Source organism: Crinia signifera, chromosome 11 (genome assembly GCF_055691185.1).
Source record: "Crinia signifera chromosome 11, ASM5569118v1, whole genome shotgun sequence".
In the NCBI taxonomy this organism is placed as follows: Eukaryota; Metazoa; Chordata; class Amphibia; order Anura; family Myobatrachidae; genus Crinia; species Crinia signifera.
In genome coordinates this window covers 119,506,294-119,650,472 of record NC_139227.1, presented here as the reverse complement: position 1 = coordinate 119,650,472, position 144,179 = coordinate 119,506,294, and the positions used below count along the sequence as shown (strand labels likewise).

Sequence of the window (144,179 nt, the reverse complement as noted above, 5' to 3'; positions counted from 1 at the left end):
AAATGTTTGCAAGCACAATTCAGGCAGTGGGGCAGATGTGTGAAGTGTCGCTATGGGGGAGAAGGGGTATCAGCGCACGTTATGTGCAGTATGTGCAGTATACCGCTTCTCCCTATGTATGAAGAAGACGGGATGCGGTATAGGACAGGGGCTGCAGGTATAGATTGTAGGTGAGTAAGAGAGCTGAAATTGAAATGCAAGAAGGTTGCTGTGAGAACAGGAGGGAGGAGGGCCCTGCTCTAAGGAGCTTACAATCTGGAAGGAGGGGGAGACAGACAGGTGACATGAGGTGCAGGTATGGAGACCTGAAGGCAAGAAGCGAGCATGGCAGCGAGGGTCCGGACATGAGGCAGCAGATAGAGAGGGGTTGGGATCATTTGGTCTACAGCATGATGGCCGATAGTCACCAGGTCAACACCACCAGGTTGACATGGGAAAAGGTCAACATGGGTCTAAGTCGACACTGGAAAATGCCGACATGGCTATAGGTCGAAAGGTCACTAGTTTGACAGGTCGCCAGCTCGACAATGTCCATATATATATATATATACTGTATATATATTTATACACACACACACCACATACTGTAAATACACACAGTGCACGCTACACACATACAGTACATATGCATGCACCAAATATACACACAGTACAAACTATACACACAATACAGTATACATACAGCACAGTATATACACACATTTACCAGGTCCTATTTATCAAGTAGCCATTATAGACCAACTTACACAGTCACAGACCACATGCAGCAGCAGCAGCAGCTCCTCGTGTAGTCTGGGGGCGGGGCTTGTAACTGAGTGGCAGGCTCAGGACCCCAGAGAAGGAGAGAGCTTATGGGAGGGGCGGCCTCCACATTGCCTGTGCAGTGCACTGCACAGCTCTTCAACTGCTCTCAGCTCAGGTGAGATTCGGAGTGCTGGAGCTAGGGATGGCCATCATTGCCTTTGCCATCGATGGTTGCCATCGATGGCAAAAGTGCACCAGGCCATCGATGGTGTACAAGTATGCAATGGATGACCATCAATGTTTTTACATATCAATGGCCATCCATTTGCTTTGAAACATTGGCCTGTGGGCCAATCAAAATACTTGGGCGGCACTTGGCGGGTGTTGGGGGCGGGGCTATGCTTGAAACTATGCTGCTAAGCCTGAAATCGATGGTGGGAAACCATCTGGTTCTCCCCCATCGATGTCAAAACTATTCAACATCGGCCATAAACCATCGATGATTCTAATCATTAATGGTCGATGGCCATCCCTAGCTGGAGCTGGAGGCAAGGGAGAGAGGACTGTATACCTCCCGACATGACCCACTCCAGGAGGGACACATTGCTCTGTTTCTGGACTTCCCTCTTAATGTATGATTACCAGCACCTGTTCTAAACACCGTTAACGGGTAAGAAAGATGCTTCCATAGAGGTGACAGCAATCATACATTAAGAGGGAAGTCCAGAAACAGAGTAAAGTGTCCCTCCTGGAGAGGGTCAGCCATGTTGGGAGGTATGGGACTGCCGCTGGCAATCTCTGGCTGGAAAAAGTTTTTTCACTTGTCAAAGCTGTCAGTCTCATGTGGGCCTATTATTTATCAATTCATTTTTTATCTTGTTTCTATGCAGGGTAAATACTGGCTGCTTTTGCACATAACCTAAAAATGCAGCTTGATTTTTAGATGGCAAATTAGATTTCAGTTTGAACACACCCCACCCAAATCTAATCTCTCTGCGCATGTTACATCTGCCACACCTGCAGTGCAGCATCGTTTTTTCCCATTTTCGTGCTTTTTTTTTTTTTGCTTTTCTAACCAAGCTGAATCAGGCCCTTAATGCGTTCATTGAATGTAACATTGCTGAAATGATATCTACGTAACTTTGTGCTATTTGCAAATTGCATAAGAAGTTCCCTAACTCCAGTAACGGATCCCTCCCCTGCAGCCACACAGCGCTGTATGCACAATGTATAACATGTCTGTGGTGAGAGGACTTGAATTGAACATAGGCAGAATAGTTTGGATGTTACTTACGTAAGTGCATTTCCAAAAGATTTACAGTCTCTGAATCTGCTTCTCTTTTAATCCCAGGGATCTTGCCAAAGATATCCTTATTCCTCACAAGACACTCCCGCTGCCAAAATACAGAAATCGGAGTCGTTTGACCTGGCGCTCCCCACATGATGTTATATGCTGGCTCCAGTGGGAATGCAGATATCCAAATCACTGGCTTCCAAGGAGCACAAGATAGGGCTCGGGTCTCCTGCGCATTAGAAATGGATAAAAAATGGCTCTGATCATAAAAGACACAAATATACTCGTAGTGCAATTAGATCCGTGTGTTTGCCTTTATTTCTGGCATATTAGGGTATATTAATGAGCGGAAAAGGAGCGTACAGTGGCTCATGCAGAGTATGTATTATACATAATGGCCATGTGCATAAAGGGGGTGATTCAGGTTGGTTTGCAAAAGCAAACTTCTTCTTTCATGGACAAAACCATGCTGCGCTGCAGGTGGTCCAATCTAGAAAGTGCAACTCCTTGCAAGAAGAGGGGCAAAATTCAGGTTGCAGGGTATGTGGGTGTGGCCAAAATACAGCGATATTCTGCCAGGGGATGGATTCAGATTTGTTTGGAGTTGCTATAGCTACTGTTACATCATAGTTACCTCCCCTCCTGCATTCTGCAGGAGACTCCCTGACATAGCAGCAATCTCCCTCTCTCCCTCATTAGTCTAGCAATCTCCCTCATGTCACCTAGCCCACATTACACTGTTACATCATAGTTACCTCCCCTCCTGCATTCTGCAGGAGACTCCCTGACATAGCAGCAATCTCCCTCTCTCCCTCATTAGTCTAGCAATCTCCCTCATGTCACCTAGCCCACATTACACTGCTACATCATAGTTACCTCCCCTCCTGCATTCTGCAGGAGACTCCCTGACATAGCAGCAATCTCCCTCTCTCCCTCATTAGTCTAGCAATCTCCCTCATGTCACCTAGCCCACATTACACTGTTACATCATAGTTACCTCGCCTCCTGCATTCTGCAGGAGACTCCCTGACATAGCAGCAATCTCCCTCTCTCCCTCATTAGTCTAGCAATATCCCTCATGTCACCTAGCCCACATTACACTGTTACATCATAGTTACCTCCCCTCCTGCATTCTGCAGGAGACTCCCTGAAATAGCAGCAATCTCCCTCTCTCCCTCATTAGTCTAGCAATCTCCCTCATATCACCTAGCCCACATTACACTGTTACATCATAGTTACCTCCCCTCCTGCATTCTGCAGGAGACTCCCAGATATAGCAGCAACCTCCCTCTCTCCCTCATTAGTCTAGCAATATCCCTCATGTCACCTAGCCCACATTACACTGTTACATCATAGTTACCTTCCCTCCTGCATTCTGCAGGAGACTCCCTGACATAGCAGTAATCTCCCTCTCTCCCTCATTAGTCTAGCAATCTCCCTCATGTCACCTAGCCCACATTACACTGTTACATCATAGTTACCTCCCCTCCTGCATTCTGCAGGAGACTCCCTGAAATAGCAGCAATCTCCCTCTCTCCCTCATTAGTCTAGCAATCTCCCTCATATCACCTAGCCCACATTACACTGTTACATCATAGTTACCTCCCCTCCTGCATTCTGCAGGAGACTCCCAGATATAGCAGCAACCTCCCTCTCTCCCTCATTAGTCTAGCAATATCCCTCATGTCACCTAGCCCACATTACACTGTTACATCATAGTTACCTTCCCTCCTGCATTCTGCAGGAGACTCCCTGACATAGCAGTAATCTCCCTCTCTCCCTCATTAGTCTAGCAATCTCCCTCATGTCACCTAGCCCACATAACACTGTTACATCATAGTTACCTCCCCTCCTGCATTCTGCTGGAGACTCCCTGACATAGCAGCAATCTCCCTCTCTCCCTCATTAGTCTAGCAATCTCCCTCATATCACCTAGCCCACATTACACTGTTACATCATAGTTACCTCCCCTCCTGCATTCTGCAGGAGACTCCCAGATATAGCAGCAACCTCCCTCTCTCCCTCATTAGTCTAGCAATCTCCCTCATGTCACCTAGCCCACATTACACTGTTACATCATAGTTACCTCCCCTCCTGCATTCTGCAGGAGACTCCCTGACATAGCAGCAATCTCCCTCTCTCCCTCATTAGTCTAGCAATCTCCCTCATGTCACCTAGCCCACATTACACTGCTACATCATAGTTACCTCCCCTCCTGCATTCTGCAGGAGACTCCCTGACATAGCAGCAATCTCCCTCTCTCCCTCATTAGTCTAGCAATCTCCCTCATGTCACCTAGCCCACATTACACTGTTACATCATAGTTACCTCGCCTCCTGCATTCTGCAGGAGACTCCCTGACATAGCAGCAATCTCCCTCTCTCCCTCATTAGTCTAGCAATATCCCTCATGTCACCTAGCCCACATTACACTGTTACATCATAGTTACCTCCCCTCCTGCATTCTGCAGGAGACTCCCTGACATAGCAGCAATCTCCCTCTCTCCCTCATTAGTCTAGCAATCTCCCTCATATCACCTAGCCCACATTACACTGTTACATCATAGTTACCTCCCCTCCTGCATTCTGCAGGAGACTCCCAGATATAGCAGCAACCTCCCTCTCTCCCTCATTAGTCTAGCAATATCCCTCATGTCACCTAGCCCACATTACACTGTTACATCATAGTTACCTTCCCTCCTGCATTCTGCAGGAGATTCCCTGACATAGCAGTAATCTCCCTCTCTCCCTCATTAGTCTAGCAATCTCCCTCATGTCACCTAGCCCACATTACACTGTTACATCATAGTTACCTCCCCTCCTGCATTCTGCAGGAGACTCCCTGAAATAGCAGCAATCTCCCTCTCTCCCTCATTAGTCTAGCAATCTCCCTCATATCACCTAGCCCACATTACACTGTTACATCATAGTTACCTCCCCTCCTGCATTCTGCAGGAGACTCCCAGATATAGCAGCAACCTCCCTCTCTCCCTCATTAGTCTAGCAATATCCCTCATGTCACCTAGCCCACATTACACTGTTACATCATAGTTACCTTCCCTCCTGCATTCTGCAGGAGACTCCCTGACATAGCAGTAATCTCCCTCTCTCCCTCATTAGTCTAGCAATCTCCCTCATGTCACCTAGCCCACATAACACTGTTACATCATAGTTACCTCCCCTCCTGCATTCTGCTGGAGACTCCCTGACATAGCAGCAATCTCCCTCTCTCCCTCATTAGTCTAGCAATCTCCCTCATATCACCTAGCCCACATTACACTGTTACATCATAGTTACCTCCCCTCCTGCATTCTGCAGGAGACTCCCAGATATAGCAGCAACCTCCCTCTCTCCCTCATTAGTCTAGCAATCTCCCTCATGTCACCTAGCCCACATTACACTGTTACATCATAGTTACCTCCCCTCCTGCATTCTGCAGGAGACTCCCTGACATAGCAGCAATCTCCCTCTCTCCCTCATTAGTCTAGCAATCTCCCTCATATCACCTAGCCCACATTACACTGTTACATCATAGTTACCTTCCCTCCTGCATTCTGCAGGAGACTCCCTGACATAGCAGTAATCTCCCTCTCTCCCTCATTAGTCTAGCAATCTCCCTCATGTCACCTAGCCCACATTACACTGTTACATCATAGTTACCTCCCCTCCTGCATTCTGCAGGAGACTCCCTGACATAGCAGCAATCTCCCTCTCTCCCTCATTAGTCTAGCAATCTCCCTCATATCACCTAGCCCACATTACACTGTTACATCATAGTTACCTCCCCTCCTGCATTCTGCAGGAGACTCCCAGATATAGCAGCAACCTCCCTCTCTCCCTCATTAGTCTAGCAATATCCCTCATGTCACCTAGCCCACATTACACTGTTACATCATAGTTACCTTCCCTTCTGCATTCTGCAGGAGACTCCCTGACATAGCAGTAATCTCCCTCTCTCCCTCATTAGTCTAGCAATCTCCCTCATGTCACCTAGCCCACATTACACTGTTACATCACAGTTACCTCCCCTCCTGCATTCTGCAGGAGACTCCCTGACATAGCAGCAATCTCCCTCTCTCCCTCATTAGTCTAGCAATCTCCCTCATATCACCTAGCCCACATTACACTGTTACATCATAGTTACCTCCCCTCCTGCATTCTGCAGGAGACTCCCAGATATAGCAGCAACCTCCCTCTCTCCCTCATTAGTCTAGCAATATCCCTCATGTCACCTAGCCCACATTACACTGTTACATCATAGTTACCTTCCCTCCTGCATTCCGCAGGAGACTCCCTGACATAGCAGCAATCTCCCTCTCTCCCTCATTAGTCTAGCAATCTCCCTCATGTCACCTAGCCCACATTACACTGTTACATCATAGTTACCTCCCCTCCTGCATTCTGCAGGAGACTCCCTGAAATAGCAGCAATCTCCCTCTCTCCCTCATTAGTCTAGCAATCTCCCTCATGTCACCTAGCCCACATTACACTGTTACATCATAGTTACCTCCCCTCCTGCATTCTGCAGGAGACTCCCTGACATACTGTAGCAGCAACCTCCCTCTCTCCCTCATTAGTCTAGCAATCTCCCTCATATCACCTAGCCCACATTACACTGTTACATCATAGTTACCTCCCCTCCTGCATTCTGCAGGAGACTCCCAGATATAGCAGCAACCTCCCTCTCTCCCTCATTAGTCTAGCAATATCCCTCATGTCACCTAGCCCACATTACACTGTTACATCATAGTTACCTCCCCTCCTGCATTCTGCAGGAGACTCCCAGATATAGCAGCAACCTCCCTCTCTCCCTCATTAGTCTAGCAATATCCCTCATGTCACCTAGCCCACATTACACTGTTACATCATAGTTACCTCCCCTCCTGCATTCTGCAGGAGACTCCCTGACATAGCAGCAATCTCCCTCTCTCCCTCATTAGTCTAGCAATCTCCCTCATGTCACCTAGCCCACATTACACTGTTACATCATAGTTACCTCCCCTCCTGCATTCTGCAGGAGACTCCCTGAAATAGCAGCAATCTCCCTCTCTCCCTCATTAGTCTAGCAATCTCCCTCATGTCACCTAGCCCACATTACACTGTTACATCATAGTTACCTCCCCTCCTGCATTCTGCAGGAGACTCCCTGACATACTGTAGCAGCAACCTCCTTCTCTCCCTCATTAGTCTAGCAATCTCCCTCTTATCACCTAGCCCACATTACACTGTTACATCATAGTTACCTCCCCTCCTGCATTCTGCAGGAGACTCCTAGATATAGCAGCAACCTCCCTCTCTCCCTCATTAGTCTAGCAATATCCCTCATGTCACCTAGCCCACATTACACTGTTACATCATAGTTACCTCCCCTCCTGCATTCTGCAGGAGACTCCCAGATATAGCAGCAACCTCCCTCTCTCCCTCATTAGTCGAGCAATCTCCCTCATGTCACCTAGCCCACATTACACTGTTACATCATAGTTACCTCCCCTCCTGCATTCTGCCGGAGACTCCCTGACATAACAGCAATCTCCCTCTCTCCCTCATTAGTCTAGCAATCTCCCTCATGTCACCTAGCCCACATTACACTGTTACATCATAGTTACTTCCCCTCCTGCATTCTGCAGGATACTCCCTGACATAGCAGCAATCTCCCTCTCTCCCTCATTAGTCTAGCAATATCCCTCATGTCACCTAGCCCACATTACGCTGTTACATCATAGTTACTTCCCCTCCTGTATTCTGCCGGAGACTCCCTGATATAGCAGCAATCTCCCTCTCTCCCTCATTAGTCTAGCAATCTCCCTCATGTCACCTAGCCCACATTACACTGTTACATCATAGTTACCTCCCCTCCTGCATTCCGCAGGAGACTCCCTGACATAGCAGCAATCTCCCTCTCTCCCTCATTAGTCTAGCAATCTCCCTCATGTCACCTAGCCCACATTACACTGTTACATCATAGTTACCTCCCCTCCTGTATTCTGCAGGAGACTCCCAGATATAGCAGCAACCTCCCTCTCTCCCTCATTAGTCTAGCAATCTCCCTCATGTCACCTAGCCCACATTACACTGTTACATCATAGTTACCTCCCCTCCTGCATTCTGCCGGAGACTCCCTGACATAACAGCAATCTCCCTCTCTCCCTCATTAGTCTAGCAATCTCCCTCATGTCACCTAGCCCACATTACGCTGTTACACCATAGTTACCTCCCCTCCTGCATTCTGCAGGATACTCCCTGACATAGCAGCAATCTCCCTCTCTCCCTCATTAGTCTAGCAATCTCCCTCATGTCACCTAGCCCACATTACACTGTTACATCATAGTTACTTCCCCTCCTGCATTCTGCAGGAGACTCCCTGACATAGCAGCAATCTCCCTCTCTCCCTCATTAGTCTAGCAATCTCCCTCATGTCACCTAGCCCACATTACACTGTTACATCATAGTTACCTCCCCTCCTGCATTCTGCAGGAGACTCCCTGACATAGCAGCAATCTCCCTCTCTCCCTCATTAGTCTAGCAATCTCCCTCATTTCACCTAGCCCACATTACACTGTTACATTTTGGGTGGGAAAAGGAATGAGAGATAGATACATTTACATTGAATCATCTGCACCATTTCCCAGCACTTTACCAAGTATAGTAGCTCTTACTAACGGCTTTGGGGCTCATCTACATTTGGATATGTCATTTGAAAAGCTTCCTCTCAGATGTAGCAGTACACACCCACGCTTCTAGGTGCCACGTTGACAATCTCTTTTCACAATCTCTCCATATTTGGAACTAGACACGCCCTTTGGGTGGAGCATAACACACCCCCTCAATGAGGCGCTGTGCAAAATTCTACCACCAACTATAATCTCCCTGAAACTAGTTTTTGAAAGTAGGCAAGTATGGTTTAAAATGGAGGCAGCAGTAATTTGGTAATACAGCAGCGGGTGTCACACTTACATGGAGGTGGCAGTGATAGTAGTAATATGGTAATGCAGCAGGGGGAGTCACACTACATGGAGGCGGCAGTGATAGTAGTAATATGGTAATGCAGCAGGGGAGTCACACTTATACCCCTTTCACACAGAAAATGAAATACCCGGGTGAAGCAGTTCCACCCGGGAATTTCATTAAATACACGGGTCCTTTTTCTGTGTGAAAGGGCACACCCGTGTCGTAAATCCCGTGTCTCCGACCCGGGAAATGACCAGGGTCGAGGACACGGGATTTATGACCCGTGTTGACCCTTTCACACAGAAGAAATACCCGTGTTATTCAGCAAATTACCAGGTAGAAATTTTCAACCCGGTAATTTTGTTCTTCTGTGTGAAGGGGGGTCAGGCTGCTCCCGGCAAATTGACACGGCATTTGAAATGCCGTGTATTTGCCGGGATTTTCAGACTTTTCTGTCTGAAAGGGGTATGACATAGAGGCGGCAGTGATAGCAGTCATATGGTAATAAAGCAAGGAAGTCACGCTTACATGGAGGCAGCAGTGATAGCAGTAATATGGTAATACAGCATACCTCCCAACTATCCCGATTACAGCGGGACAGTCCCGATTTTCGGGTCCTGTCCCGCTGTCCCACCCGCGGCAGGCATTGTCCCGCTGCGGGGGGGGGGGGGGTGGCAGTTGGGAGACCCCCCAATCTAATAGAATAGACGCTGTGCGCATGCGCACAGCATCTATTCTCGTATGAAAATGAGGTCGCAGCTAATTAGCATAAGCCGCGATCTCATTTGCATACATCCCGCCCCCTTTTCGGGCGAGTGTCCCTATTTCATCAAAACAGAAGTTGGAAGGTATGATACAGCAGGGGCGTCACACTTACACAGAGGCGGCAGTAATATGGTAATACAGCAGGGGGTGTTACACTTACATGGAGGCAGCAGTGATAGCAGTAATATGGTAATACAGGAGGGGACGTCACACTTACATGGAGGCAGCAGTGATAGCAGTAATATGGTAATGCAGCAGGGGAGTCACACTTACATGGAGGCAGCAGTGATAGCAGTAATATGGTAATACAGCAGGGGAGTCACACTTACATGGAGGCAGCAGTAATAGCAGTAATATGGTAATGCTGCAGGGGAGTCACACTTACATGGAGGCAGCAGTGATAGCAGTAATATGGTAATGCAGCAGCGGGTGTCACACTTACATGGAGGCAGCAGTGATAGCAGTAATATGGTAATACTGCAGGGGGCGTCACACTTACATGGAGGCAGCAGTGATAGCAGTAATATGGTAATACTGCAGGGGGCGTCACACTTACATGGAGGCAGCAGTGATAGCAGTAATATGGTAATGCTGCAGGGGAGTCACACTTACATGGAGGCAGCAGTGATAGCAGTAATATGGTAATACAGCAGGGGGCGTCACACTTACATGGAGGCAGCAGTGATAGCAGTAATATGGTAATACTGCAGGGGGCGTCACACTTACATGGAGGCAGCAGTGAAAGCAGTAATATGGTAATACAGGAGGGGGCGTCACACTTACATGGAGGCAGCAGCGATAGCAGTAATATGGTAATACAGCAGGGGGCGTCACGCTTACACAGAGGCAGCAGTGATAGCAGTAATATGGTAATACTGCAGGGGGTGTCACACTTACATGGAGGCGGCAGTGATAGCAGTAATATGGTAATACTGCAGGGGGCGTCACACTTACATATAGGCAGCAGTGATAGCAGTAATATGGTAATACAGCAGGGGTGTCACATTTACAAAGAGGCAGCAGTGATAGCAGTAATATGGTAATACTGCAGGGGGTGTCACACTTACATGGAGGCGGCAGTGATAGCAGTAATATGGTAATGCAGCAGGGGGCGTCACACTTACATAGAGGCAGCAGTGATAGCAGTAATATGGTAATGCAGCAGGGGGTGTCACACTTACATGGAGGCAGCAGTGATATCAGTAATATGGTAATACTGCAGGGGGCGTCACACTTACATAGAGGCAGCAGTGATAGCAGTAATATGGTATTGCAGCAGGGGGTGTCACACTTACATGGAGGCAGCAGTGATATCAGTAATATGGTAATACTGCAGGGGGCGTCACACTTACATGGAGGCAGCAGTGATAGCAGTAATATGGTAATACTGCAGGGGGCGTCACACTTACATGGAGGCGGCAGTGATAGCAGTAATATGGTAATGCAGTAGGGGGCGTCACACTTACATGAAGGTGGCAGTGATAGCAGTAATATGGTAATGCAGTAGGGGGCGTCACACTTACATGAAGGTGGCAGTGATAGCAGTAATATGGTAATACTGCAGGGGGCGTCACACTTACATGGAGGCAGCAGTGATAGCAGTAATATGGTAATACTGCAGGGGGCGTCACACTTACATGGAGGCAGCAGTGAGAGCAGTAATATGGTAATACTGCAGGGGTCGTCACACTTACATGGAGGCGGCAGTGATAGCAGTAATATGGTAATGCAGTAGGGGGCTTCACACTTACATGAAGGTGGAAGTGATAGCAGTAATATGGTAATACTGCAGGGGGCGTCACACTTACATGGAGGCAGCAGTGATAGCAGTAATATGGTAATACTGCAGGGGGCGTCACACTTACATGAAGGCAGCAGCGATAGCAGTAATATGGTAATACAGGAGGAGACGTCACACTTACATGGAGGCAGCAGTGATAGCAGTAATATGGTTATACTGAAGGGGGCGTCACACTTACATGGAGGCAGCAGTGATATCAGTAATATGGTAATACTGCAGGGGGCGTCACACTTACATGGAGGCAGCAGTGAGAGCAGTAATATGGTAATACTGCAGGGGGCGTCACACTTACATGGAGGCGGCAGTGATAGCAGTAATATGGTAATGCAGTAGGGGGCGTCACACTTACATGAAGGTGGCAGTGATAGCAGTATTATGGTAATACTGCAGGGGGCGTCACACTTACATGGAGGCAGCAGTGATAGCAGTAATATGGTAATACTGCAGGGGGCGTCACACTTACATGGAGGCAGCAGTGAGAGCAGTAATATGGTAATACTGCAGGGGGCGTCACACTTACATGGAGGCAGCAGTGAGAGCAGTAATATGGTAATACAGCAGGGGGGCATCACACTTACACAGAGGCAGCAGTAATAGCAGTAATATGGTAATACAGCAGGGGGCGTCACACTTACATGGAGGCAGCAGTGAGAGCAGTAATATGGTAATACTGCAGGGGGCGTCACACTTACATGGAGGCAGCAGTGATAGCAGTAATATGGTAATACAGCAGGGGAGTCACGCGTACACAGAGACAGCAGTGATAGCAGTAATATGGTAATGCAGCAGGGGGTGTCACACTTACACAGAGGAAGCAGTGATAGCAGTAATATGGTAATACTGCAGGGGGCGTCACACTTACATGGAGGCGGCAGTGATAGCAGTAATATGGTAATGCAGTAGGGGGCGTCACACTTACATGAAGGTGGCAGTGATAGCAGTATTATGGTAATACTGCAGGGGGCGTCACACTTACATGGAGGCAGCAGTGATAGCAGTAATATGGTAATACTGCAGGGGGCGTCACACTTACATGGAGGCAGCAGTGAGAGCAGTAATATGGTAATACTGCAGGGGGCGTCACACTTACATGGAGGCAGCAGTGAGAGCAGTAATATGGTAATACAGCAGGGGGGCATCACACTTACACAGAGGCAGCAGTAATAGCAGTAATATGGTAATACAGCAGGGGGCGTCACACTTACATGGAGGCAGCAGTGAGAGCAGTAATATGGTAATACTGCAGGGGGCGTCACACTTACATGGAGGCAGCAGTGATAGCAGTAATATGGTAATACAGCAGGGGAGTCACGCGTACACAGAGACAGCAGTGATAGCAGTAATATGGTAATGCAGCAGGGGGTGTCACACTTACACAGAGGAAGCAGTGATAGCAGTAATATGGTAATACTGCAGGGGGCGTCACACTTACATGGAGGCGGCAGTGATAGCAGTAATATGGTAATACAGCAGGGGGGCATCACACTTACACAGAGGCAGCAGTGATAGCAGTAATATGGTAATGCAGCAGGGGGTGTCACACTTACATGGAGGCAGCAGTGATAGCAGTAATATGGTAATACAGCAGGGGGCGTCACACTTACACAGAGACAGCAGTAATAGCAGTAATATGTAATACAGCAGGGGGTGTCACACTTACATGGAGGCGGCAGTGATAGCAGTAATATGGTAATACTGCAGGGGGTGTCACACTTACACGGAGGCAGCAGTGATAGCAGTAATATGGTAATGCAGCAGGGGGTGTCACACTTACACGGAGGCAGCAGTGATAGCAGTAATATGGTAATGCAGCAGGGGAGTCACACTTACACAGAGGCAGCAGTGATAGCAGTAATATGGTAATACTGCAGGGGGCGTCACACTTACATGGAGGCGGCAGTGATAGCAGTAATATGGTAATGCAGCAGGGGGTGTCACACTTACACGGAGGCAGCAGTGATAGCAGTAATATGGTAATGCAGCAGGGGAGTCACACTTACACAGAGGCAGCAGTGATAGCAGTAATATGGTAATACTGCAGGGGGCGTCACACTTACATGGAGGCGGCAGTGATAGCAGTAATATGGTAATACAGCAGGGGGGCATCACACTTACACAGAGGCAGCAGCGATAGCAGTAATATGGTAATACTGCAGGGGGTGTCACACTTACATGGAGGCGGCAGTGATAGTAGTAATATGGTAATACAGCAGCGGGTGTCACACTTACATGGAGGCAGCAGTGATAGCAGTAATATGGTAATACAGCAGGGGGCGTCACACTTACATGGAGGCAGCAGTGATAGCAGTAATATGGTAATACAGCAGGGGGCGTCACACTTACATGGAGGCAGCAGTGATAGCAGTAATATGGTAATACAGCAGCGGGTGTCACACTTACATGGAGGCAGCAGTGATAGCAGTAATATGGTAATACAGCAGGGGGCGTCACACTTACACGGAGGCAGCAGTGATAGCAGTAATATGGTAATACAGCAGGGGACGTCACACTTACATGGAGGCAGCAGTGATAGCAGTAATATGGTAATACAGCAGCGGGTGTCACACTTACATGGAGGCAGCAGTGATAGCAGTAATATGGTAATACAGCAGGGGGCGTCACACTTACACGGAGGCAGCAGTGATAGCAGTAATATGGTAATACAGCAGGGGACGTCACACTTACATGGAGGCAGCAGTGATAGCAGTAATATGGTAATACAGCAGCGGGTGTCACACTTACATGGAGGCAGCAGTGATAGCAGTAATATGGTAATACAGCAGGGGGCGTCACACTTACATGGAGGCAGCAGTAATAGCAGTAATATGGTAATACTGCAGGGGGCGTCACACATGGAGGCAGCAGTGATAGCAGTAATATGGTAATACAGCAGGGGGCGTCACACTTACATGGAGGCAGCAGTGATAGCAGTAATATGGTAATGCGTCAGCCTATAAATGCCTGATTGTGGTGTCTGCCGCTCCCCATAGAAGTATTTGCAGCATTTGGTACTTTGCTATGTAAACTTGCGAAGGTAATTTGTGTCGGAGACAGGAGGGGGACTGGGGTCAATGCTCTGAGCAGTGTCAAATCTTATAAAGGTGGCATTGCAGGAGTGCCAGAGTACCAGGAATCTTCTTCATGAGACAGAGATGGTGGCTGTGCACAGTGAGGCACTGTCACTCACCGCTGCCGCCGACAACCCACCCCCACACCGCCGCCACCGACACCCCCCTCCTCAGCCCCCCACAGCTTAGGCAAGCCACCCTTCAGTGGGAGTCACCACTTATCAGCTCCTCCCAAACTAATTTAAATGTTCTAATTTACATAAATAATATAAAGAAAATGCTTATGACACAGAATATATGTCATAGGTATATTCCGTGTATTATTTTAAACAAAATTACAGGGAAAGCCCTGCCTACTCTGATTACTTGTCCCTGCTGTGAGGTCTGTGGCCAATCCGCCCCTGGATATGGATGCAGGGCTTGTTATCGCGGCATTGACATGAAACCACGCCCCTTTTCATATGAGGCCATGCCCCCTTTTTCAGGAACGCACCCCTTTGGCCTTACAAGATGATAGCAGCTATGCTATATTAGTCATTAAGACCTGGTGGAAGCAGAATACTAGTTCTTATACTCTACTCTGTGGGACAGGGTGTAGCTATATGTGACGACTATGGGCCTGGTTCAGCTCAGCGATCAGGTAATTGCCACCCCACCAGAGTTGCCCACCCCTAGACAGCAGGGTACAGCGGCTACGTTAAGTCAGTAGCAGGAGAGTTTGGCTATGTGTGTGGGGGGGGGGGGGGGGGAGGAGTATTAGGGTTAGGCTGCTGGAAGGCAGGGTAATGGGGGGCAGGGGTCACCTGACACCTGTCGGAATTCCCTCCATAGGGAATTCCGTTTCTGACCGCCTGTCATCAGTATGTGTACCAGTCCAACCGGTCTACTTTTTATGCAAAATACATTGATAACCACTCCCACAGTCTAAACATTGACAAGTGTTCTGACCTCACAATGCCACCCACTTATAAGTCATCCTTGCTGCACTTATACACGCAGGAGTTCCTCCTGGTCCTGAAACTGTTAATGTTCATTATTTATTATGAGAAGCAGAGGGGGGGGTGACCAGTGATGTGTGGGCGTGGCCAATGCCAAGCCCACTTACACTTTGAGCCCCAATGTATCCCTAAATATCTATAAGTACAAAATTGGTATAATTTTGTGTGGGAAAATAGAAAAAAAACACTTAATACTTTGGATTTATGGCCGACCCTGTGGCCAGTTGGTGATCCCCATGCTGTCATGGGGTTATGGGCCTATTTTTATTTGGAGACCTGGAGCTGCAGCATCCATTGTTAATCTAGCCCTGCGTATAAACCGCGCCGTTTTCACCTGTATTGTCGCTCTTGGCCAAGCGCCGCCGCAATGCTCCAGTTATTCTGAATAAAATACATGCGGCGGGGGCTTCTTAGGAACCTCGTAACCAAAGGCCGACGTCTCACAAATAAAAACAATGATCTCTTTAGACAGAAGAGTAACAGAATGCCTTTCTGATACGTTCACAGCGGCCAGAAAGGGACCATATGCATTACAAATAACATTTCATTTAAGCTCCTTTGATTTGGCTTTCTTTGGATCTTTAAGCACATTCTGTTATTAGCGCCTTTGATAAACGCCAAACACTATTGTGCCTCATCTCTGCTGCACTCCACTGCCTCCAACATGTGTCATCAGAACATGGATGGAGATAATAAGGTTTTTTATCTGGAGCGCAGCTTACAACTGCAAGTGAGCAGGATTCTATACAGGCGTACAGAGATCAAATAGAGCGGCCACAGAAAGCCGAGGTTTGTGTGCATATGTCCGACTGATGTGCAACACTTGGAAAAGCAGCAGACCTAGGACGGGAGGCCTCCTCTGTCACACTAAAGCCCCTTGGGGTTCAGCCGTCCAGTGCCGCCTGCATTCCAGTTCGGCCCCTTCTCCCGGGGTCTTCTCCCTTTGCTAATACAGAATCACCCAGACGTGAACGTGAGAAAGTCTGGGCATGCCAGCCTCCTGGAATATAGCATAAAGAAGGACCCTTCTTGTTTGCTTTGACTCAGATAAATTAAAACATAAAAAAAAGGCTTCATGTTTTGTCCCAAGTGATACTTTTAAATGGACAAGTAATTGCTCCCTCCTTCCTCAGCAATCAAGTAAAGATCAAAGTTACATTCCTATGCGTAACCCACCCTGGTTACTGGGCATGATGGAAAGGATGGAGGGTCGTTTTAAAAAAATTGAGTGGGAATATGTTACATGGTTAGCAGCTGAAGTCACCTTACAATCAGATCCTCGCAACAACATGGTGATGGTGGACCATTGGTAACATAGGGGCAGATGGTAAAGTAATAAAGGGCCAGATGTATCAAGCTTCAAAAGTGATAACGTGGAGAGTGATAAACAAAGCAACCAGCCAATCAGATCCGAACTGTCATTTTTTTCAAGCCCAGTCTGTAACATGGCAGTTAGGAGCTGATTGGCTGGCTATTTATCACACGTAATTTTATCACTTTTGGAAACAATACATATGGCCAAAAAATGTGGTGATAAAGTGGAAAGTGATAACAAACCATCCAATCATGGTGTTTGATTGGCTGGTGCATTATCACATTACACTTTATCTCTTTACCAGGCTTAATACATCTGCCCCATAGTTCTGTACAGTTTTTGGAAGCTTAAAGTTCTAATGTTAAGGAAACTGAGTAAAAGCAAACTCCTTCTTTAATGGACACTGCAGGTGGGGCAGATGTAACATGTGCAGAGATAGTTAGATTTGGGTGGGGTGTGATCAAACTGAAATCTAAATTGCAGTGTAACAATAAAGCAGCCAGTATTTACCCTGCACAGAAACAAAATAATACCCCGTTCTCACTTTTTCCCGGGTCTCCAACCTTCTTTTTACCCGTGTTTGAGATCCGGGTATGCAGACACAGGTTGACCCATTCAAACTGCCAAAAAAACAGTGTTAAACGGCAAATTACCGGGTAGAACTGCTTCACCCGGGAATTTGCCTTGTTAGACCGGGGTCTGGTGCCGCAGTCCCCGGCATTAAAATGCTGGGTAAAAGCCATGGGGATGCAGTTAAAATCCTGGCGGTCGGGATCCCGGCGTTCAGAATCCCGATGCCGGAATCCCGACCGCCGAAATCCCGACACTTTCTCCCTCCGTGGGTGTCCACGACACCCCTGAAGGGTAAATAAATTAGCGTGCCGAGCGTAGCGAGGCACCGGGCCCGCTGCGTGGCGAGCGCAGCGCCCCCCCTTGTCGGGATTTCGAACGCCGGGATCCCGACTGCCGGGAATTCATACTGAATCCAAGCCATGTTGTTCACACTCACAGTGTGAACACGACATCACTCACCCAAATCTAACTCTCTGCACATGTTACATCTGCCCCACCTGCACTGCAGCATGGTTTTGTCCATTAAAAAAGGTGTTAGCTTTTGCAAATCAACCTGAATCACACCCCCCCCCCCGCCTAATTCTAAGCACCGATGACAATAAAGGGTCACCCTTAAAAAAAATATATATATATAACCCTATACTTGACTAGTAGTACTATCTTGTACTGACTGAACAACATCCCAACACACCGTCCGGGTGCTCCAGACAGGGGGCAGAGTATGGGCATTAATGCATGGGGTGGTTGGTATTGAGTGCAGGGGGGTGCCAATTCATGGGACCATCTCCTTCAGCAGGGAGTGTGTCTGGAGAGATGTACCTGGATTAAGGGCCTTGTGCAGCCTCCTCCGGCCGAGTCCCCTCCTCTCTGCTGGGAGTAGCAAGGTCTGAGCACTAGAGCGCTCAGATCCTACTGCGCATGCGGAAATCTCCGTAAAATGGCACGGCGGACCTTTTTCCCAGCGATTTCTGCAGCACACATGGAACACTAATCAGCGAATTCGCACATTGAGTGCTTATCGACCAACTGTGCATATGGATCATGAACGCAGTCCACTCCCGGGTTGACTGACAGCATTTGGAGCGGGTCAGAAAAACGCAAGCACGCCCCGGTGTTTTTGGGGCGGGTCTCTGGCGTCAATGCCGTCCTCGTCCAGCCTGTTTCTGTCGCTGATTAGTGGCAGCCTCACATTTGCACAGTCTCTTCGATGGTTCGGGAATTGCGTATGGATTTGTGAGTGGATGGCGATTAGCGGTCCATTCGCAATTCTCTCGTAATTTAGCAGGTGGCTTTTTTTCTCTCTGTCTGGGCGGCGGCTATGTGCTCACATCTGCAACGTCTCAGATAAGCGATCCGTGCTGAATTAGGTTCTCCAGCTCGTTAGAGCACATGTATACAGAGAGACGAGAGAAACCGGTAGCTCTCAATATTGTTCCTCAATGAGCTAATGCGCATGTAGATCACGAGTTTACATGCGTTAAATGTAATCAATTATTGTAATTATCCCCCTGATATATGCACAGGCGTGTGTACGTGTGTACATCCATCGTTCTTGCATTTCTGCCCATTGTCCCTGTAACAATCAGTATTTGTATATGCAAATAGAGAACGGAACAACCACGAGGAACAGAGCTAGTCCCAGTCACAGAATTATACACACAGGGGTTTATTTATGAGAGTTATATTGAAGATGGGTGGTTGCTATGGACAACCAATCGGATTCTATCTATTATCTCCTAGAAGGTGCTAATGAAATAAGTAGTTTCTGATTGGTTGAGTTTGAAAAAACTCAGGAGCCCGAGGTGTGCTCCCCACCACCAGTGCTGTGCCTAAACACGTGCAAAGGAGGCCGTGCGATCGAAATGGGTCCGTCTCCGAAGAGACAGGGCCCCGTTTTTCCCCTAACCCCTCTCAACCATAAGGCTGAAGAGGGGAAAATAGGGAACGGTGGGTCCTCTTCGCCGAAGCTTAGAGAGACCCTCATTCCTCAACCCCCGAAAGGGTTAGGACGGTGGGTCCTCCGCAGCCCGTGCTTTGGAGAGACCCGCAGTGGACTTCCCTCTGCCTTGCGGCTCGGGGTCGTCCTCGGGGGGACCGAAGCTCTCCCCAAAAGGCGAGAGCTTCGGCACATTGGGGAAATGGAAGGCCCAGAAGGGTCGACCACACTACCCAAAAAAACGTGACAAACTACAAAAAAATACAAGGAACGTGAAAAGTGACAAACGTGAGAGGGGGAAGAGAAATAAATAATATAGGACCCTAGCCAGAAGGCCAGGGTGGGGGTGTGAAAAATTGTCCTACCCCATCCAAAAGGACGAGGTAAGGACGTGAAGCGCATACCTAGAGGGAAAGTGCGCAGTGCTAGTGCCATACTAGTGCATGGTGATTTTGGGATCACCCGTGCATGTTCGGCACCCCCGAGTTTCCCCGGGGGCACAGTGCAGCCTCGGACTCCAAGCAGCCAGCCAGTCAGCGTCCGACCAAGTGTTTCTCCGCTCAGCCAGTGGGCCCTTTCCGACCCCCGGCATGGGAATGGATACTCCACCGGGCTTTTTCGGTGAGTCTCCCCCGCAGAGGCCCAAATAGACCACCTGAGGAAGAAGAAACCACCTACTCAGTCCCGACGTTTCACCTCTCCCAGGGATTGAGTACTGGGCTGGGCTTTTCGCTGTCTCACTGGCCGAGGTCCTATGTACCCCCCGGACAGTGAGCAATCTACTCGGTCCCAGCTTTTCCCTTCTTCCTGGGAGTGGATACTAGACCGGGCTTTTCGAGTGACTCTCCCACAGAGGCAAAGACCCCTGCACAAGAGCCCCATCTCAAAGCACCGATGCTTCTCCCCTCCCTACCAGGTAAAGAATGGTATTCCCTCCCTAGCAGGGCATCGATACTCAGCTTTCCCTAGCCCTTGCCCAGAACATGAGGTGGACTAATCACCTCATGCTCAGTAGCCGGATACTACGGTACAGCCTTTCTCTATTCTCTGCCAGGGGGCGTTCCAGACCCAACTGATAAGAACAGATACTACACTTGATCTTAGCCAAAAGGTTTCTGATTGGTTGCTATGGGAAACATCCCATCTAGTAAATAAACCCACAGATGGAGTAGGTGGTGAGCAATGTCCTAAAGGTCCATCTTACCTGCAGTCCACAAGAGACTTTTTGGGCGAGCGGGTGTCTTGAATTCCTCCCTTAAGGTGGCATTGAGCCATGCTTGTTACACTAGGGCATTTTTCCTAGGACATATTGGCAGCCATTTTGTCTGTGATTACTCGTACAAAGATCAATGGTCGGCTACAGTACAATGGCTGCTGGGATGCTCTTTGTAATCATTTTATATGAAGAACAATGTGTTCCTATTGGTTACATTGCAGTGTACCCTGTCTCATTGGTGGAGCCTGAATGAGTCCTTTCTCCTTATTGGATGACGCTGGCTGCTCTGTCCAGGGCAGTGTCACATAGGGGTAATTCAGACCTGATCGCTGGGGGATTCTGGTCGGCAGTAATAATGTTGAAGTCAATAGTTCGATCACTATTGGTCGACAGGTCATAGGTTGACACATGAAATAGGTCGACATTGGAAAGGTTGACATGAGTTTTTCACATTTTTCTCGCCAAATACAGATGGTTTTTCATACTTTACTATACGGTGCCCATGATGACGTATGCCGACAGTGACAACAGAAACCATGTCGACCTTTCTCAGGTAGACCTTTTGACCCTGCGCAGTGCACAGAAAGCAGGTACGCTCAAATAGGCCATTGCCGATCCGAACGCATTTGGAACACATCACACCGCATGGCCACAGATGCAATAACTTCTGATGTGGGAATAGATCTCTGGCAGCCACATTGTAGCCTATCATCACCCTGACAGGCGATGAGTATATCTCTCAGCCAATCACTGCACTGGCTCACTCTGCAGCACTAACACATCAATGCGTAATGGGTCAGTTACACCATCCACTGACCTTCAATGACTATGTAAGCCGGAGATAAGTCCTGATAAACACAAGGGTGAGAGAGTATAGCAGTCCTCCACATTAGCATATGCAGATTACATCGTACGACAAATATATCACTTCAGAACTAATATGAAAAATAATTGCCTAGCCTAGCTTAGTGGTTCCCAGCTTTTTTAATCACGGCACCCTAGAGTAAGAGACCTTTTGATAAGGGTTCCTCTATAGGCTAAAAGTTTCTTATTCTGAAATATAGAGAAAAAAATGCAGGGTTTCGGGTTTGCGGTCACATGGTTCAAGTGCGATCACTTCATCAGCTGAGCCCTGGCTGCGAAGCCAGATGCAGTTCGCCACCGTAGCCGCCGCAGTCCTTCCCCCCAGCGGTCCGGACTTGCATGCATTGTTCGGACTGCTTCCACAAAACGGTCCATCGCCGCCACTCCTCGTCGATATTTAAACTGCAGTCTCGGAGAGACCGCAGTTTAAGGGCTCACGCATAGTAGCGATTTTCAGAGATCACTAATGATCTCTGACTCAGGCCGCCAGTTTGGGATCCACTGACTAAGTTGTAGATTATTGTATATTTTGATATTAAACAGGTTTAAAATCTTATAAGGCATCTCTTCCATTTTGATCGGAGAGGTATTTTGATCTCAGCACTGAATTATTTTCAAAAATTAACAAAAATCCCCCTCGATTTTTGCAAATGTTTAGATTTCTACCAAAGTACATGGGTTTGCACAGTGAGGGGGGGGGGGGGGGGGGGGATTTACTAAGATGGGAATTCTATTTCACATGGAATGTCGCTATAGGCAACCAATCAGAATGTACTTCTTATTTATTTAGCACCTTCTAGAAGATGATAGATAATTGGGCAGATGAACTAAGCTTCAAAAGTGATAAAATGGAAATAAACAACCAACCAATCAGCTCCTGCCTGACATTTTTCAAACAGAGTCTGTGACATGGCAGGTAGGAGCTGATTGGCTGGTGGTTCATCACTCTCCATTTTATCACTTTTGAAGCTTAGTGCATTTGGCCCAGTATCTGATTGCATACCCTCCAACATGACCCATTCCATTAGGTATAAAATGCTCTGTTCCTGGACTTCCCTGCCAGTGCCAGTTACAGAGGTGAGCCTGCAGCACAGTCCAATATTCAAAGAGGGGGGGTCACATCAACTCTCTGTGATGTTTGGGGTGGCAGCAGGTGTGGCTCCCCTTTTTGAATATTGGACTGTGCTGCAGGCTCACATCTGTAACTGCCACTGGCAGGTAGGTCCAGGAACAGAGCGTTTTGTACCTAATGGAATGGGTCGTGTTGGAGGGTATGTGATTGGTTGCCGATAGCAACATCCCATGTGAAATAAAACTCCCATCTTAGTAAATTTCCCCCTACATCCTCAGATACTGTAATGTTTGGGAGGATTAGGGGAAGACCCCAGGTTTTCACACCTAGAAATTCAGCAATATTGCTTAAGGCAAGGTAGCCCATTCTAGTCCCATGGCAGACGGCTCTAAAACACATATGTGTGGATTGTGTCTGATGAGGATGAGTCAAGCGAAACCATAAATGTTTACTGAGGCCATATATTAATGACAATGCGCTGCGGTCGGTGTGTATGACTGTTTATACTTCTCGCATTTCAGTTTAAAAGTTACCGGCCCATTTTACTCTGCGTCCATTCAAAGCATGAGGGTGATATGTGATAGGACGAGAGATTCAGAAAGTGAGAGATTGGGTAAGAAATCTCCAGTTTTTTTTTTTTTTTTGAAGCGGCAATCATTTACACTGCAACATCAAACTGGTTTTGCAGTGTAAATGATTGCCGCTTTAAAAAAACTGAGATTTCTTACCAAATCTCTCACTTTCTGAATCTCTCATCCTATAAAATTTCCTCTTGAGTGTCAGTTATTACACCCCTGATTCTGTAACACTGGGGCTGATTCAGGTTGGGATGCACATTACCAAAAAATCACTATTAAGAGATAACCGGCAAATTGTGCATGCATGCATGGAGCAGTGCACATCCCTCACCCCCTAAACTGGTCACCTTCAGGAAAATGTGAGGGGGGGGCATTGCCCGAACAAGGCAGGAGTACCCGGGCCACGGCAGATGCATGACTTCTACACAGCCACTGCAACCCTGAACCCTAGCGACCCGCCATCTGACTTCGCGTTCTCAGGATCGCGATATCATTGCAAAACGTTGCAATCGCATTGCAGGGGGGGCGGCATGCGCACACATCCCCTCACATGCAAATGCAGCAATTCCCGCGCACGGAGGGGGGGGGTGTCATTCGGTCCACCAGCGGGAGGCGTTTCCCAGTTCACTAAGCTACGAACAAACGCAGACTAGCGAACGGGTCTGAGTCACACATGGGGCCCAATGTTCATGAACTTAATGCTCTAGAAATGCAAATAAAAAGAAAATTATTTATTGCTCTAAACTATTTTTCTTTTATTATTATTAATTGTTTTTTATTTATCTCAGATGCCGATAATTACAAAAAAAAAAAAGACCCCTCCAGCGCTTTCCCTTGTTGCATATGTTACTGTAATATGTTGCTATATCTACAGGACGGCTATAAATAAAATGAAGATTTCCTGCAGGTCTTCAGTACGCTGACCCTAGACTCCTCATTCTCTCCGTGTCTCCGCTCAGTGCAGTGCCTGGTCTGTCAGCCTCTGGTGGCTGTGGATATAAATATCGAGGAGTGGGGTAAACTGCTATGGCTGAGCTGTTGAAGAAAATCAACACTTCAGACAAGTCTCCATCAGCTAAAGGCAAGTTGGGATCAAGTTCAGATAAACTTTGCTTGAGTCAACCCCCCTTTGAGAGAAGACCCCATGCAAACTAACAAAACCACACCTCCTTTGAGCTAAGCATTTGGTTTCTTTGATCTAACTATAAGTGGAGCTGGAGTTGAGGTATTTTTAGAGCAATTGACTCCTTAAACCACGTGTGCCCACGTTGATCAGGATGACTGTTCAATCGCCCCTTGTGCCAATCCTGCTCTTGGTCCTGGTTTCGGGCATGGTGCACTGTTTACCGCTGCTGTCACCCCCGCGAAACGGCACCCTGGACCATCGCTGGGAGAGCCTTTTCTCTAGATCAATGGGAAGGATCCCCGGAGAAAGAAGAGACACGAGTCGGGAAAGTGACTATTTGCTGGGCATCAAAAGATTGCGACACCTTTACTGCAACGTGGGCATTGGATTTCATATTCAAGTTTTACCAGATGGCAAAATAAATGGAATGCACAATGAGAATCGATACAGTAAGTCTTTATTTTTGTTTTCATTTTTTGACCGAAGTCTAAAGTTGACCGGGTCAGACAGATTAAAACCCTTGATTTCCCCATTGCTTCTTCTAGACTTGAAGGAAAATCCCCCGAGTTCACGTTATAGTTCTTCGGAAACGATTAAATGAAGCGGTGACACTTAAAAAAAGCTGAGACGGGCTTGCGTTCTGCTTCATAGGGCAAGTCTGTGCGGCTGGATTAGTGTCAGCTAAACTGTGATCTTGCCTAAACCATTCAATGATGTTTCTTTAAAAAAAAAAGGGGGGTATAGAAAGAAGTGGGGTGAGTTCCAGGGAAGTTTGTATTTATTTGGATTTTTCAAGAGGAACTAATCGAGGCTTTAGAGTCCGCGATAATCACTCACTTCAGAAATGTGCACAGATCCTTGTTCTGTCAGAGAGAGAGAATTCTTAAAACACAAGTTGATGTCAGGTGCAGTATTTCAGCATATATGTCACTGGCAGACAGGGCTACTGGGAGTCAGATAACAGTTGTCACTTAAAGCTGGTGATCTGCAGGGAGCATGGTGAGGAAAGGCGTCACTGACTCCCTATAGAACTACAGCGACAAGTGCACAGATTTCATATAAGAAAGAACAGTATTTGCATGAAAGCATCAAGAGTTGGAATAATAGTAATTGAAATGTTTATTCATGTGTTCCTGATCAACAAATATGCAAATAACTTAAACATTTGTGTACATATATATATATATATATATATATATATATATACTTGAGGATGCCCGTCACTTGCACAACAATATCAGCAGCCATGGTGCCATCCAATACACTTGGAATAGATACATGTTCAACCTGGCGGCACTCTTCAGTTTTTATAATCCACAAATGGCACAACAACAGTGTTTACAGTAGACAGACGACATTTCAGGCATCGAAGCCCTTTTGTTGTGTCATAACCGTTATTTATATAGCGCACACGTATTCCGCAGAAATGTACAGCAGAGAATATTTAAACATTCACATCACTCCCTGTCCCAGTGGAGCTTACAATCTATTCTCTAGCACATTAATTCTAGGGTTAATATTGTTGTGAGCCAATTAACCTACCTATCTATCTATCTATCTATCTATCTATCTATCTATCTATCTATCTAGTTTTGACTCCAAACTATCATTCTAACCCTTTAGTCCATTGGCCATTTACACTATCATTAATTGCAAATGAAAACAATGACATGATATAAAGTGACTGCTGTACACTTCAAGTTAGAACTGTGTGCACCACAATAGCAGCGTTAAATCTCTATGTTTTACAGAATAGCATCTGTTGGTGACTTAACCCCCTGCCCTCTAACACCACTCCATACTCAATTCAAACAATAGGATTTAGGATGGGACAGCATGACAAATGCCACTCAGTCAAACCTGCAGTTACGTTAGCTACAAGCGGATACAGATGATTAGGCAGGTAGCTTTTTGGGTATAAATGATCCGCTCTACTCAAAATAATTCACTTGCAAAGCACATTTACAGTGGTTTGCTAATGGACAAAATCATGTGCACTGCAGGTGCGGCAGATGTAACATGTGCAGAGAGTTCATTTTGGGTGAGTTATTTTGTTTCTGTGCAGGGAAAATACTGTCTGCTTTATTTGTACACTGCAATATAGATCTCACTTTGAGGAAAAACCCCACCCAAATCTAACTCTCTCTGCACATGTTACATCTGCCCCACCTGCAGTGCACATGGATTTGTCCATTAGCGAACCAAATATGCTTTGCGAGTGAACCTGAATCACCCCTCCTAAGTCACTTTATTATTCATTTTGCCAACAATTTAGATTGATATAAACACCCAAATTGTAGTGGGAATTGTTGCATCTTAATATTGATGTAATCTGATTGGCTCAATCGTGTTGTCAGATCAAGACCCTTATTCTGGTTCACTCGCAAAGGCATACTCCTTCTGAAATGGACAAAACCATGTGCATTGCAGGTGGGGCAGATGTAACATGTGCAGAGAGAATTAGATTTGGTGGTGTTTTACTACAAAGTGAGATCTATATTGCAGTGTACAAATAAAGCAGTCAGTATTTACCCTGCACAGAAACAAAATAACTCACCCAAATATAACTCTCTCTGCACATGTTACATCTGCCCCCCTGCAGTGCACATGGTTTTGTCCATTTGAGAAGGAATGTGCCTTTGCGAGTGAACCAGAATAAGGGCCCATGTCCGGAACACAGAGTGCTGTAAATGACATCACACCAAGGTGCTGTGTCTGATATCTAGTAGACATTTAAATACAGAACCCTCATTATTATCAAGTCATTTATGCCTAGAAAGAAAAGCTATTTGATATATGAAATCTTCACATTTAGTTTGTGGTAACGAGCAGCGAAGCATAGCGCAGCGCAGCGCTGCCAATGAGTCATTAGTAGGACGGCTGCATTATAATGAGATTTATCAAACAGTGCAATAAATCTCAGTCTTACACGCAGAGTTGACAACAAAAGGGGAAAAATCATGCTAAAAATAAATGAGATATTTAGTTTCCTTCTAACATGGTTCATACTTAAATTTGCTGTTAATTACCACCATTACAACGATGTTATTGATGTGATCACCTACCCATTGATGACATCACTAACCATGCTGCCAGGTAGATTGGCAGATCAGAGTCTCCGTAGCAGACTATAATACAACAGAGAAGTGCATGGGCAGGTCTAGCAACCCGGCACATGAGATGCTACTGTGAGCTTAGAGCTATGCAGACTTGGTGGCTTTGGAAGTATAATAAAATAAATCTGATCATGTGGGTCTCAAATGATGCAGACGAGGTATAAAATGATGTCATGGAAATCCAGTTGAACCATCTTTAAAAGTTTCCGTTTAGTTTGTTACTTAACTGCCTAAATACGTGTATTAAACCAAAAAATGCAATGCTTTAAGGTAGAGGCAGCACAATACTATGCTAATTATATAATGCACCTGTCCAATCAGAAATTCCACAACAATAAGCCCAAACTATAACAAACACCTCCTGCAAATTGTGCTTAGAACCTGCAAAGTACTGTATGTCTGTGATTAGTGTGTGCTGTTAGTCATTGATGACTCAATATGATTGGCATCTTGCAGATGTAGAGTGATGTCATAAAAGTGACATACAGCTTCTTTCATTTCAGCGCACACCATTGTAACTCTCCCTTATGCACTGCACTTTATAAAGGATTAATAATGTAGTTATGTATGTCCATTTTATTTACCCTGCAAAGCTTGCTACATTTCTTAGGGCTTATTTAAATAAATGGATTTATTGTAAATGTAATTTGTGAGGGGGAAAATAAGGACCAGCCAGTTTGTTCTGCAGGCTAGACCAAAAACCCCTATTGCCCATGTTAGTTTTCCTGCATAGTGCCATTAAACACCTGGGAACAGATGACGTTTGCTGGCATCAATAACAGCTGCCCCATGTGTGCCGTATTTTTATCGCTGGCACCAAGAGTGGTTGCCCCATGTCTGCCATATTTTCAGGGCTGTCCTTGCACATATGCACCAATCATTTCTCTAAATCCACCTGTCTCAACGAGCGTTGATTCCAAGTGCTTTCTGAGGATGAGTGGGATATGTTTTATTTTTTATTTTTAAACAGCAAACTATACACTCCCAGGGGGCGTACAGGTGAATTATTCCTATTGCCAAAATGGGTGGCGAATCAAGCGAAAAAATGCTGAATGAAGGGGAAAGAGGGTAAAGGGTGACTGATCAACAACGAGCAAATGATAATAACAATGGTGCTTATGTTTTAGGTTTGCTGGAAATCTCGCCAGTGGAAGTGGGAGTGGTGAGCCTGTACGGCGTTAAGAGTGCGCTATTTGTTGCCATGAATGCAAAAGGAAAGCTGTATGGATCAGTAAGTTTCACCGACTCTTTATCAAAATATGAGTAGAAGTGCATCAATGACTGTCTTGTGTCAGGAACATTTATAAGTAGCTCTTGCGGCCTGTGATGAACAATTTGGACTGACGGGGTAGAGATAGGGAAACACATTGCAGTAGATTACGGAGGTAATAATGCTACCCAGAAACCAGCATGAGGTCTCAGTCTAATATAGCACATTCCAAAATAATAAATGTTTTAGGCACAGGTTATAATTGTGGCCAGCCAGGAGGTATGCGTCTAAACTGAATCCACTGTCACTTGGGACTTGTATGCTGTGTTGTACATTTAATACACAAGTGGAGTTTTTCCAAGCTACCACTTGCGTACTTGAAAGTACATACCATTCCTTGCATTGCTAGCCAGGTTATTTCATTACTCTTAGCTGCAAATGTGAATCAGCTCCCTGTAGATAATTCATGTTGTAAATCAAATATAATTATGAATAGCAATATTCTCTGTTCCATTCTAGGTAAATTATTCTGTATAAAATAAATTCAGTTCCCGATCCTATTCAAAGATTGACGAAAGGAAGGATAGGCGATGGTTTAACTAGTTAGATAAAGTAATATACAGTATGATAGCAAACAGACAGATAGATGGAATCAGCGGTGGCTCCTACCTCATCGAAGGAGGGGAGTCCGCTTCTGACAATTGACTGCATCGGCTGCAGCCCATAAAAGTCAAATTGGGCTGAATAGCAAGGCAGGGAATGGCTTTCTATAGGAAGGCAACTCTCCGCTTATAGCAGCCCGGACTGGCAGTCACGGAGGAGGGAGGGAACACCTCCCAATGGGACTGCCTTACTGTGGGTGACAGACAAGTCTGACTTCCAATAGGAAGTCACTGCCAGTCACAGGGAAGCCAGTGCAGTCTCACTGACTGCAACTAACTTCACTAAAGCTGAGCACAGTGGGGAGGGGCTGCAGTCCTGCAGCCCATAGGTAAAAACCGCCACTGGATGGGATACATACGGATGACCAGCGATCCGGGTGCCGGCGGTTAGAATACTGCCAGGATCCTGACCACAGGGATGCTGACTGCATGCCAGATAGACAAACAGACCAACAGACAGACTGTCATACAGACCAACTGATAGATTCTATCCGCAGCGGCTGCTGCTACGGTGGCCATATAGTGCAGGGGGGAACCGCTTACTACATATAAACAATAAACATACATGTTCTGATGTGCACTATGTATTATATGTACTGGCTGGTTACCCCAGGGATCGGCAGCGCTGGGTGCATCAGGCAAAGTGTGGCCGCCAGGACTATAAGCCCTCCCCCAGACACTTGTGAAACTAACCAATGGGATTTTAGGGGTGGGCTTAGAAAGCGTGTGCTGCCTTATGCATAGTCCCAGGTTCCCCCTTGCACTATATGATTGCCGCTGGATACTATTATATTTTATAATCTGCTGCGATATACGGTGATAAATAAAACAACGTCAATTGTGGGAACTGCATTTCCTACACGGCAGCTTTCTTGACCCCAAATCCTGAGCTGTTTCCCCAATTATTGCTACTCAATTCAATGTATAGAGCACAGATCAAAGAGAATGTTATGTTTAAAGACTAAACATACTTTATGGCGATAATCTGTATCCAACTCGGCTGTTTTCTGTTTGTTCGGATTAACTATATTATTATATGGTAATTGTTGAGAAATGCAATTTCCGCTGTCATTAGTGTGCGGTTTCTGTAATGGGCGGATGACAAAGAGTTAATTTCATAGAAACATTTGCAAAATAAAACATTCCACTGTAGTTACTGCTTTCAAGCACAGGACAATAAGCGCCGTCTTTGAACTTAGCACACAATAAGGTATGTTGGTCATGTCTAAGGTGACTACAGAGGGAATTAATGTGTGATGAAATGGTCCGATAAGTGTTTGTCTCTACAAGAAAGTACACCTTGATACATTTATTGTGGATGAAACAGAAGATAGGATAGATCTGTTGTCACTCGTACACAGGCTCTCAACGGTTTGCAGATAATTGCCGTCAGTAATACCAAGATCAACAATGTGACAAATAAAACAGTTGTTCTATAAGGGTGCTCCTTAAGCCGCCCGAATCGCTATAAATACATATTTGTACAGTTTAGAAGCGACAATTTTATTTAAAGAGACGTATTTAACATGCTGTTTATCTATCTATCTATCTCTAGAGACATTTCACAGATGAATGCAAATTCAAAGAGACTCTACTTCCAAATAACTACAACGCATATGAGTCAAGGAGGCACCCCGGAATGTACATCGCTCTAAGCAAAAACGGAAGGACAAAAAAAGGGAACAGAGTGTCCCCAACAATGACACTTACACACTTCCTGCCTCGGATCTGACGGCGTTCCTTGGTAGGGGAAGAACTCGGTGCACTTTGAAGATAGTTAAAGCGAGAGTTGATGTAACATATTTAAATTAATAATTTAAGTCTGTATATATATGGTTAGGGGGGGGGGGGGAAGGTTATTTATAGTTACTGACTTTTGTATTTTTCCTTAATATTGTATTCATTTTATTGTGGGGCAAATGTAGTGAAATAACCAGTGGCGGATCCAGGGGCGGGGGCTGCAGCAGAGTTCAAAATTCTAATAGGGGAAGCCACACCCACTGCTATTCTAATTGGACTCATTGGCAGTTGGTGTGGCTCTCCTGTTTGAATTCTGGACTGTGCTGCAGCCCCAGCTCTGGAGCCCCCCCACTGATAATAACTCACAAGCTGCTGGATGGGTCTGCAACGTGTTGCTGTGCAATGTGCTGTGAGTCAAGACAGCGGTATTACATGTCGGTGCCATTGCTGAGCTGCTACTCACCACACTGTTTTGTACTGTTTACAAGCTGCACACATAGTCCGTGTGTACATACAGTATTTCTTGGCTAAGGCTGATAGGATGAAACAAGTGTTAGGATGAAGCTACCAATAATGACTCCTAAACTCAGTTACCATTAGACTGAGCCAGTGTCAGCTTACCCCTTGTACAGAAAGTGCGGTACAGGAGTGGGGCTCTACAAATCTGTTTTTAGATCTGTCACTGTTGAACTCTGAACTTCTACAGCCTGTCAATCTCTGCCAGTCTCTGAGGAGCCTCGTCTTAACCCCTTCATTTGCGGAGTGTCCAGCACTTAGCAGCTTGTAGATCTATCTACTGGAAACTATAGAATTAATGATGATTTTGGGGTGCTACTGTGTGTACTGGAGTTGGAGGAAGTCTTAACGATTAGCATATCTTATTTTGAAAAACTAAACCATAAAATCTGGTCAAATATGTGTAAAAAAATTTAGCAGAAACCTAAAAAAACAGCAGGATGCAATGATGCCTCTTGATAAACGCAAGGGTATCAGGTGGTTTCTGTTTTTCAGCGCTGGACTGGACCTGTAGGCAAGGGTGTAACTACCATGGGTACAGGGGGTGCAGCTGCTATGGGGCCCAGAGCTGAGAGGGGCCACCTTCCCTGTCACAGTTACATGTGTTATATACAGCGGTGTAACTACCATAGGTTCAGGGGGGGTGCAGCTGCTATGGGCCCAGAGCTGAGAGGGGCCACCTTCCCTGTCACAGTTACATGTGTTATATACAAGGGTGTAGTTACCATAGGTGCAGGGGGTGCAGCTGCTATGGGGCCCAGAGCTGAGAGGGGCCACCTTCCCTGTCACAGGTACATGTGTTATATACAGGGGTGTAGCTACCATAGGTGCAGGGAGTGCAGCTGCTATGGGGCCCAGAGCTGAGAGGGGCCACCTTCCCTGTCACAGGTACATGTGTTATATACAGGGGTGTAGCTACCATAAGTGCAGGGGGTGCAGCTGCTATGGGGCCCAGAGCTGAGAGGGGCCACCTTCCCTGTCACAGTTACATGTGTTATATACAGGGGTGTAGCTACCATAGGTGCAGGGGGTGCAGCTGCTATGGGCCCAGAGCTGAGAGGGGCCACCTTCCCTGTCACAGTTACATGTGTTATATACAGGGTGTAACTACCATAGGTGCAGGGAGTGCAGCTGCTATGGGGCCCAGAGCTGAGAGGGGCCACCTTCCCTGTCACAGGTACATGTGTTATATACAGGGGTGTAGCTACCATAGGTACAGGGGGAGTGCAGCTGCTATGGGGCCCAGAGCTGAGAGGGGCCACCTTCCCTGTCACAGGTACATGTGTTATATACAGGGGTGTAACTACCATAGGTGCAGGGGGTGCAGCTGCTATGGGACCCAGAGCTGAGAGAAGCCACCTTCCCTGTCACAATTACATGTGTTATATACAGGGGTGTAGTTACCATAGGTGCAGGGGGTGCAGCTGCTATGGGCCCAGATCTGAGAGGGGCCACCTTCCCTGTCACAGTTACATGTGTTATATACAGGGTGTAGCTACCATAGGTGCAGGGGGTGCAGCTGCTATGGGGCCCAGAGCAGAGAGGGGCCACCTTCCCTGTCACAGTTACATGTGTTATATACAGGGTGTAACTACCATAGGTGCAGGGGGTGCAGCTGCTATGGGGCCCAGAGCAGAGAGGGGCCCCTACCGTGTTACAGTTACATGTGCTATATACATTTTTCACCAATGGATGGTACATGAGAACCCTTATAAACTTTTAATATGGGGCCTGCAAACATTTAGGTATGCCACTGCCTGTTGGTCATTCTGTATAATTGGTTATAAACATTGGGATCCACCCTCGGGATCCAACCTGCCACTGGTGTCTGTGGAGGACAAAGTATCTTTTCAAGAGAAGAATTTCTGCTGATTCCTAATGTTCATTCCCACTAAAGCGATTACACGTCTACCTCACTATTTCACCCTAGGACTTGTTCTCTTGTCCCCTCGCCTCTCGGACCTCTATTTCCCCATATGTGTAGAATGGATCTGGTGCAGACTATTTCAGCCTCGTCACGTTTCAGCTATCTTTACCCAGCGACTTACTTTTAGTAAAGGATAATCATGGTGAAAATATTTGCAGGCAGCTGTCCGACTGCACTTTATGGTCATGAAGTAACCTTATATTTTTCATTATATACTGTGCAAATGTACAGCCTGTTATTAGGGACTGGTGTGTCCATAAAAAAAACCCGATTCCTTTAAATTGCTACCGGTTCGAGAATACCTTTGTAATCCTTCTCAATCCTGAATGGTTTGGTTTATGATTTGAAATATTGTATATCACTGACAACTATACCAGGATGTATACTGACAACAAGCTACTTTAATTCTTACTTACATTCCTTATTAACTCTTCCTTCCGATAGTGACATTTTAGTTTGTGACGCTGCTGCTTAAACCTATTTGAAGCAATATTTAGCCAAGTGCTTCCCATGGGCCAGGCATGTCCAAACTGCAGCCCTCCAGCTGTTGTGAAACTACACATCCCAGCATGCCTTGCCATAGTTTTAGCATTCCCTAATAGCAAAACTGTGGCAAGGCATGATGGGACTTGTAGTTTCACAACAGCTGGAGGGCCGCAGTTTGGATATGCCTGCCATAGGCAGATAACCATCCCTGTCCGATATCACATTTAGGGGTAAAATTTATTTTAAAAAAAGAGGTCATGTTGCCTATAGCAACCAGATTCTGTCTATCATTTCTCTTTTGAATCCTAGAAATTGACAGACAGGATCTAATTGGTTGTTATCGGCAACAGCACCTCTTTTCATGTTCAGGACCGTTAGTAAATTTACCCCTTAGATTCAGATTTAATACTAATCACTTGGTTTCTAGAATGCACAGGTACACATTGGGGCTGATCCAGCCCTGGCCTTTGCTGGCTGTACACAAGGTGATTGACAGCTGCCGGGTGCTTGGGGGCGGAACACCAGCGTTTACGGGCGTGCCCTGGGAAACGCAGGCGTTGCTCGGCCGTTGGGAGGGAGGGCTGCTGCCTCCTTCTCCCCACAGCCTTCGTAGCCGCCTAATCAGACTGAATCGGCAGCTGCGAGCGGGAGGAATCCAGTTGATGCTAAATATCTCCGAATGGCTTTTCCCCTGTCTGCACGGCTGCAAATGTGTTTGCACAGGGGCGAGGGGGAAAGGCTGACGGGGCGGCATTGACCTGCTTACCGTGCTCCGAACACTCGCAGCCCCGCCAGCTGGTCTGAATCAGGTCCATTGTGTGTGGACACCACCCTTCTGGGGGGGACCTCACTGAACCATTCAACTGACCGTTTAACTCTTCCCTTTCCCGACCACTAAGTTTGGAGCGGACACTGATGTTAATGTCTCAAACTTTTTGGAAGTCCTATATGTTGGGCAGAGTTTATAGATAAATGGCCGTGCTGCCAAAGCTATTAAAGGTTATTATTTGCAGGTTATTATCGCTGAAAGGCATTGCATCGACGGTATTAACCCTTCAAAGGGAAAAAATAAAAAGCAGTTTACAATGTTCCATGATATGTCTGTAGTTTTATACAGGTCTTCTTGTGATGTATGTGCTGTGCACAACTGAATGCATAATAAACAGATACGTGTTTACACTGTATGTGTGTCTTCATTCGGTGATTAAAGCATTCCTCGCGGGGACAAAAATAGCCCCCGTCCATAAAGCGATCTGGCGCTGCAAAAGATCCTATGAAGTCTGCCTTGTAAATGTTGTTTAATCTACTCGTGTATATGCAAACTAGGTGGCATCCTGTTCTTTGTCCCCGTGCAAAAGTGTTAATGGTCACGTTTATAAGTGTCACACAGAAGTAATGCTTACTATGAGGGCAAATAGCCTAGAAGGCAAACGCTACTGGATGCGATGTGGGATGTGTTGACGCTGTTGTTATTGGTGACGGTGGTTGGGAGGGGCGTTTACTCTTAACCCTTTGAGTGCCAGGGGAATCTGTCAAATTAGGTGTGAAAATTGCCAAGCAAACATTTGTATTCCTCATCATGACCTGTAATGTCACCTTATATAGGAAATATCATCTTTTTTTTTTTACACATTTTTTTATTGGAATTTATATAACAAATGTGAGCAACGCTGGCATTTTTAGCGGATATTTTCAGCATCGCTCACAGAGCTGTTGGCACTCAAAGGGTGAATAGTCTTCAAGACAACACAAAATATACTATACACTTGCACTGACAAGGGTAATACTTCCGTAATGGTGCTTTCACCTGCTTTAAAGGATATTTGGGGGTTTATTAATAAAGAGTTGTGTTGTAAAACTTGGCATATAAAAAATAACAAAAGTTTAGATAAAATAACATGGCTAAATTTGAGGAAATTCTATTAATTGCAATGGGCATAGAGTGCTGGAGAAACTTTTGGAAAGCTGTGCAACATTGGGTCAGTTCTCTGTGATGTGTGCAGCTGTGCAACATTGGGTAAGTTCTCTGTGATGTGTGCAGCTGTGCAACATTGAGTAAGTTCTCTGTGGTTGTGTGCAGCTGTGCAACATTGGGTAAGTTCTCTGTGATGTGTGCAGCTGTGCAACATTGGGTCAGTTCTCTGTGATGTGTGCAGCTGTGCAACATTGGGTAAGTTCTCTGTGATGTGTGCAGCTGTGCAACATTGGGTAAGTTCTCTGTGCAGCTGTGCAACATTGGGTAAGTTCTCTGTGATGTGTGCAGCTGTGCAACATTGAGTAAGTTCTCTGTGGTTGTGTGCAGCTGTGCAACATTGGGTAAGTTCTCTGTGATGTGTGCAGCTGTGCAACATTGGGTAAGTTCTCTGTGATGTGTGCAGCTGTGCAACATTGGGTAAGTTCTCTGTGATGTGTGCAGCTGTGCAACATTGGGTAAGTTCTCTGTGATGTGTGCAGCTGTGCAACATTGGGTAAGTTCTCTGTGATGTGTGCAGCTGTGCAACATTGGGTAAGTTCTCTGTGATGTGTGCAGCTGTGCAACATTGGGTAAGTTCTCTGTGATGTGTGCAGCTGTGCAAAATTAGGTCAGTTATCTGTGATGTGTGCAGCTGTGCCACATTGGGTAAGTTCTCTGTGATGTGTGCAGCTCTGCAACATTGGGTAAGTTCTCTGTGATGTGTGCAGCTGTGCAACATGACAACACATTAGGGGTCACTTAGGTGCGGTCGTTCCTACCCGATCATGCACTCAGCACCGATGTTCTTTGTGCATGCACAGGACCCATTCTGGGTCCAGCGATGTCAGAAGCAGGACGGCAGCAGGCTGTCAGTGATTGACAGTCTTCTGACGATTAGGGGACGGGGAGGGGGTGTCGGCTTTCATTTTTTAAATGGTGGCATATCACTGCTGTTTAGTGGGTGGGAAGAGGTCAGGGATCTCAGTGGTAGGACGGTGACAGTGATTGCACATACAGAATGATGTATGTATGGTTTGTCGTGTTTGTAAATAGCGATAGTTAGACACAGGTGAAATGCAGACAAAGGGCCGCTTGCGGATGACGACGTGACATGTTTACATTTCAACACAAGAAGGTAAACTAAGTTTTGAGGAACTGTGGGCCTTATTCTAGTTCACTCTTAGAGGCAAATTCCTTCTCAAATGGACAAAACCATGTGCACTGCGGGGGGGCAGATGTAACAGGTGCAGAGAGAATTAGATTTGGGTGAGGTTTTTCTTCAAAGTGAGATCTATATTGCAGTGTAAAAATAAAGCAGCCAGTATTTTCCTTGCACAGAAACAAAATAGCACATCCAAATCTAATTATCTCTGCACCTGTTACATCTGCCCCCCTGCAGTGAACATGGTTTTGTCCATCTGAGAAGGAATTTGCCTCTAAGAGTGAACTAGAATAAGGCCCCGTATAAGGAGGTTGCTCTTCACAGTTTTGCATTTCAATGTATTTTACTTTGCCACAGCATCACGCTTATATCATGGTTGATATTTTGGGGTCTATTTATCAAACAATGAACCCAATTCTGGTTTGTTTGCAATAGCAAACTCCTTCTTTAATGGACAAAACCATGCTGCAGTGCAGGTGGGCCAGATGTAACATGTGCAGAGAGAGTTACATTTGGGTGGGGAGTGTTCAAACAGAAATCTAAATTGCAGTGTAAAAATAAAGCCACCAGTATTTACTCTGCACAGAAACTAAAATAACTCACCCAAATGTATTTGGATAAGACATTTCCTTCATTATTGTCATATTTATAGTCTTGGATCGCATTGGTCACAGAGTATTACTATATTCTACAGCTTTTTGTCTCTCCTCCGAGTATCACCTTGCACTACAGTATGTCATTTATAGTAAATGACATCACTGGAATTCAGTGTAAGATGTTAGGAGATGTACGGCTGGTTAGAGGAAAGGGCACTGACTGTATACAGTGACAGGAGAAACTGGGGAGGTAAAGTAAAGACTCTTGATCATGTATTTAACACTACACTAAACGTTTAAACCAGTTCCCAGCAGTGGCATAGCACGTGCGAGTGTACATATTGACCGATAGGAATACACTGGCCTTTACAAAAAGGGCAACGCTTTAGAAATGACGCCTCCAGGATGCCCCGAGGCTCAGGACAGTTCCTCATTTGTACTTCAGAGGTAACGCGATTAGCAGGTAGTTTATAAAGTACATTTGTTAATTGCTGTCAACATTAACATCACTTTCGTTAACCTGAGGATACTATGTGAAATGGGCATTGGGAGAGCATGGCTGAGGACAATGATCAGTGCGGTCATGACACAATGGCTACTGTGTACTGTACATGACACAGTGTAATGACACAATGGCTACTGTGTACTGTACATGACACAGTGTAATGACACAATGGCTACTGTGTACTGTACACACTCATAAATAATGCAAAAGCACTGGGAGAATTATTACGCTGCCGTACTAAGAGAATAGAACAAACACGATCCAAGTGCTTGTACCACAGCTATGGCTAAGCGGAATATATGTCCGTAGGTTAGAGAACATGTAAATGCCGCCCGGCCGAACATCTGTGCCAGCATGCAATGTGCCCTAAAACATCCCCTCGAATGCGGCTGAAAGGGACTGAAATCGTTAGATGGTCACACACCATCCTCTTCAGTAATAAACGTCAGTCTACACTGACTTTCCTTCTGGCAGCAAGCAGATCACCGAAAAGGGGGCGGGTGATGTCAGTCATCGCCCCCCCCATCCTGAGCAGGCATCACAAGAGGACACCCAGTGGTTTTATGGGGCTGCCCATAAAATGTCGGCGTTCCCCTTCTGGCTTTGCGAGTGTCAACCTCACCGAAGACGTTTGCTCCCGGGTTTTGCGTATGCCAATGCGCTAAACCCCACCACCCCACCACCGAACATGGGGCCGAATTCGAACAAAGAGGTCTGAATCGACTCCTAAATTTGCTGCACAAAGGGGCACCATGATGGGGTTGTGGAGAGACCAATTAAAGGGGCCTAGAAAGCAAGGCGATACATACGGATGACCAGAATATCGACACGCCATGCCGATGGAGGGAATCTCAACAGGGGTCAGAAGTATACTTAGCCTCCCACTGCAAACCCCCCCCCCCCCGCCAACCTTCCACCCCCCACATCCCTAAGTCCCCCCCCTAGAGCCTAATCTTATCCCCCCCCCCCCCTTCTCCGGCCTAACCATAACCTGCCCCAGCATACCTACATTCAGAATCTCAGCAGTAAGGAATCCGGCACCTGTTGGTATTTGGGATGCCGACGCCAGTATAATGAACGGTGGGATCCCGCTCGCTGAATGTATCACGAACCAATATTGGGTCCGTGGCTCTGCCTCTTGTCTGCGCAGGTTTTCCCTTTAACATTTATATGGTGGCCCACTGTGGCCTCTGTCACTCTGTCTTCCTGTCACCCATGCTTTCCCCTGTCACATACACTACATGGAAGAAACTCATTGGACACCACATGTCAATGGAAACCATGCGTTTATTTACAATCAATAGGGGTAGGTCCACCTTCTGCAGAAATAACAGCAGCTACTCGTGGTGGTAGCACATAGTGTGATATTGTGCCATTCCTCCTGCAGTACAGTCACCAGCTGTGGTAGTGCAGATGGGCGAGGCGATTGCGACCGCAACCTGCGCTCAAGTGCGTCCCACAGATGTTCTATGGGGTTCAAATCAGGGCTTTGCGTCAGACCACTCCATTGTAGCCCTCGAAACATGACATGTCGCATTGTCGTTCTGGAACACACAATCGTCGTTCCCATAGAAACGCCACAACGTAGGTAACATGGAGTTATTCAGAATATCTTGGTAGGTCACCGATGTCATGTTCCCATGCACCTGTACGAGTGGGCCCACGCCTTGCCAGCAGAAACAACCCCAGAACATGATGCCTTCACCTCCAAATTTTACTGTTGGCACTACACATTCGGGTAACAGGCGTTCTCCGGGCAATCGCTATACCCACACTCTCCCATCTGATCGAAACAATGTGATGCGTGATTCATCGCTCCATAGAACTTGTTTCCATCGCTCCACCGTCCAGTTTTTCCGCTCCTTACACCAACAAAGTCTCTGTCGTGTATTGGTGTTTCTGATCATAAGCTTGTGAGCCGCAGCTCAACCATGATAACCGAGTGCGTTTCCTGTCCGTCATTTTATCAGCAAATGATCTGCTACGACGCTTGCTTCCATATTTATACATGTAGGAAGAGTCCATAGTCACCTTGTCAGGAAGATTCCATTATTTCAGAGTTAAACCAGGGTGACCAATGACTTTCTTCCACATAGTGTATTTCCTCCTCCTGCCTCTTCCTGTCACCCTCTGCCTCCCTCTGTCCCTCTCTGCCTCTCCTTGTCACCCCCTGCCATGTTGCATTTTGTGAATTTGGGCTGGGGTGGAGGGGCCCAAATTTAATTTTTTGGGCTCACCACCCACAAATTCCGCCACTGACCCATTAGTACATTTGGTTTAAACAGAGAACTAATATTTGAATCGTAAATGAACAAACAGAGTATTTGCATCATTTTTCGGACGTCACGGATTTAGACCCATGTCCAGCATATAACTGGAGGACTTCTTTCAGCTTTGTAAGACTGGTCAGCCTACTGTTCAATAACACAAAGCTAATAGCAGCTGTATGTAAGATTAGTAAGGACTCTGTTATTCTTGGACCTAAAGACAAATCACTGAGGTGCATTAATCTGCACAGTACACAGTGTATTAGTCTGTTTGACATGCACTGGACCATTCAGGATAAATCATTCTTATTGGGTGATAATGAAGTGCAAAGCCTCATTAATCCATTCTGCTCAAGCCTAAATCCTAAGCTTATGTGAAAACGACCCATCTTCTTATTGACTCGTTGTACAATGAAGCTGTGATGTCAAGAAAGCCCTTTCTGAGCGATATGTATCCTCTAGTGTGTGCACTCAATATTGTTAACAACCCCTCTCTCGACTAAAAGTCAATTTGGCTATATAGCCAACAACCAGTCTATCCTGCGGGTCCTGGTGAAGTTACTGAACGATATCGTTTACTAATATCGCTTAGTGTGTACACTCAACATCGGTCACGCACGGCCGATATCGTTAACTATACTAGCAGCAGGCCAGGATCGTGTGTATGGGGCTTAAGACTTAGAGATGACGTATATACCATCAAGGCAATGGCTGAAAACATTCAGCAAAAGCAATACTGTAGTGGCTACATACATAGAAGTCAATATACTGGAGCAGTTCAGCTGTTCACCAATGATTCCATCCAACCAGATTGCACACGAGAGATTGCACAAAACAGGAGATCGGGAACAAGCAAAACACATTGGATTCGGACTATATGGTACAGATCTGTACTATGCATTCTTGCCTGCGCAGTCTATTTTTCTATGTCGCAGGGCCACGCATAGAATCTGCATCGAATGCCGCTGAAAAACCGTTCTATGTCCATTCGATTTCGATTTGATTTTGCTTATATGTATGTATATATATATATATATATATATATATATATATATATATATATAAGTCACATAGAAAAATAGACCAAATCAAACAGTGTGTATGGGGCAAAAACAAACAAAAAAAATATATATATATCTATATATATAATAATATATATATATATATATATATATATATATATTATAAGGGCACGGTAGTGCCCTTATATTAAGGCTGAATCCAACGAACGGATTTTTCCCATAGGGAACTTTTCGGATGGGGGCATGGTGTTTGAGGGACTGCACCTCAAAAGTGACTGGGCGTACTGAGCTGAAATTTGGCATGTACGTGTAGAATCGTCAACCGGTGCTGCATGCCAAATTTCAGGGCGAAATATAAAAAAATGACCAATTGGGAGCGATCTAAACTTCCAACTGCCAGTTTTTTCCTGAGACTTGCGAAATGACAACTTGTCACCCATGTTAGTCTATGAGGGTTTTTTTGGGAAGGCATAACTCGGGGTAGAGGAACACTTGAGACTTGGGGTTTGTTTTATTGGGTAGATATTGTCCCAGTGGAGTGCCTTTTGGGGTTGAGGATTTTCGGATAGGTACAGTTTTTTTATAATTTAGTGAAACGTCCCCCATTATAGAGATAGGAGTTATCAACTTGTTGCGCAGCCGCAGACGTTATCAGCTGGGGGAGTACACAGAGTGGCTTCTCTCTGGTGTACCAAGATGGCCGACTCCTGCTCGCAACTGAAATTATTTTGTGTAAGTGTAATTAGTGTTGTTTTTATGTTATACATGGGGGTGGGGATGGAGGGGTGGGGGGCGCTGTGTGATTATATACACTGACACCGTACTAATGACAGAGATTAGTAATGTCAGCGCTGTGCCGGAGGTACGGGTGTAAGCTGAGTGACGTCAGCTAATTTATTCACTGCGCTGCCAGTACTGCCGGGAAATTCAAAACTGAAAGTGCTTTCTGTGGGGAAGGGATAACTTCACTCCCTAGACACCCATGCACTGGATAATTGTAGCAACACGGGTTCACTCTTATATTTTACTTCAACCCACACTCACGTTACATTTCCTTTTAGAACTGGGCACAACCACAAAAGTCTTTAAACAGCCAGGTATCACGGCAATTTAACAGGTCTAATCACCAGCAGTAATAGGCACCATTAAAGAAACATCAAATAATTTGATGACTATAAAAAAAATTAAACCATCCCCCAGCAGTAGCAATATTTCATTGCTGATAACCAACAGAATGTACGCATTCATAGGACAGCGGAGATGTCAATCAAACCGAAGGAACGATGATTGGATTGACGTTATACAAGAGCAAGGGCAATCTGCCCTCAACCAAGATGGCGCATACTGAGGAAGCCGATCCTGGCTGGGGTGTATAGCGTGACACCAGCGACAGCACCGTCCCGTCCCCGTCCCCCTCTCTCTGTCATTTCTGGCATTTTTTTTTAGCTGCCACCCGGAAGAAATCATAGCCGGGCAGAGAGCATGGAGCTGCCCGGCTGTACTTTCAGCACACTGCAGCAGCCCTAGGTCCTGTCCCGGTTCCTGTGCGGGAGTGTGTGAAGAAACGATGAGGTGCTGCAGCGGCAGTATACTGTGGCAGTGACCGTGAGCCGGGCAGCGGGAGGCCGGGAGCACGAGTGTCAGACTCAGCAGCAGCTGCAGTAAGTATGACTGTCTGACTTAAGACACATACCTCTCTCCCCCACCCACTCACTAACTAACTAACCAACCAGTGCCTAGTGGCCGAGGCACTCTGACAGCGCTATTACCAATCGTCTCCTGCTGCTGTCGCCGCCGGGCCACTGGCTGATGGGGCAGAGTGACAGCTGCCTACAGTGGGTTAGTGAGAGGTGGTGGCACTGTGGGAGGGGCATATATGGCACTGTGGGGGGCATACTGTATCTGGCACTGTGGGGGGGGCGTACATGGCATTGTGGGGGGGCGTACATGGCATTGTGGGGGGGGGCGTACCTGGCACTGTGGGGGGGGGGGGGTTACCTGGCACTGTGGGCGGGTGTACCTGGCACTGTGGGCGGGTGTACCTGGCACTGTGGGGGGCGTACCTGGCACTGTGGGGGGCGTACCTGGCACTGTGGGGGGCATACCTAGCACTGTGGGGAGTATATTGCGCACTGTGGGGGGCATACCTCGCACTGTGGGGGGCATACCTGGCACTGTGGGGGGCGTACCTAGCACTGTGGGGGGTATATCGCACACTGGGGGCAAATCTGGCACTGTGGGGGGGGGGGTTTACCTGGCACTGTGGGCGGGTGTACCTGGCACGGTGGGGGGCTTACCTAGCACTGTGGGGAGTATATTGCGCACTGTGGGGGGCATACCTCGCACTGTGGGGGGCATACCTGGCACTGTGGGGGGCGTACCTAGCACTGTGGGGGGTATATCGCACACTGGGGGCATATCTGGCACTGTGGGGGGGGGGGTGTACCTGGCACTGTGGGGGGGGGGGGTGTACCTGGCACTGTGGGCGGGTGTACCTGGCACGGTGGGGGGCGTACCTAGCACTGTGGGGAGTATATTGCGCACTGTGGGGGGCATACCTCGCACTGTGGGGGGCATACCTGGCACTGTGGGGGGCGTACCTAGCACTGTGGGGGGTATATCGCACACTGGGGGCATATCTGGCACTGTGGGGGGGGTGTACCTGGCACTGTTGGCGGGCGTACCTAGCACTGTGGGGGGTATATCGCACACTGGGGGCATACTTGGCACTGTGGGGGGGTGTACCTGGCACTGTGGGGGGGGGGGGGGTGTACCTGGCACTGTGGGCGGGTGTACCTGGCACTGTGGGGGGCGTACCTAGCACTGTGGGGAGTATATTGCGCACTGTGGGGGGCATACCTGGCACTGTGGGGGGCATACCTGGCACTGTGGGGGGCGTACCTAGCACTGTGGGGGGTATATCGCACACTGGGGGCATATCTGGCACTGTGGGGGGGGGTGTACCTGGCACTGTTGGCGGGCGTACCTAGCACTGTGGGGGGTATATCGCACACTGGGGGCATACTTGGCACTGTGGGGGGGTGTACCTGGCACTGTGGGCGGGCGTACCTAGCACTGTGAGGGGTATATCGCACACTGGGGGCATACCTGGCACTGTGGTGGGGGCATACCTGGCCACTGTGGGGGGCATACCTGGCACTGTGGGGGGGGAGTACCTGGCACTGTGGGGGGTATATCGCACACTGGGGGCGTACCTGGCACCGTGGGGGGGCGTACCTGGCACTGTGGGGGGGGGCGTACCTGGCACTGTGGTGGGTATATCGCACACTGGGGGCGTACCTGGCACCGTGGGGGGGGGCGTACCTGGCACCGTGGGGGGGGGCGTACCTGGCACCGTGGGGGGGTGTAGCTGGCACCATGGGGGGCGTACCTGGCACTGTGGGGGGAGAGTACCTGGCACGGTGGGGGGGGGCGTACCTGGCACTGTGGGGGGTATATTGCACACTGGGTGCATACCTGGCACTGTGGGGGGCATACCTGGCACTGTGGGGGGCATAATTGGCACTGTGGAGTTCGTACCTAGCACAGTTGGGGGTATATTGCACACCGGTGGCGTACCTGACACTTGTGGGGGGCGTACCTGGCACTGTGGGGTGGGGGGGCGTACCTGGCACTGTGGGGTGGGGGGGCGTACCTGGCACTGTGGGAGGGGTCCTTCCACTGTGGGGGGTATATCGCACACTGGGGGCATACCTGGCACGGTGGGGCGGGCATACCTGGCACGGTGGGGGGCATACCTGGCACGGAGGGGGGGGCATACCTGGCACTGTGGGGGGTAAATTGCACACTGGTGGCATACCTGGCACTGTGGGGGGCATACCTGGCTGTGGGATGCGTACCTACCACTGTGGGAGAGCATACCTAGCACTGTGCGGGGGCATATTTGACACTGTGGGGGGGCGTACCTGGCACTGTGGGGGGTATATCGCACACTGGGGGCGTACCTGGCTCCGTGGGGGGGCATACCTGGCACTGTGGGGGGTATATCTGGCACTGTGGGGGCATACCTAGCACTGTGGAGGGTATATCGCACACTGGGGGCATACCTGGCACTGTGGGGGGCATACCTGGCACTGTGGGGGGCATACCTGGCACTGTGGGGGGTATATCGCACACTGGGGGCATATCTGGCACTGTGGGGAGGGGGCATACTTGGAACTGGGGGCATATCTGGTACTGTCTGGCACTGTGGGGGCATATCTGGTACTGTCTGGCACTGTGGGGGCATACCTAGCACTGCGGGGGCATATCTTCATTGTCTCTACTCCTTCACAGGACACCTGTCAGCCTGCTGTGTGCCGTTCCAGTCCCGGTGCTGGCTGTGAGCAGAAGAGGAGAACCACGCGGTGCCAGCAGCAGAAGGTTGGGAAGCTCAGGAGAGTGCACTGAAGAGCGGAGGAGGGGGAAGAAGGCTGCGGGGAACCTGGAACCAGAGGTCCGGACAGGATGAATGAAGAGTTGCAGAGAGGTGAATCATCCAGAGTGTCCCCCAAAAACAGCCTCCTTTGAAGCACAGTGGGCTAGGTTAGTAGCTACTACATACACCCTGAAGCCTAACACCATACCTCCCCAAACCTGCCATTAAGAGGGACACCTCGCACACCCGGCCGTCTCCCAACTGCCCCCCTCATCACCACCGCGGGACACTGTACTAACTATACATCCCGCTCCCCACAGTCTAATACTCACTATACATCCCACTCCCCACATCCTAACTTTAACTATACACCCCTGTCCCCTGCAGCCTAACTCTAGCTATACATACCTCCATAGACTAACCCTATCTATACACCCCCCCCACAACCCAACCATTCTCCTCCCACCTGCAGCCTAACCCCACCCATCCCCACAGCCTAAACCTAACATAAACTCTCCTCCACAGCCTAACCATACATCCCGCTTCAGCCTATAACACTAATCACACACACACACCCCACAGCCTATAACACCAACCATACACATACGCTGCAGCCTATAACCCTAACCATACACATTCCCGACAGCCTATAACACTAACCATACACATACGCTGCAGCCTATAACCCTAACCATACACACACACACACACCCCACAGCCTATAACACTAACCATACACATACGCTGCAGCCTATAACCCTAACCATAAACACACACACACCCCACAGCATATAACACTAACCATACACATACCCCGCAGCCTATCACCATAACCATACACATACGCTGCAGCCTATAACCCTAACCATACACACACACACACCCCAAAGCATATAACACTAACCATACACATACCCCGCAGCCTGTCACCCTAACCATACACACACACCCGCAGCCTATAACCCTAACAATATACACCCCCCGCAGCCTAAAACCCTACCCACGCACACACTCCCTGCAGCCTATAACACTAACCATACATGCACACCCCAGCCCATAACCCTAACCATACACACCCCGCAACCTATAACCCTAACCACACACACACACCCCGCAGCCTATAACACTATCCATCAACCCCCCCCCCCTGCAGCCTATAACCCTAACCCTATACACCCCCCGCAGCCTATAACCCTAACCATACACACACCCCGGAGCCTATAACCCTAACCATACACACACCCCACAGCCTATAACCCTAACCATACACACACACCCCGCAGCCTATAACCCTAACCATCACACCCCCCTCAGCCTATAACCCTAACCATACACACACACCCCGCAGCCTATAACCCTAACCATACACACCCACCCTGCAGCCTATAACCCTAACCATACACAACCCCCCTGCAGCCTATAACCCTAACCATACACACCCCCCTCAGCCTATAACCCTAACCAAACACACACCCCGCAGCCTATAACCCTAACCATACACATCCCGCAGCCTATAACCCTAACCATACACAACCCCCCTGCAGCCTATAACCCTAACCATACACACCCCCCTCAGCCTATAACCCTAACCATACACACACCCCGCAGCCTATAACCCTAACCATACACACACCCCGCAACCTATAACCCTAAACACACACACACATCCTGCAGCCTATAACCCTAACCATACACACACCCCGCAGCCTATAACCCTAACCATACACACCCCGCAGCCTATAACCCTAACCATACACACACACCCCGCAGCCTATAACCCTAACCATACACATCCCGCCGCCTATAACCCTAACCATACACACACCCCGCAGCCTATAACCCTAACCATACACACACACCCCGCAGCCTATAACCCTAAACACACACACATCCTGCAGCCTATAACCCTAACCATACGCACCCCCCGCAGCCTATAACCCTAACCATACACACCCCGCAACCTATAACCCTAACCACACACACCCCGCAGCCTATAACCCTAACCATCACCCCCCCCTGCAGCCTATAACCCTAACCATACACCCCCCGCAGCCTATAACCCTATAACCCCCCGCAGCCTATAACCCTATACACCCCCCGCAGCCTATAACCCTAACCATACACACACCCCGCAGCCTATAACCCTAACCATACACACACCCCGCAGCCTATAACCCTAACCATACACACACACCCCGCAGCCTATAACCCTAACCATACACACACACCCCGCAGCCTATAACCCTAACCATACACACACCCCGCAGCCTATAACCCTAACCATACACACACCCCGCAGCCTATAACCCTAACCATACACACACACCCCGCAGCCTATAACCCTAACCATACACACCCACCCCGCAGCCTATAACCCTAACCATACACACCCACCCCGCAGCCTATAACCCTAACCATACACACACACCCCGCAGCCTATAACCCTAACCATACACACACACCCCGCAGCCTATAACCCTAACCATACACACACCCCTGCAGCCGTACTAGTCGGTTGCGGAATAGTTTTTTCCCATCTGTTGTTTTGTGTTTGATTTGTAGTATGTGATATGATGAGTATTTTCCTTATCTCTCTTCTCTTTTCATTTTGAATTTCACTTATGCATTTTTAATGTTGTAGTGACAATAAATTATTATTATTATTATTATTATTATTATTATTATTATTACCCTAACCATACACAACCCCCCTGCAGCCTATAACCCTAACCATACACACCCCCCTCAGCCTATAACCCTAACCATACACACACACCCCGCAGCCTATAACCCTAACCATACACACCCGCAGCCTATAACCCTAACCATACACACACCCCGCAGCCTATAACCCTAACCATACACACACCCCGCAGCCTATAACCCTAAACACATACACACACACCCCGCAGCCTATAACCCTAACCATCACACGCCCCTCAGCCTATAACACTAACCATACACACACACCCCGCAGCCTATAACCCTAACCACACACACCGCAGCCTATAACCCTAACCATACACACACCCTGCAGCCTATAACCCTAACCATACACACACCCTGCAGCCTATAACCCTAACCATACACACACCCTGCAGCCTATAACCCTAACCATATACACCCCACGCAGCCTAAAACCCTACCCATGCGCACACACACCCTGCAGCCTATAACCCTAACCATATACACCCCCCGCAGCCTAAAACCCTACCCATGCACACACTCCCTGCAGCCTATAACACTAACCATACATACACACCCCAGCCCATAACCTTAGCCATACACACACCGCAACCTATAACCCTAACCACACACACCCCGCAGCCTATAACACTAACCATCACCCCCCGCAGCCTATAACCCTAACCATACACACACCCCGGAGCCTATAACCCTAACCATACACACACCCCGCAGCCTATAACCCTAACCTTCACACCCCCCCTCAGCCTATAACCCTAACCATACACACCCCCCTCAGCCTATAACCCTAACCATACACACACACATCCCGCAGCCTATAACCCTAACCATACACATCCCGCAACCTATAACCCTAACCATACACATCCCGCAGCCTATAACCCTAACCATACACACACCCCGCAGCCTATAACCCTAAACATACACACACCCCGCAGCCTATAACCCTAAACATACACACACCCCGCAGCCTATAACCCTAAACATACACACACCCCGCAGCCTATAACCCTAAACATACACACACCCCGCAGCCTATAACCCTAAACATACACACACCCCGCAGCCTATAACCCTAAACATACACACCCCGCAGCCTATAACCCTAAACACACACATCCTGCTGCCTATAACCCTAACCATACACACCCCTCTCAGCCTATAACCCTAACGAAACACACACACCCCGCAGCCTATAACCCTAACCACACACACCACGCAGCCTATAACCCTAACCATACACACACCCTGCAGCCTATAATCCTAACCATACACACACCCGCAGCCTATAACCCTAACCATATACACCCCCCGCAGCCTAAAACCCTACCCATGCGCACACACACCCTGCAGCCTATAACCCTAACCATATACACCCCCCGCAGCCTAAAACCCTACCCATGCACACACTCCCTGCAGCCTATAACCCTAACCATACACATCCCTCAGCCTATAACACTAACCACACATACACCCCCCGCAGCCTAAAACCCTACCCATGCACACACTCCCTGCAGCCTATAACACTAACCATACATACACACCCCAGCCCATAACCTTAGCCATACACACACCGCAATCTATAACCCTAACCACACACACACCCCGCAGCCTATAACACTAACCATCACCCCCCCCCCCCCCCGCAGCCTATAACCCTAACCCTATACACCCCCCGCAGCCTATAACCCTAACCATACACACACCCCGGAGCCTATAACCCTAACCATACACACACACCCCGCAGCCTATAACCCTAACCATACACAACCCCACTACAGCCTATAACCCTAACCATACGCACCCCCCTCAGCCTATAACCCTAACCATACACACACACATCCCGCAGCCTATAACCCTAACCATACACATCCCGCAGCCTATAACCCTAACCATACACCCCCCTCAGCCTATAACCCTAACCATACACACACACATCCCGCAGCCTATAACCCTAACCATACACATCCCGCAGCCTATAACCCTAACCATACACATCCCGCAGCCTATAACCCTAACCATACACATCCCGCAGCCTATAACCCTAACCATACACACCCCGCAGCCTATAACCCTAACCATACACACACACATCCCGCAGCCTATAACCCTAAACACACACATCCTGCAGCCTATAACCCTAACCATACACACCCCACTCAGCCTATAACCCTAACCATACACACACACCCCGCAGCCTATAACCCTAACCACACACACCCCGCAGCCTATAACCCTAACCATACACACCCCGCAGCCTATAACCCTAACCATACACATCCCGCAGCCTATAACCCTAACCATACATATCCCGCAGCCTATAACCCCAACCATACACACACCCCGCAGCCTATAACCCTAAACACACACACCCTGCAGCCTATAACCCTAAACACACACACCCCGCAGCCTATAACCCTAAACACACACACCCCGCAGCCTATAACCCTAACCATACACATCCCGCAGCCTATAACCCTAACCATACACATCCCGCAGCCTATAAACCTAACCATACACATCCCGCAGCCTATAACCCTAACCATACACATCCCGCAGCCTATAACCCTAACCATACACATCCCGCAGCCTATAACCCTAACCATACACATCCCGCAGCCTATAACCCTAACCATACACACACCCCGCAGCCTATAACCCTAACCATACACACACCCCGCAGCCTATAACCCTAACCATACACACACCCCGCAGCCTATAACCCTAACCATACACACACCCCGCAGCCTATAACCCTAACCATACACACACCCCGCAGCCTATAACCCTAACCATACACACACCCCGCAGCCTATAACCCTAAACACACACATCCTGCAGCCTATAACCCTAACCATACACACCCCCCTTTAGCCTATAACCCTAACCATACACACCCCCCTTTAGCCTATAACCCTAACCATACACACCCCCCTTTAGCCTATAACCCTAACCATACACACACACATCCCGCAGCCTATAACCCTAACCATACACACACCCCGCAGCCTATAACCCTAACCATACACACACCCCGCAGCCTATAACCCTAACCATATACACCCCCCGCAGCCTATAACCCTAACCATACACACACCCCGCAGCCTATCACCCTAACCACACACACACACCACAGCCTATAACCCTAACCATACACACCCCGCAGCCTATAACCCTAACCATACACACACCCCGCAGCCTATAACCCTAACCATACACACACCCCGCAGCCTATAACCCTAACCATACACACACCCCGCAGCCTATAACCCTAACCATACACACACCCCGCAGCCTATAACCCTAACCATACACACACCCTGCATCCTATAACCCTAAACACACACATCCTGCAGCCTATAACCCTAACCATACACACCCCCCTTTAGCCTATAACCCTAACCATACACACACACATCCCGCAGCCTATAACCCTAACCATACACACACCCCGCAGCCTATAACCCTAACCATATACACCCCCCGCAGCCTATAACCCTAACCATACACACACACCCCGCAGCCTATAACCCTAACCATACACACACCCCGCAGCCTATAACCCTAACCATACACACACCACAGCCTATAACCCTAACCATACATACACCCCGCAGCCTATAACCCTAACCATACACACACCCAGCTCTTTTCCGACGGCTCCATCACCATCATGCCTGAGCTTCAAGTGAGGTCTGCTGCTCCTATGTTCATTTCTTTTAATTAATTGTGACGCCAGCACCTTAAGTTACATTGTTTTACCATTAATTACATGTGATTTATGTATATTTTTGTGTATGACTTTATTATGTGTTTATAAAATATTTTTGTTATTTGAATTGAACTGAGTCTTGTGCCATTATTTGAAAGGGGGACCTATATTACATTTAGTTTAATCAAAGGTATAATTGCTAATGCTGTGACAGCTTTCCAATTGTTTTCTTTTATTTCTTACAAGCTGGTTTGCTTGTTGTCATATGCGGCTTTCCTTGGCTATTATTATTTTATTCAATATAGCACCAGAGGTATGGTGTGACTCACTACCTCCCTCCCTTTTTTTTAGACTAAAATAGGTCACATTTCTCTTATTAGAATTTGATCGTTACCAAAAAACAAATTTGATCATTGCACAAAACCAAAATAGCTCCGGGAGGGCTGCTGCGAATGCACAGTCATGTGTAGCTCCTCCCACGGTCCTTTGCAGGGAGGACCATGGGAGGAGGCACATGCGCAGCAGCCCCCCATCGACACTCCCTTTAACTCCGGCTATCCAGTCTGGAGACCGCACCACTGCCATGGCAGAAGGAGGAGGCCTGGCTCTGTGTTCCTGCTCAGCATCTGCGGACACCAGGAAAAATGGGAGCGGCTGCCTGGAACTCGCTGCTGGAGGGGAAACATCAAGTCAGACAGAAGGAACAGATTGATCGCCATCCCCGGGAGGAACACTCAGCCTGGTGGAGTTCCATGACCTGGTAGGATCAGTGTGCCATGTATAGGTAGGCATCATTGACTCTGGCACCTGTATCCTAACCCTGTACACAGACACACACACACACACACACACACACACACACACCCATAGCCTATCCATACATTCATATATATACACACACACACACACAGCCTAACCCTATATACACACACACATATATATATATATATATATACATATATATATATATATATATATATATAGCCTATACATACTCTCTCACACACACACACACACACACACAGCCTAACCCTATATACACACACACACACACACAGCCTAACCCTATATACACACACACATATATATATATATATACATATATATATATATATATATATATATATATATATATAGCCTATACATACTCTCTCACACACACACACACACACACACACACATAGCCTAACCCTATACATACACACACACACACACATATATATATCCTAACCCTATACATACATACATACTCACACCCGCAACTGATCCATGACCTGGTAGGGTCAGCGTGTCATGTATATCTAGGGATAGGCATCATTGGCTCTGTGTGTGTGCGTGTGGGCAGGGTTATAACACAGTTGCCACACACCCATAGCCTATCCATATATGCACACACACACATGTAGCCTAACCCTATCCATACACACACACACACACACACACACACACACATAGCCTAACACCATCTACACACACACATGTAGCCTACCCTATCTGCACACACGCCCATCCACACAATCTATACATACACAAACACACCTGCAGCCTAACCCTATCAATTCATACACCCATAGCCTAACCCTGTCCATACACACACACACACACACACTCGCAGCCTAACCCTATCCATACATTTATAATTTGTTCTCTGCCCCAGGCGTAGTCTCATTAAAATGGGCATGGCCTCACCAGAGAAGACTACCTTACACCCCAGTTTTTGGCCCTGCACTTACAGACCTTTGCCACCACAGGAATTTTTTTTACCATATTAAGCCCATACAGTAATGTCCCCTGCACCATATGCCCCACACTGCAATGCCCGTGATACATTATGCCCTACAGCAGGGGTGGGGAACCTCAGGCCCGGGGGCCTTATGCGGCCCCTGTAGCTGGTCTGTGTGGCCCTCCCACCCGTCCGGCAGCTTTGCCGGTAGTCAAGAACAGGAGAATTCTAGCGAGAGGCTGGTAAGTTTTCGCAAGATTCCTCTTAATCAACAGCAGCCGGAGACTGTCAGTCCTGTTTAGTGGCAGCCACCGGAGAGTGGGACAGCTAGAACAGGACAGTGTGTAAGAGAAATTTTTACATATGGCCCCCGAAGGATTTTTTCCTCATACAAACGGCCCTTGGCACAAAAAAGGTTCCCCACCCCTGCCCTACAGTATAGCTTCTACACACTGACTGTCATTATCGCTGCCAGGGGTTTCATGGGATGGGTGTCTTCATTGCCAGGGCTTTCATGCTCTGGGATGGGTGTCATACTCATTGTCAGGGGTTTGAAATGCTTGTAGCCAGTGGTAATGCTCGTTGACAAGGGTGTGTTATTGTTAAACATTTTTAAAAATCCAGTGTTTATTCTTACAGTACAATTTACATTTCTGAGTTCAAAAAATAAATTGAAAAAAAGCAATGAAATTCCATAGACAAAAAACCTTACGGTTTCACATGTCCCATTAAGGCTTCTTACACATGATCTGGCATTTCAGAAACCTGTTGTAACTCTTCCACTCAAACGCCAAAAAGCAATGAAATTCCGATCATTAAGGCTGACGCCTTAATGGACGTGTTCCTTGCTCAATACTGATATGGTACGCCATCACAGCCTGTGGGTAAGTGCAGATTCAGCACTCTCACAGAGTGAGATTGCTGTCACTCACACAATGGTGGAGCTGCTAATTCACAGATTTGTGTGCTCATTGGAATACACACATGCAGTCTATGCAACTGAAGGTCTGAGCAGTAAACAGAGCCGAGAGGATGGGGTAAAAGTGGTGTTGATTGGGGTAGGAGGCAGTGTGGTGCAGTTGAGGAGGAATAGAAATGCGTAGATGGTGGAAAGGCTAAGCAGCATTGATGGGAGACTAACAAATGCGGATGGGTGGAAAAGAGTGGCACAGATTGAGGGAGGTAAGACAGAGTGATGCGATTGGGTGGGAAACAGTGAAGCAGTTGGAGAAAAGACAGTGGACCAGATAAGAGAGAGATAGCAGTATAGATGGAAGGAAACTGTGGCATGGATGAGAAGGGCAGAGCAGCATGGATGGAGGGGGTACAGAGTATCACTAATAGACTGGGATGCATTGGCAAAGATAGAAAGAAAAAGAGTGGCATCTGTGTGGAAAGACAGGGCAGGGCAGATAGGAAAAGACACATTGGTGTGGATGAGGGAGTACACACAGCAGTAGGTATCGGGGAAGACAGAGCAGCATGAAGGCTTATAGGAGAAGAAAGTGTAGATGCATAGTAGTTGGGAGTATTATAGTTTTTGCAATTATGAAAGATGTTTCTGGTAACTGCATGTGAATACTAAATGAAATGGATATGTGTAGTGAGTGTGAAAGATGTTGGACCCTCAGTGGGGTAGTTCTAGTAATAGTGTTTATTCTACTACCTGCCATCTTTGAAAACCCATGCAGTTCCTCTACCCTGTCTGGGGTATTGCTGTCTGCTGTAGTGTTTCTAGCACAGGTCTGGTTTGCAGTGCTGATATACAGACCACACTGTGCTAGAAGCACTACAGCAGACAGCTACACCCCAGGCAGGGAAGAGGAACTGCATGGGTTTTCAAAGATGGCAGTGCTAGAATGAACGCTATAGTAAATCAGAGGTATAGGCAGTTTTAGTTGATTGCGGGTACTTAATAGGATGAGTGTGCCACAAAACTGCTCAGACCTTCAGTTGCATAGACTGCATGTGTGTATTCCAATGAGCACACAAATCTGTGAATTAGCAGCTCCACCATTGTGTGAGTGACAGCAATCTCACTCTGTGAGAGTGCTGAATCTGCACTTACCCACAGGCTGTGATGGCGTACCATATCAGTATTGAGCAAGGAACACGTCCATTAAGGCGTCAGCCTTAATGATCGGAATTTCATTGCTTTTTGGCGTTTGAGTGGAAGAGTTACAACAGGTTTCTGAAATGCCAGATCATGTGTAAGAAGCCTTAATGGGACATGTGAAACCGTAAGGTTTTTTGTCTATGGAATATATATATATATATATATATATCATTTTTACAAAGGTACTTGTTTCCTATCTGGGCGCCCGCTAAGTTAATTGCGCACCATGCTATTCTCCGTATAAAAATCGGATCGCATCGCATCGGATACCACAAATGCACATACACGATATTGAACGATGCGATGCGATCCGATCCGATTTCGTTCCCGATTTTATGGTTGGCCCATAGGATGGGCCATCTGTAACACTACTGTATTTATTAACCCTTCAAAGCCCTCCCCTTGTCACATCTGCACAGAAACACAGTACTGACGTCGACCCGAAGCGTGGCGAGCGCAGCGAGCCCCGCGAGGGGCGGCGGTACGCGTCCTCCGACTTTTTCATACCCCCACTATCCACGTTGGCGTGGAGTTGAGAATAGAATAGTGTGGCGAGCGCAGCGAGCCACCGAGCCCGAAGCGTGGCGCGCGCAGCGAGCCCCGCGAGGGGACGCGGATACTTCACAGGTATCCGTGTCCCCTCGCGGGCTTCACAGGTATCCGCGTCCCTCGCGGGGCTCGCTGCGCTCGCCACGCTTCGGGCTCGGTGGCTCGCTGCGCTCGCCACACTATTCTATTCTCAACTCCATGCCGACGTGGATAGTGGGGGTATGAAAAAGTCGGAGGACGCGTACCGCCGCCGCTCGCCACGCTTTGGGTTGACGTCAATACTGGGGTGGCGTTAACAATGGAGGCGCATTTTAAACCATCAGGGGGGGTTTCCTATACAAATCGTGGGTTTGCGGGGTTATTACATTGAAATCAATGTAAAATCGGGTCTCAGGGACCATTTAACATTGATTCCAATGTAAAATCGGATCGGATCGGATAGCATCGTATGCCATCGTACATCATCGAGTACCGAATCCGATGCGATCCGATTTCATTACGGTGCCGTACGTAGAAAACCTGGGCGCCCAGATAGGAAACAAGTACCTTTACAAAACCCACATTTTTTACAACTTACTGGACATATTAATAAAATGATGTCTATAGTTTCCTTTTTAGAAAATTTACAATAAAATAAAACGTAGAAAAATAATTGATGGAAACTCCTGGCCTTAGGCCAGGTCAATGTGTGTTTTCTTGCCTACCGCCACCTGGGCGCCTTGATGGTTTGGACTTCGCAGGAAGTCTGGGGCTATTCATTTGTAAAACCAGTGTATTCCTAGTAATTGAATTACTAACATCAACAGCATAAACAAACAGCGCTCACAGTGGGGTTGCCGGCTGATGAGTTTCACAAGTGATTTGTTTTTTTGCTTCTTTACAAGAGCCATGGTAGACTTACAGTAAGTAGCAAGCAAACAGCCCCCCTCCCCCCCCCCCCCGCAAATAAACACTGCAATGCTCCATTAGGAAAAGCCGCTACTTGTCTCACTCTGAGTTGTTTTCCCACAGAGCTAACTCCCAAATACTAAGTATAGCCATAATAAGATGGTCATTGTACAGAAGCCAGTCAGCTTGAGTCCTGGTGTTACCGGAATCACCGAGGCAGAGCGCTCACTTCAGTGTCCTCTCCAGGGAAAGCTCGGAGGTGCATACAGTAGTGGGAGATATTTGTGAATGATCAGCAGGAAATTATTCCATGATTGCCAAAAAAATGGGGCTGTCCCGCGAAAGTCGGGAGGTACAGGTATGCAGTAGCGTAAATGTGACTGTTGTCATTGGGGGTTAATCTGGTTCATTTGTTCAGATGCGAATTCGCATCCTTGCGAGTGAACCAGATCCCATCTTGGGAATGGTGGTACCCGGCCGACCATTCACACGGCGCGTACATTCACACTGGCTGCAAACCCCCACTGGGACCCTCCCAAATCTGAAATTCTGGGCGTTCCCATATGCTATGCACCCCGCCGCCGCCCCACCCAGCCTTCACACGGTTGGCCGCACGTAAATGGTAGAGTCACATTACCTAATTTGTACATAAAATATTACTGTACGTGACATAAATGATTGTCTTAATAGTTAATAATTCATGTGAAAGTTGCAACAAATTTATATAACATAAGCAGAGCGGTGTTAGTTTTTTTTCTGCTTTCCGAAATGTCAAAATATTAAAAAAAAAACCCCACGTACGTGGCACAGACAGATCTTCATCTGATTAACGTGGCAGATATTTGAATAAAAAACATATTTCAAGGAGCTGATTGTATTATTATCATCTTCAGTGGATCAAAGCCATCTCACAATCGGATTCCACAGAAATGATTTATGACAAGTGATCTACATGACTGCTGATCTTACGCAATCACACAACAGACCACAATACTCTCTGTCTATCGATGTTTGCTGATTATCATGTCTCTGTCTGTGATATATTTATAGAAGATACTCAGCTGCCTCGTCAAACAATCACTATTTTATAGCAGAAGGAAGTGTGCAAGATCCCGATCACTGGGGGCAGACAGCAAAGCAAACACTCAGCTGGGGAACTTGCAAACGACACTTGGTGGTTATAGTACATTTCTTGTTCGTTTGGGGAGAACAGTCATTTGCTCCCACATCCTGCTACCACCAGTTCTGTACATCCAAGGAACCAGCTCCTCAATTACCCTATTATTCCACTCTTGACACCCATTTAACACATTGCTTTCATGGACAATGACATAATCAGGACATCTTGCAATAATAATGAGATCTGACTTATTTCCTTTGTTGGGAAATAAACTGCTTGATGGATAAAAATTTGGCTTGCACCACCGGTTATGGAAGGGATGGACATAATTTAGAAAATTATAAAAGAGGGCTGCTACGGGCTCCTACACTGCCTGAGATGGCCAATGGTGTCTCTACCCCCTAAATAAGTTTATTGTGAAGTGAGGAGTTCTATATCACAACATATTTGTAACATCATTGTTCTATGATATACAGTATATATACATACATACATATATACATACATACATACATACATACATACAAAGATTGATATTCATGTATGGGATAAGCTAAAACTCAGCATTTTTGGAGATACATGCTAAAATAACTTATAAAGAGTTATAAGTATTTGCACCTATTGGGTGGATATTCAATATAGGATTCCGACTGTTGGAATGTCCCTACAGTCGGAATCCCGGGCCGTTTTCGTCTGATCGAACAGTAACTCGACAGTCGGAATTCAATGATCGAGTGTCGGAAAGTCCGTGGATCGGCGGAAATGGCAGCGGATTGTCGAAAATCGGCAAAACAGATCCGACTTTATAAAAAAAATCAGATCTGTCATTAACGAACAGGTGAGTGCTTATATTTCCCCTATCGGGAAATCTCGACAAAGAATGAATACCCCCCATAAGATCTTGATCCACTGCTCTGAATTACTGACCAAGAGAATCCTGAATCGAAGCTATGTATTTATTTTGATTGCAAGTGAGACTGAAGAAACCCCTGAAGAAGTATTTTTAAAGATGAGACGCGAAGGATATTAAAATTGGAACCAATACTGAGAATCCATCACTGGAAGGCCTTGTGTGTGTGATTACAATGTCAATTTAAGGGTATCCCTTATTTAAGGGAAAAAACAAATAGTTAGATGTGGTGTTCTGTATTTACTATTGTCAAACTGAATTACAATATGTGTCATTTAAGTACATTGTTTTTAACTAAATGATGTCATTCATTTAAGACAAATGCATAATGGTGTATATGCAATGGTTTTAGTGGAGAAATCCATAAAACAAGAAGTGTATATATAATAGTGATATAATGAGTGTAGTAGTGCCGCCTTCTCTGCACTAATCTTTTCCCCAGCAATGTCATTGTACTTTACTGCTATTAATAGCTGACCATTTGCCCCAGAGGTCCTTAGAGAACAGTTATAGAGGGCCAGTCATTTCCAGAGACAAATGTTGGTTTTAACGATTTGACTCAGGATTTTATTTCTGGGAATAACAGTTAATCTTGAACAATTACATAACTTCTCTTCTTGTGATCGTTAACAGAAATGATAGCAGTGCTTCTTCCCCATGTATCTTCTGCAGACACAGTCACTTACTGGTGAGGAAAATAATGCAACTCTGTTAAAGTCTGTCTAAAGTACACTCTACTTAGTATCAACGATATGGGCCTCACAGCTAAACTCACTGTTTTCGGCACTCAGGGGGTCTGGGAGATGCAGACTGCCCCCCCCCCCCGGCGACTTCTATGGTTGCAGCGTAAGCTCCCACCCTGTGGTCAGCAGTGTCCCGAGGGGGGAGGGCAGTTGGGAGTCTCCCGTGTCAGTGCTGCTCTGCCACCATCTATGCACAGAGGCAGGTGGCATGGCCAGCAGTTTACAGAGCGATGGCCATGCTCCCAGCAGTGATGAAATTGGAAGCGCGGCACATGCCACAAACCATGCCCTCTTTCCAGGTCCACCCGGGTGATTTTGGAATGTTGGGAGGTATGTTAATCATAGAGAAAGAGGGACATGGGGCATGGCCATCAGCTCACAGGGCACTGGTCATGCTCCCATAGTGATAAAATAAGGGGGTGTGGATCACAATGGCGGCACTGCCACAATGCCATGCATGCCCTATTTTCCATAGACCACTCCCCTTTTTCATCAGGAGTCCCGATCACAGAATTTTAAAAGTTGCGAGGTATGGTGTTCCATCGTCAATTAATTGACAATCTACAGCCATTTGGGGGTGGGGGATAAGGTGGCGAAGGGCTCAGTTTCCAAAAAATGGAGGCATATCGTCTGTGTTTTGTGGGAGTGCACAGGCCAGGGTTTCTAATTGCACTTTTTGTAATGTAATCCATTATACAATGCTCAGTTTGCAATATCACCTGGGGCCTGCACTGGACATGTACTTAGGCAGAAGTGGGTATAAGTTGTCACTACTGTATGTTGTTAAAAAGGGTCCAAGGGGGAACCATACAAACTGCACACAGGTAGTCTGCTGGTCAGTGATGTGACATGTTACGCTACAGGAATATTGTGTGCATGGTAAACACGACAACCAGGTTACCTGTTGTCCATAAAACTGGTGACAGCAACAATTACAGGGAAGGTGACGCGTTTCTCCGAAAGGTTGCAACCTACAGTATACAGGTATATAGGTTTGGTGATGTTTCAGCCTCTCTCCCATAACAGAACAGTCAGCTCTGCTTGAATCTGGTCATTTGCTTGTCTGTGACACAGGAATGTACAACACTGATCTTTTGAAGTATATGCATATTATTAACATCAAATCTATTTGTGCCTACAAGTATGTAAAAAGTATAGAGACGCAGTTTCCACACCATTGGACTTGTATGCTAACCATAGGGTACTCAGGCCCTTTATGCTGCCAACTCTGTGTCAGGACGAGAGTGGAATAAATTGGATGCAGTACCCATGATAACAGCGGTACACTGTGTGGCAGTATAGAGTAGAGAGTTAGTCACAGGTTACAGTAATACGCAGGGTGTCGTCCTGGCATTTGCCCAGCAATGTTATATTAACGTAGAGAGGCATCTGCAATGCTAAGCAAATATTTTATCTATAAGTGTCGGATGCCTGCACTTCAAAACATGTTGTAGGCCCATTCCAAGGCTTCCAGCTAGCAGTTACTGTAGGACTTCATGTGGTATTACATAACCAATCAAATCTTGCTAACTCTGTGGCACCACCACTAGGCAGTTTTAGGCAATTGCCTGTGCTGGTCACTGGAGGGCAGCACAGAGTCATCCTCACCACACCAGCACTCACACCCACACCCCCCCCCCCCTCATGTAGCGGGCGCTGGAGCAGGTAAAAGAGCCCACACTCCCGCCTGTAGCAGGTCAGCGGTGGTAGTACCCTGCCCATCCCCCGTTTAGCAGGTGAGCTGTGGCTGCAGGTCAGCGGCGGTAGCACCCCCCCCCCCCTTGCACCGGCCCTGATTGGGCTATGAATTGCTCCTGGCAACTTCTTGTTTCAAAACATGAAAAAATGGCTCAGCAGAAAGAGATTCACATCGAACAAGAAGGTCAACAAATCTAATCTTCAATAAGTTGGAATATCGTTGGGCCAAGTGTATCGAGCTAAAAGTGGTTGAAAAATAAATAAAAATTCCCCCTCCAGTTTTTTTTTCTTGCCCAACCCGGGGATTTATCAATCACCCCTCGTAAAAAAACGAACATGGGGCTAAAGCAAGTACGTCTGCAACTTTCCAGTAGGATAAATTTAACGTATGGTAGCAAATGCAGGCATTCCAATTAGCTGAATGTACCTGCCTTCAAGTGTTGGGCTACATACTGTATGTGGTGCTCCAGATTCTGGGTTAGTTACATAAATACGATCCCAATTGAACTTGTCGACGGCTCTCTGTTTGCTGTAAAACAGCCTTAGGTTCCTTTCATTATGGCTGCTCATTGGTAAAGCTATGCAAATGAAGTCTTCGGGAAGATGAACCTTACGAGGCAGTGCTAATTATCAGCAATTGTATCTTCTCTTGTTTGCGGGTGACAGACAGATGCTCGTAAGAATAGATTGGAGGCTTCACAATGCAGGAAGTAAATATTCTGTGCAAGTAATACTAGCTTACGTGGTATTATCTAGTACCACTGCCGAACCCTGGAATTATATAGGCGCAGATTTATTAAGCTCGGCGATGTGACAAAGTGGCTGGTACTTTATCACCGGCTAATCCGTTCACAACTGTAATTTTTCAAACTCAGCATGTCACTTGACAGTCAGGGGCTGATTGGATAGTGATAAAGTACCAGCCACTTTATTGGCCCCACTGTTTGATGAACGCTTCTCCCTATTGTTCCTCAAGACATTGATCAATGTCAGTGGTAAGCAAACAAAGCAAGTAATGGCGGAACTCCAGGAATAAAGCGAAACGGAATACTGGTACCAAGTTGATAAACCAACCTTTCAAAGTTGGTTTATCAACACTCAGTGTGCAGTATTCAATGCTGGTTTTCGAAATGTGCAGCGAATCCTGTGAAGGATTCGCTGCACATTCGCAGGGTTCCGGAGGGCTGGAGCATTCGCTGCTAGCCCTCAGTGTCACCCTATTCAACGCATCGGGGCAGCGAGCCCGTGGTGGCGAATTTTAACCCCTGCGGCGAATGCCACAGGGAGCTGGGGGACGACAGGAGGCAGGGAGATGGAAGCCTCCCTGCCTGCACCGGACACTGAGGGGGTTAAGGAAGGACACAGGAAGAGCCCCCCAAGTGCTGGCAGGAGCCACTGCACAACTGGTCCCGATCCTAAATATTTAATGATCGGGACCAGAGTGCAGTGAATATATGATATTAATAAGTGGCTCCCGGCCCCCTGCTGGCGAATGTGTAAAAAAAAAAAAAATTGTAAATTTTTTTTTTATATATATATATATATATTCATGTGCTACAAGAACATGAATAAATATAGCATGCCCCTTCACAGAAAAAAAAATGGATTTTTTTTACATACTAAAAAAACAAAAAACTTTATTTTAAAAGATCACATTCCAGTTCACCTAAAAAAGATGATGAATGCAAAACGGTGAAACATGGCGAAAATCACTGGAGAAAGCAGTTCTCCATTTGAGCATTGAATACACTCTCGGCGAATTTGACTAAAAACCCCATTGAAAACCACCGGCGAATTGCACACGGCAAATCAACAGATATTCGCTTTTCATTTTCAGCGAATTGTCATCATTGAATAGGGCGAATTGTTTTTATGAGAGCAAATTCGCCATTACATGGGCGAATTGCCAGATTGTCATACATGCTGAAGCAGCAGCCCCCGGAGGCTTAATCCGGTTCCTGGGTATGACGCATGTGCAATATCATTTGCAGTACTGCGCATGCTGCCGCAAATTTGCACAGAGAGAGGCATCCCTGAGGGACGGAACACCTCCCAATGGGACTGCCTTGAGTGACTGGCAGGTCGGACACCCAATAGGAAGTGACTGCCAGTCACATTGAAGCCAGAGCAGTCTCACAGACTGCATCTGGCTTCACTTAGGCAGAAACAGTGGCGGATTTTACCTGGGGGGGGGGGGGGTGTGTAAAAATCGACACCGTTTTGCAGTGTATATGACACCAAATGTATACAGTCCTTTGCAACATTGTAAAGTAAACACAAAATATTTTTAGGCAACAAATCTAAAAAAGGTAAAAAGTACCCCCCCCCTTCTCTCGACGGCACTGCTGACAAGGCAGTGAAGATGTGATTCCCCAAAAATGTTCTATAGTGCAATATGTAAGGACAATATAAACTATAGGAAATATTCTCTTCTCTACTATATATAATGATTCTTTGGTCGGCTCTGACAGGGTGTAAATATCTGGACACTCACGTGTATCCTGTTCTCATAAACACCACTGACATTTGTGGGATACATTTCTTTGGGGTCTTGCGCTGTTGTTTTGCAGTTGTCTGCAAAAAAAGAAAAGAAAAACGAAATAACACAATATAGATTATTTGGATGAGTGCTTCCAAGTCTCTTAGTACAATGTGTTCGTGGCCAAGGGGTTTAATAATGACCATACAGGTCAAAAAACAAAAGTGTGATTTTCCCATACTCTGTCAGGGCGCTGTGTACAAAGGATGCTTCGCATTTTATGTGAATTGCTTCTAATGAGCTACAAGGCCGTGGAAAGTTCTGGTAGAGATGTCAGCATTTAACCTAATCACTCCATGAGACGCATTACACAGAGAACAAATGACTTGTAATCGTGGTACAAGGGATAAGATCAGTCAGGGTCTAAAGCTGATGACAAGGGACCAACATGCTGTAAAGACTATACAGTGGAGTGTTCCCATGTAGCCTGGACTGGTTCAAAGATCAGTAGCTCCAGCGAAACCACAATGACCCTGACACTGAGCAGGGAAATCTGTATTAAAGGCCTGGCAGGGTTTCCTAGTTTCTGACTGCCCCCTCTGGGAGAGGGCAGCCCGTTCAGTGAGGCAGGGGGGCGGGGCCGCTGATGGGGTGGGAAAGAGGCGGGATGCTGGTGGATCATCCGGAGTTGGGGCGTGCTCAGCATGATCGCGTCCTTGTGGCCACACCCCCGCCGTGCAATGACAGTATTTCAGGCATTGCACACGGGGGGCGGGGCTAAAGAGACATCATTTGCGTCATTCACTCCCACAGGCCACCCTGCCAAGGGAGGGTCGCAAGAGACTGGCCATATTCCAGGGGGGCTGGGAGGGGAACCTGATTTCCAGGACCCTCCCGGCCATTCCGGGAGGTTAGGCAGCCCTGAGGCCAGGACACTCTTATTTACTTACAGTTTCTTATTGCTTGTTGCCGGAGGTTCCTTGCTTATTGCCACGGATTTCATGCTCTTTTCCAGGGGTTTATATTCTTGTCCATTGCCAAGGGTTTAATTTCCCTTCTCATAGCCATGGGTGTCATGCTTGTTGTCAACGGCCAACCGCAGGTTTAGATACATCAATGTATGAGCTTCACAATAACCAACCAAGCATTTTTATTTCTATCCATGGGACAGAAAAACAGAGACAGACTCATTTATTAGTACTGGAACCAACCAGAGTCTGACAAGCAGTGCAGGATACCACAAGTAATGAGGGCAATAAGAACATGGAGTCTGACAGCTGATGCATCCATTGCCTCTATGGGACATATTCTGGTTCACTCTCAGAGGCAAATTCCTTCTCAAATGGACAAAACCATGTGCACTGCAGGGGGGGGGGGGGAGATGTAACATGTGCAGAGAGAATTAGATTTGGGTTATTTTGTTTCTGTGCAGGGAAAATACTGACTGCTTTATTTCTACACTGCAATATAGATCTCACTTTGAAGAAAAACCCCACCCAAATCTAATTCTATAACACGTTATATCTGCCCAGTGGCGTAACTTCAAATATTGCGCCCCCCCCCGCCAGGTTTCTGGTGCCGCCCCCTCCCCCACCCGCCACCCATATACTTACTTAGCAGAGTCCGGCTGTCAGCGATGCGGGTGGGAGCCGGGATGTGATCGTGCAGGTGGAAGCTGGGATGTCTGTCAGCGCTGCGGTGGTCTCGGCTCCCGTCCTGGCTTCATTCTGATATGAAGAACGGACCATCACAAAATGTCCGCCCCCATACAGCAGACAGTTTCAGAGAACTGTTTGCTATATGGGGGCGGACATTTTATGATGGTCCGTCTCCATAGGCTGAGGCTCAGAATGAAGTCAGGACGGGAGCCAGGACCACCGCAGCGCTGACAGGTAAAGCTGCGGGGCATGGAGGAGCGCAGGGGGGGGGGGGGCATTGCAATAGCAGCACAGCCCCCTGGCGCCCGCACTTACACTGCGCCTCCCCGCGACCGCGGGGGCTGCGGTGCTATTGTTACGCCACTGTATCTGCCCCACCTGCAGTGCACATGGTTTTGTCCATTTGAGAAGGAATTTGCCTCTGAGAGTGAACCAGAATAAGGGCCTATATACCATGAGATGCACAGAGATTGGTGGAGGAAAACAGCTGGGCAAATGATAGACTCACATTGGTAGGTTAGTGGTCAGCTGATGGAACCAACATGTTTGCGGCCGGAGCCGTCGGGAATTCCACTGAAACCCAGACTTTCCACACTGGACCCAGACAGCGACCCACTGACAGCTTTCCCGATGTTTAGGATCTCAGTACCCACATACTGCTGCCTGAGCCCTGACATATCTGCTTCTACCATAGTTAATGCCAAACACCTTGTATTATTTTATCACAATCTTATTTCCTAGTATTCCTTCTGATTTAATAGAGCGTATACACGGGGAGAAATGCACTATTTTGCTATTCGATTTTGCTTATAGAAGCAAAATCAAATAGAAATCTAATAGAAAATCGAATGGGCATTGAATGGTTTTCATACATTCGATGCAGATTCGATCCCAATGCGCACTCCCGTGTAGTATAAATCGAAGAGAAAAATAGTCTTGGCCGGGAAGACGATGTAGTACAGATCTGTACTACAGTACATAGTCAAAATCGAATGTGAACACTGTAACAAACCCAGATCCAGACACAGAAAATGAAATCTCACCGTGTGTATGAAAGCACCTTAAAACATTTTCTTCTAGAATTTGAGATACTTTTGGAAATCCTTCCCTCCTGATGCAAACAGACATGTACCATGGTCTGTTTGTTTTGCTCCTACGGGGAGCTTGTAGCTTGTCTGCAAACCAATTTATTTTATTGGATAATATGAAGAGACCCCAATTTTTACATAAATAGGCAGTGGGGGTGCTGTTCCTCACAGTCAATTGTACAAGATTCACAAGAAAAAGAAAAAGAGGACTGTTTGATGGGGAACGCACTAGCAACTGAATTTATTAAAATATAACTTTTATTAGATTATTGTTTAATATTCCCTGTATCAGTGCGGGAATTAGGACGACAGTGAAAAATAGAGGTAAAATCACGTATACATAGACATATACATTAAGTGTATTTAAAGAAAGAAAATAATTGTATTTAAAATTACACAGAGACCAATCCGAAAGATGCTTGTCTAGTAGCTAGCAAATAGATTGGTCCCATGGTCTACATGGGTGTGGTATAGGAATCTAACAGTCGGGATCCCGACAGTCATTAGCCCGACGGCGGGCGGGCGAAGTCAAAGCCACTTGCGGGCTTGCTGCGCTCGACACCTATTCTATTCTCCCTCTATGGGGGTTGTGGACCCCCCCCGAGGGAGAATAGCCGGTGGCCATCGGGAACCCGTCTGTCGGTGTTTTAACAGTCGGGACCCTGACGTTGGGTAAATGACTGTTGGGATCCCGACCTGTCCGGCACCCGGTCTACACATTGGACCTTTTTCTGGTTCACATGCAGCGCTGCAAGTGATTTTAACTCCGCTCAACACTCGTCCAGCTGTCCGCCCCCCCCCCCCCCCCCCCTTGCTCGCCGTGTTGCCCTCACGTCTCCGGATGGATGTTTTGCATAAACATCTGTTCGCAGCCTTGGATGCGGGGACCAAATCGTTCAATGGCCGCTGACATGTAAAACTAAGACAGGTGCCTTCGTTTTGCATGCGCCCTGTATGATGTTAGCTGGCTGTCTCCGGCAGCGGCATCACTGCCAAATTTCCATGGCAACGCCCAGTGTTTTCATGAGAACACCCATGCATGCGCAGATGCCAAACATCGCTCCCTAAAGTCTGTTATGTCATAGTAATAATACTAGCGTAATAATATATTATTATTATAACAGTGACCAACTTTTACTTGGCGCTGACCTCAAAGTAGAAGCACTGTATATCTCACGTTCCAGATTATCACCAATAATATCTGGGGTGTCAGCACACATCAAGCCACTATGCTTCAAAAGTGATAAAACGGAGAGTGATAAACAAACAACCAATCAGCTACTGTCTGACATTTTCAAACACAGTCTGTGACATGGCAGGTAGGAGCTGATTGGTTCGTTGTTTAACCCTCTCCATTTGATCACTTTTGAAGCTTAGTGCATCTGGCTCCTCATCCTTGCAGGTTCATCATTTTGCCAAGTTAACAGAAATTCGAATTCAAACAAGTACCAATGTCACGCCTCCTTAAGAAGGATGGTCGTTCCTCCTTGGTAACTGTATTGCCACTTATACCCCTATTCCACTCCATAAATAATCCAGGTTATTGCCAGGTGTATGTAGGATGCAGTTTGGTGTAAACACCTTAAAAAAATAAGACATTGATTTACCTGGGAATACGACACTGGTAGTAACCAGGGTCGAACCAGGAAGGATCTGGGTTATCTACGGTATGAACGGCTGACCCAGGTCAGCTAAAAGTATTTGGAGAGCTGGTTTACTGGCGCTTGAAGATGATGTCATCACCAAACGCTGGCAGAGGGAAGACATGCCAATAACCCAAGTCCAGCGGGGTTTCAAGCTTTTTTAGTAGAGAAGGGTGATGACATTTTGTAATGCATATAAGATGCTTTGAAGCCTTTATCAAAAGAGATTGCTCGAAACTACCCAATAAATGGTACAATTGACCAATCAAAAGGCAGCATTTCTGCATAATATTACTGCTTGCAAGCTTTGTGTTGGGAAATGAGAAAACATTTTCCCACACAGGGAAAACATTTCCCCCAGTGTTTCCTGCAGAACAAGCAAATGGTACTGTATCACAAAAAACAGGATTCACGCGGCTTTGTGGTAATACTGGTAGGTAAGAAACGAATAAAAAAACAGAATGAAGTACTTGCAGAAACTCCAAACATGTTCAGGAAATACTTATCCGTGTATTAAATCCACAAAAATCAGTCTCCCCTCAAAGCATTCCTCCGACCCCCATATTAGAAATGTGGCCATGTTCTGTCCCATGGGAGGTGTGAAGTCACCCGAGAGTGCACTAAAATTAGCACCTGATTGGGTAGCTGACACCGTGATCCACTCGGATCATGGTTGGACAAATCCCAGAAGTCAGGTGGTCAATTGATCTATAAAAGGTTGGAGTATTTTATATAATTCTGGCTCAGTTCTACGGATGTATGAACATTTCCCTCAAGAAAGATTTTTTAATGTGAGCCTGTGTGTTTTCTTTTTTACCTGTGTGAGTTTTTATTATTTTCTTGTGAGGGACAGTTTTTTTCTTCTGTGGAAAAGATTGGGTGTTTTCTTTTTCTGTGTGGGGACAGTGTGTCTTTATTTTTTGCTGTGTGTGAACTATTTGTTACAATAAAAAAATCTATTTATTATCACTTGTGTACAGTAGCCTGAAAATAAAGATTCCTTACTACTACCATCTGCAGCAAAATGGAATCTTTATTTGCCCAGATATTCCATCGGTGAGTCGCTGGGACAGGGGCTTCCGATAACAGTCTGCCCTGGCAATTTCTTCAATGTGGTTGCAATGTAGCCTAGAAAATCACAATTGCGTATAAACAAGGATTAGACGCCGGGTGCAGTAAAAAAAAAAGTGGTTTCAAGGACAGGGGTACCTAAGGTAATATATAGATACCCAGGGTTAATGAGTGGCCTGTTTCAATATTAGTTTTAAGTTAATTATAGCTGTAATCAGAAATTGCCCAATTTCATTATAAAGTACTGGGATTAATTAAAAAATAATTTACCAAAGAATAGATATTTAGAAATGAGGGAAAAGATTCATATCAGGTGTGTCTACTTCCCCCTGTTGTGTGCCCATTGTCTAATTACAGCCATAAATGTGATATCGAAACGCAGGCAGATTGCATCATGTTCGTGCATTAACACGGGGAACCTTAAATTACCTTAGGCACCCTGGTCTCTGAATCCACTTCTTTTTCACTGAACTCTCGGTTTAAGCTGTGTGCACGGTTGGTGTAGTAGTTAGCATTACTGCCTCACAGCACTGAGGTCATGGGTTTGATTCCCACTATGGCCCTAACTGTGCAGAGTTTGTATATTCTCGCCATGGGTTTCCTCCGGGTACTCCAGTTTACTCCCACAATCCAAAAATATACTGGTAGGCTAATTGGCTCCCAACAAAAATTTCCCCAAGAATGAATGTGTGTGGTAGGGAATATCAGCTGCAAACCTAAAAACTTTAAATAATGCAACTGATAACTGTTACTTCAAAGCTGATTGGTTGCCACGGGCAACTTCTCCACTCCTTTCCACTGGTTCATACATCTGTTTAATATGTGACTTCCTAATAATTGCCCACTACTGAATCAGCGGCGCATATTTTAGAATTTGTTTGTTAGTCTCATTGTAATTATGGAGCAGGTTTGTTAAGCCTGGTGAAGAGATAAAGTGGATGGTGATTACGAACCAGCCAATCAAATCCTATGTCATTTTTTAAACACAGCTGATTGGCTTAATACATCTGGCCCAACATTTTTTATGTTTTCAGTGCGCCTTTAGTATATCTGTATATTATTGTGCAGGATGGACATCTTCACACAGGATGACATGCACACCCTTGTTGGAGTGTGAAATTTACTAGAAAATCCTTTAATAAGATGAGGTTTCGGTGAGTATGCATCTAACCCCACAATTCCTGGATACTGTTTTTGCTGTATCCTCCTGTGAAGGTCATTTGCTGTAATTAGTGCACGTTGCCTTCCACAGTGTGCCCTGCTGTCTCTGTGCACGCTTGAGTTCCCACCAGTGTCCTGGCATGGGTGCCACCATGATGTAATGTCAGCTGACCCGGACTCCTCCACTCAAAGCATCCACTGATAGCACCTGACTACATCAGCCAATGGGATCTCATGAGTTTGTATATACAGTAAGTGCTACCTTTACACCAGCTCCCAGCCAGTACATTGTTGCTTTACCAGAAGGCTACCTGGTCCTGAGCTCCCAGCTGTTATAGTCCCAGTCAATGGAGTGTCTCTTCGGTTCCAGGCTGATCGCCTCTCTCTGGCTACTGTCCAGTTGTTTTTCCATTATGGTCACCTTGATGTCTCCAGTCTTTGCTACCTGCATTAACCAGTTTTATTTCCCACATTATTATATCACACATAATTGGGATCCCCAATTTCAAATCCAAAGGGCAGCCTCATCTCAGAATAAATTGCATTTAATAAAAACATTATCTAGGCTGCAATTATATTACACTGGCCAAACAAACACTCTGAACCCATTGTGATATATTCTTTTACATTACACAAAAGAAGAAGATGTATCAACCGCCTGGAATAAACTCTGTCACTAAATTGACATTTAATCAGTTTGCATTTGTATGGTGCATCTAATTACTGCTAATAAGGCCGCTTGCTCTGTCATGGAAGACTGTTTTATGTAACCTTTGGCCTTACTAAATCCAGCTCACCCGGATCGGGATCAGTATAGCGCCCTACCACTGGCTCCACAAAACAACATGATATACATAATAACGTCTCACTGGAAAAGCAACCACAACTAATCCTACACTTTACAAACATTATACATTTTCATTTTAGAGGTTTCAATTTTTACACGAGGCAAAGCGAAATGATATTTTTTTCCTTACATGAATTTATTAGAGACAGATAAAACATATTAATTAAGTGCAACTGTATCCATGTTGTTTACAAATATGGTGCTAATGGCTGGTCCATAGGCTGCCGATTTCGGTGCTGGGTCTGTGCTGCAATATAGACATCTTGATGGAGGTCTGAATCACCTGCATGAACAGTGGACCAGGGTCAGTGATACTGCGTCCAAGGATCTAGACATTGGCTTCGGCAAGGCCAGAAAACGGGCCGATGTGCCCTTGTTTTCTGAAACGCTCTCTGATCCCTGCTGCGATCCCCCCCTGCATCGCCACCTGATGTATCAACATCGGGCAGCCCGGCTTCGCACCCCTGGGCTATCGCCATTCTGATATGGTGATAGCCCATTGTAGCATATGGCTACACATCGCACTGCCCAAGCGGCATTGCGGTCAGCGGGGTCACGGGGGGGTCAGCGCGTAACCACGCATGCACAGACCCTTCCGGCTCCGGACATCGCAGGGACGGGCTCTTTTCGGAGCCCTGTCTCAGCCCCCTGGGCGGTAATACATTGGGGTGAAATTATCGCATTTTACAATGTGATCCTGAGCGGTAATATTCTGCCCAGATCGCATTGTAAATGCGATCAATGGTAAATGGGGGCCTTAGGGAGGACAGGCCTTCTTATGTATGTTCTGTCCTAACTCAAAAAGTGTCCTCCTATCCTATATGTCTTCCTTTTTGATATTTGAAGATTAATCTGTAAATCCCCATATTCGATCGATGCCGAGCCGATCTGTTGCGTGTGATATAAATAATATTTATGTTTGATATGTTGAATGGTCGAGATACAGTGCGGCAAGACGTTAATATGAGACGCACGCACACCACATGGCACGGGAGATCTTGAGCGATCGCGCCGCGCCCAATTGGCTTTGTTAGCTCAGCATCCAATGATTACTCCTTCATTCGGTAATAGAAGTCAGTCTAAACTACGCCTGCGTTCGTAGGTGTACTCCCAGCAGTTTTCTGGGTGCACCCACCATTTTTCTGGGCACGCCCAGGAAATGCTGGGCATACCCCTGTTGCTACCCCCTGCCTGCCCACTCTGAAGTGAAACCCTAACATCGGGGCTGAACGAGTGACCCTGAATCGTCCCCATTAGGTACATTGTCTAGTGTGTGCCCATCATATGTGCAATCCCGCTGGTCGCTAGGGGCATCTCCCAGCCTCGCCCTGCAGCTGAATAAGGCTGTCACATGGCTCATCCCTGTCAGACCAGACCCTCAGCAAGTGTGTTTGCCAGTCTGGGCACGGGTCGCTAAGTGTGTATCCAGCTTTAGGATTTAGCACAGGGCTGCCTACTTTCACAGTCTCTTCTCCGGGAGCAGCCCGGAGAGGAGACTGTCAGCAGAACTGCGGGGGGCGGGGCCTGATATCGGTGCCATCAAGCACCGCCCCCAGTTTGCCAAATACCAGTATTCGCGGGTCTCCGATGAGGGGGCGGGGCTCCAATGATGGCATTATAAACAACAGAACGAGGGAGAGTGGGTGGGTGCGGGGGAAACCGGGAAGTTTGCCCGCCTTTCCAGGGGGCTGGGAGGGGGACCTGATTTCCAGGACCCTCCCGGCCAATCCGGGAGGGTGGGCAACCCTGGTTTAGCATAAGAGCTTAGAGTCAAAGAACAGCTTTGAGCTTATTTTTAAAATAGTTTGAATGGAGTGATGGGTTAGGGCAGGCATTTCCAAACTGTGGCCCTCCAGCTGTTGTGAAACTACAGCTCCCAGCATGCCTTGCCATAGTTTTAGCATAACCTAATAGCAAAACTGTGGAAAGGCCTGATGGGACGTGTAGTTTCACAACAGCTGGAGGGCCACAGTTTGGACATGCCTGGGTTAGGGTATGATAGCTAGTTTATTGCATGTGACAGAGTAACAAGAAATGAGTATTATGTCCGTTATACACCAGGATACACTTTTACCTCTCACCTACTGAACAACAGCGTGTGACATCAGGCTGAAAGGCACATCCGAAAATGACTCTGTAAATAGCAATGGCCTCACCTCCAGTATGAGCAGTCCGTGAGCCACAGGAACATTCTGTAAACAGAAGTAGAAGTCAATGATCTGCAGGTCACCCGTGCTGCCTGTGCCGGGTCCGGCCACAATTCATCATCATTAAAAAGAACTTTATTTTCCATAACTTTTTTTTTTTTTAACGCTATTATTTAATCAGTATCAGTTTTGACATTTTCTATTAAATTTGTTTTGATGCAAAGAGAGAAAATGGTTCTAATGGGCCATCGACACGGGGCGAATTCAGCCCCATTTCTGTCTAGATCACTTAGAAATGAAGCGTGGATCGGTCCATGGACCTTATTTTGGTCCGTCCACACGGGGCCGATGTTTTCGCATTGCGCGTGTGCATTTCTGGGTGTGAACAAGCTGTTCGCTGGGTGCACACACCCATCCTTGCGATCGGCGGGGGGTGTGGCGGCAGCGTTTCATGGGCGTTCCCATGGGTACACTGGGCATTGACGTGGGTGCGGGGGGGTGGCCAGCTGGTCAGGATGTGAATTTGCATCTGAGCGAATCAACCAGAATACCACCCCGTGTGTATGCCCCCCCGGCTATGTGCGGTCCTGCGTGTCGCTATTACCTGGCCAGATTATACTGCATACAATATAAATCTGGTCATCGCTAGGGTTCTCTAAACTGAGAACAATGGCAGTGACAGATCGCTCAGCATACATCGCTGGTGCATCGCTCGGGGCTGAGCGCAGTACCGGGTGCTGAGCTGGGGAGACAGCCGCAGCGGCAGCCTTTCATCTCTCACCATCTTGATTTTTTTCTTTATGGGGGTGTGGCCACACCCCCTCACAGAGGCCCCGCCACTTTACCAGGGCCTGACCGACCTGTCGGCTCCCATGTATGTACCCCGTAACAGATGAAGCCTGGCTGTATTTAAGTTGCCACTACGGATGGACAGAACTGGAGATGGCTCCTGCCTCGGCCAGTACCATGTGCACAGGTAGGTATTTACTAAAGTTTCTAAAAGTGAAAAGGTGTGATGTTGCCCATAGCAACCAATCAGAGTCTAAGGGGTAAATTTACTAAAGCGTCTAAAATGACAAGTGCGGATGTTGCCCATATCAACCAATTAGATTATAGTTTTGATGGGCCAAATATAATAGGGTGAGGGAGGGCCGGGGGCTGTGACAGCGCTGGACCATGATAAAGCTATTGTGGGGACTTCTAAAAAATCCAAAACACCAGTTACTAAAAGCACAATCAGTTATCTTCTGCCAGCAACGTTCACGTTTTCATAAAATGTACTAAAACACATAAATGTGATAGTAGCATGCCATCTAGTGGTAGATGTTGGTAAAACAAAGTCGTGATCTAATACCCTAGACTAGTGATTCCCAAACTATGGAGGGTGTTCTGATTCAGTCGCATTCGCATAGGGGACCGATTGTTTGCCACTGCCATAGGTTTCCATATGCAGCCGCTGTGAGCGAGCGCCTACAGCACTCACACACAGAAGTCCAGGCAGGGGGTGTGGAGGGGCGTGGGGCATTGGACTGGACAATTTGAATATGGGAACGCCCAGCGTTTCATAGGCATTCCCAAGAGAACGCTAATTACCCGGTGACGCACCAGCGGATGTCATCTGCCCGCCCTGTCATCGATTGTGTCGATTGTGCGGGTGGTGGATGGACCTATTCGCATTCCTGCAGGGATCTGGGGGGGGGGGGGTGGGGGGTGGGTTGTGCGATGGCCCCTGCGAAATTTGCAGCCTTGTGAGTCAACCAGAATAAGGGCCTATGTACACCCTGGGGGGGATGCCTCGGGTTGGTGGTCCAGGATCAAATAAACTATTCATGGTCAAAGTGATCGGCAAAACCAGCGCTGGTGACTGGACATAGCTGAACAGAAGGATGACAGGTTGACAAATATACTTAATGGAATTAATTTTTTCCCAAATGTATTAATAAAGAAACTTTTATCCTAGAGGTGCCGCGAAATTTTTTTTTGATACTCTATGGTGGCGTGAATGGAGAAAGTTTGGGAACTACTGCAGACAATTAAACTGACTTTGTTTTTGTTTTGTCTTATTTCAATTGGAATAACCCTAGACATGTATAGCTCCAGCGAGGCTGTATGGACTGGAGGAGGAAAAAGGAATGTTTGGGGAAGGATGGCTTCTTTCTGCAGATTTGAATTAATTCCCCTTCCAATATTTTTATTTTTTATTTTCCTGAAGCTTGAATGTAACATCAGCAGAGCTAGAAATGTTTAGGGTTGCACCTAACTTACAGCTGTTCAAATTAAAATGTCAGTTTAATTGTCAAAAATTTTTATACCCCTTTCATATCGCAAATGGGGGGGGGGGGGGGGGCAGAGCGTCATCGGGTGGGGGGAGGGGCAGAGGAGGAGGCAGCCTCCTCCTCCATATAGTGTGAACGGAACAGGGTCACTAGACCTGGGTTACCCATTCACACTGCCCAGCAACTTGGGTCTGATCCAGGAAAAACCTTTCTTTTAACCCGGGTCAGATCGCCGGGTTGCTGGACCTGGGATTTTTCAAAAGGCGCTTTCACATCGCACAGTGACCCGGGTTGGACCTGGGTTATTTATGAGGTGTGAAAAGGGTGTATTTCCTTACTTACAACATCAAATGTTCAAACGCAAAGGTGCAACGATAAATTGGACGATATGCACAATAACAACCATTGGTAACGATATTTTCATGCATATCGTATAGTGTGGACACACTGTATAGTTGACGATGCACGTTCCTGCGGGTCATTACTGATGTCCTTCATCTTATGTACATGAGGATATCGGTAATGAGAGCCATGCTGCCGTCCGTACACATCATGTACACATGTATATATATATATATCTATATAGATCTATATATATACATGTAGGTGTGTATCAGGTGGCGGTTCTCCTGTGACCCGGTGAAAGTTCAGCAGTGTTTTATACTTTTAGCTCCAGGTCACGTTTATTGAGTGAATTTTTCCCACACTGCTTTAGAGCAGTTATCCCTGCTAACATACAATTACATGCCTTCACAATACAAACAGCGCTATGGGGGCAAGACCAGGACATTTTTTTCTTTTACAGTCTAGACTAGTAACCAACACTTTTATTGGTAAGCTGCTCAATCAGAGGTCTGTCATTCAGGTGCCAACAGGGAGGGGTAAATCTGGTTAGGAAAGAAAAACAGTTTGTATCCCTATTGCACACTGAATGAGAAATATACATATAATAATCAGACAATACAGAGATCTTGGTTGCATATATCTGCAGATATAGGGTTAAGCCCCCAGGCCGTACGTCAAGGCGTCTCTGTCACTGGGGGTCCCTAACACTGGGTATGGGTCTGGGGTGTGGGCCCCCAACATGCCGACACAGGCTGACTACTCCAGGGCAGCACACAAATGAAAGTTAGTAGTGTTAAATAAGAAGCACATAAGTGCTATGTAGGGAGGTGAAGGTGTGATTAAAATAATACATACAATAGGGAAAAAACATAAATGTTAATAAAGTGACAGAGACGCCTTGACGTACGGCCTGGGGGCTTAACCCTATATCTGCAGATATATGCAACCAAGATCTCTGTATTGTCTGATTATTATATGTATATTTCTCATTCAGTGTGCAATAGGGATACAAACTGTTTTTCTTTCCTAACCAGATTTACCCCTCCCTGTTGGCACCTGAATGACAGACCTCTGATTGAGCAGCTTACCAATAAAAGTGTTGTGCAGTTGAGAGGCATAGATGGGTCAGCAATAGGAGGGATTGCTGACACCTGAGTGCCATTGGAGAAGCCAGGGGTATCTCCAGGTAAGCTGGCTCTCAGATGTTGTAAGCCATTATCATGTGGCCTTACACTGGGCTATTAGGCCCATAAATTTGTTATTGTGCATGGGATGGGTTTGGGAGTGTGATTCCCCCTTTGTTGGTATGGCTGGTCTGCTCCAGGGTAGCACACCCTAACACTTTATTAACATTTATGTTTTTTCCCTATTGTATGTATTATTTTAATCACACCTTCACCTCCCTACATAGCACTTATGTGCTTCTTATTTAACACTACTAACTTTCATTTGTGTGCTGCCCTGGAGTAGTCAGCCTGTGTCGGCATGTTGGGGGCCCACACCCCAGACCCATACCCAGTGTTAGGGACCCCCAGTGACAGAGACGCCTTGACGTACGGCCTGGGGCTTAACCCTATATCTGCAGATATATGCAACCAAGATCTCTGTATTGTCTGATTATTATATGTATATTTCTCATTCAGTGTGCAATAGGGATACAAACTGTTTTTCTTTCCTAACCAGATTTACCCCTCCCTGTTGGCACCTGAATGACAGACCTCTGATTGAGCAGCTTACCAATAAAAGTGTTGTGCAGTTGAGAGGCATAGATGGGTCAGCAATAGGAGGGATTGCTGACACCTGAGTGCCATTGGAGAAGCCAGGGGTATCTCCAGGTAAGCTGGCTCTCAGATGTTGTAAGCCATTATCATGTGGCCTTACACTGGGCTATTAGGCCCATAAATTTGTTATTGTGCATGGGATGGGTTTGGGAGTGTGATTCCCCCTTTGTTGGTATGGCTGGTCTGCTCCAGGGTAGCACACCCTAACACTTTATTAACATTTATGTTTTTTCCCTATTGTATGTATTATTTTAATCACACCTTCACCTCCCTACATAGCACTTATGTGCTTCTTATTTAACACTACTAACTTTCATTTGTGTGCTGCCCTGGAGTAGTCAGCCTGTGTCGGCATGTTGGGGGCCCACACCCCAGACCCATACCCAGTGTTAGGGACCCCCAGTGACAGAGACGCCTTGACGTACGGCCTGGGGGCTTAACCCTATATCTGCAGATATATGCAACCAAGATCTCTGTATTGTCTGATTATTAGACTAGTAACCATACAGATGCTGGATTGTACATACAATCGCATAGGGCCTGATTTGGAAGGAAATCACATTTACATTGCTCAAAATGAGCCTGCACGGAACCAATGCTTATATTCGCCCACATCTCTTATATCTGATTATCATTATCACTGCTACGACCCTATAATAAGTACAAAAGATACGCTCCACCATCCATGCGTAGGAAACTGGCCTAACTGGATTTTGCCTACTTTAGAATGCACTGTTACATCCCAGTTCAACAGTGCATAAGTTCCATCGTCACAGTTCGTGTTACTGGCTAAGTTGCGTAGCCAGTGATATTGGTGTCTGAAGAATCAGTCACATAGCAACGTAATGTTCATCTCAAATTTAATCTTGAATTTAAAGGGTAGAAAATAAAGACAACTGAAAAGGTTTAAATCTGGTATAATAACTAGGTGACCGCACACTTAGCTAATCAATAATGTACATCTAGTTTTATGGGTAAAAGCAGACAGCACAACCAGACACCTGAATGACACTTGAGATGATTTGCCGTATTGGAATGACAAATCGTCTATATCGTCTAGAGTCTACGCAAAATTGCGTGCTACCGCAAGTTGACAGCGACAGCCTCTGGTTGGCCATACTGCACGGTCAATCAGACATAATCATATGCGATTTGGTGCACTCATTGTTATGTGTTCAGCCAACCGACTTTACGATTTGCCGTTCCGATTTGGCGAACGTTTCTAAAACATCGGACAGTGAGCACGCAAGTTCTGGGGTCAAGGGAAATTGGCTGTAAAGTCGGTCCAAATAACAAGTCGTCCAGATGCGTACCCCGCTTAAGTTTATCACTTAAGTCAACACGCTTTATCATTATTTTTCATGGCAGCGTCATGTTCTCGAGGCGATAATTCCCATAATCCATGATCCCACGCTGCTTTTGTCATCAAGCGTAGAGAAGTGAATTAGCGAAGAACCAGTGTACCTTGACCTCTTCTCTGGTATTACCCCTAAAGCAGATGTGACACTCACTGAAGTTACTCTTTTGTTGTCAGTGAAAACAGAAGTCGGTTTGAGCCATGTGGGAGTGTCAGAAACAGTAGATGGACTGTGATAGCTAGGAACATGGGTAAGTAGTTTTAATAGACGTACGCATACCACAGACTGGTGTGAACTAATCAGTATACTGTTTGGGGTTCAGTGGGGGTATGTCCAAGACTCTGCAGTCTGCTCTTCCCTGCACTGGCTAAATGAAGGTGCACTTTACCTGTGTTTGCAACAGGTATGAACAATTCCTATGTATGCTGCAGCCTGCACAATGTGGAATGAATGGATGCATCAAAGCACACCTCAATGCGGCACCATTGCTTCATTGATATTCATTGCTTAGTGATGCGACAGTTGTTCTAATGCTTGAGGAACAGGGTTTTACAGCAGCTTCCCCAAAAACGCGCCCGTTCATATGAACCAAAATTGATTTCCTACTGTCACAAAGTTGTTTGATAAAGTTTGGAAATGTTTGAAAAAAAAAATGTAGACAGAAATCGCGTATATAAAATGCAGAGAATGTCCTAAGAGTGATGTAATCCTAATCAATAAAGTTGTGGGCAGGCCCAGGATTACTATGAAAATGTGCCTTTTTCGTTATCTATACAGCTGATAAAGGCTCTATAAAAAGGCAGGGGATTGGCTTTGTATTTACTACAGCCCTGAGGCAAATAGGCAAAAAGCATTGCTTGTCTTTAGTCTGTCTCTAGTAACGTTAGTGTCACAGTGTGGCTCTTTCAGCTCTCAAATTGCAATTTCCAATCCAGAGAAGATGTGGGGGAAACTGTCTCAGAAACTCGCCCAGGTAGCAATGGTGGAACTGTGCCTCATCCTACTGGGTCATACTTTGCCGCTGTCTGACGCAGGACCACACGTGCAGAACCGCTGGGGAGAGACTATAAGGATAATACGCCTGAGAGCCAGAAAACATGGTCAGGAGAGCTATGTCAGGATACACGATGATGGCAGAGTGGATGGGGAGAGACATCTAAGTACTCACAGTAAGTGGAAATGTATTCATAACCCCAGAAGCATTGTATAGTACCGATCGCTGCGTGATTATCACAGCGCACTCTGTTTACAGATCACAGCGGAGCACGTGATTAATACGTTGTTACAGAATAATAGTCAATATACAGCAATCAATGTTGTAAATGTATATAGATAGAGACATCGTGGATGCTAAATGTGTATATGGTAATATGGAGGCTCTTGTAGACGTTTCGTTCATCCGTGTTTTGTCTTGTTAAAATCAAACCCTTGTGTTTTGTTGTAATATTATTCAAATGCACTTTCTGGATACTTTTTTCTAATAATATACACACACACTCATTATGGGGGGAATTCAATGTGTGTGTGTGTGTCGATATTTCTGACCGATCGCACGTCTTTCGCGGTGCAGATTTAACCTTTTTTTAAAAAAAGTCAAATCTGCATCGTCGAAAACAGCCGCCAGATGGTCGATTCCGCAGCCGTTCTTGACAATATACATGTGAGTCGGCGAGTTATTCGCTGATCCATGTTTTTTTTTTTAACTGTCGTAACGTTGCATACCGATTGGTGTTTTTTTCAACTGTCAGAAATGTTACGACAGTCGGAAAAGAGGATTGAATAACCCCCATCATTTCTTTACTATTTTTCTTTTGTTTTTTGTCCCCAGCTAAAGAAATATTGCAATCAAAGCATATATGAATGATGGCATTGTGTTACAATAAGAAGCAATAACTTACAGTATGGTTACGCTGAACTGTCTTTAAATGAAAAATAAATGAATAAATTAGATCGTATATTAAATATATTTAATTTTTAAATCCAGGTTTACTTGAAATCAGAGCTGTAGCATTTGGCGGAATAGTGGCTATAAAAGGTTATCACTCCTCCCGGTACCTCTGCATGGGGAGCGACGGGACACTGTACGGACAGGTGAGTGTTACTAAGAGCGCACACATCTAATGATTGATACCGTTATGAAGGTATAGACTTTACGCTGTGTAAGTGGGATACCTGTCAGTAGAACGCTACTCTCTGTCCTGTCATTCTCACATTTTCAGAGGTGAATGTTTGCTTGTAGGGTTAAATCACATGATAAATGCTGACAGCAAAGATTTGGGGTCCCGTCACCCCGGTCTGCAAGCTTTAATAGTTTGAGCAAAATATGGACAAAATAACCAAGCTTTTATTTTCTAGATACACATAGATTTGCAGTAGCCGTTAACCATTTCCTCTCTGTTATGTATTATTATATGGCATTATCCGTATGGATAAACTTTACAGGGGGATATTATTTGGTTTATTAAATAACACTGGACTGCGCTGTTTCTTAAGATGCCCGTACACGCTGCGATTATCACATGTGTTTTGGGCTATATCGCATTGCCACCTATGCGTTTTGCATGCGATTTGAGTGTGATGCGATCCGAAGCTAGTTCAAAAAGTAAGTGCGGCACATACTTTTTGAACTGTGCGATGGGGTGCCCGCGGGAGCGCACGTCGCATCGCACAGCAAAAACGTACCATGTACGGGCACCTTTAGAAGACATTCTGCAAAGCAATTAACAGTAAAATGTCAATAATAAGAGTAGATACAAATGTTTGCTTGGCAATTTTCACACCAATTTTTGACAAATTCACTTGGCGCTCAAAGGGTTAATGATTTTTTGGTGACATTAGGGATGAGTAACATTGCGCTGTTCTAGAAAGCGCAGCCGCTGGGATTTTCTACTGATCCCTCCTATTGTACTCCGTGACATCCTGTACTACAGAGTACTTAAGGTCAAAGCGATAGCCGTCTGCATCTTCTCTCTGGCGCATAAAGTGTTAAAAGCACCAGTCAGCAATATTCCGCAGACAAAGTGTATGCTGTGTTGTTAAAGTTCCCTTCAGACTGTTTGAACCCTTGTTGTACCTTTTGCACAATCTTACGCCTCGCGCTGTATTTTTGGCTCAGTCAGGATGAGTGAATGAACTTTGGTTCAGTGGAACACACTGCTGATAATGTCTACGTTCCTGGACAGTGGAATAAATGCACAGCGCTAACTGGGAATATTGTTCAAAGGTAGTGAACGCCGGTATGTGGATGGCTGGCAGACAATTGTTAGGTCGACACCAAAAAGGTCAACATGCCAAGTTCAAGATGGAAAAGTTTGACATAGTAAAAGGTCGACATGAGCTTTTAGGGGGAATATTTGTACTTTACCACCGACTTATTGGGAGTTCAGGTGTCGACACGCACACCTAAAAAAGTGAAAAGCTCATGTCTTACCCTTTTAACATGCCGACCTCTGCTTGTGTTGACCTTTTGCCAATGTTGGCCCTGTGCATGTCGAACTTTTTCTGTCGACCGAGTGCCCGTCAACCTAGAGATTGTCTGTGAACTTTACCACACCTTTGAACGGCAATACAACAGGCTGTGTATTATTCTACTTGTTATGGGGACATTCTGAGTGTAATAAATGTACGGGCAAGATTCACAAAACAAATTAGTGAGCAATATTTATATATCCAAATGAGAATGGGGATAGCGTTGGCCCGTACTGGCCTATATGAAAACTCTCCGCTACAGGAGAAGCCCAGAAAGGATATGCTGTTTGCCAATCAGTGGGAGGGATACATGTCCGCAGGCCCCGCCTGCAAAATGCAGCAATTGGCAGGTCAGGGAGTAAGGGGCGGGGCTAAATGAAGCAAATTCAAATTTTTAGCCCAGTCTGCTCCATTCAGCTCTGGAATTCTCATTTGAAACCCTTTATCCCGCCAAAATTCACTATTATTATTATCCTTTATTTATTTGGCGCCATAAGGGATCCACAGTTACAGAGTACACGTGAGTTACAGTTCAAGACAGGATATTACAAGTACAGGGTATATAGACATATCTGCATCAAATAGGCAGTAGGGTGGCAGACAACCAAGGGATTTGATGCCGTCAAAAAGATTATGGAGTAGAAGATGGTACAAGTAAGAGGGCCCTGCTCGTGAGCTTACTTTCTAAAGGGGGAGGGGCAAAAAGACAGGGGGTGGCACAGGTGGGATTCGGGGGATGCAGCCACTCTACCGTGAGTGCGGGGTACTACCTGGAAAATGTAGTGTTTCCGAGCACTTGTGGGATAGTGAGTATGGGTAAGACAAATATTATAGATTTCAAAAACAGCAATGTGTGTGTGCACCTATATTTGGATGGGATGAATAAATAAATAGTTGTATTGACACAAATGAATTGCGGAGGCTTATTCTCCCCAAGATCTAAATAAGAGCCAAGAGCTTTGTACCTACGAGATGGTATATCACCCAAAGTTCCGCTTCTGGGACGCCTTCCGTCCTTCTAAAGAATATATATAACAATATAATGTACCTAAATGATCTGTATTCTCTATATTTACACTTTATTTTTGAAATGATTCCAGTCTGTGGATTCTAATAATTCTATTCCCATTACAGATCAATTTTTCACCAGCCGAATGTTCTTTTAAAGAGGAACTCCTCGATAATGGATACAACATGTACAAATCTCAAAAATACGGGATAGCAATCTCCCTCAGTAAAGACAAACAGAGGCACTACCAATTCCTACCCATGAACCACAAGGCTGCCTTGGATCAGTACATAGAGGACGAAGATGGTGACTATGACAATGACCAAATAAACACTCAAAACTTTGACAGCATGGACCCTCTGGGGCTTGTACAACGCCCTGCGCTTCATAAAAAAACCATTTCTCAAGAGGCCTCCATATAGACCTGTATGCGTCAGATGTAACAAACTGTTATGATTCTTCAAAGAGATTTACAAGCCTCGTGAAGCTCCAGTGCCTTAGGACTTTGCTGCCTAACCTTTCTGTATCGTCAAAAGCGCACGGTGGTTCTGTAACACCAGGCAACAGCACGCTATTTTTCTAAAAAAAGAGTCCATTCCCGAAACAATAAAGGGCCTATTTCACCATCAGGATACCCCAAATATAGAGTATGAGGTCAGGACCCAGACTTTGCACACCTCTGCCTAAGGATACACCAGCTTGGCCATCCATATCACATGTAAGAGAACATAGCTTGAACCTTCATACTCTTTAAGAACCGATTATTGAGGTCCCTCAAGCTATCGATCCAGCCTAGAAGAACAATAACTACACTCCAATATCTCCAATAACTCTCAATATCTCATTAATGTTCCTTTTACTGGATTCAGCTCATTGAATTCATATTAACTTCTGTAATTAACAATGGCCCCGGGCCAATAATCTGCCTAGATTCATCATATATCATATAATGTGTATCCAGTATGATTGCATTCCAGGTCATGCTAAAGGAAAATTTGCATAATTACCAGCTATTCACCATTACCGAGAGCAGTCCTATATATATATATATATATATATATATATATATATATATATATATATATATATATATATATATATATATATATATATATATATATATATATATATATATATATATATATATATATATATATATATATATCCATTCAGATATGTAAATCTGCTCATTTCCATTAACGACCAAATGTACAGAACCGCACAATTGGCCTGATTCATCATGGATCACAAAACCATGCTGCCCTGCAAGTGGGGCAGATGTAACATATGCGGAGAGAGTTAGATTTGGGTGAGGTGTGTTTAAAGTAAACTGTAATCTAAATTGCAGTGTAAAAACTGACCCAAACTCACCCAAATATCACTCTCTCTACACCTGTTACATCTCCCCCATCTTCAGTGCTACATGGTTTTACCCATTAGAGAAAGATTTTGCTTTTGTGATGCAAGGTGAATCAGACCCAATTTCTCTCTCCCTGTGATGACATGCAAAGTTCTCTATTTTATAAGTTAATATTTATTAAAGATGTGTATTTAATATATATATATATATATATATATATATATATATATAATATATACACTAAACATAGGCACTCACCTCTCCTAGTTTTGGGGTGCCATATGGCTTGTGACCACATTGTTTAAACAGATACTGTATGTATGTATATATATATATATATATATATATATATAAAAATATACATGCAAATATATACAACCGATATGTCAACTGGGCCCCGCTAAATTGAGGAGGTGTGGCTACGGGGTAGGCCAAACCCTGTGTAAAAAACTAAACGAGAGGGAGGGAGAGGACAGGCTGTCCTGTCATCTCCGTCCACACTGTCTGGCTCCCTACAATGGGGGAGCGGGACACGGGCCTGGGTAAAAAGTACCCACTCCCCTCTCGACGCCACTGTATATATATTATAACCATGATTAGTAAACATGTAATATTGGGGTAATAATAGGGGTTTACCCAGCAGGCAATGTACTTGAAAATTAAATTCAAATGTTGTCAGCTACTGTATGAATACAGAGTCATGGACACATATTATCCTGAAGGGCCGTTATTCCAATATCCAAGCGAATACTACATGAAACGGACACTATATGGCATTAATACATCAACGGGAAAAAAAGGCATAAAACACAAACTAAACAGTGTATTAAGTTTTTTGTAACCAAAATGAATTGTGTTTTTTTATTGTTGCATCACACGGTGAGTGTTCTCTTCACTAAGCACTTGTTCTAAATGCACTATTTATATTTAATTTATTGGAAACCTTTGTTATTTTTTTATTATATTTATATACTATATTTATCTATACAGTTGCTATAGTTTTCTAAATCCAGTCATTGTTTTGTTGTGTACTTGTCTTTGTGTCATTTTGTAAATAAATTGCAACTTGTTCAAGGAATTTGTGTGAGAATTAGTTTGATGGGAAAAATCCAATCCATCCGTGAAAATGCCGCGTTGTGCTAACAGCGCCACAAATATAAAGCATATCTGTCTTAGGAATTAGTTTTATTGGAGTCACAAAATATTTGGAATGTTCAATATGCCTATTCTGTAATATATATAGCAGGTGCCATGGTAGTGGTATATTTATACCCCTTTCAAGCGGCATAAGTAAGTGTTTTTCCCAGATCGGACCCGGGTTGCTGGGCAGTGTAAACGGGTAACCTGGGTGGAGCAACCTGGGTCCAGTTTACACTGTAGGGAGGAGGCAGCGTCAGCTCCAAGCGCCGCCTCCGCCCTCACCCCTCGATGATGCAATACCACTCCACCCTGCCCCTGTGTGACGTTAGTGACCCGGCTTATTGCCAGGTTGCTGAGGGGAGCTTGTCCTCGCAAATGCCGGGATGGACCCAGGGCCGCCACTAGTAATTTTGGGGCCCGGGACTGACCTTCATAGTAATGTATTATCAATAACCAATTGGATCAACGCGCAAGTACTTTCAATAGAAAATAATCCAATTTAGAGATTTACTAAGAAGCGTTTGTGGAAGATCAAAATCCCTAAACCATGTGCAAAATATGCTCCTACACAAGTGCACATGTCCCAGCACCTGCCTATTCTCAGTTCCCAATCAGTATCTTCCTCCTGAAGGCACTGGCCACTAATCAATGGCACTTGTAAAGCCTCGACCAATCAGCCTTTTTGTTGAGCAGTTTCCTAAAATCTACCAAACCCAAACACAATGTTCCGTACCTGCGCGTCTGTTACAGTGTAAGTTACAGTTCATTAACAGTTTCTTATATAGTGCACACGTATTCCGCAGCGCTTCACAGAGTATTGTTGAACATTCACATCAGTCGCTGCCCCAGAGGAGCTTACAATCTATATTCCCTTCCACATGTACATGCACACACAGACATTCTAGGGTTAATTTTGTTGGGAGTCAATTAGTCTACCAGGGGTGCCAGATGCGGTCCCGACAGTCATTTACCCGACGTCGGGATCCCGACTGTCAAAACTCAGATAGACGGGTGCCCAACGGCCACCCGCTATTCTCCCTCGTGGGGGTCCACGACCCCCATGAGGGAGAATAGAATAGGTGGCGACGTCAGGGTTAATGACTGTCGGGATCCCGACTGTCGGTACCCTATACCACACCTGTCTACCAGTATATTTTTGGACTGTGGGAGGAAACCGGAGCACCCGGAGTACAGTTCAAGACAGATACAGTGTGAGCTTGTGTACAGTGTGGGTTGGACTCAGCACAGCTCAGATATAGTGCAGGTTGGATACACCAATAGTGCACTTACTGTGACAAAGGGTTCTGGGACTGTTGGGAGAGGGCAGGGCCACAACTGGGGGGCTACTAAGGGGGCATTTGCCCCGGTTGCTCCCCTCCAACCCCCTCAGCCCGCTGCTGGTCTCGGGGTCAGTAGCTGATTAAGAATCAGTTTATTGCCTTTTGTAGAACGGAACACGGAACTCCATTCATCTGTACTGCAGCAGACTTTACAATCAATCGATCCTCACAGCATTGAGAACCAGTGCTTGCTGTGAGGATTGTAGATTGATTGTAAAATCTGCCACAGTCCGGATAAATCAAGTGCTGAACAAAGCAAATGCCTGTAGGGTAAGGATAGCCATCGGTGCAGTCGCCATCGATGGCAATACTGCAACCGTCCATCGATAGTTATAAATAGAGACAGGATTATATGCATTTGCATATTTGCATATACATTTGCATATTTTGCCCATTCTCACTGGTTATTGCATATTTTACCTACAATCTAGTGATGGTGCATATTTTAGGCCCCGTCCTCTTCCCACCCGCGAATGACAGCACTGCTTTGCCCTGCTGCTGCTGGTCAGGTAATGGTAGAGTGTGCAGGCTGGGGCAATATGTGCGCAGTGTGGGGAACCTTGGATGTACGCTATGTCTGACACTGCTCTAGGCTGCCAATCCATGTTGATAAAAGTCAGTCGGGATGGATGTCATTACAAAGCTCCTGAACCTTTGCCTGACCCTGGCCTGGGACTTTACACCAAGATACAGACTTCTGCAGCAGAGGAGGTGGGTGGAAGGGTTGTGCCATCACACGGCGCAGAGGAAATACAGTGAGTATGCGGCGCAGGGAGGAAGCCTTCCACTGCGCCGCCCTCACACGATATGCTGACATTTGATCCATCGGCGCTGGAGATGAGGGTCCGTGTAGTTGATGCAAGAAGAGCTTTGGACGCTGCAGTCTGCTGTAGCAGCCAGGAAGAAAACAAATCCTGTGTATAGCAATAGACATCTGCAGATGCTGTGGGCCTATTATTGAGGTTTATTTGCAACTAATTGTATGCTGATTTTTAAATAAATAAGTTAAAAATTACTTTTTTTATTATTTAATGTAGCATATTTTAACACTTTTTATGCATGTTTTAAGTATTTTTCATGCATATTTGCATGCATATTTCAAGCTTTTTATGTTGCATATAATCCTGTCTCTAGTAATAAACTATGTGATGGATGACCATCAATAGGTTTATCTAAAAATGGTCATCCATTTTCTTTGACTGACTGGCCCGTGGGCCAATCAGAACGTGGGGGCAGGGCTTAACGGGTGTCGGGGGCAGAGCTATGCTCTGTGTCCCAGGAATGTGAAAATAAAGACAACAGCAAAACATCGGTTTTGCTGTTCCATTGATGGGAAAGGTATTCGACATCAGCCATAAACCATCGATGATTCTGAATCATCGATGGTCGGTGGCCACCCCTACTGTACGAGAGAAGGTTGCTGCTGTCTGCTGGCAGAAGTTCCTGGCTCCTGCTGACCTTGTTGGGTGTCAGCTGGGTGCTGTGACTGTTAGCAGGAAGTGTCGTCATGGGCATCATGGGAAATGTCAGAAGACAGAAGGGGTTCTAGCCACAACCATCCCTCTCTATCTCTCTCCACCCCCCTCACTTTCTCTCTCCTACATCTCCGCCCCCTTTCTCCCATGGTACCATGTTGTGAACTTTAGGAAAGTGGAACCACTACTGTGTGGCATCCTGTGGAATAATGTTTATGCTAAGAACTCTTTATTTTTTTGGGAGGGGGGTGGAGTAACTGCTTTGCCCCGTGTGCCGAAAATACTAGTTTCGACCCTGCTATGGGCACTCAAGGCGGCTCTCATATAGGGCGTAAACACGGTTTGACTATTTTGCTAAGCGATTTTTCAAAATCGAATCAAAATTGAATGCACTCGATTTCGATTCGATCCGATGAACGGCCCTGCGACATTGAAATTGAATAGAAAAATAGACTGTGCAGGCCAGACGATATAGTACAGATCTGTACGACATAGCCTAAGCGAATGTGAATGGGTGCCTTGCGATTCGATCGGGATTGAATAGAAAGTAGTACACCCCTTAAGTCCTAGGGTGCTGTCCAGGCAGCACGGATACCAAAGGCAGGTGCCAAGGTGAAGCAACAGATGCAGAGGGCATCTAGACACAGCTATAAGCTTCGCCTGAAGCATACACACCCGTTTCTTTCTTTTGCAACTAGTACAGGGATGATGCAAGTGAGATCTGATGACGATCAAACAGGTCGATACAATTATCTCCAAGAGGTTGATGTACATTGTGTACTTCATTACATTATCTGGGGCAGTATAAAACGCTCAGTGAGGCAGCGGGAACGCGATGGCGCTTATACACGCGGCACAACGGGAAACATGACTAGGACATTTCTGTTATTGAAGCGGTAACCTTTTGTAAACAACTACCTGAATTACTTATATTGCTGTTTACTTCAAAGCAGAAATGTCTCGTAACTTTCACAAGATGGTACTGACTGAGATCAAAGACAGGATAATGATGACTGTGTTGCTTTCTGCATTACCTCTAATCATGCACAATTGATTACAAAGCAATCTAGACTTGCTGCTTGTTAAGACTTTGACCTCTGTACAGATTCATCAATTCCCCATAGTAGTAAGAAACAGGTACCATCATCCCCAAGCAGCCATCACAAAAATGTTTTATCCGAAATAAAAAAATGCCGCATAAAACATATTTTCTGTGAGATTTTACAGGAGCAGGTGATTTGAGGACAGAAAAAAAAGGTTAGTAAATAACTCAGAAATATGAAAGTAGAATTTCTACTGGTTCAAAAGGTGTTTTTATTTATTACCAGTTCTTTATATAGCGCACACATATTCCGCAGCGCAGAGAGAATATTTGGCCAGTCACATCAGTCCCTGCCCCAGTGGAGCTTCCAATCTATACTCCCTTCCAGATGCGCGCGCACACACACACACTCCAGGGTTGCCTACCATCCCGGAATGGGCGGGAGGCCCCTGAAACTCGTGTCCCCCTCCTGGCCCCCTGGAAAGGTGGGCAACCCTCCTGGATACTGGCAGCACCCCCTGAATCTCCTTGGCCGCAGTGGTAAATTGTGATCCGCAGCTTTTCGGGAGAGGGGCGGGGCTAAAGAGGCAAATTACGTCATTTAGCTCTGCCCCTCCTTGAAGACCCACAAATTGTGGGGTTTGCCTACTGAGGGGCGGGGCTTGATGATGTCTACATCAGGCCCCGCCCCTCAAAGTGCTGCTGACAGTCTCCTCTCCAGGCTTCCCCAGAGAGGAGCCTTTAAAAGTAGGCAGCCCTGACACACACAAACACATTCTCGAAGGTCAGCGAGATACAGTAGCTGCTATATTTAAAATGGCAAACAATCGGATTGCTGCTTTAAGCCCCATACACACTAGGCCAAGCATGTCCAAACAGTGGCTATCCAGCTGTTGTGAAACTACACATCCCAGCATGCCTTGCTATAATTTTAGTACTCCCTTATAGCAAAACTGTGGCAAGTCATGATGGGACTTGTAGTTTCCGATAAATCTTTGTGGTAGCCATGGTAATCTCCAGCTGATTCGATGCACGCGGGACCATCCATCGGATTGAAGGTAAAACACACCTGATTTAACACTTTAAACCCAATTTCTTGGCCCAACGAGTCAGTCAGAGTTGGATGAAAAGAGCCCAAATTGCACTAGTATATGGGCACCTCAAAGCTTGGGCTGAAGGAAGGGTGGGTTAGGGATATGGGAAGGGTTATAATACTTAGTGGGATGCGTCAGGATTCTGTATGTTGGGTTAGGGTTCCGCTGTTAGTCTAATGAATGTCAGGATCCCAACTGCCAAGATTTCATCCCCACCCTGCATCTAGGTATTGTATTAAATGATCATATGTATGGTGGTGTAGTAATACAACCACAAATGAAGTGGTGGTTTTATGCAGATTCCCTGCAGTCTGGTCATCCACATAGAATCTGCTGAAAATGTCCCTCCAAAAACCTCTGCCGCCTAGGAGGAGACAGATGCTCGAGGTTCTGCTGGACCACTGGTATCTGTCAGGCAAACGCAGCATGTATAGCGTTATCTGGAAGTGCAAGGATTTCAGGAATGCAAGCAAACCCCTGGCAACAAGCATGAAACCCCTGGCAACAAGAATGAAACCCCTGGCAACAAGCATAAACCCCAAAAAACTCAGATTAATCATAGTACTGTAATATTGTCGTCCCGGACTCTCATCGCCACAGGCCATGGTCCAAATTTCCCCACTGAATATTTTAAATCAGTCACAAGCTCAGTATGAGCACAGAGAAAGTCACATTTCTGTCTATTTTAGCTAGGACGTGAAGTAGGTGATAGTGGGGCCCTGCTGAAATTAAAGACGTACTTGGCACAATTCAAATCTCCCATATTCTTCAGATTCTGTCAGAGGAGCGGCTTAAAGTGCATACACGCTGGCCGATATATCAGATGTTCGATTGAGTGGCCGATGTATCGATGGAACATTGGCCAGTGTGTAAAAGCAATATATCTGTGAACAGCATCGTTCACAGATATATCACATCGGTTATGCAACACAGCTGATGCCCGATACATCTAAAGATATATCAACGCCACTGCAGGACACTTCAGTTATTGATGGCTCAATGCACCCGCCCAGTTGTGATGTCGGAGTGTATAGGCGCTGCCCGATCCCTCTGTAGATCTTGTGTACCCAGCATAAGGACTTTCTCATTACTGACTGACTCTCATTATACCCCCGTGTTGGAACCCCTGACAGGAAAGAGATAGCAACACATCAACACACACAGGGTGTACTGGTGTGCACTGACCCATAGCGTGCTGCTGCTGCAGCTGCTGTTGTTGGTGAGCTGTGAATTAAGCCTCATACACACTGGGCATTTTGGATTCAGTATTGAATCCCGGCGGTCGGGATCCCGGCGTTCAGAATCCCGACGCCGGAATCCCGACAGCCGAAATGCCGACAAGGGGGGGACGTGGATCGCCCCCCCTTGCGGGCTCGCTGCGCTCGCCACGCAGCGGGCCCGGTGCCTCGCTACGCTCGGCACGCTATTTTATTCTCCCTCCAGGGGTGTCGTGGACACCCCAGGAGGGAGAAAGTGTCGGCATTTCGGCGGTCGGGATTCCGGCGTCGGGATTCTGAACGCCGGGATCCCGACCGCCGGGATCTTAACTGCATCCCGGGCATTTTTGCCCAGTGTGTATGAGAAGCGATGATGTGAAAATTGCTTGGCCGAAAATCCCTCAGTGAAAAAACACGACCTTCCCAACAATGTTTACAGGAGTGAAAGTGGCAGCTACACTACCATATTATTGCCAAGTTTATACTGGGCTTACCTAATATAAAATAGGCTTTGCAACATTAGTAAAAGGTCCTTATTGAGACAGAAGAAATGCCACAAAGCAGAATACATTAACACTGGAGGTATGGCCACCCAATGTAGCAACACACTTCCCTGTAGCAGCACATTTCCCTGTAGCAGCACATTTCCCTGTAGCAGCACATTTCCCTGTAGCAGCACACTTCCCTGTAGCAGCACATTTCCCTGTAGCAGCACATTTCCTCACTCAGGATAGTAGTTAGAACTTTGTGGGCCTCATAGTAACAATTTGAAGGGTTCCTTGTCTCAGTGCTTTTGCAAAACTGCAACCGTCGACTCTAGGCTGCAGAGGGGCCGCTCTACTCACTGGGTCCCTCCCCACGATAGACCCAGTGAGCACTCCGCACCAAAGCCATACTATGGGGCCCCAGTTAATATTATGCCACATTACAGTGTCCGCGTTCATAATATGTCACATTACAGTGTCCCAGTTCATATTATGCCAAATAACAATGTCCCAGTTCATATTAGCTAGCATTACAGTGCCCCAGTTCATACTATGCCATACTGCAGTGCCCCAGTTCATATTAGGTGGCATTACAGTGCCCCAGTTCATACTATGCCATACTGCAGTGCCCCAGTTCATATTAGGTGGCATTACAGTGCCCCAGTTCATATTATGTTACATTACAGTGCCCCCCATTCATAGTATACCACACAAAAGTACCCCAGTTCATATTATGCCACATTACAGTGGCCCAGTTCATATTATATTACATTAAAGTGCGCCAGTTCCTTTTATGCCACACTATAGTGCCTCCACTTCACACTGTGCCACATTACAGAGCGCCAGTTCATATTATGTTACATTACAGTGCCCCCCATTCATAGTATACCACACTAAAGTACCCTGGTTCATATTATGCAACATTACAGTGGCCCCATTCATATTATATTACATTAAAGTGTGCCAGTTCCTTTTATGCCACACTATAGTGTCTCCACTTCACACTGTGCCACATTACAGTTCACCAGTTAATTTTATGTTACATTACAGTGCCCCCATTCATAGTATACCACACTAAAGTACCCCAGTTCATATTATGCCACATTACAGTGGCCCAGTTCATATTATATTACATTAAAGTGCGCCAGTTCCTTTTATGCCATACTATAGTGCCTCCACTTAATATTGTGCCACATTACAGAGCGCCAGTTCATATTATGTTGTATAATAATGCTCTCCGGTTCATTTTATACCAACTTACAATGAATATATTGCAGGGTCTAAGGCAGGCATGTCCAATGTTGGCCCTCCAGATGTTGTGAAACTACACATCCCAGCGTGCTTTGCAATAGTTTTAGCATTCTCTAATAGCAAAACTGTGGCATGCTGGGATGTGTAGTTTCACAACATCTGGAGGGCCAACATTGGACATGCCTGGTCTAAGGCAAAAGTTTTTAAGGGACCCAGAAGTATGACACAACAGTGAAAAATGTAAATAACATAGATAACTTTAATAGAGAAGGTGGTCCCCTCTCAGCGCAAGGCCATACTTGCCTACTTTTGGGAACTAGTTTCAGGGAGATTAAAATTGGCAGTAAAATTCTGCACAGAGCCCCATTGAGGGGGCGTGTCATGCTCCACCCACAGGGCGTATCTAGTTCCAAATATGGAGATTGTGAAAAAAGATTGTGAACGTGGCAACTAGAAGCGTGGGTGTGTACTGCTACATCTGAGAGGAATATTTTAAAATGACTTATATCCAAATGTAGATGAGCCCCAAAGCAGGCAGTAAGAGATACTATACTTGGTAAAGTGCTGGGAAATGGTGCTGATGAATCAATGTAAATGTATCTGTCTCTTATTCTATTTTCCCAAAAATGTAACAGTGTAATGGGGGCTAGGTGACATGAGGGAGATTGCAAGACTAATGAGGGAGAGAGGGAGATTGCTGTTATTTCAGGGAGTCTCCTGCAGAATGCAGGATGGGAGGTAACTATGATGTAACAGTGTAATGTGGGCTAGGTGACATGAGGGAGATTGCTAGACTAATGAGGGAGAGATGGAGATTGCTGCTATGTCAGGGAGTCTCTTGCAGAATGCAGGAGGGGAGGTGACTATGATGTAACAGTGTAATGTGGGCTAGGTGACATGGGAGATTGCTAGACTAAGGAGGGAGAGAGGGAGATTGCTGGTATTTCAGGGAGTCTCCTGCAGAATGCAGGAGGGGAGGTAACTATGATGTAACAGTGTAATGTGGGCTAGGTGACATGAGGGAGATTGCTAGAATAATGAGGAAGAGAGGGAGATTGCTGGTATTTCAGGGAGTCTCCTGCAGAATGCAGGAGGGGAGGTAACTATGATGTAACAGTGTAATGTGGGCTAGGTGACATGAGGGAGATTGCTAGACTAATCAGGAAGAGAGGGAGATCGCTGGTAGTTCAGAAAGTCTCCTGCAGAATGCAAGAGGGGAGGTAACTATGGTGTAACAGTGTAATGTGGACTAGGTTACATGAGGGAGATTGCTAGACTAATGAGGGAGAGAGTGAGATTGCTGGTATTTCAGGGAGTCTCCTGCAGAATGCAAGAGGGGAGGTAACTATGATGTAACAGTGTAATGTGGGCTAGGTGACATGAGGGAGATTGCTAGACTTATCAGGGAGAGAGGGAGATTGCTGGTATTTCAGGGAGTCTCCTGCAGAATGCAGGAGGGGAGGTAACTATGATGTAACAATGTAATGTGGGCTAGGTGACATGAGGGAGATTGCTAGACTAATCAGGGAGAGAGGGAGATTTCTGGTATTTCAGGGTGTCTCCTGCAGAATGCAGGAGGGTAGGTAACTATGATATAATCTATATTTATTGCCAGGCCCCATAGCAGCAGCACTCCCTTCACCTATGATTACTACACCATTATCCTTACCACGGCAGCAACACTATCCCATGCCCAAAGAAATGCTGCCACTGTACTCCACTTGGCTCCCAGTACCGCAATGTCATTGCACATGAACAGATCAGCAGGAGTTCTAATGGAAAATAGTCCCCTGCGTCTAGACAGGTCAACTAATAACATAACGATCTCCCATTTTAAATGCAAATTAAGGGAAATCTTTACATTAAAGCAAAAAATTGATTTCAGAATAAAAAGATATGAAACGTCTGAGGAAATAGTCTCCTGAAATACATTTCCTACTAGTCAGTACAAAGCCAATGTTTATCATTTGTTATTTATGAGGGTTGTTTTAAGAAAGGTGGGAAAACAGGTACAAACTCAGGTAATTGCAAGTTGCCAGGAATGGACTTCAAAAACTAATTGCTAAACTAGTACCCACTAGTCTCAGCACTCACTCTTCAAAGCCCTCGGAGTAAGATGTCACTTCTGGCTGTGTAATCTTTAAGGAGTTATCCAGGTGACTTCACAAATACCTGCTGTGAATGCCATGGTAAGCCTCCCTGCAGCCTGACAATGCGCCGCATAGTTATTTCAGCTTAAGGAAGCAGCTGAGCTTTTAAGACATCCATCCGCCAAACGCGGAGCTCTGAGCTGAGGCCGCACAAGATGAAACGCAGGGATATATGATCCTGAAATCTGAGGAAACCGCTGTGGGAGAGAACAGTCAGATAAAATGCATCGCATCTTCTGAAGAGTCGCTAGACACAATAGGCAGCAGCACTTGTAGGCCGCGGGTGTGCATGAACCGTAAGGACATACAAAAGGCAGGGGTGTATGCAATAGCCTACAAGTTGTCAGTGATTTATTTAATATCAGTTAATTATATAGCTCACACATAGGACCTCATTCAGGTTCGTTCGCACGCGGCTGATGTTTTTGCTTTGCGCATTTCTCTGCATGTGCCTGCGCGGGATGCATGCCCCCACGGCAAACAAACTGTTCACTGGGTGCATGCACCAATCTTTGTGGGCGGTGGGGGGGTGTCGAGCGGCGGGCTTGCCATCAGCATATGGGAACACACAGCGTTTCATGGGCGTTTCCATGAGAACGCTGGCCAATCTCATGCTAATAGAGCCATGATGGACATGCGGTGGGCGGGCAGCTGATGTCAGCAGCCCGCCCACTTCCCCCCAAGCATACACACATATGTAACCTTACATATGCGTGCACCTTCCACATCTTTCGATGGTCACCGACCAAGGCCGGATGGGGGGGGGGGGGGGGGGGCACAGGCCCTCTATCTAGGGTCCCCCTGTGGTTAGATTTTTTTTTTTAGCTAAAGGTTTTGTGCATGGGAGTGGGGTAGTGCTGCAGCTTCCCCTATCTGCCAATGTGACAATGATTAATGGTGCTGAGCATCGGGAGCCGAGGCACACTGACTGCACACGTGCATTACTGGGAGATGACTAAGTCCCATGAGACTTTGCACAAGAGGTCAGAGGCTGAGAGGCTTGTACTGAACTCTGCTTGGTGGAGCTCATCATATGCTTCTTGGGCCCATGGAGGACAGCAGCAGCCGTGGCCTCGTCATGGGAGGGTTTTTAATTAGAGGCAGCGCTGAGACTGTCGGGGCTCCTACAGAGTAAAGTACAGAGGGACAAACACAGGCATTTCATGTGGTATTTTATATATATTCTTATGTTTATATTAATCCCCCCCCCCCCTGCAGTGGCCCTGGGCTCCGTGAAGGCTTAATACGGCCCTGTCACCGACCATCAAAAGATGTGGGAGGGTCCCAGTGGCATGCAATGCATGTTTTATGTAAAACATCCATTCGCAGCCAGTGCAAACATACACGCCTTGCGAATGGTGGGCCGGGTACCACCATTCGCAAGGTAGGATCTCGTTCACTCACAAGGATGCGAATTCGAAACAGAATAACCCCCATTTTCCCAGCATTTTACAAAGAATATTTGGCAATTCACCACATTCCCTGCCCCAGTGGAGATTACTCTCTATGAGGCGATACAGATCTGCTCATAGAGCAGCGAATTTGGCCCCTCCGGCGATGGAGGGGGTCTGCTTATGGGCATGTTTTCATTCGCTTGGGTGCTCGCTGCCTGATTGACAGGTGTCATGGGTATGCCCACCAAAATGGAGAATCGCTGGGCCAGCTCAGCGTGCCTGTTCAGAGTGGGAGGCTGACGTCAGGGCCTACCCCCAATTCGGAGAATTCGGGCATTTTTATTTCTTCGCACTGGGAGATAAATTGTCTAGAAACGGCCCTGTGTACACGCACAAACTAGGAAACTAGGGTTCATTTTGTTGGGAGACAACCTACCAGGATATTTTTGGAGTGTGGGATGAAACCCGGACAAGTACGAGGAAAATAAACAAACTCCGCACAGTTAGGGCCATGGTGGGGATCGAACCCATGACCTCAGCACTGTGAGGCAGTAATGCTATAACCATTACACCATCCGTACTGCCCATATATATATATATATATATATAACACATGGCGGGAATAGAACCCATAACCTCAGCACTGTGAGGCAGTAATGCTATAACCATTACACCATCCGTACTGCCCCGTATATATAACACATGGTGGGAATAGAACCCATGACCTCAGCGCTGTGAGGGTGTAATGCTATAACCATTACACCATCCGTACTGCCCATATATATATATATATATATATATATATATATATAACACATGGTGGGAATAGAACCCATGACCTCAGCACTGTGAGGCAGTAATGCTAACCATTACACCATCCGTACTGCCCCGTATATATAACACATGGTGGGGATAGAACCCATGACCTCAGTGCTGTAAAGCAGTAATGCCATTACACCGGCCGTACTGCCCGTATATATAACACATGGTGGGGATAGAACCCATGACCTCAGCGCTGCGAGGCAGTAATGCTATAACCATTACACCATCCGTACTGCCCCGTATATATAACACATGGTGGGGATAGAACCCATGACCTCAGCACTGTGAGGCAGTAATGCTATAACCATTACACCATCCGTACTGCCCCGTATATATAACACATGTGGGAATAGAACCCATGACCTCAGCGCTGTGAGGCAGTAATGCTAACCATTACACCATCCGTGCTGCCCCGTATATATAAAACATGGTGGGGATAGAACCCATGACCTCAGTGCTGTGAGGCAGTAATGCTAACCATTACACCGTCCGTACTGCCCCGTATATATAACACATGGTGGGGACAGAACCCATGACCTCAGTGCTGTGAGGTAGTAATGCTAACCATTACACCGTCCGTACTGTCCGTATATATAACACATGGTGGGGATAGAACCCATGACCTCAGCGCTGTGAGGCAGTAATGTAACCATTACACAGTCCGTACTACCCCGTATATATAACACATGGTGGGGATAGAACCCATGACCTCAGTGCTGTAAAGCAGTAATGCTAACCATTACACCGGCCGTACTGCCCGTATATATAACACATGGTGGGGATAGAACCCATGACCTCAGCGCTGCGAGGCAGTAATGCTATAACCATTACACCATCCGTACTGCCCCGTATATATAACACATGGTGGGGATAGAACCCATGACCTCAGCACTGTGAGGCAGTAATGCTATAACTATTACACCATCTGTACTGCCCCGTATATATAACACATGTGGGAATAGAACCTATGACCTCAGCGCTGTGAGGCAGTAATGCTAACCATTACACCATCCGTACTGCCCTGTATATATAACACATGGTGGGGATAGAACCCATGACCTCAGTGATGTGAGGCAGTAATGTAACCATTACACCATCCGTACTGCCCCGTATATATAACACATGGTGGGGATAGAACCCATGACCTCAGTGCTGTGAGGCAGTAATGCTAACCATTACACCATCCGTACTGCCCCGTATATATAACACATGGTGGGGATAGAACCCATGACCTCAGTGCTGTGAGGCAGTAATACTATAACCATTACACCATCCGTACTGCCCCGTATATATAACACATGGTGGGGATAGAACCCATGACCTCAGCGCTGTGAGGCAGTAATGCTAACCATTACACCACCTATACTACGGGATGCGATAATTCGGTCGGCAGTGTCTAGGTGTACAGTGAAAAGGTCAACATAAGTTTTTTGTTTTTTTTCACTGACTGTTCATTCTTTACCATCCCTAAGGGAACAGAAGGAGAGTATAACATTGTGGTGAGAGCCGTGCGAGGTTATGCGTTACACTGATCCGGTGGACCGTTTTCTAAAACTCATTAAAAACAATTTACCGTCCAGTCTCAGAATAGAAAAATAAAAATAATAATAATACAATAAAAAAAAATATATATATATATATACACACATACATGATATATATTAATAGTAAACGTGTTTGCATTATTGTAAATATAAATACACCAGAACATCAATATTTCACTGCCTTTATAAAGATAAATTCATATTTTAAATGAGGCAATTTTTCTTTTAATAATAACAAATACCGTATATACTCGAGTATAAGTCGACCCGAATATAAGCCGAGGCACCTAATTTTACAACAGAAAACTGGGAAAACTTATTGACTTGTGGGAACCTCACTCGAGTATAAGCCGAGGGGGGCTTTTTCAGCATAAAAAATGTTCTGAAAAGGTAGGCTTATACTCGAGTATATATGGTAACATTTTTACCAAAATCCATTCTACACAGCAATGCCATCAATGTATCGCAGTCTCTTATGAAGCAGGGGAAGGGTTAAAGGCTGGGTACAGAAAATAAAGACCTAGAAATGTAACTAGCCGGGAACACCTCGCAGCATCTTATTGTTTTATGTGTGGGCTGCATTCTTCCCCGCTAACAATAAGAAGCTTAGTGCACACAAATTAGGAACTTTATAGGTTTTCTCTACTTATTACACAGGGACTTTAAGCTTCCATTCAGATACCTAAATATCCAAAACATTTTATAGAATAGAATAAATATAAACCTACAATCATATTGCATATAAACACAGACTACAGAACTCGGAAATGGACTGTGAGCTTTTGTACAATGCCTGCTAGTTCGCACACCTTCCCTCTAGCATTATGTGATGGAACATCTCACCCCACTAATACCAGATGATGGCAACTGAAACGGGAGAGTGGCACCAGTTAGACCTGGCAGAGAGGCCAACTCCAGCACTAACTCCTAACTGTACAGAAGTGGCCGATCCATCTGGGGTCTGATTCAAGTTCATTCGGAAGGGGACAAATTCGGTCCCATTCCAATGTTGGTGGGTCTGCACAAGTGCAAGTGTGAATTTGCTCACCTGCAGACCCCAGCAGTGAACAGTTTAGGCGAGTTACACACTTGGCGGGCCATTCAATGAGGGGAGGGACCGACGGGGGGTGGGTGGAAATGGGGACCGCCCATGGGAACACCCAGCGTTTTATGCGGGTCCACTATCTGTCTTTAGTCTTATTACTCCACTTTTTGTATTTCTCCTTTCACTTATATATCTAAAAAAAGTGTTCCCCCCTTTACCCACTGACTGGGCCACTTTCTCCTCAGCCGGTGCTTTTGCACATCTGATTACCTTCTTAGCCTCCTTCTGTCTAACAAGATCTAACACCTCTTTGTCTTCATTATTCTGCGTCTGCTTATATTTCCTAAAGGCCAACTTTTTTGCTTTCACAATTCTTGCTCTTTCTTTTATGGCTTCCTTTTCCTTGTGTTTGTCCTAACTCTTTGGACACAAAGGGCTAAATGCGCCGCTATAACACTTCGTGTTTCGCCCCATTAGCGAGGCGAAGCTGGAGGGGAGACTGACAATATGTATGAACATCTTGCCCACCGAAGCAGAGGAGCGCAAACTCCCCCCCTCCGGCGATGTCCCCTCCTGGAGACAGCACATCAGTTAACACTGACGCGCTGTCTCCTTCCCCGCGGCCAGCTGGACTGGGCATGTGCGGGATCTCGCTACTCACGCGCAGCTCAGAGCCAGCAGCAGGGACAGCACTGTCCCTGTTGTGGGCATAGGGCATCGCCACCTGCAGCTGGCGAAGTCGATAGCTGCAGGGGGCGGAACCGTCAGCGATGCTGACCGTTCATACATTAGGTAGGAGGCAGGCGTCTACTATAAATTAACGTCCCTGCGCTATGCTGCCTGCCCCACACCACCACATGTAATACACCCGCATTGCGGGTGTAATAGAACAGGGGAAGCGCTATCCCCTGCCATAACGCACGGGGATAGCGCATATTCCCCTGAACGCCGATTAATAAATCTACACCAAAGTTCTGTTGCTTTTAGTATTGCACTTTTTCATTTTTCCCACTTCTCCTGCACTCCTTCTAAAATTAAAGTCTCCCATGATTATTACCTCTTCTTTTAATGCCATTTTATTGATGTCCTGCAATAGGCTCTTGTCAAGTTCCTCTTCCTGACCTTGTGGTCTGTAGATCACCCCTATAAGAAGAATCGCCTTCTCCCCTGTTTCTATGGTCACCCAAAGGGCCTCAGTTTTCTCTTCAATACTTTGTATTAAGGTAGTCTTTATGCTTTTTTTCCACATGCATTGCAACCCCTCCTCCGATTCTTCCCATTCTGTCCTTCCTAAATAAAGTATATCCTGGTATAGCTATGTCCCAGTCATGATTTTCATTGCACCATAACTCTATAATAGCCACAATATCCAGTTCATCCCTTGTCATTATTGCAGCAGGAGTTATATGCATAGGATTCCCACATCTGTACACCATAACAACCATTGGTGAGATATTTGTGTATTCTTCTATTGCAAGGACAAAACGTGATTGTCACTGACCTACATATTGATATTGATTATAATAAATAAGATTGTGCAACAGTTTAAAAGCAGAAAAAGAATGAAATAACTCACCAAATGATGGAAGTACAATCATCCAGGCGCAGATTGTAGAATGTTCTGGAATAATTCAAACTTGAGATTTACTAAATAAATACATTTGTTATTATGCAGTATATCATTAATACTAAAAAGTAGTAAGTAAGCACAGGGCAAGGTCCAGCATGCAAAATCCCTCCCCGACTTCAATGTAATTGCAATTGCATTGTAGAACAACCCGTCCGCACAGCTTTGCAATTTTCCATCTTGCTGCGCTGCGTGTGACGACACACAGCCTCCATGAAAATGTCTGGACCGCATTCTCCCAATGCTGCATCGCCATCCCCAAAAATACAATCACATCTTTTCCGGATGCAACCACATTTTCAGCTTTGTGCGTGCGTGCTGCATAGGGTGGCCAATCCCGGGATCGGGATCGGCGGGATCCCGGGATTTGGCCCCCAAAACGCCGGGATTTCAATCCCGGGATTTGGCCCCCAAAACGCCGGGATTTCAATCCCGGGATTGGAATTTCCAATCCCGGGATTTCGGGATTAAACTGCGCATGCGCAGTTTAATGCCGGGCAGCGTCTGAGCACTCAGACGCTGCCCGGCTTCTCCCATACCCCGCAGTGCGCAGCGTGACAAGGTCACGCTGCGAGGTCACGCTGCGCAGGGCACAGCCGCACATCCACGGCTGCCCGCCCGCCCAGCGCTCCCGGCCATACGCCCGATCGCCCACCCACCCAGCGTTGACGCCCGCCCGCCCGCTCGCTCACCGGCACCCAGCGCTGACGCCCGCTCGCCCACCCACCGCTGACGCCCGCTCGCCCACCCAGCGCTGACGCCCGCTCGCCCGCCCGCTCACCGGCACCCAGCGCTGACGCCCGCCCGCTCACCGGCACCCAGCGCTGACGCCCGCCCGCTCACCGGCACCCAGCGCTCGCCCGCTCACCGGCACCCAGCGCTCCCTGACAACCGCCCACCCACCCAGCGCTCGGGCGCCCATGGTGTTTTTTTATTATTAGGGAAGCCAATCCCGGGATCCCGGGAATCCCGGGATTGAGCATTTTTCAATCCCGAATCCCGGGATTGAAAAAATGCCCCGGGATTGGCATCCCTAGTGCTGCATCAGCCATGAATGTAAAAAAAGCATGAAAAGTGCCTAATAGTGAAATCCGCACTACTGTGGGGGATGTTGAATTAGGCTCACTGTCAGGAGTATTTACTCCTCCCAAGTGGTGATACTGTGTTCCCCAGTGAGGAGAAAACCACATGTTTACCATTCGATGGCGACAAACATCTGCAGCGCGGTCGGCTGGGGCTCTGACCATCACAAATTTTTACCATTCAATGACGACAAACTTCTGCAGCGTGGCCAGCTGGGGGTGGGACAGGGGGCGGGAACATTACAAATGTCGACCATTCCATGGAGACAAACATCTACAGTGTGGCCGACTGTGGGTGGGACTGGGGGCGGGAACATTACAAATGTTTACCATTCGATGGCAACAAACATCTACAGTGTGGCCAGCTGTGGGTGGGACTGGGGGCGTGACCATTACCAATGTTTACCATAAGATGGTGACGAACATCTACAGTGTGGCTGGCTGTGGGTGGGACTGGGAACATTACAAATGTTTACCATAAGATGGTGACAAACATCTACAGTGTGGCCAGCTGTGGGTGGGACTGGGGGCGTGACCATTACCAATGTTTACCATAAGATGGTGACGAACATCTACAGTGTGGCCGGCTGTGGGTGGGACTGAGAGTGGGACCATTACCAATGTTTACCATTCGATGGCGACAAACATCTACAGTGTGGCCGGCTGTGGGTGGGACTGGGGGCGGGAACATTACAAATGTCTACCATTCCATGGCGACAAACATCTACAGTGTGGCTGGGGATGGGACTGGGGGCGGGAACATTACAAATGTTTACCATTCGATGGTGACAAACATCTACAGTGTGGCCGGCTGTGGGTGGGACTGGGGGCGGGACCATTACCAATGTTTACCATAAGATGGTGACGAACATTGGAATGTGGCCATGGATTAGCAAAAATGCTGCCGTTGCAACAAAATCAATGGTTGCGAACCAAAGACATATATTAAGAGTGTGTGGGGGGGGGGAGTCATTTGTCACTTACTAATAACATAGGGCCTGATTCATGTTGGCATCCCCTCCAATGTTACCCACCCCCGGTAACATGGGAGGGGATGTGTAACGAAAACACCTGCCCTCGTATGCTTCAGTGAGAACTTACTGTTATTTGCATGCGGCTGGATACAGATGGGGTGGGCGGCTGACATCCTGTGACTGTCAGCCGTTGGCCCGGCGGCGGCATCGGCCCGTCCACCCATGGGAACGCCCAGCGTTTTCATGGGGATGCCCATAAAACTCTAGCCGTTCCCATGGCTGAGCTACGGCTTGGCGAATATGCAAGTCACCGAAGCCATTCGCAAAGGGGAACCAACTGCACATGCGCATAATAGAAAATGCGCAGTCCCCAAAACCGAACTTGCTATATAGCAAGTGAATCAGAATCACCCCCATAATGCGTAATGCTGTGAATATAGGAACAGTTACAGAGAGTGCAGGGGAACGAGCAGCATCTGCAGCACCTGAGACCCTCACACTGCATGCGTGCGGCGCTGCTGGCTCATCGCCAGAGTTCCCGCCCATAGCAACCCCCGGCTGCCGGGCGCGGCGGCCATTTTGGTACACCCACAGCTGCGAAGCCTCCGGTAGTCAGGCACCGGAAGTGCTCGCAGTGACCTCCCTGGTGGTACCCGGCTCACGTTCCCTCACTATCTGTATTGGCACGGCAGTCATTTAATCATTCGTGCTGGCCGCCATGGAGCCTGGTGACGACCTGTTCGGGGGCATTGTTATGTGTGAGGAGAGGTGAGGGGTCCGGGCAGTGTCGTGTAACCATAAAGCAGCTCCCTGCACAGTGCACAGGCATTGACATTACTGCCACATGTATCAAGGGCCTGGTAGGTTTCTGCTTCTGAGATAGATATATATCTATCTCTCTCTTTAAATTGGGACACTGATGAATTTCACAGGTTTTGTGGCTGGCTGACTTCAGGCCTGAATTACACCCGGTGTTATCAAGCCCCAGAACCTGTGTAATTCATGTTTGTCCTGCTCCAAAAGGACAGTATGGGTAATCCCCTCGTACCCCCGGATGAATAGGCTGAATGCAGAGATATGTACAGGGTAAGGATGGTCATCGATAGTTTATGGTCGCTATAGAGTACTTTTTGCCATCGATTGGGGAGAACCAGATGGATTCTCAATATCGATGGCACAGCATAAAGGTGCCCATACACTGTACACTTGCTGGATGTGATGAGATGCGCGCTCCCGCACACATCCCATCAAACAGCTCAGAAAGTATGTGCTGCACATGCTGTACTAGATTGCATCTCATTGCATTGCAAAATGTATGCGATCTGGTACAAATTGCATACAATAATTGTACCGGACATGGAGGATTCCTATGACACCAGGCAGCTGAGAGAAAACCTGGTTTCGGACATTATCTATTCAGACTATTTATTGGTTGGCCCAAGGCAGATGCCCTTTCTACCCATGTATGAAAACCACCCTGATTTGTCTTATAAAGTCTTCCTGCACCTCATTTGGCCATGTATCAAACTATTCTCCTATGGACCTTTATTATATGTATTACACACACAGGTTCCCAGTCTTATACTGCTCTCTGCTGGTGAAACCCAGGCGCGCACACCCCTGCTCTCTGCTGACGTAACCCTGGTGCATGCTCCACTGCAGTCTCCTGGGGTAACCCAGGCGCGTGCACCCCTGCAGTCTCCTGGGGTAACCCAGGCGCGTGCACCCCTGCAGTCTCCTGGGGTAACCCAGGCGCGTGCACCCCTGCAGTCTCCTGGGGTAACCCAGGCGCGTGCACCCCTGCAGTCTCCTGGGGTAACCCAGGCGCGTGCACCCCTGCAGTCTCCTGGGGTAACCCAGGCTCGTGCAACCCTGCAGTCTCCTGGCGTAACCCAGGCACACGCACCCCTGCTGTCTCCTTGCGTAGCCCAGGCACACGCACCCTTGCTGTCTCCTGGCATAACCCAGGTGCATCCTGCTCTGTCTCCCGGCGTAACCCAGGCACATGCTCCCCTGCTCTCTCTTCATGTGTAACCCAGGCGCGTGCACCCCTGCTCTTTCTCTGGGCATAACCCAAGCATCTGCACCTCTGCTCTCTCTCCGGGCGTTACCCAAATGCGTGCACCCCTGCTCTCTCCTGGTGTAACCCAGGCACTTGCGCCGCTGCTCTTTTCTGGCATACATAAATAAAAGTTTCAGGTCTGCTAGTAAGATAATAAAAATTATATTTGGTACTCTTTACCTAGAACGGCGATGCCCGCGATTTTACATAGAAATGCATGTTAAAATGTAAATTGCGTCGGTCGCATCGCATGCGACCAAAAAATCGCATGCAATGCGACCGACGCGATTACCGCGATTTTACATAGGGAACAATGTTAAATGGCCCACAGACCACAAATAGCCACCCTGAAGTGTGAAATGGCCCCCCCCAATTGTTAACGCCACCCCACGATCAACGTCAACCCTGTGTTTCTCCAGAGAATTTTTTTTTATCTCTGCCACAAATTGTATCATTTCTACATTTTACTGCCTGTAGGTACCACGGCGAAGGATATGAAGAGGGTTTTGCTGAAGGAAATCAAGTTGGTGAGACAGAGGGCAAACAGCATGGAGCTCTATATGGTGCAAGAGCAGGATCTGAGGTAAGTTTGCACCTTGGATAAAGGTTGTCTGGCCATAGTCCAAGCCACCTACTGTATAGTCACTTACGGCTGACATCATCTCAGTACTGCAAGAAAAACTCTGTCACCAACCGTAATTAGTCATTTCTCATCCTGGTCTTGTGACTCCGAGATTTGACACCAGACATAGATATCTTGTCAGAACACCCTGTGCTCATCCGTGACAGCCGTACATTACCCAGTGCCATATTCAGGAGGTTAACCCTTCCCAGGCCTCACTCTGCAATGTAGTTTCTATAGACTGAATGGTGAATTTATCTAGCCACATTGTTTTGTACGGTGTTCATTGTAGTTTGTAATTGGAAATCTCTTATATTAATATTTATGCTTGTCAACCATCATCATCCTCCATGACGTGCTTCATTTTCAGAAATGAAGTTTTTCAATAAGCGGCTTGCAGGGGTAGTGTCACTCTAAGACCTTGATGGCTAACCTTGACACTCCAGCTGTTGTTGAACTACACATCCCAGCATGCTCTGCATCAGATTTAGCATGGCCAAATAGCAAAACTGAAGCAGAGCATGCTGGGATGTGTAGTTCAACAACATCTGGAGTGTCAAGGTTAGCCATCAAGGCTCTATGAAGATGTGGTGGTTCCCACAGAAAAAGAGAACATTTATTTTAAATATATCTTTTAATTGCAAACCGTTAAACACTGGTTGATGAGAACTAACTGGAGACATGGGCGTGGAGTCCAACCCACCATCGTTCTTTGCGAGGGACCCCTGCAAGGGAGTTTGGATTACGCTTCAGCTGATGAACAGGCCATGGTGCCCTGTCTAAGTCACCAGAAACTAGCCCCGAAGTGAGAAACGATCTGGCTGAGAACGCTGGTACTGGACTGAATGGAACCGGATTGGCTGAGAACAATTGTTACAGGACCAGCTGGAACCGGATTGGCTGGGAACACTTGGTAACAGGAACAGCTGGAACCGGATTGGATGAGAACAGTTGGTGCCGGACAACGATATTGAGCATACGCACACAAAAGAATATAGTCCCCTATATAGTTCAATGACGTCCCCATGTCCCCAGCTGAACATGCAGGTTGTTGGCTAAATAGCCAAAATTGGCCTGCATGTGCAGAAGACGGGAGATGGGGTCAATAACGATGCTTGTGAGTGCGCATCGTTAACCATATTGAGAATACACATAAAGATATCGCACAGAAGGGCTCTACCTTTTATAAATGTGCGTAGTGTGTTCGGGGCTTTAGGTGACGAACATGTATTTAAACTAGAGATGTGTCGGTTTTTACCGGATTTACTCGGATCTCAAAGCGCGATCTTATAGGCTATCCAATACACGTGACAACCAATCGGAAAAATCCGAAGTTGTGATAATTTGACGATAAGAACGGAGTAAATCCGAACCTGCAAATCTCGAATTGAAACTTCTCCAAAACAATTCTATTAAATTAATAACAAAAAATATATATATTTTCCCTTTTTTAAATAGACCCCCCCCCCCCCCCCCTTTCTAAACATCGGAACATGTTATTGTCATCATTGGCAACTTTGAGACCATTGTGACTCTGGCTGCAGTTCTGAGCAATCCCAGGGTATATACTTGGGGGGTGGGGGGGGTAGCATCGGCTACTAATGTCTGGTGGGACGTCCTGTTGTATTGACTGATCAGCAATGATTGGCATCAAGGCAGACGCTTGGGAAGGGGACAGGGAAGGGACCGTCACATCCCTCTGGGGGGAGATTCTCTGCAGCTGACCACACTGTGTATCTGACTGGTTGCATCGTTTGCCACCAGATTAGCTAATGCACTGGACAGTGTGGCCGCAAACATTGTGACCATGCCAGGCAAGTGGTAGTCAGCAGGCAAATATCTGGAATGGTGGCAGACCCAGAAATATATACATGAGGCTTTGGGTTGAACGTGATCGCTTTGTATTACAGCTTCAGCCTAGCCCAGAAGCCTTTTAGTTTAGGCCTCGGTAAGCGATCCGACGGATTGATCTAGGATCCAGACTTTTAAAAGAGCGCTCCTTTTGGGAGTCCAATTAAAGGTATATAGAGATTTCCCATTTATTGACACAACGTTATGCCTATGGAACTCCAAAGTAAATGACATCACCTTCTAAATTGGGGTGAGCGAATAACACGACCAGATTTTGTTTCCAGATTCATCCCTAGTATGGAATATTTTAGGTTCTGCCAAATCTCTCACTTTATAAATCACTTATTAAGGAGCGTTCTCTAGATTTCCAGTTATTTGTCAGCAACAGGAGATGGGACCTGGTTTGTTCTTGAAGCTATATCATATTTCCTGGCATGGGAAGCAGCCAGATAGAATTAAATACATGTGTAAGTGGGAGGAATGACAGGCCACACGACCAATAGTGGGCTCAAAGCTCGTTGGATGTCATTATGGCCCAAGTCTTAAACATTTACTGCCCAATAAATGACCGTATTTAATCTGTATGATGTTTACATACGTGTGCAGGGGTATGGGTCATACATACCCTTGGGCTCAAATATTCTTCAGTTATGGCATTTGTGACCCTTACTGTGGGCCAGTGTCAAGCTTCAAAAATGATCACTCTCCAATCAGCTTCTACCTGTCATGTTACAGGCTGAGTTTGAAAAATGACAGAGAGAAGCCTCTTCTGGTTGTTTATCACTAGATCGGCTGGTTGTTTATCACTAGAGACAGGATTAAATGCAACATAAAAAGCTTGAAATATGCATGAAAAATACTTAAAATAGGCATGCAAAGTGTTTAAAATATGCTACATTAAATAATAAAAAAAAGTAATTATAAACTTATTTATTTAAAAATCAGCATACAATTAGTTGCAAATGAACCCTCAAAAAATAGGCCCAAAACATCTGCAGATGTCTAGTGCTGTACACTGGATTTTTTTCTTCCAGGCTGCTACAGCAGACTGCAGCGTTCTAGGCTCTTCTGGCATTAACTACACGGACCCTCATCTCCAGCGCCGATGGATCAAATGTCAGCATAGCATGTGAAAGCAGCGCAGTGGAAGGCTTCCTCCCTGCACCGCATACTCACTGTGACACGGCATTTCCTCCGCGCCACGTGATGTCACAACCCTTCAGCCCACTTCCTCTGCTGCAGAAGTCTGTCTCTTGGTGTAAAGTCCCAGGCCAGGGGCAGGCAAAGGTTCAGGAGCTTCATCCGCCCCGACTGACTTTTATTAAACTGGATTGGCAGCCTAGAGCAGTGTCGGACGTAGCGTACAACTAAGGCCCCCCACACTGCGCACATATTGGCCCGGCCTGTGCACTCTACCACTACCTGGCCAGCAGTAGCAGGGCAAAGCAGTGCTGTGACTCACGGGTGGAAAGGGGGCGGGGCCTAAAATATGCACCGTCACTAGATTTTAGGTAAAATATGCAATAACCAGTGAGTATGGGCAAAATAGGCAAATGCATATAATCCTGTCTCTATCACTTTCCATTTTATATCTTTTTGAAGCTTGATACCTCTGACCCTGTGTGTTTCCACCTGGCTGCTGTCAAAGCATCAAGATGGGCCGGACATATTTGCGCGTAATAATGAGTATCAGCTGTAGCTTGGAAACCGCAGATGGGACTGATCAGATACTCGCCACCCTCCGTACCATTTAGTGTTTGTGAATTACAAAAAAAAAAAAAGCGACAAATGAAATAACCTAATACATGATAAAACTTCATTATTCAACACTATTAAAACCCCACATTACAGGGAATCCCGACAGACTTTGGTAAGTATACTGACCTTCTCCTGCCCCCCACATCTATGTAAGCAGGTAATATTGGCTATGAAGGATAATAGTTTGTCTCTTCCATTATTGGCAGCTGGGCTGTTATCTGGGATTTGCATCGACGTGGAGGAACCTTCTCCCACCCAGCTCAGAAGATAAAGAAAGGTTTGTATCTCTCCACTACAGATAAATATGGGGTAAAAATGAAATTCCCGGGTATAATGGATGCGGGCATGTACTGCGTATGAAGTGTTTTTATATTTTTATTACAATGTTGCCTACTATGGCTGACTTCTCCCACACAGTTTTCTGCTCATCCCTGGATTGCCGGGTGCCGCTGGCACATGTTGGTTCCCCTATGCAGGAAGGGCCGGGCTGAGCTACAGGGACGCAGACTGTATGTTGCCCCACCCTCAGCCGAGCACCACCCCCCCCCCCCCCCCAGCACCACCACTCTTATACCAGCTTAGAATGCAGGATGCTAGTGGGCTTTCAGCCCCAGCTTCTCTGACTTTCTGGAAGCCACTGAATAGATAATCCACTGCAAAGACTAGCATCCTACAATGAAAGGATGAGCTAATGCACTGCATGGTATATTGTGTGAAATCTTACATTCTCTTCATTATTAAAAAATATATATATTATATATATATTATTTTTTTATCAGTAAGAAAGTAAAGATCCTCGACTCCCTGATCAAACTGATTCAGAGCTTCTCCATTGAAGACCCAACAAATGACAAACTTCAGGATGAGATCTCCAGGATCCGTGGCAAAATGAAGCAGGTTAGTCTTGTGGGATGCACACTCTATAACAGGGCTGGGCAATTGCGGCCCTCCAGATGTTGATGAACTACACATCCCAGGATGCTTTGCATTAGTTTTGCTATGGGGCCATGCTAAAACTGATGCAAGGCATGCTGGGATGTGTAGTTCATCAACATCTGGAGGGCCGCAATTGCCCAGCCCTGCTCTATAATATTAAGCTCTGCTATCTCATATAGAGCAATAAATTGAGGTTCTTGGAATATTTATTGGCCAAGAAATACTAGCCCACCAACCGCGTCAAGTTAACCTCAAGTTTTCTGGTGGGTCCCTAATACTAAGTTTGAACCTGGGGTGCAGCACCCCAAAAAAGCCAGCTAAAGCCAGTGACTTCAGGGCAGCACACAAGTGAATTGATAAGGTATAAGTGAGTTAATAAGAAAGAAGCGATAGCTAGGGGTTAAAAAGTGTTACATAAGTGACAATACTAGAAAGTATAATTAGTGGAAAAATAAATAGTGCTAAATGTTATGGTAATATGGTATTGCTTCTTTCTTATTAACTCACTTATACCTTATCAATTCACTTGTGTGCTGCCCTGAGGTCACTGGCTTTTTTGGGGTGTTGCGCCCCAGGTTCATTTGGGTGGGGTATGTTCAACTGAAATCTACAGATGTAGCGCTGCTCATCCAGCACCGGGGCTTGCCAGACCACCCCCACTGGCGAGCAGACGATACATCTGACTGGGACGCGCAACGCAACGCGCGTCCCAGTTTCCCGTCAGTGGGGGATGGGAACCCTGCCCGTTTCCGCTTCAGGGAGATGGGCAGGGATAGTGGGGGAAGCAGGGAGGTGGGGGACTGGGACCCGGGGGGAGCTCCGGTTGAAAGGGATGTGCGTGCGTCTCGTAAGCGCGCATCCTCTTCCGGTGGGGACTGGCGAATCCACCGCCAGCCCCTGTGAAGATGTGAAGCGCTCCATCTGTAACTTGCAGTTTAAGAATAAATCTGCCAGTATTTACTCTGCACAGAAACAAAATAACTCCCCCAAATGTAACTATCTCTGCACATGTTACATCTGCCTCACCTGCAGTGCACATGGTTTTGTCCATTAACCCCTTCCCGACATATGACGTACATGTACGTCATATGACGGTTGCGGGGGAATCAAGCCAGCTCACGGAGTGAGCTGGCTTGAAAGAGAGCAGGTAATGGCTGTATATTACAGCCAGGTACCTGCTCTCACGGCCACGAGCGGCGAGTTCGCCGATCGTGGCCGTTTAACCCTTTAAGCACCGCGGGCAAAGCGCCCGCAGTGCTTAAATAGCTGGTCGGAGGGGGGGCGCCCCCCTCCGGCGCCGATCGGGGCCCCCCGCGGCGAGATCGGAGGGTGCCGATCGGTTGCCATGGCAGCCAGGGGTCTAATGTAGACCCCTGTGCTGGCCATGTCAGCATTCCTATTACATCCTGCCTGAGGCAGGATGTAATAGGAAGTGCTGAAAATCACTATGTTCAGCCATAGAGCTCTATGGCTGAACCTAGTACAGGCGATCGCGCCCCCTAGTGGTCAAGTACACTAGGGGGCCTTGTAGTAAAAGTAAAAAAAAAAAAAAAAAAAAAAATTAAAAGTTCAAATCACCCCCCTTTCCCCATTTCACAAATAAAAATAAATAAAAAATAAACATATTTGGTATCGCCGCGTTCCTAAAAGTCCGATCTATTAAAATATAACATTAGTTATCCCGCACGGTTAAAGGCGTAAACGGAAAAAAAATTCCCAACGCCAAAACTACGTTTTTTGGTCGCATCGCCTACCCAAAAAAATGTAACTAAAAGAGATCAGAAAGTCGCACATATCCCATAATGGTATTATTAAAAAGTACACTTCAGCCCGCAAAAAATGAGCCCTCACCCAGGTCCGTAGGTGGAAAAATAAAAAAGTTATAAGCCGCAGAACATGGCGACGCGACGCAAATTAGAAAAACCGTAAAATTTTCTATTTTTTTTTTAGTGGTAAAACGTAACGAAAACTATATAAGTTTGGTATCACCGGAATCGTAACGACCCATAGAATAAAGATAACCCATCATTTTAAACGAACTATGAACTCCAAAAAAACCGTAACCAGCGCAAAATTGTGGAATTGCGTTTTTTTTTCCTTTTTACCCCACATTGAATTATTTCCTGATTCCCCAGAATATTATACGGTATAGTAAATGGTACCATTAAAAAGTACAACTTGTCCCGCAAAAAAAAGCCCTCATGTGTCTATATAGCCGGAAAATTAAAAAAGTTACGCTTATTTGAACGCGAGGAGGAAAAAAAAAAGAAAAGTTAACAAACGCCCCGTCGGGAAGGGGTTAAAAGAGGAGTTTGCTTTTGCAAACCAACCAGAATAACCCCCTAAGTGTCTACACACAGAGACATCCTAAAGTCCAAATTAACTTTGTATTATATTTACCAGACTTTGCTATAACATAATATACATTGATGTTTGGTGCCGAATTGACCACCAGAGTTTTAGACTTCCATAGGAGTATAGTACTTTATACCAGATTATTATTATTATTAATATTATTTTTTTCTTTGTTGAATGTATATTATTTTGCTCTTTTATAGATAGTAGTATTGGTGTATGTATTACTGTTATTTTTTAAATTGTTTTTTCTCCTAGTAGTAATTGTCTGTAAAGGCTACTTATTTAGCTATGTCTTGAATAAGTAGCCTTATACACGATGTGTAGTCGACTGATCTGATGGGTGGCAGGACCCTGCATTGGCAAGTACATACCCACTGTGCACGATGCAGGGAACGACAGTAGCCAAGAAGGTCATTAACAGGACAGCACGTGCACCTTCCTCTGTTAGCACAGATAAAAGACTGCTACTGTGTTCTGATTGAAAAGCCCCCCCCCCCCCCCCCCCCCCCCCAGACCATAAGGGAGTACATAGATTCCAGAAGAAGAGGGGTCTTTACAGTTCACTCCTTGATACAATCACACATGCGCAGCGCAACACGTTATATCAATCTACATATTGGTTTCTCTAGAAGCAGTAAAGTATAGCTCACCCTATTCTACGTTCCAGGGAAATCCTTGCTGTCAGAGGACGGCGCGGATTCCCCCAAACGGCAAGGCTGATTCCCCCTCATTCCAAAAACGGAGCGAGGGGGAATCGGCATATGCGGGGGGGTGTCAGTTGAATACTGACCGGGCGAGCGGTGACAGCGAGCAGGCAGCCCTGCTTGCTGTCACCGCTCGCCCCCGGCATTGAATACACCCCAATGTGTTGTGTTAACTTGTGGCTTGATACTGATTGTATCTGTCCCTCCCCTCTACAGCTCATTCACCTCATCAGTCTTCTGCTCGCTATAGAAGATGTGTAGTCCACTGATCCGATGGGCGGCAGGACCCTGCATTGGCAAGTACATACCCACTGTGCACGATGCAGGGAACGACGAATAATGTGCCATACTGTATTCGGCAGTATTGATATCTTCTGGTTGATCCTTCATTAGGGCCGACCAGGGGATGTGTATGTCTGCGTAAATCCGGCATACGCCATTACCTATATGCCCGACATCATTGTGGTGTGTGCCCACCTTTAGGAGTGTGGAACATTCTCCCTGATGACGATCCCACCAGAAGTCAGTTAGAACCCTGTGGGACTCTGGGAATTACTGGAGCTTGCTGCAGGACAATCGTATTTCTTTGGCATAACGATACAACCCGCCTTATGACTCTGTAAATAACAATCGTATGTAAAATACTCCATCCTTCCTGAGCTTCTGTTTCTAATAAATAATAAAAATGGGATTTTTCATAAAAATTTTAATATTGTTTATTTTTTTTTATACAGGTCTGTTCCATGTTGAACGTTCAGCCGGACTTTAGAATGAGCAGTGAAAGCTCTGGACTCTCATTCTGACCTCTGGTCCTATAGAGCATCTCTTGCAGTGCGGTGCGAGTGGAAGTGTACGGGCTGGCCCTGCGTGTACTCTGGGCCTGTGCCACCTGCTATGGTTATTGGAAGAATTGGGGTGAGGTTGCCATAACAACTGCTGTGTGTAAAGCACCCGTCTCTGCACAGTCAGCCAGCAACTTGGAGTAAGTACCGGCCAAGGAGAGGAAATGTTGGGTGATGTACAGGAAGAACGCCCTCTCGTCCTCTGACTGATATTATGGAGGGACATTAGGGGAAAGGACCTGGTTTTTGAACATTTCATTTTCCAGTTAATAAAGTAAAAAAAAAAAGTTTTCTATTTTCAGGTTTGATTTACTTTCATGTTATATAAATTCTATATTGTTTTGCACCTCCTGTGACCAGACGGATGTTCAGGTATTGATTACGATGAATTGGTTACATCAATAAAAATCTAAAAATGGGAGGGGCTTGATTCATTGGGTCGTGGGGTGGTCACATCAAGTTGTGGTGTGCAAAGAGAATGTGGGGTACACAGTACCACTCAGGACACAATTCCTCAATGGCGAGTTGTACAGTCCAATAGAGCGGAGACTGTCCAAACTAAAGGGGTATTACAGACCTGATAAACAAAAAACAAAAAAGTCTAGCGCTCTATATCAGATAGAATTTGGCCTAAACTTTGCCCACAATTTTTTCAAAAATCATATGACCACCTGCTGCTGTTTTTTAGGGGTTGCTCAAACCCCTTATAGGGACACAGAAGGAAAACAGTACAATGCAAAAAACTGCGCAGAGGTTAAATGATATTTAACACAGTTAAATTTATTTTAAAATTAAAAGATACAATTAATTTCTTTATAAAAAAATATACTGCATATAAAAAAATTATATCATAGTTAGCATTTTCTGTCGACAGTTTAGAACTCTTTGTCGGAATAACCCCACTAACCTTTATATCAAGTAAAAACCTGCAGTGTGTTGCCTTTAATAATCAAAGTGTCTGCAGACCACAAACTAACACGGCTTGACTAATAATATTACTTGTATGCATTTCCATCTATACCACCAAAGGATCTAATGGGCTTAATATACTGTTTTTTTTAAACTGTCGACAGAAAAGGCTAACTATGATATAATATTTTTATATATATATTTTATAAAGAAATGAATTGTATCTTTTAATTTTAAAATAAATGTAACTGTGTTAAATATCATTTGACCTCTGCGCAGTTTTTTGCATTGTACTGTATTTCAGACCTGATTGCACGGCTGAGATTTTGCAGAACAGACCATTATCGATACACTGCGCCTGTGTACAGCCCGTAGTACACATGCGCAATGCTGACCAGTGATACATCCTGCTACTTTTTTGATTTGCAAGGTGATTGACAGGACATTGGCGTCTAGGGGTGGTAACCGGCCATTTCATGGGAGTGCCAAGAAAAAACAAGCTACTGTAGCCGTGCCAAAATAAATGCTGGGAGTGACCGGGAAAATGCAGGAATGCCCAAGCGTTTTAAGAGGGGAGGGTGTGTGACGTCAGCTCCAGGCCGGATATGCCTTTCCCATCGCACTGCCAAGTAGTTCCCCTTTCACCCAGAAAATCCTGGGTCACATCGAATTTGGACGTGGTCCGTCCCCGGAGCGACCCGACATTTGCAATACGCCAGGTCGCTGACGTTACAGGGGGGCAGGGCAGAGCAGCGGCACGTCATTGTGGGCAGGGGAGGAGGCAGCAGTTGGAGCTGATGTTGCCTCCTCCCTATAGTGTAAACGGGACCCGGGTTACCGGTTTACACTGCCCAGCAACCCAGGACAAACCCTTCTTTTATCCCGGGGGTCGTGTTGCCTGACCCGGGTTTTGTCCTGTTGGCGATTTCACACTGCACAGTGACCCGAGTCTTGAGGTACTCTGAGCCTGCGATGACTTGTGCCCAGTGCAAAAAGCATTCGATGGGTGAGCCTGTTACCATGGGTTTTGGACATATCTGCTGCGACGTCTTCGCGTGGTGTACACATCCATTCCCACAGCTGTTCACCGGTTGCTGTAAATTCCGGCTGTGCGGTCAGGTCGAATTAGGAATAACCCCCTAAATGTGGACAGTTGGAAGGTTGGCAGACGGGGACATGTTTTGATTTATGGACCAGCGCTGATAGTAGTTTAAAAACCCATAGGGGTAGACACAGGGGCAACACCAGTATTAAATAAATGTAGTCTGCATCACCCCTAAATTGCTTCAATTTTACCCCTAAATCGCACATTTCGGCTCGCTGCTCCATAGGGGTCCATATTAACGTGTATGTATATATATATATATATATTATGTAATTATGTATGTATGTATATATATATATATATATATATATTGCCATTGCTGTTCCCTAAAGTAGGCATGATATAGGATTAGCAGAACATCTTTTAAACTGGGATTCTCATCAATTACACAGGTTCTGGGGCTTTCAAGCCCCAGAACCTGTGTCCCTGCTTGTAGGGGATAGTCTGGTAAGTGTAATCATCATTCTCATTCATGATGTCACAATGTTCCCACTGAGATTATTATGGGACATCTCCTGGCTGCATTCAGTCCCAGTGGATAGAGCAGAGCACAGGTTGCCATGATGCTCCCTCTGTTCATCAGGATCGCCCTATTTTGGGTATGTGTGAATGAATTCGCTGGCGCACCCATCCCTAGCATCAAGCATTTCCGCACATCGCTTCCTAGTGGTGAGTATGTATAGGCTGGTGTAAGTAGGGCAGGGGTGGCCAAACCGGTCCTCGAGATCTACCAACGGTCCACGTTTTCCAGGTTACCTAGCTGGTGCACAGCTGTAGTCATTACTAACTGTCACATTTCCCAGACCACCTAGCTGGTGCACAGCTGCAGTCATTACTGTCACATTCCCCAGATCACCTAGCTGGTGCACAGCTGTAGTCATTACTAACTGTCACATTTCCCAGACCACCTAGCTGGTGCACAGGTGCAGTCATTACTAACAGTCACATTCCCAGATCACCCAGCTGGTGCACAGGTGCAGTCATTACTAACTGTCACATTCCCCAGACCACCTAGGTGGTGCACAGCTGTAGTCATTACTAACTCACATTCCCCAGATCACCTAGGTGGTGCACAGCTGTAGTCATTACTAACTGTCACATTCCCCCAGATCACCTAGCTGGTGCACAGGTGCAGTCATTACTAACAGTCACATTCCCAGATCACCCAGCTGGTGCACAGGTGCAGTCATTACTAACTCACATTCCCCAGATCACCTAGGTGGTGCACAGCTGTAGTCATTACTAACTGTCACATTCCCCCAGATCACCTAGCTGGTGCACAGGTGCAGTCATTACTAACAGTCACATTCCCAGATCACCCAGCTGGTGCACAGGTGCAGTCATTACTAACTGTCACATTCCCCAGACCACCTAGGTGGTGCACAGCTGTAGTCATTACTAACTCACATTCCCCAGATCACCTAGCTGGAGCACAGGTGTAGTCATTACTAGCTGTCACATTCCCAGATCACCTAGCTGGTGCACAGGTGTAGTCATTACTAACGGTCACATTCCCCCAGATCATCTAGCTGGTGCACAGGTGTAGTCAGTACTAATTGTCACATTCCCCAGACCACCTAGGTGGTGCACAGCTGTAGTCATTACTAACTCACATTCCCCAGATGACCTAGGTGGTGCACAGCTGTAGTCATTACTAACTGTCACATTCCCCCAGATCATCTAGCTGGTGCACAGGTGTAGTCAGTACTAATTGTCACATTCCCCAGATCACCTGGCTGGTGCACAGCTGTAGTCATTACTAACTGTCACATTCCCCAGACCACCTAGGTGGTGCACAGCTGTAGTCATTACTAACTCACATTCCCCAGATCACCTAGCTGGTGCACAGCTGTAGTCATTACTAACTGTCACATTCCCCCAGATCACCTAGCTGGTGCACAGCTGTAGTCATTACTAACTGTCACATTCCCCCAGATCACCTAGCTGGTGCACAGCTGTAGTCATTACTAACTCACATTCCCCAGATCACCTAGCTGGTGCACAGCTGTAGTCATTACTAACTCACATTCCCCAGATCACCTAGCTGATGCACAGCTGTAGTCATTACTAACTGTCACATTTTAAAACCTGCTGCATTCATTCCTACTATAGATCCACAGGTTGCCTGGAAAACATGCACCGTTGGTAGATCTTGAGGACAGGTTTGGCCACCCCTGATGTAGGGTGTATGTGACCGTTGTGTCGTCACCCCTATTTTACGTGTTCAGTGTAGTGATGAAGGATTAGTGTACAGGGTAACAAAAACAAGGGTTAGGGGGACACCGTGTGGGAGTGTCCACCAGGGGGCGCAGGATATGAGTTGGGGGCAGCTGCACTAGCGGGTTAGTTAGACCCGATAAGGACAAATGGAAAAAAGGGGGGTCAGAAAAAGTTATGTGGCAGCGCTAGAATTAAATGGTTTAAAAAATGGTGGATGTTAAAAGATTGGATGATCTTTACAAGCAATTTTAATATATTATTAAACAACCTGTATATACAGTATTCTGTTAAAATTTATATAGAATAATACAGTGGTTCCCAAACTTTTTTGAACCACGGCACCCTAGACTATCAGAATATTTTTCAAGGCACACCTAGGTCAAAAGTTTGTTGATGAGAAGTTTAGAAAAAATATTAAATTAAGTAAATTGTGTTTATATATCAACCTTAGGATCAATTATGTAGTGAGGAACAATATATGCTTTTGCTTGCCACATATTTCATGATTGGAGGCCACAAACTCTGGTTTTGCCTATTGAATTTGTCCTAGACCACCAATCCAAGGCACCCCTGCAAGTGTCTTGAGGCACCCCAGGGTGCCTAGGCACACAGTTTGGGAACCACTGGAATAATACATGATATACACATAAATAATAAAGGAAATGATATATACTTGATATACCACTCTGCCTGCTGGGCCTGTTTCTGTAATTCTGAATAAATCAGTATTAATGTAAACAGTTAATACTTGGTATAGTTACCACTCCTAGGACATTGGTGTACGGCACAGGTCTTCAACCTGTGGCCCTCCAGATGTTGTGGAACTACATGTCCCAGCATGCCCTGACAGTTTTGGCATGCACTTATAGGAAAAATTGTGGCAATGCATGTTGGAACATGTAGTTTCACAACATCTGGAGGGCCATAGGTTGAAGACCCATGGTGTACGGCAAAAAGGTTTGTGATCGTCCTGCCGTTGGTAAGTTGGAATGGGCAATGTCCAATGTATCGGGTATGCCTCCCAATTGTCAGCGTAAACAGTGACGAGCCCCGTTAGGCAAATGAAGGAACAGGAGCACCCAGCCAATGGGAGATGGATCCTCTCTAGTGTGTGGCCTGGAGAAGATGGTATGAGTTCTGTGGCCACTAGAGGAGTTTCCAGGAAATTCTTCCCCACTTGTGGACGGATGGCGGGGGGAGGGGGCAGTGATCCGGTCCAATGGAAGGGGATGTGGGCTGCTGCCAATGTCGGGGTATTCAATGATTAGCCCGTGTGGGCTGAGGAAATGAGTAGCTCCCAATTGCTGAGGGGAGTGAGTCCTCTCTAGTTGGTGGCCGTTTGAGACAGATGGAGTGAAGTCCACGGTCACTAGAGGCAATGGGGTATTTCCTGCTGTTTGAAGGACAGCAATGAATGATGTTCAGTCCGCGAATGAACAGTGTCCAGCAGGACAGAGATCAGGGTATTGGTGGGGTCACCAACGCGTTTCGCTGCTTTCCCACAATGCAGCTTTATCAAGTTATTAATTCTAGCACTGCCACAGAACTTGTTCTCACCCCCTTTTTTCCATTAGTGAACAGGGTAACTGAATATGGAGAGAGCGTTCTTTTCGTTATATCAATGATGGGATATAGCAAATGCAATAGGGTATCTCAAATGATAAATGTAATTGCCGCCATGCAAGAATTCTCTATGTTTAGGCCTAGCAATTGGAATATAGAATCTATGATACATCATTTATTATTTTAGAATTGATAAGCAAAACTCATATTGGACAATAACTGCCAATGTGGGGTCCTTTAGGGGTATTTAACCGGCATACACCTGTCTGTGGTGGGCCCATGGTGTATCCGGCATGCATCTGTCTGTGGTGGGCCCGTGGAGTGACCGGCATACATCTGTCTGTGGTGGGCCCATGGTGTAACCGGCATACCCCTGTCTGTTGTGGGCACGTGGTGTGACCGGCATACCCCTGTCTGTGGTGGGCCCGTGGTGTGACCGGTATACACCTGTCTGTGGTGGGCCCATGGTGTGACCGGAATATCCCTGTCTATGGTGGGCCCATGGTGTGACCGGCATACCCCTGTCTGTGGTGGGGCAGTGGTGTGACCGGCATACCCCTGTCTGGGGTGGGCCCATGGTGTGACCGGCATACACCTGTCTGTGGTGGGCACGTGGAGTGACCGGCAGACCTGTCTGTGGTGGGCCCGTGGCGTGAACGGCATACACCTGTATGTGGTGGGCCTGTGGTGTGACCGGTATACCCCTGTCTGTGGTGATCCCATGGTGTGACCGGCATACACCTGTCTGTGGTGGGCCTATGGTGTGATCGGCATACACCTGTCTGTGGTGGGCCTATGGTGTGATCGGCATACACCTGTCTGTGGTGGGTCCATGGTGTGACCGGCATACCCCTGTCTGTGGTGGGCCCATGGTGTGACCGGCATACCCCTGTCTGTGGTGGGCCCATGGTGTGACCGGCATACCCCTGTCTGTGGTGGGCCCATGGTGTGACCGGCATACCCCTGTCTGTGGTGGGCCCATGGTGTGACCGGCATACCCCTGTCTGTGGTGGGCCCGTGGTGTGACCACCATACCCCTGTCTGTGGTGTGCCCGTGGTGTGACCGGTATACACCTGTCTGTGGTGGGCCCGTGGTGTGACCGGCATACCCCTGTCTGGGGTGGGCCCATGGTGTGACCGGCATACACCTGTCTGTGGTTGGCCCGTGGCGTGAACGGCATCCACCTGTATGTGGTGGGCCCGTGGTGTGACCGGTATACCCCTGTCTGTGGTGATCCCATGGTGTGACCGGCATACACCTGTCTGTGGTGGGCCTATGGTGTGATCGGCATACACCTGTCTGTGGTGGGCCTATGGTGTGATCGGCATACACCATTCTGTGGTGGGTCCATGGTGTGACCGGCATACCCCTGTCTGTGGTGGGCCCATGGTGTGACCGGCATACCCCTGTCTGTGGTGGGCACAAGGTGTGACCGGCATACACCTGTCTGTGGTGGGCACGTGGTGTGACCGGCATACACCTGTCTGTGGTGGGCACGTGGTGTGACCGGCATACACCTGTCTGTGGTGGGCACGTAGTGTGACCAGCATACACCTGTCTGTGGTGGGCATGTGGTGTAACCGGCATACACCTGTCTGTGGTGGGCACGTGGTGTGACCGGCAGACCTGTCTGTGGTGGGCCCGTGGCGTGAACGGCATACACCTGTATGTGGTGGGCCTGTGGTGTGACCGGTATACCCCTGTCTGTGGTGATCCCATGGTGTGACCGGCATACACCTGTCTGTGGTGGGCCTATGGTGTGATCGGCATACACCTGTCTGTGGTGGGCCTATGGTGTGATCGGCATACACCTGTCTGTGGTGGGTCCATGGTGTGACCGGCATACCCCTGTCTGTGGTGGGCCCATGGTGTGACCGGCATACCCCTGTCTGTGGTGGGCCCATGGTGTGACCGGCATACCCCTGTCTGTGGTGGGCCCATGGTGTGACCGGCATACCCCTGTCTGTGGTGGGCCCATGGTGTGACCGGCATACCCCTGTCTGTGGTGGGCCCGTGGTGTGACCACCATACCCCTGTCTGTGGTGTGCCCGTGGTGTGACCGGTATACACCTGTCTGTGGTGGGCCCGTGGTGTGACCGGCATACCCCTGTCTGGGGTGGGCCCATGGTGTGACCGGCATACACCTGTCTGTGGTTGGCCCGTGGCGTGAACGGCATCCACCTGTATGTGGTGGGCCCGTGGTGTGACCGGTATACCCCTGTCTGTGGTGATCCCATGGTGTGACCGGCATACACCTGTCTGTGGTGGGCCTATGGTGTGATCGGCATACACCTGTCTGTGGTGGGCCTATGGTGTGATCGGCATACACCATTCTGTGGTGGGTCCATGGTGTGACCGGCATACCCCTGTCTGTGGTGGGCCCATGGTGTGACCGGCATACCCCTGTCTGTGGTGGGCACAAGGTGTGACCGGCATACACCTGTCTGTGGTGGGCACGTGGTGTGACCGGCATACACCTGTCTGTGGTGGGCACGTGGTGTGACCGGCATACACCTGTCTGTGGTGGGCACGTAGTGTGACCAGCATACACCTGTCTGTGGTGGGCATGTGGTGTAACCGGCATACACCTGTCTGTGGTGGGCACGTGGTGTGACCGGCATACACCTGTATGTGGTGGGCCCATGGTGTGACCGGCATACACCTGTCTGTGGTGGGCACGTGGTGTGACCGGCATACACCTGTCTGTGGTGGGCACGTGGTGTGACCGGCATACATCTGTCTGTGGTGGGCACGTGGTGTGACCGGCATACACCTGTCTGTGGTGGGCACGTGGTGTGACCGGCATACACCTGTCTGCATAACTCCCAACTTTTGCAGATGCTGGGGAGGGACAGGGTGCGTGCCCCCGTTTTTCGCCAGCCCCCAGCCCCTCTGCCTGCAAGAATAGATGCTGTGTGCATGCGCACAGCGTCTATTCACGGGCTACAGGGGGGACTCCCAACTGACGTCCCCCCACCCCCCCACCGCGGGACACTGCCGATGGCGGGAGGGACGTGGGAATGTCCCAAAATATCGGGACATTCCCCCGATAAGTATGTGTCTGTGGGAGGTATGTGTCTGTGGCGGGCCCGTGGAGTGACCGGCATACACCTGTCTGTGGTGGGCTTCTGGATCTGACCACAGTTTGTTTCTTTTCTTAAACCCCATGTCCTTTACCCCCTGTGTTATGCAAATCTGCCATATCTTGCTTCCCTGACCCATTTTTGGGACCCCCAACGGGGGATGCTATGGGTGTTTTACCCCACATTATGATTTCCAGATTGTAAGACATATGTGAACAAAGTTTGTTGTAATTTGCTCCAGGCATTGCAGAGTATGCTTATATATATATATATATATATATATATATATATATATATATATAAAATTCAATCTTCTAGACTACAGAGATGCAGGTCCATGAGATCACACTGTTACATCATCATTCTCATTCATGATGTCACAATGTTCCCACTGAGATTATTATGGGACATCTCCTGGCTGCATTCAGTCCCAGTGGATAGAGCAGAGCACAGGTTGCCATGATGCTCCCTCTGTTCATCAGGATCGCCCTTTTTTGGGTATTTGTGAATGAATTCGCTGGCGCACCCATCCCTAGCATCAAGCATTTCCGCACATCGCTTCCTAGTGGTGAGTATGTATAGGCTGGTGTAAGTGTGTATGGTGGATGTGACCGCTGTGTCGTCACCATTATTTGAGTAGTGATGAAGGATTAGCGTACAGGGTAACTGAATGCGGAGAGAACGTTCTTTTCGTTATATCAAGGATGGGATATAGAAAGCGCAATATATTATTTCAAATGATAAATGTAATCGCCGCCGTGCAAGAATTCTCTGTATGTTTAGGCCTAGCAATTGGAATATAGCATCTATTATACGTCATTTATTATTTTAGAATTGATAAGCAAAATTCATATTGGTCAATAGCTGCCAATGTGGGGTCATTTAGGGGGAGATTTATCAAGTGGAGACAGAGAAAGCACCAGCCAGTCACCTCCTAACTGCCACGTGGCAGGCGGTGGAAAATGGCAGTTAAGGGCTGATTGGTTGCATGTTTATCTCTCATTCTCTCTACTGTATCTCCGATCTCTCCAAGCTTTGTTAAATCACCCCCAAGTAGTTTATTTAATTAGGGTAGCAGTAATAACCCTTTCATTCGGGACACATGATTTTACATTTTTTTGTTGCCGGTATCCAGATTATAGCATACCTCCCAACATGACCCGAAATGCTCTGCTCCTGGACATCAACAGTTGCAGAGGTGGGACTGCACCACTGTCGCAAATTCAAATAGGGGAGCCACCCTTGCCAGTGAGTCCACGTGTTTCGGGTGGCAGTTGGTGGGGCTCCCCTATTTGAATTTTGGACTGGGCTGCAACTCTGCAACTGCGCATGGATGTCCAGCCACAGAGCATTTTGTTCCTCCTGGAATGGGTCATGTTGGAAGGGATGTTATAGATCGACAGACTGTCAAAAGGACAACACGCAGACGGTCGACACTGACAAAAGGTCAATGGTTGACACATGACACAGTCATCCACCCCTGGAGGAAGCTTTGTATAGCAGGATGCTAAGGAAAGCTGTCCCCCCTCCAGTGATGTGGCAGCGCGCATCACTGCTCATCTGCCGGGCCGTCCACACCGGGCGGCTTTTCGGCTGAAAGCAGCTCAAAGGGCAAAACTGAGCTGCTATTCGCTCAAAATCGCCCGGTGTGTATGGGCGTTAATTCTGAATTGTTTACTGTGCTTGCCACGGAATAACGTGTCCCTTTGCGTTGTAGTATGTGGAAGGCGCCCCCTGGTGGGAGAACAATTTGGCTCCCGCATTGTTGGAGGAAAAGATGCTTTACCTGGATCCTGGCCGTGGCTTGTAAGCATTCAAGAGTTCATGGACTACGACTCCTATCTACACCTTTGTGGAGGCTCCATCCTGAATGAGAAGTGGGTCATCACTGCTGCGCACTGCTTCAAGGGCCGGGGAAAGTAAGTAACGCCCTCACATCCCACACTCACGACGCACAGTACTTATTTTCAATTTACATATAATTAATTTGATTTGTGTTTATTTAAGATACAGAGTTTCTGTACATTAGTAAAAGCCGTACCACCATTTAAACTTTAACCATTAACCGACCACAGCTTTGCCGGGTAATCAATTATCCCTGATAAACTATCATGAGTCGCTGCTTATCGGAGATGATGTTTCTCTTGCCTTAAGCAGGTGAAACAAATCCCCCAAAAGAGCCCATGTGTGTTTTCGTGAGAAAATTTGGTACTTGTGAGTTATCTGGACGCCCGATTTTTTGATTGTATGCCTTAAGTTAAGGCATACAATCAGATGCGATGCGATGCGATATCGCATCGCATCGCATGCGATATCGGATGCGATGACCCGATTTTTCCATAGGAATCAATGTTAAAATGATTCCTATGGAAAAAGGGGTCCTTTTCATACCCCTACTATCCAAGTGGGCATGGAGTTGGATATAAACCTGTGGCGAGCGTAGCGAGCCACCGAGCCCGAAGCGTGGCGAGGGGACGGTATTCCGTGTCCCCTCGCGGGGCTCGCTACGCTCGCCACGCTTCGGGCTCGGTGGCTCGCTACGCTCGCCACAGGTTTATATCCAACTCCATGCCCACTTGGATAGTAGGGGTATGAAAAGGACCCCTTTTTCCCATTGAATTCCATGTTAAAATGGACTCAGTCCATTTTAACATTGATTCCTATGGAAAAATCGGGTCATCGCATCGCATCGCATCGCATCGCATCCGATGGTCGCATGCGATGCGATGCGATGTGCCCGATCCGACCCGATTTTCAAATCGGGCGTCCGGATAACTCACATGTACCGAAAATTTTAGTTTTTTGGGGGGGCGACCTTAAAGGATAAAAATTATTACAATGCTTCTTTAATGGTAAGTACACACTATACAATTATTGGGGACTTTGGGTTAGGCTGTGGAAGGGTTAAGGTACCCATACAAAGGGCCGATTTGGGCCGATTTCATCCGATTTCGACAGATCAGGCCGATATATCAGGTGAAATTGACCCAAAATCGGAGGTGTTTGACGTGATCAGATCTGATGCTCGTTCCCGTGTGCATCAGATCAGATCCTGTAGAGCTATCGGAATCGGATCATCAGCGGCACATCACGATGCATTGCATCCGATTCCCATTGAACTCCCCTGGCAGCTCCCTAGGAGTTTTATTACATACGATAAATCGCATGCAATAAATTGCAGATCAAGTGCCGCGTCGGAAGGAGCCCAGCCGGGGGGAGCTCAAAGGAATACAGGTTCGACTTGTCCCTTCGATGCTTCGGGGCATTTGGGCAGCGTGGAGGGGGTAAGGTATAGGCACTTAGAAGGCGGGGTTAGGCAGCGGGGTACAGGGGATTAGGGTTTGGCACTAGCACAGAGGGTTTGCGTCAGGTTGAGGAGGGGGAAGGGTTAGGCTGCTGCTAGGGAGGGTTAGAGTTAGGGGGTAACAGAAGAGGGTTACGTTGACTTACTGAAATACCAACAGACCGCTATTGGGACTGTTTTTAAGACCATTAGTGGGGGAACCCTCATAATATACGATCACACTACTTAAATAATGTGCCCGCCGCAAGCCTATCGCCTTTGAGGTCTGACCGTAAATGTGGCTGCCTAATCTTTTTACATCTAATCTCATGTCTGTTTCAGTGAGGTCTACACTTGGAGAATGGTGTTTGGAACCAACCAGCTGTCAGATTTGGGAACAGGAGTGCAGATACGTGGCATATCCAAAAAGATTGTACATGAGCAATACGTCGCAGACGAAGAGCGCAATGACATCGCCTTGCTCATCGCAGATAAGCCAATCTCATACAATGACTACATTCAGCCTGCGTGCCTTCCGGTGAAATCCGCCGACGTCAAGCTAATGACCGACTGTTACATTGCTGGATTTGGGGTGCTGACGGAGGATTGTAAGCCTGGCTTTTCTTTTATCATTATAAATAATATTAACAATTACTTATGCAGTGCCAGCATATATTGTTGTGCTTTACAATTGGGGAAAAACAATCAAACATGACTGAGTAATAACAGCCAGATGAAGAGGTAAGAGGGCCCTGCTCGCAAGCTTACAGGCTATTCTTACTACAACGGTTACCTGACTATTACTTATCCATTACCCATTTATTTTCTATTAGCTTCAATTTGCATAATGCACCATGATCTAATAAATGAACCTCTCCAGTCGCATGCCCAGAAATCTTCCAGACTACCAGGCTACGTGTCTTTTGGGTCACTGGGGACCACCAGCGCTGATCACAGCGCCCAGGAATCAGCATAATGCATTGACAGTTGACCCATTGACAGTTCATTTCTTCTATGTTGATCTTCCAGATACTCTATCAGTGAAGGTCCAGGGAGATGTTCAAAATATCCGCAACAAAATGCCGGCATCCCTCACATTTGTTATATAAACTTGAATAAAAAAGTTGTTTAAAACAAGATATTTCCTATATAGGTTGAGTATCCCTGATGTGACCACAAGCATTTTGGATAAGGGATTTTTCCGGCTTTTGGATTTTTTTTTTCTTAACATACTAACCTGGTTCCCACCGATGGTCCCACAGTGTCCCCCAGCATTCACGGCAGCCTTCAGGAACTTCTTCAGCGGTCCCAGGGTTGCATTGCGCGAGTTTGCAGACGTGCGCCGGTGAAGTAACCGACGCACCTGCTCAATGCACCCCTGGGACAGCTGAAGAAGGTCCTGAAGGCCGCCGTGGACATCGGGGGACTTGGCAAGTATGAAAAAAAGGGGCAGGCGGTAAAAAAACAAAACAAAAATATTCTAAAAAAAAATATGGATTTTGGAATATTTCGGAAAAGAGATCTCCGGATACGGGAGACTCGACCTGTATAAGGTAACATTACAGGTCATTATGGTGAAAACAGATGTTTGCTATGGCAATTTTTACCCCTTTTTGACAAATTCACTCGGCGCTCAGAAGGTTAATAATAATGTTTGCGGAAATGAAAGTGTCCGGATGTTTTTACCACTAGGTTCTGGTCACTGGAAGTACTCAGGTTATTTTCTTTTGCAGCCGCGGAACCGTCGGATATCATGCAGGAGGCCCATGTTATAATGATCCCTAACAAAGTCTGCAACAGCAGAAAATGGTACAATGGCGCGGTGGGATTATACAACGTGTGCGCAGGATACGAACAAGGCGGGATTGACAGCTGCCAGGTAAGAGAGAAGAGAGAGAAATGTTCGAACGCATTGAGGGCTGCTTAAGGCATTGTGGTCACCAAATGGGTGTTTCTCCTTCATCCACTAGGGCACTGGTTCCCAACCCTGGTCCCCAAGTACCCCCAACAGTGCACGTTTTCCAGGTCACCCAGCAGCTGCACTCATTGTTCAGTCACATTTTAAAAAATCCACAGGTGGAGCTAATTATGTGACTTGTGATTCTGTGTGGAGACCTGGAAAACGTGCACTGCTGGGGGTACTTGGGGACCAGGGTTGGGAACCACTGCACTAGGGGACCCTGGCGCTATAACAGAGGGGCATAGATGGGTGTATGAGTGAAGCCGGCACCATAAATATAGAAGTGTCCCTGACTCTGCCCCCTCTATTCCCTCCTAACCCCCAGTTTTCAAAATATTCCACTGTTACCTTCCCTGTTTCGGTGGAAATGGACATCCACTTGGTCGTTGCCTGGAAACATCCAGGCAATAAATTCCGTATATCCAAGTGTCTCCTTTCCACGTACCATTTGCCAACGGACACTAGGATCTAATGGGCACAACGCCTTATTGTGTTTTATTTTTGTTTCTTGCTTTATAGACTGCTTACAAAGTAACCAGGTGTTTCTATTGACTTTATCTTTTCCTGTTCCATACAGGGAGACAGTGGGGGGCCGCTGATGTGCAAATATCCAGGCTCTAAGACGTTCTCCGTGGTGGGCATAACCAGCTGGGGATCCGGCTGCGGACAAGCACTAAGTCCTGGAGTGTACACCTCCACTCAGTACTATCTCGAGTGGATCCGTGACAAGCTTGTCAAAAAACTGTGAGGCTTTCCGAAAGCCTGCCACCAATTTACATCAGTTCCAATTCCATCCGACAATTCCATCCGACAATTCCATCCGACAATTCCATCCGACAATTCCATCCGACAGTTCCATCCGTCGTGGCAGAAACATGGAGAAGAACTTGGTGGCATATTATCATATGATAGCAAAATCTATTCATTAAATAAAACTTGAGTTTCTGCTGAAGTAGTAGTAGTTTGTTTATTTATAAGGCGCCACAAAGTGTCCGCAGCGCCGTACATAGCAAACAAAAAACAAATGACAAGGTAACGTACAAGGTGTGTTGATAAAATACAGTATAAATAGGGGTATAGCTGGTAGAACTAAAATCAGCATCAGTTATGAAGTAGGTGTCAAAATTGTCGAGGAGACTGAAGATGAAGTAGAGGAAGGGAAGAACAGGACAGGAGCACAGGTGAGGTAAAGCAGTAGGGTGAGTACGTGAGGAAGGAGGGCCCTGCTCATAAGAGTTACCCAGTGACGTGCGGTGAGGTTAGGGGATGGTGAGGCACTAGCTTGTTAGAGCTAGCACGGACAAGCTCTGTGGGCAGCGCTGGGTCCGCGTTGCTTCTGCGCTGACAGGCAAGTGTGGGAGCAGCCGCCTACATAAGCAGCAGAGACCGGCAGACCAGCTCCTACCCAGACCCAGCGCTCCCCACAGACCCTGTCTGTACTGGCTCCACCAAGCCACCACGGAGTATGCCCATTGTTCTACCACCCCAGCTGATGGGGGGGGCACTGTGCTGTTGGATGGATGGTTATATAGGGCAGGCACTGCGCTAGAGAAGGGGAATGGCTGCTTAGGGGGGTACTGGGCTGGGGACAGGGATGGCTTATTTGATAGTGGGGTACTGGGCTAGGGAAGGGGATGGCTTGTTAGATAGGGGACCCTGGGTTAGGGAAGGGGGTGGATGGTTAGATAGGGGGGTTACTGGGCTAGGAAAGGGGATTGCTGGTTAGATAGGGGGCACTGGGCTGGGGACAGGGATGGCTGGTTAAGGGGGCTGGTCTTACGTTCAGCGCTGGAGCTGGGGCTAGCGCTGTGGGAGAGGGGGATCAGTCAATCTCCCACTAGTCTCTTGATTAGCGCCGGGGCTGGGGCTTTAGGAGGGGGGGGAGGGGGAGACAACGACACCTATAGAAGTGCCTTAGTGACAGTCAGGGACATGCTTTCTGTTTCTGGCTATATGAAAGCACACCCCTGTCACTGAGGCAGCGCCACTGTGCCCAATCACATCTGCCTCAGTGACAGGGGCGTGCTTTCATATAGCCAGAAACAGAAAGCATATCCCTGACTGTCACTGAGGCACCGTTATAGGTGCCGCCTGTAATGCTTTTTCTAATGGGCATTGACAACAGCTAGTTGTCCCTGCCCCCTACCCGCCTCATAGTTCAGAACTTTAACATTGACACTCGGAGGCACCGCTCTTGGTGCCTCTGTAACCAATTTTAATAATCATTTTACCACTTTTTTTCTAAAATAAAGCAAATGCTTATGACACATATGTGTCATAAGTATTTTCTTTGTATTATTTTAGTAATCATTAATGACAGGGGAGGCTCTGCCTCCCCTGACTGCACGTCCCTGGAGTTACCAGACTAAAAAGGAGGTGGGTGGACGAACGAAAAACAATAGGATAAGTAGGAACGGATGGAGGGTTGGGTAGGCAGGATAGAAGGAGCAAAAGAGGTTAGGAGGAGGGATAGGCTAGTCCGAAGAAGTGGGTTTTGAGGGAGCGCTTGAAGGAGGTAAGGGAATCAGAAAGCCTGATGGGTGACGGGAGGTTGTTCCAGTTCAGGGGGGGAAGCGAGAGAAGTCTTGGACATGGGAGTGGGAGGAGGTGATTAGGTGAGAGGTCAGTCGGCGGTCAGCGATGGAGCGAAGAGGACGGGAGGGAGTGTGGATAGAGATCAGTGAAGAGAGGTAAGGAGCGGTGGAGGAGGAGAGAGCCTTGTAGGTGGTGGTGAGGAGTTTAAAGAGAACTCGGAAAGGAATGGGGAGCCAGTGAAGAGATAGACAGAGGGGGGAGGCGGAGGTAGAGCGGCGGGAGAGGAAGATGAGCCTAGCAGCAGCGTTAAGAATGGATTGGAGAGGGGCTTTGGGTGTTTGCATATGGAAACCGAGTGCACTTCTACTGAGCTTCGGGCTCCCGGGTCATGCAAATACAAAGACATAACACATGCCATAAAGCCACATATGACCTTACGCTCAGGTGAAGCCAGGAGGTGTTTTTGGAGAAAAATCTAAAAGTTGACATTAATGAAGGACCTAAGAGGCCGATTCAGACCTGCTTGTAGAGCAGCGAATTCGACCCCTCTGTCAATGGTTGGGGACTGCGCATGCCCACAAAAATGGGCCCCTCATAGGGCCGCTCATAGAAACGCTGAACGGGCCCCAGGGGATGCAGGTATTCCCCTGCCTGCTCGGGTTGGGCAACAGAAGTCACATGACGTCTGCTCCCACCCTCCACTTCACAGAACACTGTGCAGCCAACCAAAAACTAAGCCCTGGGCTTCCTTTCAGCTGCAGAGGATGGATTTTTCCTCTGTGCGGGTGCTTGTGTACACATCTGCTCACAGAGTAACGAGGGGAATCGGGCGGGGGGGTGTACATTCGGCGTGTGAATCGGGCCCTAAAGCCGTAGTCCATTGGACTACTTTAGAAGTCACAGTTTTCCTTATATAAGTCTCAGGTTAGTTTCTCTGCAATCAGTACGGTGCTGTTCCACGCGTTTCGCCAGAATACCCAGTGAGAACTGACTTTCAGCATCAGCATCTATCTACCATGGAACAGGCTGTGTGTAAAAAATGAAAGGAGCTGTTTGGTTGGTACTTTATACCTCTCTACGTTATTATTCTCCAAAGACTTAGTACATCTACCCCTAAGTCTAGAAACACAGACAGCAGTGCGCCCAAACAGCGAGCTCGCAGACAGAGGCCTACACATGCGGCTCTCTCCACGTCGGAGATGTACCTGAACCCTCATGTACTTCTCTGAATCCCTGCATTCACAATAACATCATGTTATTGTAATCTGATTACAAGAGATCAGTGCTGATATAAGTATATTTCTCACACTGAAATACTCGCACAAAGCCGCTATAGCCTGATTCACTAGTGCAAATCTCCATAGCGCTAAAGCACAGATACGTGCGGTTTACAGTGGGAAGCCTATTCATCTACTGACTGCAGCCGTCCTTTATCGCCGGCACTGGCAAATGCAACATGAAAGGTATGGAGGTTCATCGGAAACCGGCTTCCCTTCTCTGTATGCACATGACACATTGCGTGAGTATGGGTAAAAACCGGACCCGGACATCCAACTCTGCATATGTAGCGGGTACTAATTACCCGGGCCCGGGCTTGCTGGAGGGGCCAGGCGGGGGCCCTGGTCCCCCCAGAGCCGGCCTTAGGCATAGGCAAACTAGGCAATTGCCTAGGGCATTTGGAATGTCTAGGGGCATCAGCAGCTTCTGCTGATTAAAATGATATGCAGCATGCCTATATTCTGTGTGTGAGTGAGGCTGTATCTGCATATGAATTAGTGTAATCATGGAAATCACTGTAACATAGCATTCCGTATGCAGGTGGGTTGGTTATGCAATAGTGTTCGGCATATGTGTAAGGGGCATTATGTGTGTCATGTGTATAAGGGCATTAATAATGTGCGACATATGTGTAATGGGCATTATGTGTGTCATGTGCATAAGGGCATTATAATGTGTAACATATGTGTAAGGGTCATTATGGGTGTCATTATGTGTATGAAGGGCATTAATAAAGGTTGGCATAATGTGTAAGGGTCATTATGTTTATAAGGACACTAATAATGTGTGTCATGTGTAAGGGGCATTACTGTGTGGTATTATAAGGGGTGCCGAGAGAAAGGGGTAGGGGGTACAAATTACCCAAAGGGCCCAGTGGGGGCTCTGGGTCCCCTCCCCTTAAGTGACAGCAGCAGCAGCTGCAGCTCTTCTCCTCTGCCCAGCACACACTGCTTTGTGCTGGGTTGCAGTGTGGCCATTGAGGTGCTTAAAATACAATATTTTCTCAGGATTTTTTTCTAAGGGTATAATGTGAGGAGTAATGTATATAAGGTAAAGTGGTACTACTGTGTGATGTAACGTGAATAAGGGACACCATCGCATGATATAATGTGAATAAAGTGGCACTACTGTGTGGCATAATTTAAATTGGGGGTACTATTGTGTGGCCATGCCCCTTCCCAGCAAGAACACACCCGTTTGGGCTGCTCACCGAATGTGTGCACTGTTTCTATTTCAAATATTGCGGGTAGGAGCACCAAAATGATGACTGCTATGATGAGTGTTGATGGTGCTGGGAAAGGGGAGCAGGGTCAGAGGCGGAACTAGTGGCGGTGCTAGGGGGCACCAGCCAAAATCTTGCCTAGGGCATCATTTAGGCTAGGGCCGGCTCTGGGTCCCCCCCTCCGTCCCTCCCAAGCAGAAGCGGCATACACCTCTACATGGTGAGCCTGCTGTCAGCACAGCACATGCTGTAAGTGTGTGCTGCTGCTGAGAGGGGGGAGACAATGACCGCCACCCCCCCCCTCCCCCTGACTTTAGCATGTTTTTGCCCCCTCTAAATCTTTTGGAGGCGTGGCCTAATCGCAGGAGGTGGCCACTCCTCCCACGATTAGGCCACACCCCAAACTTTTACCTGGGCCCAGCATATCTCTTGGTGGCCCTGTTAACATGTATCCACCCCAAAATACCCATTTCATGCAAAGGATGGGTACCTCAAGCTATAAATTTAGCTTCCCCCATCACTGCACGCTGCCCAATCCATCGGGACTGACATCACAAATGGGTGGGCACATTGCATGCGCCCAGCCACTGAGCTGTCAATCACCAGCGGCTCCCGACGTGGATTTAAGAGTGGTCAGCGGATCCCCCGTACACACAGGACGATGCACCGATATATATTTATATATATTGGGTATCGGTGCACAACCAACGAGTGGACGTCTTTCACATATATATCAATGGTGCATCGATATATCGGTGGTTCAACCGAATGGCTGATATATCGGCCAGTGTGTGCGGATCTACTGCTTTGCCAAACCTACAGTACAGTACTATAAATGAGCCAGTAGATGTCACTGTTTGATCACTGTTACCTGTTCCATTACATCAGGAACCAATAGGACATTCAGGTCAGTTCGCACTGGGACTGATGTTTTGTTACTGCACGTGCATACGCAGGGGCCCTTATTCAGATCTGATCGCAGTACAAATTTGTTCTCAAAATGGGCAAAACCATGTGCACTGCAGGTGGGGCAGATGTAACATGTGCAGAGAGAGAGTTAGATTTGGGTGAGTTATTTTGTTTCTGTGCAGGGTAAATACTGACTGCTTTATTTTTACATTGTAATATAGATCTCAATTTAAAGCAAAACCCCACCTAAATCTAACTGTCTCTGCACAAGTAACATCTGCCCCACCTGCAGTGCACATGGTATTGCACATTTTGAGAACAAATTTGTACTGCAGATCTGAATAAGGGCCAGGGTGCGTGCACCCACTGTGAATGGTCGGAACGCTGGGTGTCCATTAGCATATGTGAATGTCTTATGGGTGTTCCCTTGAGAACGCTGGACATTGTCATGCTAATGAGGCCGTGGCGCAGGTGCCGAAGGCGGTCCGCTGGCATCACCGGACATCAGCTGCCCGCCCACTTCCTCCCCGGAGTACATGCATGTGTAAGGGGGCCTCCGAGCATCCTCACATATACGTGCACGTTCCACATCATACGATGGTCGCGACCATCGTATGATGTGGGCGTTACCCTGCAGGCTGCGAATGGATGTTTATGTAAAACATCCATTCACAGCCAGTGCAAAGGAACGCACCTAGGGAATGGTGAGCCGGCGCACCACCATTCGCAAGGCGGGGTTAGGTTGACTCGGAAGGAGAACCAGAATAACCCCTTAGATCTCCTAATGTACGCTTCGGGCTCGTTTTAAGCAGACCCTTGCCACGCTTCGGGCTCAGTGGCTCGCTGCGCTCGCCACACTTTATAGATTCAACTCGTCGCCGATGTGGATAGTGGGGGTATGAACAGGTCAGGAGTATGCGTACCACGTCCCCTCGCGGGGCACACTGTGTTTGCCACACTTTGGGCTGACATGGATAGTGGGGAAATATTAAATTGCATCGCAGATCAAATAGTATGCAAATCGTATGCAAATCGTATGCAAATATTGCATGCGCCGTGAAACGAAACAAGTACCTGTAATTCTATACAATTGCTATATATAAGTACCACCAACTAACCACTAGAGGCCGCTTGTCGGACCAAATTACTCTTTACTAATTACTAATTAATTTATGTGCTAAAAGATGTCATAACAGAAAGTGAAAGCTATTTTTGCAGGGATACTGATATGTTTCAAACTTGCTGGTCATGGAGAGAGGGAGCTGTGAAGAGAGATATTGCTGGTAAAAGCAGATAGGGACTGGGGGTGGGGAGTGGCGAGTTTGTGGGCTAAAAACTGTCACACTAATGACCCTGCTCAGCTGCCTGCGGCCACACATGTGGAGATGAGCAGGAGCTTTCTGAGCGACTGCTATCAATTGTACGGCGGGTCCGTTCTGAATCTTGGACAGATTCAGAACGGCGGGGGCGTGCATGTAAATCGCTGTGTGGGCTATATACACAGCGATTTACATGCATTTTCAGGCATTTTCTGAGTGATTTGTTAAAATCGCTCAGAAAATGCCTGAATATCGCGCTGTGTGTGGGGCCCATAATAATACGTTACAATGTGAGTACAGCAGAAATGTTTTTATTCTTGGCTGCCATCAAAATATGTGCGTACGTGGAAGCTGTGAGTGATCCCAAGGACGTAACAATGGAGCGAAGCCTGAGAATGTTGTCACTCATGCAGGAGACTACAGCACTGTGAGAGCCCGCATACCTTTCTAAGCGCTCTATTCACACTCAATCCCAAGATGTCACACATGAATTTCTGCGTCTGCGGCTACAGTGATGGATGGTCGGGGTCAGTACTAACATGTTCACACACTTTCAAAAAATAAAATCAAATTAATTACAAAAAGAACATAGCGAGCAGGTAAACGCTGCCCCACTGAACGCACCCTCCCCCACCCCCCCAGCGAGACATCCCAGCACGTGCGGCTGCCTGGAGGAAAAATCGTTCGATTTATCCTCCTTTCTAGTCTAGACTGACTTTTATTCTGGCCAGAGATGGCCGAATTCGGGGGCGGGCACTGACGTCATATGACCCAAGCAGGCATCGACACACCTACGTTCGCAGGGGTACGCCCATACCTCCCAACTGTCCCGGTTTCCATGCGAAGATCACGGTTTTTGGAATCTTTCCCGTGTCCCGCCCGGTGTCCTGTGGTGGAGAGGGGTGGGGGCAGTTGGGAAAGCCCCCAGCCTGAAGCAGGGGTCGGTAACCCAGGGCCCCCTGCTATCAAGGGCCCCCTGTGGTCAGCATGTATTTTTTTTTTAGGTTAAGGTTTTGTGCCTGGGAGTGGGGGTAGTGCTGCAGCTTTACCTATCTGCCAATGTGACAATGATTGATGGTGCTGAGCATGGGGTGCCAAAGAACACTGACTGCACAAGTGTGCAGTGCATTACTGGGAGTTGACCCATGAGACTTTTACGTTGCACAAGAGGTCAGAGGCTGAGAAGCTTGTGCTGAGCTCTGATTGATGGAACTCATCGCATGCTTCTCAGGGCCATGGAATACCGCAGCAGCAGGGGCCTCATCATGGGAGGCTTTTTTAATCAGAAGCAGCGCTGAGCCTGTGAGGTTTCCTACAGAGTAATGTACATAGGGTCAAACACAGGCTTTTCATGTGAGATATATATATATATATATATATATATAGTCAATCAGGATCCCAACAGTCGGGATCCCAACAGTCATTTACCCGACGTCAGGATCCCGACTCTCAAAACACCGACAGCCGGGTGCCCGACGGCCACAGCTATTCTCCCTCATGGGGGTCCATGACCCCCATAGAGGGAGAATAGAATAGGTGGCGAGCACAGCGAGCTCGTAAGGGGCTTTGTCGTGCTCGCCATGCTGTCTGAGTCCGGCCAGGCGGGATCCCGACATCGGGCTAATGACTGTTGGACCCCTATACCACACCCGTTTTGACAGTGTAATATTCTCCTGTGCAGTTTGTGGCCAGTAGTGACAAGTGACCAGGGCCCCCATCCGCCCCTGCACTGCAAGGGGCAGATGTAACATGTGCAGAGTTAGATTTGGGTGTTATTGTGTTTCTGTGCAGTGTAAATACTGGCTGCTTTATTTTTACACTGCAGTATAGACATCAGATTGAAGTACAAACCCCAACCAAATCTAACTCTCTCCGCACATGTTACATCTGCCCCACCTGCAGTACAGCATGGTTTTCTCCTTTAGATAGAGAATTTGCTTTTGCAAGTGAACAGGAATCAGGCCCTTTGTCCATGTCGGTATTTCCAACTTTTTTTATTTTTGGACCAATGGTCGTTATTTTGACCGTTGTGATTTTGACTGTAGGTAAATGATACTAAACCCTAAAGTCAGATTGTGTGTTCAATATACTCCTACATCTTGCTTTGTGTTTATTCTGTATTTGTGTGATCCCTATAAGCCAGCAGTCCCGGTTACTCCTTTTATACCTTTGTCCTGCGGTGTAAGGTGGGACGTGGAGTACAGTAAAGTGTTAATCGCCAGTATCCCCGGAGCATCAGGGTATAATGAGTGCTGGAATCAGAGTCTCTTCTGAATGTAGGGGCTCTGAGGCAGCAGCCGTGTAATATTTAGGCTTGTATTGTTCCAGCAGAAAGCTTTGCTGCCATTGTCCAATGTTGGTCCAGCTCACGTTTAGTGGACTGTGGGAACGGATTAGCGTTTCAGGCTTTTTCTTACCCCCTCTTGCATAAACTCCTGATCAAAGGCATTCCTCAGATGACAAAACACTGTATACACTGTCACATGGCCTGACCAGACTGCACTAGCAGTAGTTTAAAAACACACGCTGCCATTGTTCTTGTCCAATACATCTACAATATAATTGCAAGAAAAGTCCTCAAGAGTTTGAAGGAAGAATGAATTTCTCCGCTGTAAGGTGAGCGAGTGCTGGCAGCTGGCGCTCGGCTGATGAATATGGAAAAATAAGTAAATAAAATAGAATTGCGAATGATTGTCTCGGTGGCAGATGTTGTATTTTATCGCGTGCAAAAAGATATTGTCGCTTCTTGAATAGAAACACATAAACGCGGCGCTGCTTTGAGGGCGGTCAGGTAAAGTGCGCAGCGCAGTCGGTTTCCAGTCAGACTTAGAAATGGTGTCTTGATTTGGAATATTAATTTTATTCCTTCTGAAATTACCCTATTTATTATTGTCATCTGTACAGCGCCGCTGTATTAGGCAGTGCTCTACGGGGAATGTCATGCACAGCGGTCTTTATTTCCACTAAAGCTCTATGGGCCTTATTCTAGTTCACTCTTGATGACAAAATCCTTCTTAGATGGACAAAACCATGTGCACTGCAGGTGGGGCAGATGTAAAATGTGCAGAGAGAATTAGATTTGGGTGAGTTATTTTGTTTCTGTGCAGGGTAAATACTGTCTGCTTTATTTTTACACTGCAATATAGATCTCACTTTGAAGTAAAACCCCACCCAAATCTAACTCTCTGCACATGTTACATCTGCCCCCCCCACCAAGCACATGGTTTTGTCCATCTAAGAAGGATTTTGTCAGAATGAGTGAACTAGAATAAGGCCCTATGGGTGGAATTATTAATCGCGCTATTAGATAGTGCTGGGAATGACTGCTATTCAATTAGCCGTCTAAGGGGGGCACAAGCAGAAATTAGACAAAACCAGTGTCGCAATGTGAGTTGGGGGCTTACCGCCTTCGCTCACAGCATCGCACCCGGCATGTAAATCAGAGAAAAGCTTTACCACGACTAAACGGCATCTTTAGGTGCGGTAACTTGCATTCCCAAATTAATTGCCATGCACATGTGGCTAATTGGCCAGATCTGGCACCTCAATCTGTTCAATATCACATTTCATTGGATTCCCCCATAGATTCTCAAGTGTTATGGCTCCACCCACTTAGTGATGACGCGTTTCACAATATTTACTGGGCACACACATGCCTCATTGAGCCTGTTTTGGGTTTGTATGCAAAATCCAATAGTTTACGTACAAATCCAATATATATATATATATATATATATATATATATATATATATATATATATATATATATATATATATATAAGCCTGTGCTTGGGCTAAACCCACTCTGTGCATGTGTAGAATGAGTCCTGCAATATCACTAATATCACTATAGGGACTAATATAAATGTGTCCTCTGGCTGTGGCTTTACCTTACTGACTGCTAGAGCCAAATGCGGTGTTGAAAAATATGTGGAACCCCCCAAAAGCAGCCCATAGAGGCTAGGGCATGTACAGTAACAATGAAGCTACTGCGCATGCACCAGCCCCGTGACGGGGACTGGCAGCCGGGGACCAGGATATGAGGCGGCAGCTAGAGGGGACCACGCGCATGGCGGCGGCGGCAGCGGAGGGCGGACACTGTCTCTATTAAATTCTCTATCCCTGACACTCTCTACCTTGCCCTCTCTCTCCGTGACACTGATTTTCTTTACCTCTCTAATACCCCTTTTACACCAAAATCCCTGGTCGGACCCTGGTCTTTGAACATGGGAGTTTCTAGGGTTGGACCCAGCTTCCTACCCCATTTACACAGCACTGTGACCCAGGTCGGACCCAGGTCTGCGCCGTTTACACAACCTGGGTCAGCCCTGCTTTTCCCTTTGGATGACATTAAAAATGTCCATTTTAGGACTGATAAACTGCCAGCCAACCTTCCTTCAATGATTTAAAATAAAAATTAAAAGACAAGTTAGCATTGAAAAATGTTGGTTTGTTTATTTTGTAAAATATTTTTCAAAAAGTTGTATTCAGTGCTCAAGCACACATAGCAGTATAAAAGTGCAGCATCACCCATGTGCTCTCCCCTTCCCCTGCAGCAGCAGACTGAATCTCCCATGTGATCCCCCCCCAAAAAAAAAAAATAACATAAATGATACTGCATCCAATTATGATTTCTGTGTGCACTGCCTGTATCCTTCCTGGCTGCTGTCTTTTGCCACTGCAGCGCACTGTGGAAAGGCATCTAGCACTTCTGGTATCCTTTCAGCACTACCCGGATGTCCCAACCTGGGTTGGGACCATTTACACCGCCCATGACCCAGGTTCAACCAGTGTTCAACCCTGGTCAGGACCTGGGTAGGAGACCAGTGTTACTGGACCTGGGTTGGCCCCTTTTACACCAAAGCTGACCTGGGTCCAACCTGGGTCCGACCTGGGTTTTTCCTTGGTGTAAAAGGGGTATTACAGTCTCCCCCCCCCCCCCCCCGACATTATCTCTAGCCCTCTCTCTCCCTGACATTATCCCTTTCTCTCTCCGGCACTCTGCCTGACATTGTCTTTCTTTTGCCCTGACACAGTCTCTATCTTCCCTGACACTGTCATTCCCTCCCTCTGATGCTGCCTCTCTCTGCCACGGTCTCTTTTCTTCTCTGTGGCATGGTCCTGACACGGTCTCCCTCAATTTCTATAATCCTGACATGGTCTATCTATCTCTCCCTGAAACTGCCTCACTCCCCTCTCTCTCTCTCTCTCTCCATCATTCACAAATAGTCTCATTAATGCTATAATGTAGTTGGACGAGAAATGCTGCATATTTCCAGCAGAGGGAGCAGGTCATCAATAGAACTTCCCTTGCACCTGCCTAGTAACGGCTGAATGTTTTCTGCTGGGAAATGACCATAACCAAGCACAATTCTACATAATCGTTATGCAACCAAATGTTTTTGAAAGATTATTGCACACTTTGTTGTCATGTAACTGCAACGTCTGGATTAATGTGGTTTCCTGCTTAATTCTTGTACCATACCTTTGTTTCTAGCGGATTACAATAAAAAGGAACGCCGGATACATAACCTAGGTCAGGCCTGTACAACCTGTGGCTTTCCAGGTGCTGTATAACTAGAAGTCTCAGCATAACCTGCCAACAATCAGAGCTCGTACAGGAAGAGTCATTGATGGTCTTCAGTATAGCGCATACCATTAACATACGGATTGCATTTCCCACACTAATGTTAAAAAGGGGCACAAAATAATCCATTGCCCCATTTCAGCTCCATCATTTTTATCTAAACCCCAACCCTTCCTAAGGTCACCAATCAAGACCGTCCCACTGAAATAGAAACCGTTGAGATGAAGTCTTTCCAATTTTTAAAGCCATGGCTGGCACTGAACTTTGCCAGATGTCCCAAAATTGATCTCTGTAATGGCAGGTCAGTCTCCATGCCTGAACGGCCATGGTATCCATCACTGCACTCTTTCCACCCCATAGCATTTATCATTATACACCTAAATAATTTGATACAAAATACATTTTCCAAGCTGTATGGGGTTTGCTGGGAGGCAAGGTTTATCAGGCGACCCGGACCCAACAAGACCTGGATTCTAAGTACTTAAGCCATACAGGGTGTTTGGATGAGGATCCACAAACGGGTCTGTGCTATGGTTTGAGCGGCCCGATAAAAGATTTGGGAATTTTGTGGGGATTGCTGGGAGGCAAGGTCTATCAGGCGCTTGTTGGGAAATAGAGAAAGTTTGACAAGTGCAGCAAAAATGGAGATTTCTGCTGCGGGAAGTGGTCAGTTAAAATGTTTTCATCCGCAAAAAA

At 46.8% G+C, this 144,179-nt stretch overlaps 5 protein-coding genes across 14 annotated transcripts; 4 read left to right on the top strand and 1 right to left on the bottom strand.

Annotated features, from left to right (window-relative positions):
- Positions 1-24,448: 24,448 nt before the first annotated feature.
- On the top strand, positions 24,449-31,024 carry FGF4 (fibroblast growth factor 4). Its single transcript, XM_083165599.1, has 3 exons — positions 24,449-24,746; positions 28,541-28,644; positions 30,841-31,024. Exons 1-3 carry the CDS (start codon positions 24,449-24,451, stop codon positions 31,015-31,017), a joined length of 579 nt encoding a protein of 192 aa, XP_083021725.1. The 3' UTR covers positions 31,018-31,024.
- A 41,057-nt stretch (positions 31,025-72,081) lies between these two features.
- Positions 72,082-106,099, bottom strand: LOC146045587 (uncharacterized). 8 transcript variants are annotated; one of them, XR_014465485.1, is made up of 4 exons: positions 105,504-106,099; positions 103,270-103,329; positions 74,032-74,142; positions 72,082-72,233 (listed from the first exon to the last, which is right to left on the bottom strand). XR_014465485.1 is itself a non-coding variant. In XM_083164549.1 (4 exons), exons 1-4 carry the CDS (start codon positions 105,631-105,633, stop codon positions 72,230-72,232), a joined length of 297 nt encoding a protein of 98 aa, XP_083020675.1. In that variant the 5' UTR covers positions 105,634-106,099; the 3' UTR covers positions 72,082-72,229. The 8 variants fall into 8 exon arrangements, 2 of the variants coding, with proteins under 2 accessions (XP_083020675.1, XP_083020674.1); XR_014465482.1 differs by having other exon boundaries at positions 103,270-103,314; XR_014465487.1 differs by having other exon boundaries at positions 103,270-103,314; positions 105,827-106,099.
- On the top strand, positions 80,104-84,756 carry FGF19 (fibroblast growth factor 19). The gene is made up of 4 exons (XM_083165093.1): positions 80,104-80,107; positions 80,793-81,026; positions 81,842-81,948; positions 84,460-84,756. Exons 1-4 carry the CDS (start codon positions 80,104-80,106, stop codon positions 84,754-84,756), a joined length of 642 nt encoding a protein of 213 aa, XP_083021219.1.
- Positions 105,947-117,231, top strand: LTO1 (LTO1 maturation factor of ABCE1). 2 transcript variants are annotated; one of them, XM_083164546.1, is made up of 5 exons: positions 105,947-106,144; positions 107,916-108,021; positions 111,876-111,946; positions 112,449-112,566; positions 116,402-117,228. In XM_083164546.1, the coding sequence occupies exons 1-5, from the start codon at positions 106,095-106,097 to the stop codon at positions 116,468-116,470; spliced, it is 414 nt and encodes a 137-aa protein (XP_083020672.1). In that variant the 5' UTR covers positions 105,947-106,094; the 3' UTR covers positions 116,471-117,228. The 2 variants fall into 2 exon arrangements, with proteins under 2 accessions (XP_083020672.1, XP_083020673.1); XM_083164547.1 differs by lacking the exon at positions 105,947-106,144 and adding an exon at positions 106,325-106,462 and having other exon boundaries at positions 116,402-117,231.
- A 1,786-nt stretch (positions 117,232-119,017) lies between these two features.
- On the top strand, positions 119,018-131,568 carry LOC146045589 (acrosin-like). Of its 2 annotated transcripts, none has more exons than XM_083164551.1 (5): positions 119,018-119,192; positions 127,108-127,309; positions 129,016-129,281; positions 130,407-130,552; positions 131,211-131,568. In XM_083164551.1, the coding sequence occupies exons 1-5, from the start codon at positions 119,084-119,086 to the stop codon at positions 131,379-131,381; spliced, it is 894 nt and encodes a 297-aa protein (XP_083020677.1). In that variant the 5' UTR covers positions 119,018-119,083; the 3' UTR covers positions 131,382-131,568. The 2 variants fall into 2 exon arrangements, with proteins under 2 accessions (XP_083020677.1, XP_083020676.1); XM_083164550.1 differs by lacking the exon at positions 119,018-119,192 and adding an exon at positions 125,793-125,958.
- Positions 131,569-144,179: the final 12,611 nt, after the last annotated feature.

Coding starts and splice junctions, on each gene's coding strand:
- FGF4 (XM_083165599.1), top strand. CDS start 24,449: ATGACTGTTCAATCGCCCCTTGTGCCAATCCTGCTCTTGGTCCTGGTT. Junction 24,747..28,540: donor GCACAATGAGAATCGATACA/GTAAGTCTTTAT, acceptor CTTATGTTTTAG/GTTTGCTGGAAATCTCGCCA. Junction 28,645..30,840: donor AAGGAAAGCTGTATGGATCA/GTAAGTTTCACC, acceptor ATCTATCTCTAG/AGACATTTCACAGATGAATG.
- FGF19 (XM_083165093.1), top strand. Junction 81,027..81,841: donor GAGACATCTAAGTACTCACA/GTAAGTGGAAAT, acceptor TTTTAAATCCAG/GTTTACTTGAAATCAGAGCT. Junction 81,949..84,459: donor ACGGGACACTGTACGGACAG/GTGAGTGTTACT, acceptor TTCCCATTACAG/ATCAATTTTTCACCAGCCGA.
- LOC146045587 (XM_083164548.1), bottom strand. CDS start 105,633: ATGGGCATCCCCATGAAAACGCTGGGCGTTCCCATGGGTGGACGGGCC. Junction 103,315..105,503: donor CCAGCCGCATGCAAATAACA/GTAAGTTCTCAC, acceptor GAATTATTCCAG/AACATTCTACAATCTGCGCC. Junction 74,143..103,269: donor GATTGTACTTCCATCATTTG/GTGAGTTATTTC, acceptor TTCTGTTTACAG/AATGTTCCTGTGGCTCACGG.
- LTO1 (XM_083164546.1), top strand. CDS start 106,095: ATGGAGCCTGGTGACGACCTGTTCGGGGGCATTGTTATGTGTGAGGAG. Junction 106,145..107,915: donor ATTGTTATGTGTGAGGAGAG/GTGAGGGGTCCG, acceptor TACTGCCTGTAG/GTACCACGGCGAAGGATATG. Junction 111,947..112,448: donor AGCTCAGAAGATAAAGAAAG/GTTTGTATCTCT, acceptor TTTTTTTATCAG/TAAGAAAGTAAAGATCCTCG.
- LOC146045589 (XM_083164551.1), top strand. CDS start 119,084: ATGATGCTCCCTCTGTTCATCAGGATCGCCCTATTTTGGGTATGTGTG. Junction 119,193..127,107: donor CCGCACATCGCTTCCTAGTG/GTGAGTATGTAT, acceptor TTTGCGTTGTAG/TATGTGGAAGGCGCCCCCTG. Junction 127,310..129,015: donor TGCTTCAAGGGCCGGGGAAA/GTAAGTAACGCC, acceptor TGTCTGTTTCAG/TGAGGTCTACACTTGGAGAA.